The sequence below is a fragment of the Mytilus edulis genome, chromosome 5 (assembly GCF_963676685.1).
Source record: "Mytilus edulis chromosome 5, xbMytEdul2.2, whole genome shotgun sequence".
NCBI lineage: Eukaryota > Metazoa > Mollusca > Bivalvia > Mytilida > Mytilidae > Mytilus > Mytilus edulis.
The window spans coordinates 7,508,181-7,630,076 of NC_092348.1; the positions used below are offsets into that span (position 1 = coordinate 7,508,181).

The window sequence follows — 121,896 nt, forward strand, 5'->3', positions numbered from 1 at the left end:
GAAAGACAAGAATACGAGAATATCATAAACAATAATGACAGGATGTGAAAGTACTTCAAATATCGTAATAACAATAAAAACAAACAAATGTTTAACAAAAAGCACAAAAGGCATATATCAGATTTAACTACTTCATTCATTGCTTTTATATTTTTAAATTTTATTTATGTATGTTAAATCCACCCATAATTGGTTCACACAGGTAGAGATATTAAATAATTTTGTCGTTAAAATTATGTAATAATTTAGTCTATAGTTCTTTAAGCATATCATCTGCAGAATGTACTTTGCCTTAATAAAGTAAATTTCTTGTTGATGGATAATTTTCTTTAAATCAATAAACAGTAGAGGTCACCAATTGCCAGATAATAAAACAAAGAGGAATTTCAAATTATAAATTAACTTTTTTATTTTTCAACTTTTATTTAATAGAAACATAATAGTAGTTCTTCGTAATGAAACGTTCATATTAATGCTAGTAGCTTGATATTATAATCAGAAAGTTGTACAAAATCTGAAGATATTTATTCGACACAAAATAAATGCCATGAAGTTGTTAAGTGTATATAATTGTAAAAGACTATACTTTAACGGTAAATGAATGGAACATCAAATATTAAAGATGAAAATACCGAAAACTTAAAAACCTTTAACAAATATATAAAACAGTTACACTTAAAGACAGAAAAGTGAGGCACATTAAGGTCTTTGTGAAATGTCGACCAGTAAACACCAAGATCACATTACGTCCAAGAAAATTTATAAAACATATTTTAACAACAAAGTTTAGTCTTATACAATTAATGACTATATATGACTAATTTTTAACGTAATATTTCTTAACGGATACCACGATTACAGAAGCTTTGGAAAAATGGCCTTAGACATATTTGGAACAATATTTTTATTTTATTAAGGGTTACAAAGAATTATATTTAAACAAAACTCGTGTTTAGCGTATCAAATAATAAACCTACAATATTTGATGAGTTTATACATTCATTCATCAAAAACAGTAAAATCACAAAAAAATGAACTCCGATTTAAATTCAAAAAGGTAAGTCTCTAATCAAATGGCAAAATCTATAGCTCAAAGACATCAAACGAATGGATAACGATGTAGAAAATGGTGAATTCAAATTTATAGCAGAGTGACCAAAAATTATTCCGCGTTCGTTAAAACTGTCCCAACTACTTTGAAATTTTCGATGATTCGTACAACATCCTCATAAAACAGGAGGTCATATTCGAAGAAGGACGATCATTCGAATACATAAAAGAATGTTGATATTTTTTGATTTATAATAAACGTTTTAATAGTTCAATAGTAAACGGAAAAACAGCAAACAACTTTATCTAAGCCCGGTCTAACTTATTGTTCCTCTGGTATCTCTCGCCCTTCTTTTATATACAATAATTATATATTAGTTTCTGATACCACACTGTGACACGGGAGACCAGTGGTTGGTTTTTTTCTGTTGAAAGGGTACAGGCTGGTTGGCGTCAGTACCAATAGAGCAGCACATCACAATTGAGATTGACAGATATGCGTTGTATCGTTCAAGTAGTAGCCTTGTTAGACTACGAAACAACTGGTCGTGGAAAGTAATAGATAACTTGTGTGGGGAGTATCATACACTGTAAACACCCAAATAATATTTCGTAAAAGAATAGGTATACGACGACGCTACATCTAGAATTAATTATCCGTTTGCTTACAACGTTCCATATCAAAAAAGTAAAATCACAAAAATACTGAACTCAAAACGGAAAGTCCCTAATCAAATGGCAAAACCAAAAGCTCAAACTCATCAAACGAATGGACAACAACTGTAATATCAGTGACTTATTAATGATACGTAATGTGTCTCATATGTTTGTTGAAGCAGTCAAAATTCGTATATTTTTTATGCCCCATCTCACCTTGTTATTTTTTGTTTCATTTTCTTTTGCACCTAATTTTGTAATAATTCATAATTGTTTACCTTGTTTTGATGTCATATAGAAAAGGTCACATGTAAATTAATAGGTCACTGACCTGACAATATTAACAGTATCCTTAATACAGAAGGCTTTGAAATAAAACAGTTTAAAATTCAAGCATTTGTTTTCTTTTTCTCGTTATATTTTAAGCAATGAATAACAGAAAACAACTTTGGCATGGTATCTTTTTATGTTCGTATTTTCGTTTAAATATTATGAATTAAAGTCTTATAAAATTTCAAATAAAAAAAAAGTTGAACATGTTTTAAATACTTTAAGAATTGCTAATTTTATTTTATTTGCTAGCTATAAAACCAGGTTCAATCCACCATTTTCTACATTTGAAAATGCCTGTACCAAGTCAGGAATATGACAGTTCTTGTCCATTCGTTTTTGATGCGTTTTGTTATTTGATTTTGCCATGTGATTATGGACTTTCCGAATAGATTTTCCTCTGAGTTCAGTATGTTTGTGATTTTACCTTTTACTCTAAAAAGAAGTGAGCGCTTTTTTTTTTTTTTTTTTTTTTTTCATAAAAGACAATTCCTTTTTAATATTAAAATCTTCATAAATGTGCCGATATTGAATTATTGACTTTCCAGACACCAATTCGACGATATTTTTGAAGTAACCTTAAGGTAGCTGCGTTGTCTAAATCAAAATCAATAAAAAAAAAAAAATATTTGTCAAAATGAAGTTTTTATCAAGCCATTTAAAAATATACAATAAAAGTATGGGTCAGCGGACTTTTTTTTCACGTTGCCGGTTGTTCAAAAACTGTAAGATTTTGTATAAATTAGTCCAATTATGTGTGATAAAAAAACTTCGCCATAGAATATTAAGATGAGAAGATTTTATAACATACTTTTAGATAAGAAAATGAAAACATGGCGCCTATGAACTTGTTTTTTTTACAACATATTAAAAATGGGAAATTCACAACAATTTTGCCATGTGATTATGGACTTTCCGAATTGATTTTCCTCTGAGTTCAGTATTTTTGTGATTTTACTTTTTTCTATTATAGAATTATTTTATCTGAGATATCTCCCCTTCTACCTTATATCACCTTATTTGGCAAAGTTGGAAAATATATGAACGAAACACATTTATTTTGTTTTTAAAAAATACAGCCGTAAATATGATAAAAGGTAAAATTAAAAAAATACTTAACTACGAGAAAAATTCCCTAATCAAATGGCAAAATCAAAAGCTCAACACATCAAACGAATGGATAACAACTGTCGTATTCCTGACTTTGTACAGACATTTTCTTATTTAGAAAATGATGAATAAAATCTGGTTTTATAGCTAGCATAACCTCTCACTTTTAACACAGTCGCATTGAATTCCATTATATTGACAAAGATGTGTGAACAAAAAAAAACAGACATGGAAGGTGAAAATGTAATAAACAGTGGCACAGCAGTCAACATTGTGTTATAATCTTAATCAATATAAAAACAAAAAAATATGTATCAATAAAACACAAAAGACATATAGACAATGAATCACACTAGCAAAATATAAGACAAGGATACAAAAATTACCATGGCATAATAAAACAATGACGGGATGTACAAGTACTGAGCTACGCCATATGTCTTTAAAAAAACACACACACAAAGGCACACAGACAAAGCACACCACGCCAAATGGATATCATAAAAATAAATGAATTAACAGTGAAAGTAATATTTTTCTATATTACTATTGAAATATTGTCATCTGCTACTTCAAAATCCAAGATTGAGGAAGATACAGGATCCACCTTACTACGAGTCCTTTAGTTATAAAGATGTGGTATGAATACCAATGAGACAACTCTTAAACCAATAGATCAAAGTACTGTCTTCAACACGGAGCCTAGGCTCTCACCGAACAGCAAGCTATTGAGGGCCACAAACATGACTAGTGTAAAACTATTCAAATTGGAAAACCAACGGTCTAATCTATATTAAAACGAAAAAAGAGAAACACTTTGAAACCACATCAACAAACGACAACTACTGAACATCAGGTTTCTGCCTTAGGACAAGTGCCAACAAATGCAGCGGGCTTAAACGTTTCAATAGGTACCAACCTTCACCTTTACCTGAAACATTAGGTATGCATTGGTTCAAAAATTTCGATAACATTAAAATTTCAAGAAATTCAATCCATATGACTATAAAGGCAACAGTAGTTTACCATTTATTCAAAAGTCGATTGAGAGAAAACAAATTCTGGTTACAAGCTAAAACCGTAGAAAACACATCAACTATAAGAGGAAACTTACTAAACAACAGAAACACTGAAGTGCAACAAAAAACAAACGACAATGGATCACTCACAGAAACGATCTATAAGATAACAATAGCCATTTTCCTGACTTGGTACAGGACATTTTAAGAAAAAAAGTGTGGGTTGAACTTGGTTTTGTGGCTAGCCAAACCTCATGTTTAACACGGATGAAAACACAAATGATATAATTACCGTCGTCTAATATGTGTAGCAACCAAATTTATCGAAAGCCAAACATTTCGAACGTTTGAGAAATTTAAGAATAAAGATAAAAAGTCAAACCAAGTAAGGTCAACATTTCTGAAGGGGTTTCAGACTAAGATTAAGCATAATTTCATTATTTTATGAACTGGAAATTAACAATATGATTTTCGTCAGCTAGCACGTGGTTCGAAAATTATATAACTAACAACATAATCAATCACCATCAACTTGTAGTAACATAATTTTAAGCCATAAGTACATATAAAAATCCTCAAGTTTAATATAGTCATCACTTCGAAAAAATCCGGCACTTGGTTGACAGTAAACTAAGGCCATTAATTCAATTTGAAAGATGTTAAAACTTATAATTATTTACACTTTCACTGTTTATGTGTGTGTATCTTCCGTACCGGTATTTAAGGATAAAGTTACTTTGGAAAAGTTATCTACGTTATATTTGCCTGACAGTTATGACACAGATGGAACTCCATTATACAAGTATTCTAGTGGAGCCATAGAACAAACCTCGTATGATCCTGATAACAAATTAGTGTATGCTGTAGGTAGGTATACAAGCGTAATTAATATTGTTTTTGTTTATTTACTAATCGTTATTAATTTTCTAAACTGTTATTATATAATTCTCATATTTCAAAAAATACTTATTGACATCATTTAAAATTTTACTGTCGAGAGGTTTGTATTGCTTCGATTTAGGAAGTTTAATATACATTTGTCAAATGTGTGTTAAACAAAAGCTCAGTTTTAGTTTGTTACCCCGATTTTGTTTTTTGTCCATGGCTTTATGAGTTTGAACAGCGGTATACTACTGTTGCCTTTATTTATACTATTGTATAAACAAATGAAGAAAGTGTCAACTAAGATATGCGAAATTCATTTTGATGTAATTGAGCTTTTGATTTTGCCATTTGAAAAGGGACTTTCCGATTTGTAATTTCCTTGGAAATCGTTATTTTTGTATTTTTTTTAAATATTTTTAATAGTTTCTTAATTTTTGATGTTATACTTGTTATTCTCATCGGATTCTGTATAATGCTTAGTTCGTTTCTGTGTGTGTTACATTTTAATATTGTGTCGTTGATCTCCTCTTATATTTAATGCGATTCCATCAGTTTTAGTTTGTAGCCCGGATTTGTTTTTTTTTCTATCGATTTATGAGTTTCGAACAGCGGTATACTACTGTTGCCTTTATTTTTTAAAACATTTGGTATAATTTTAAATGTTTTGGTGAAAAAAAGAATAAAGCAAAGCATATATTATAAAGTTGAACATTATAACTTGGAAATCTCCAAAAAGTTTTCTTTTGTGTTACCCTTAAAATTTAATTACATCCGTGTCATGAATTAGGTGAAATTGAAACACTTATTCACGAAGAGACATGTATTGTCGAAATGCGCATCTGGTGCAAGGAAGTTGATACCGTTAATTTTATTATTCCAGTTTTAAAACGATGCTATTTAAATGTTATTTGAATTCATAGCGAACAACACGATAAATGTCAATTTTCATCTCCACTGTTGTTCAAAGTACAATTGACGTTCGTACTGTGATTTTGTCTTCAATCAAGTGCACTCATGTTTTATTAGGAATAAAACATGGCTTTGGTTTTCAAAGCAAAGAAGAATGTTATATTCGAATTTAACACTATTATATAGAGTTTCCGAAGATATGTTATACTTCTTACTATGCGTGTTTGAAGTCACAATTATATTTGAAGTGTCGGTTTTACTTTCAACAACAAAGGTGATCAACAAGAAAATTTGTAGTTGTCAATTTGTCTTTGTCGATTTGACTCAAATTATCATATTTTATCTATTACATACTTAAACGTGTATCCAATGTATAGAACGTCTGAAATAAACAATTAGCAATGCATAGTCTCGATAATAAGGTCAACATTTCGTGTGTATTATCGTCTAGACGCCATCTATTTAATCATTGTGTTGACTGCCGGAGACGGCAGACGGTCATATAATCCGATATAACGTAATCACTAGATATAAGTACATAGCGAACTCATTTAATTGGATTTTTATATGTCTGTTTGAGTTCATTTAATAGGTTAGAAATATATCTTACTCATCATTTGTACCTGAATATGACGTAGATTTTTTTTAAAGCAAATGGATTACCCTTATTTCACTTTCAATGTTGACATTCTTTTTCATTTAAAATCTTAACACGCCTAATTCATGCGTAATCAATTTCAACATTAGGGGTTACATTAAAGTTTACATGAATTAGGATTTGATGAGATCGAAGAAGTCATTTGCAACAGAATAATTCATAGCTTGTTTTGACAAAATGTAACAAAACTGGCTTCCTTCTCTAATTAATAATTTCTCCCTGTCAACTTTCATAAATGATTGAGCAAAAAAAAATCATACTTCAACTTTTTCATATATCTAGTAGCTAGTGTACCTTAAAATTAAAATATTGCACTCACTAACATTACACATGTTATGGAAAAATTGCTGATGAGGTACTTATAAATCAGGAACAAAAGGGTGGCAAAGTGAGTAATGTAATGTTTTGTTTTTAAATCGAAAATTTTACTTTGCTTTTTCGTTAATTCTTAAATTCTTTTGCTGCAGTTTGGAAATCTGGCCTGAGGCAAAGGATATTGAAGTTTGGTGTTTAAAACAAAATCATTTTAAGTTATCCGCAAACAAATACCACAATACTCTGATGGCATTTGAAATTTTAGTACTCTGAATCTTATAGTGTATTGGAAACCCTTTGAAGAAACAATGCATTTTGCAAAGTGCTATGTTCTAAGAAATCTTTAAGAGAGAAGTGTGTTTCCTATACTGTTTTTTAAAGTTTGTTTTTTAATGTTATTTTCGATATTCAAATGATCAAGCTTTAGATTAAAAAGGTATGGTTGCATAAAATCTCTAGTCTCTATCGACGAACAGGGTGTTGTTCTTAACAGAGTTCAAGCGATTCCATTTGTGTTTCTTTTTGGTACCCTTGAAATGTGTCTTCCTAATCGAGTAACACGATTATAACATCGGTAAACTACTGTCTTTTTAAATTTCGTGTGAGTGTTCTAAAAGAGAGACGATGATATCAAAGGGACATTCAAACTTATTAGTCGAAGATAAACTGACAACACCATGGCTAAAAGAGAAAAAGACAAACAGACAAACAATAGTACACAAAAAACAACATAGGAAGATTATCCACTGGTGATCTCAGGTGCTCCGAAAGGGTATAAGCAGATCCTGCTCCACATGTGACACTTATCGTGTTCCTCATTTGAGTACACACCTTGGGAGTTTGTCTTATTCTTATTATAAAAATTGACAGGATTATACTTACGCAAATCGAAACATATCAGCCTCATCTGTGAAACACTTTTCACAACGGTCAACCAATTCGTGATGGCGGCTTTAAAATGTACGAAGGGCTGATGTATACTTCACAACTTAGAACTCTTGGGATAATAGTTTCCTTGTTATTAGCAACCCTCTATCAAGGAAACTATGATAGATAATACAAGCCCTAGAATATAGTATTACCTAGGAGGTATCGATAGTAATTAAACCTCTTTAGTGATTATCTAACTTCAGGATTTCTCTGGGTTTTTAAGGTTTCTTATATTTGGTGTTGGTTTCAGACCTGTAAAAGATCTGTGATGACTTAGATAATATTGTGTTTTTTTATGTTTTGAATAGACATGTTAAATAGACACCTGTTTATTGTTGAAGATGTGTGTTGTCCTTTATCATGTATATATTCTTATGACTTGTTTCTCCGTTGTGTTGATGACTCAGTGTAATATACCAAGCGTTTATTTTTCACATTATAAGTAATTGATATATGTCAGAAGAAAGTCAGATTATATCAACGTGCAATGCCGTAGCATCTTTGTAATCAATCAAGAATGAAGATTTAATCACTATGCAATGTTCAAAGTTATGAAAGAGGTTTTAGACTTTTTAAACAATAAATGCTGACACACTATGGATAAACAATTGATTTATTTATGTTTTAAAATTTAACAATCAAAATCATTGTATTAAATTATGTCGATGATTTCCCCCAAAAAAGTATATCAATACAGATATTTGTTTAAACAAGCATATACATTGACTTATTCAAATATACGTTCTAGAATGCGCTGGACTTAAAAGACTCAGCTCGAGGTTTTTTTAATGCAAAGTCTGTGTAGGACTTGTTGTAAAAGCTAAACGCTAGCATATCATGCACATATAAATGATTATTCAGGATTTCATAACAGAAATCCCAGTATTAAAGTCAGTGGTTTTTTGGCAAAAATCTTGACATTATTTGCTATCAAATCCTCGTTTCCTATTTAATGCAATGACATATCTAACAGTATCGCTTTGAATAACGTTTCTCGTTGGTGGAATGTCACTTTTATTCTGTATTTTACTGTTTTCATATCAACTTCGTAATACATATGCCTACAGAAAGGTTCAATACCCTTAACATGACGACGAGGGTTGCATTCCATTGGCTGAAAACACTTAATTGTGTTATGATATTAATCAAAAGTCTATGTTATTCTTCATTAATAAACTAACAATAAATTTCATTGTCATAACAACACGTGCTGTTGTATATTAAACATTACTGTCTTTTATGTGAATTATGTGAATTGACCTCTTGTACACGTTTATATGCGGGGATACTAAAATATTTGACCTATATTATCATCTTGTAACAGACTCTTACCACAAATGATAAAGCGGTATAATATATTAACGCCTTAATGGTAACATATTTAAATGATTAATTTAAAAAAACACTTTTCATCCTGTTTTCATAAAATTAGTCGTAATACATATATCATTTTAAATTATGAAAGGAAATGCATGGGTGTGCAAGCAAAGTGTAAATAGAATTCTTAACAAGTTTTCTACGGTACAGCTTGACCTGACAAAGGTTGTCATTAAATATTAAAAAGGTATAAGTAGTGTGAAAAGGTGACCGATATTTGATATGTATGCAGTTCATGTAACTTGCATAAAAGTCAGGTATTTTGTCACCACTAATAGCTTAAGACCTTCACTTAATCATTTCTTAAAAATGACGATTTCGTTTGGGAGTTTGGCTGAGCATGTAGAAAAGTTATTTCAACGAAAGTCACATCCTAATTGTTTTCATGATTTTGTCTATAGAGCCCAAAAATGTAAATCCGACACTGTAAACTTATTGATCATTTGAACAAATAATTTTTCCAACTGAGCACTGAAGTTGGATCCTTGAATATTGTCTTTATTGGTACTAACATTGATTGTGGTATAATCTTTAAACATCATTTAATGTGTATGTATAGCGAGCGATTCATTTATGAACACGTATGTTCATACATCGTATCGATTTTTATATTATAGCATTGCATATATCATGTATAATATTACCATACAGCCAAGGCATTACATCCGTACAGAGAAAAGCAATTGTTTTATACAGTAAATCAAAGGTACCAGGATTATAATTTAGTACACCAGACGCGCGTTTCGTCTACATAAGATTTATCGGTGACGCTCAAATCAAAATAAATAGAAAGCAAACTATGTACAAAGTTGAAGAGCATTGAGGATCCAAAATTTCAAAAAGTAGTGCCAAATACGGCTAAGGTAATCTATGCCTGGGATAAGAAAATCCTTAATTTTCGAAAAATTCTAAACAGGAAATTTATAAAATGACCACATTATTGATATTCATGTCAACAATCTGTTAAAGAGTTGACTACTGGGCTGGTGATACCCTTGGGGACGAAACGTCCACCAGCAGTGGCATCGACCCAGTGGTGTAAATAGTAATGTATGTTTCATAACAATCCGTAAATTGCATTGGCTAACAACAAACGAGAAGCACTTCAAGATCATAATGTATTTCGTTATAGAATAATAACAGCTATGAATGCACGTGCTATTTGTGACAATGTTAAAATAGTGCATTGAAAAATAAAATAAAATGATGTATGTTTCTTTTCCGAGGGTATGACACATAGATTGCTTTAGTCGTATTCATGCTCTTTCACGGTAAACGTATTTGTTTTGGCCGTCCATCTGTTTATTTTTTAGAGCGCCACTGGTGAGTCATATGTAGATGAGTATGCTTCTGGCTTATCAAATTATATGCCTGGTGTCTTTGATGAAGTTTTATATAACGCAAAACACAGAACAACTAAGTGTTATTCTTATGGTAACCGTACTTTATTCTAAATAACAATACTAATAATACAAATCAGAATAACTGACATGATTAAAATTTAACAATAACTTATTTAAGAAGTTTAACGCAACTTTCTTTGACATTTGCATATAAATTCTTACACAAAAAGAATCCAAATCATTTTGTAAATGATAGAATTGTAGATTATTTGACTCCTAAAAAGATATGTTTTCTTTCAGGGGGACATATTCTGCATGTTATTGATGTTGAAAATGTCACATCTCCGGAGATTATTCACCATATGGAATTTGACGATGTGGATGTCACAGACGTTGAGTATTGTGGTGGATACGTTTTCGTTTCAATGGATAATGATGCGTTTAAAGACAAGGGGCGTGTTGTTGTTTTCACCAATTACTCAACATCAGAGCTGATGGTCGAAAAATATAATATAACAGGTAAAGCTAATGATGTTCATTGTTTAACATAAACAATTATTTTAACTCAAACTTGTTTTACAAAATCAGAAACTATGTTTTTTAATAGACAAAATATAAAGCATAACCAAACAAATTAGATTGTTTACCCATGAGAAATGTTGGTGTTCTGTTTCTGTTACTTTCTTCTTCTTAAATAGTTTAACTGCCATATTTTTTTTTTAGAGTTTCGGTACATAAATATAAATTATATACATTTTTCGTTACTCCGTGTCGGATTCTATTTTCTCAGTTTTATTTCATACATAGTTTGTTTTACATCATATATTGTTTTTATGCTTTCTAGTTGGACCAACTCCAGATATGCTTAGTCCTACAAAAGACTGCAAGACGATATTAGTAGCTGTGGAAGCTCAGGCCTATCACGTTAATGATGCTATTATAGACCCTGAGGGTGGAGTTGGGATCATCAAAATTGAAAATGACAAAGCAACGTATAAAATGCTAGATTTCAAAGAATTCAACTCCAAGTAAATATCTTTTGTGCGGATTAGATGATTAAGTGTTGTTGTGAGATATTGTTCTTATTAACAAAGAATTGATTATAATGAATCAAATGTTATGATATTGATTTTGATTTTCTATTATACAGTAAAAAATTGTTTTTGGCAAAAACACGATAACCTTAGATATTAGAAGTTGATAGGTTCAAGATTAAGCCGTATGTAATAATTAACAACACACTTTTTCCAATATGCAATTATTCTGTCATCTTTGCTAGACTGTATTTCTGGTAGGTTTGAGGACTAGTTTTTCACTAACAAACAATATTATTACAATAAGTAGGAAATATGTTCTACTATTCACCGACATTTTTCACATCATTATGGAGCACAAATGGTACAAATCCAAATCTTCTCAACGAATACTCCCCCCCCCCCCCCCAAAAAAAAAAATCAACCGTGTAGCAACTTTTTCTTACATAACATTTAGGTATATTGATGATTTTTTGTCTCTCAAAACCTAAATTTCAATAAATCTTTATAAATTATGTATCCCAATGAACCTAAAATTAAAAATACTGACGAAACTAGAAGGTTTGTTTCATTTCTTTCTTGACATTGAAAAAAAGAAAACTTATAGCAAGGTTTTCAGTTTTCCAATTGTCATCGTTCGAGTTCTCAGTTGCCTCATTGTGTGTCGTTCACATGTCTCAATTGATTTGCTACGCATTTTCTTGTTCACATAACATGGATATCATGTCTTTATTTGTTATCTTCATTTGTCTCTTCATAATCAATTAACGAGATTTGTACATCGGTACTACTGCAGCCTTCATTTAACAGGTGTGTCTTCCTGACACACACAAAACTCCCGACACACACAAAACTCCTGTCACACTCAAACAACTCCTGCTGTAGCCATAGTGTTACGAGAACTGAAAACTGAAACTTACATTTTATCTTGCAGTTTTATGGTCATCGTCACGAATTGGTTGATTCATACGATGTGTCTGCGTCTCAACTGTACAAGCTAAATGTTTCGCAGTTTTAGAACTTCATATACCAGAATGGTGACCTGACTGCTACTTCTATTAGACATGGCGTTGTCAGTTTATTTTCTAGCCATGAGTTTGACTGTCCATCTGGTATCTTTCATCCCCCCTTTTATATATTGTGACTGAAGTTTACGGCAAAGTTCCATGCATAGCAAGAGACGCCTTACCTGTCGGAACACACAAATAGTGTATGTTATTAAAATAAGGGTTCGAGTCACTCCGGAAAAGTTTACTCAGATGGACTTGACTATAATTTTAAGTTCTTATTGGTCATATACTACAACAGTTTCGGTTTTTATATATCCTTGGCTTTCAAATATTCGGTTTTGGACGTTCCTAAGGAAGGTAAACCCAGAAAAGCGGTTTTATCTTTGATAATGATAAGTTTTTTATCTTTGACAGATGGTCCGATTTGGAATCCAAGGGATTGCGTTTTATACATAGAGCAAATAACAACAACTTTTCCAACGATGTAGAACCTGAATATATAGCATATAACAAAGATTATTCCAAAGCTTACATTTGTCTACAGGTAACTAGAATATATACCATGTAACAAAGATTATTCCAAAGCTTACATTTGTCTACAGGTAACTAGAATATATACCATGTAACAAAGATTATTCCAAAGCTTACGTGTGTCTACAGGTAACTAGAATATATACTATGTAACAAAGATTATTTCAAAGCTTACATTTGTCTACAGGTAACTAGAATATATACCATGTAACAAAGATTATTCCAAAGCTTACATTTGTCTTCAGGTAACTAGAATATATAGCATGTAACAAAGATTATTCCAAAGCTTACATTTGTCTGCAGGTAACTAGAATATATACCATGTAACACAGATTATTCCAAAGCTTACATTTGTCTTCAGGTAACTAGAATATATACCATGTAACAAAGATTATTCCAAAGCTTACATTTGTCTTCAGGTAACTAGAATATATACCATGTAACAAAGATTATTCCAAAGCTTACATTTGTCTTCAGGTAACTAGAATATATACCAGGTAACAAGATTATTCCAAAGCTTACATTTGTCTACAGGTAACTAGAATATATACTATGTAACAAAGATTATTCCAAAGCTTACATTTGTCTACAGGTAACTAGAATATATAGCATGTAACAAAGATTATTCCAAAGCTTACATTTGTCTACAGGTAACTAGAATATATACCATGTAACAAAGATTATTCCAAAGCTTACGTGTGTCTACAGGTAACTAGAATATATACCATGTAACAAAGATTATTCCAAAGCTTACATTTGTCTTCAGGTAGCTAGAATATATACCAGGTAACAAAGATTATTCCAAAGCTTACATTTGTCTTCAGGTAACTAGAATATATACCATGTAACACAGATTATTCCAAAGCTTACATTTGTCTGCAGGTAACTAGAATATATACCATATAACAAAGATTATTCCAAAGCTTACATTTGTCTTCAGGTAACTAGAATATATACCATGTAACAAAGATTATTCCAAAGCTTACATTTGTCTGCAGGTAACTAGAATATATACCATATAACAAAGATTATTCCATAGCTTACATTTGTCTTCAGGTAATTAGAATATATACCAGGTAAAAAAGATTATTCCAAAGCTTACATTTGTCTGCAGGTAACTAGAATATATACCATGTAACAAAGATTATTCCAAAGCTTACATTTGTCTTCAGGTAACTAGAATATATACCATGAAACAAAGATTATTCCAAAGCTTACATTTGTCTGAAGGTAGTTATTTTACTCGATTAAGTTTCAATAGATATATAACTTCATATAATATATAAATTTCGTTCCTTAAAATCAGATTTAATTGGTTTTCAGTCAAAGTGCAATGGTTTGTAACAAAACAAACATGAGCTATCAAAGGAAATTAAGATAATATTAGTGTTTTTTTTTATGAAATTGGAATTTGAAAGATTTCGTTTCTTACCAACTGTACGCATCTCTTTGTAGAACTTTTCCTATTTCAATATGAGTCTGAGTTCATTCAGACACATATTTCATAAGATGTTTAGTTTAGTTCAAAAATAAATCAAAACTGGCAAGTAATTCTAATTCATAATTAAGAATCATCCGAATAACGAGGATTGAATGATTTTTATATAAGACTTTATATATATTTTTTTTAATTTCACTTGTTACATTGATGTTTTATCATTTCATATCTTGTTTTGATATGTAATTGTTCCATTTGTTTTATTTAGGAGAATAATGCAATAGCTGTCGTGGACATTGCTACAGAAACCATAACAGATGTATTACCATTAGGTTACAAGTCATGGGAAAAACTTATGATAGACCCAAGTGACAAAGATGGTATGTTATAGCTGATTTGATCAAGATGGTTTTTAACAATGTTTCACTGTTGTAAGACTCTACTCCTCTAATTTGTTTTAATAGTATGTGAAATATTATTTGTAAATAGTTATCTTTATAATTTTTATACGGTTTTCTTCTCATTTCAAGAATTACTAATAGCTATTTCTGAACAAAAGTCGTTATAGTATCATCCAGGATTTTGAGATTCTGACAATTAAAGGCGGACAATTTACCAGGTATAAAAATAATAGATAATACATCAATTGAAACATTAGGAAGCAAGTCTAAAAGTATTTTATATTCTTCAAAATGATTTATTATCCTCTTCAAAAAAATATTTCATTAAAGATGCCTGCCTTTTTTATTTTGCTTTGACTTTACCTTAATGTTTGAGATATAACTGATCAGTGTAACGACTAATAATAACTTTGCTTATAACATGTAAAATAAACATATTTGTTTCTCTGCTTTGAAGGTATAAATATGAGATCATGGCCAATTTATAGCATGTATCAGCCTGATGCAATCCACGTGATATATGTTGCGGGAAAAGGTTACCTCGTGACATCTAATGAGGGTGACTCTAAGGATTACTCCGACTGGGGAGGATTTAACGAAGAAGAACGTGTTCGAGATGTCGTCTTATCAGGTATAGAATTACGTTGTTTGAGTTGAAATGATACAAATTTATAGATTAGATTTTTGTCAGGATTTTGTTTTTTGAACACCCAGTGACTTCATACATGTTCAGGACGAGAAATAATTGCAACTGTAGTATACCGATGTTCAAAATTCATAAATCGATAGAGAAAAAACCAATCCGGGTTACAAACCAAAACTGACGGAAGTATCAAATATAAAGGAATTATGGCACAACAGTGAAATGTAACACACACAGAAACGAACTATAATGTAACAATGGCCAAACAAATTTACATTTAATATAATCGGCAGCGGATAGAAAGGTGTAAATTGCATTTGCTTTGCCACAAGCGACCTACTCACCCCTCAAATTCTTTAACATGCAAAGAGCGTGAGTCTTCAACAACACGAGGCATTGCATTTAACGTCCCCATTCTAACCGGATGTGGCTGTAAATTTAGACAACCTGCACAGTCAAATAAACGCCCCTTTTTGCAAAGGATTTACTATCGATTGGAAGAAGACTTAAGCTCCCATATGTGTGTACCCCAGTCGCCTATTGGATTTTGAGACATTGTCGTTAAAAGCAAAAGGCGATAGGCAAGCGAAAGTTTGGTGTTCATAAAAAGGTTTTTTTATGTTATTGTATTCGTTAGGTAAATTTCAACTAAATGAACTACAATGCAGTGAAATACAAGCTATGTAATATTTTGCGCACATACTCAAAAAAGATTTTTCATATTTCATAAGGTATAATAAATAAGCATTTGATGTTTACAGAAAATTCTCCAATTATGAAATGGGCTGCAGATCAAAACATATCTTCGACAATCCAAGACGATAACATGTTAGGTAAGATATGGTTAATGCTACAATCCAAAAAACAAATGAATTTAATCTCTAACTGAAGTAGAGAGGGGAGAAATATACCAGAGGAACGGTCAAACTCATAGATCGAAAGTAAACTGACAACGCCATGGCTAAAAATAAAAAAGACAAACAGGCAAATAAATGTGCAAAAGAAACAACATAGAAAGCTAAAAACACGAGCAACACGAACCCCACCAAAAACTGGGGGTAATCTCAGGTGCTCCGGAAGGGTAAGCAGATCCTGCTGCCCATTTGACGCCCGTCATTTCGCTCATGTTATTATAAACCCGGTAAATAGTAAACAGTCAATTCGAATTAAAACACAAATTTTATTTAGAAGAACATCTTTAATCATCTATCGTATGTGAAATTTATTACGTATCGTAACATGTTCTCTACTTATTACGTATCGGTTGATCGTAACATGTTCTCTACTTATTATTACGTATCGGTTGATTGTAACATGTTCTCCACTTATTACGTATCGGTTGATCGTAACATGTTCTCCACTTATTACGTATCGGTTGATGGTAACATGTTCTCCACTTATTACGTATCGGTTGATCGTAACATGTTCTCCACTTATTACGTATCGGTTGATCGTAACATGTTCTCCATTAATTACGTATCGGTTGATGGTAACATGTTCTCCACTTGTTACGTATCGGTTGATCGTAACATGTTCTCCACTTATTACGTATCGGTTGATGGTAACATGTTCTCCACTTATTACGTATCGGTTGATGGTAACATGTTCTCCACTTATTACGTATCGGTTGATGGTAACATGTTCTCCACTTATTACGTATCGGTTGATGGTAACATGTTCTCCACTTATTACGTATCGTAACATGTTCTCCACTTATTACGTATCGTAACATGTTCTCCACTTATTACGTATCGGTTGATTGTAACATGTTCTCCACTTATTACGTATCGGTTGATCGTAACATGTTCTCCACTTATTACGTATCGGTTGATCGTAACATGTTCTCCACTTATTACGTATCGGTTGATTGTAACATTTTCTCCACTTATTACGTATCGGTTGATTGTAACATGTTCTCTACTTATTACGTATCGGTTGATCGTAACATGTTCTCTACTTATTATTACGTATCGGTTGATTGTAACATGTTCTCCACTTATTATGTATCGGTTGATCGTAACATGTTCTCTACTTATTACGTATCGGTTGATGGTAACATGTTCTCCACTTATTACGTATCGGTTGATGGTAACATGTTCTCCACTTATTACGTATCGGTTGATGGTAACATGTTCTCCACTTATTACGTATCGGTTGATGGTAACATGTTCTCCACTTATTACGTATCGGTTGATTGTAACATGTTCTCCACTTATTACGTATCGGTTGATTGTAACATGTTCTCTACCGCTAATTGACTGCATCATATATCCAACTTTTCTGCTATTATATTTTATCTGATACAATTACAACATTTGTCAGGGTCCTGGAAATGGACTATTATATTATATCTGATACAATTACAAGATTTGTCAGGGTATTGGAAATGGACAATTTTGTTTGAATATAGAAATAAAGGTATGATTGCAAATGAAACAATTCTCCACAAAAGATAAAAATTACACAGAAATTGGCAACTATAAGTCAACGTATATAGTTTATATTTGAAATGTTAACATTATTTGCTTATGTTCTGCATACACTATGACTGGGGTTTAACGAATGATCGAAGTTCGGTTGAAGCAATGACGTAACTTTTTTTTACTTATTGGTCGTCTTATGGTAGAAATCATAATCAAACTACATTCCATATACTTGATTCCGAATCTTTAAAGTAAAAACAAATAATGCTGAGCAAAAACCCAAAGAGCTTGTGTCTCGGCCTTAACTTTTTTGATATATTTTGTAATGTATTACTAAACCTTAATCGTCATCTTTAGGTCGGTTGAAAATAACCAATTTGAATGGTAGAAATGAAAATGGTACATATGACGAACTATATGCGTATGGAGGAAGAGGTTTCTCCATTAGAAAATTAGAAACAATGGAGCTCGTGTTCGATAGTGGAGACCAGTTTGAAAAGCTTCAGCAACAATACATACCTCATTTATTTAACAATAATTGCCGGAAGAGAGACAAAACTGTCAACCAGACAATAGATGCTAGGTCAGATGATAAGGTATCGTAGACATAAATCTTCGTTTCAAATACAATGCATTCTGTGAAATATTTTTCATAAGTGTACACCAAAACTTTATGATTGGTTATAAAAGTCTTTAACAATGAACATTAGAACATTAGCCATGGCGTTGTCAGTTTGTTTTCGATTTATGAGTTTGGCTGTCCCTTTGGTATCTTTCGTCCCTCTTTTAGACCAATTACGAGACGTTATTTTTGTTTTGGGATACGAACTATGAAATTGCCATAGTCCTTTAGATTCTGACATGTTCAGTTCTTTAGAAATTGTATCGGTCTTTCTTAGAGCTTTTTTAAAATGCCTCCTTTGAATTCTGACAGAAACAATATTTAGAAACTAGAACATCAAAATTATCCGTAATAATGAATTGGTTAATGTTTAGAAGAAAGCGAGTTGCTCGTGAAGGAGGACCTTATTTACTCAGTCTGAACTTCCTTCGTTTGGAATGCATTCGATACTGAATATTTAAATTTAACGTATGTTTTTATAAAATTGCATTGATTTTAATTGATTACGGTATGCTTTGTATAGTTGTGATACATTTATAACTCAATTTTGAAGGGTCCTGAGAGTGAAAGTCTAGCAGTTGCTCAAATTGGTAGTGAACTTTTGATCTTCGTTGGGAATGAACGTCCAGGAACTATATTTATTTATAAGATAACCGACGATGCTTCTAAGCCAGAATTTCAAAGTATATGGAACGGTGTTGAGGAAACAGATGGGACATGGGAAGACCTTTATGACAGAGATATGTTAAGTGAAATAGACCCGGAAGATATAAGGTTTGTATGAAGAAATGTTAAGTGAAATAGACCCTGAAGGTACAGGTTTGTATGGAAAAATGTTATGTGAAATAGACTGAAGATATTAGGTTTTAATGGAGAGATGTTAAGTGAAAAAGACCCTGAAGATTTAAGGTTTGTATATAGAGATATTAAGTGAAATAGACCTTGAAGATATAAGATTTGTATCAAGAGATGTTAACTGAAATAGACCCTGAAGATATAAGGTTTGTATGGAGAGATGCTAAGGGAAATAGACCCTGAAGATATAAGGTTTGTATGGAGAGATGCTAAGGGAAATAGACCTTGAAGATATAAGGTTTGTATGAATAGATGTTACGTGAAATAGACCCTGAAGATATAAGGTTTGTATGAAGAGATGTTATGTGAAATAGACCCTGAAGATATAAGGATTGTATGAAGAGATGTTATGTGAAATAGACCCTGAAGATATAAGGTTTGTATGGAGTGATGTTACGTGAAATAGACCCTGAAGATATAAGGTTTGTATATAGCGATGTTAGGTGAAATAAACCCTGAAGATATAAGGTTTGTATGGAGAGATTTTAAGTGAAATAGACCCTGAAGATATAAGGTTTGTATGAAGAGATGTTAAGTGAAATAGACCCTGAAGATATAAGGTTTGTATGAAGAGATGTTATGTGAAATAGACCCTGAAGATATAAGGTTTGTATGAAGAGATGTTAAGTGAAATAGACCCTGAAGATATAAGGTTTGTATGAAGAGATGTTAAGTGAAATAGACCCTGAAGATATAAGGTTTTTAGACAGGGAAGCCAACAAAGGTTTTTAGACAGGGAAGCCAACAAAGGTTTTTAGAGCGATGTTAAGTGAAATAGACCCTGAAGATTTACGGTTTTTAGAGCGATGTTAAGTGAAATAGACCCTGAAGATTTAAGGTTTTTAGAGCGATGTTAAGTGAAATAGACCCTGAAGATTTAAAGTTTTTAGAGCGATGTTAAGTAAAATAGACCCTAAAGATTTAAGGTTTTTAGAGCGATGTTAAGTGAAATAGACCCTGAAGATATAAGGTTTGTATGGAAAAAATCACTAAGTGAGATTAATGTTGCTTGTATAGGAAGGGGGTGTTTCATATGAAGATGTAGACAACTACCAACTTAATCTTTGTTTACTTAATTGGTTAACCCAGAGTGTATGTTTAGTATCAACCAATTTTGTCATAACAAACAATGTGATTTCGCATATCAAAGGCTGAAACAATTTTTAGATGGCTTCTTTATAGAGAAATGATATTGCATATTGTAGATATGTAATATCAAATTTCTTGAAAAAGTATTTAGATTTTTTTTTCAATTAAAGGCAATCTGGCTCACCGTAACCCAAAAATATCGGTCTGGAATCAGATGAAGGAAGTAAAATGTTAATATACTGAACTACTACTTTAGTAATAGTAATGTTTAGACGATATCTCTTTTGCAAAACATGACATTTTGGTGAATTTCGCTAGTCTTATCTTAGACTGAATATGATTTGTAACTCCTGGTGTATCTATCTCTCTGGATTACTCATTGAAATTAAAAAAAAAACCAACTACCTTATTACATTCGATTCTAATGATTGTTTCCTTATTTGTTTATATCGATGCTTTTTTCACTTATACCGATACAACATTTATAAGTTAGGTTCTCATTGCTACATGGCTTTAAGGGACATACAATTTATTGAACTCACATGTATAGTCAGTAAATTATGTGTCGATAACTGAATGAAAGAAAGTTAGTGCTACAGACCGCTGGCCAAAAAGTTAAATCACAAAAATACTGAACTCTAAGCAAAATTAAGACTGAAAGTCCCTAATCAAATGGCAAAATCAAAAGCTCAAACACATCAAACGATAGAATAACAATGGTCATATTCCTGACTTGGTACAGACATTTTCTTATGTAGAAAATGATGGACTAAACTTGGTTTTAAAGCGAGCTAAACCTATAAAGAGAGTTATATCAGAGAAATAACACTTTTAAAAAATACCGGAAATAGCAGAAACTTCCTATTCTGTTGCTTCCATCGTATATGTATGTGCAGTTTTTTTTTATTAATTGTTTTTTTCAGATACATTCCCGCAGATAAAAGTCCAAATAAAGAACACATATTAGCAGTTGCCGGATCTGTTAGTGGAACCTTTTCCATGTTTAAAATCAATGGCATTAAAGGTTAGTAACATTGTGGATATTACAATTGATATATAGAAAATGCTACGAATTCAGTGACACAAAACTTCAAAGACTTTAACGATAGACAAGTGAGTGTGCGGTATGTCAAACCCTAAAAACAAATATGTGTACATAATGTCTAACCCTAAATTACAAATATGTGTACATTATGTCAAACCCTAAAAACAAATATGTGTACACTATGTCTAACCCTGAAAACTAATATGTGTACATTATGTCTAACCTTAAATTACAAATATGTGTACATCATGTCAAACCCTAAATTACAAGTGAGTGTACATTATGTCAAACCCTAAATTACAAGTGAGTGTACATTATGTCAAACCCTAAATTACAAGTGAGTGTACATTATGTCAAACCCAAAATTACAAGTGTGTGTACATTATGTCGAACCCTAAATTACAGGTGTGTGAACATAATGTCAAACTCTAAAACAATATGTGTATATAGTGTTATTTTCAATCATAATAGTAGAACACATAGTGTTTGATCATCGTGATTAAAAGGTTGGGATTTAAAACAATAGTCAAACACCACCACATAAAATAGTCGTGTGTTTATACAAAAATTATGAACTTTGTCAGTGTGTTTTCAAAATTCATTCAAATCGTTATTAGAGTAGGGTCGATTAAGAGCTTTTCAGTCGTCTATTGTTTAAGACATATTTTGACGTTGAATTGTTGTCGCATTGGCTTTTATCTCAATCCTTTTAATTTGTCAACATAATTTGGTAGCAACAGTGCTTAACGTATAGCGTATGTCATGTCATATTTTATATGACAAAATATTAGAACAACTTTTAATTAATTTTGTAAACTATATAAAGATGTGGTATGAGTGCCAGTGATACAACTCTCTATCAAAATAAAAATGTATGAAAAGTTAACAATGATAGGTCAAAGTACGTACGACCTTTTAACACGGAGCCTTGGTTATCTGAATATAAATATAATTGCATATTTGAAAAGCGGATGTATCACTCCCGTCTTCTGAAACTTCTGCGTACATAACTAATTGCTCTCAATTCAAAAGCATTTACGACAAATTACATAAATATTTGCAAATTATAACAAAATCAACTTGCTCACCTTTCTTATTTTATGTCTTAAAAGGGTCATAGAAGAAGAATAAACAGGGAAAAAAACGACACATCAATGGAATAGGAACTCAAACATTACTAGAAAGTCTGTAACTTGTACATTGTCTATTGGTGACGTGATGGAGAAATGAAGTGTATTTCATTATTTCAATTATATTCAAATCTGTGTAAATGGTTGATAAACTATTCTATTGTCGTCAATCATCTGATTATAAACGTTTACAATTATTCAGAAATACCAATGTTTAAGGCTTTGGTCTGAAGATTTAATTTTCCAGTCAATGAAGCTTATAAACGGCTGTTTTTGATTAGATAATCGTTAGTTTGTATTTCATTTATTATGTGTGTTTAATTAGGTCTTTCCACTTTTCGTGGAAAGACCTTATGTTTTTCTTCTGATTATTTTTTTTTTTCTTCTGCCGTCTGAGATGCTTTTTTGTCTTACAACATATCGAATGGATTTTTGGCCAATGATGTTGTACAGTAATGGGGGTATCAAAACTCACCCTGTGAGACCGAGCACTTATCCTTATAGGAGTTATCTCCCTGTGTCCCCTTTTACTTGTTATTGCTATATCTCTAAAACCGTAAAAGATTTTAGAAAACTGTTTCACCAAATTGTTCGTCTACTCTTAAGAAGGATTTGGTTAATTTTGAATTGAGTGATCGGAAGACATCTTATGGGAGTTATTTCCCTTTGAAAATTTGGATTTGTTGAATAAATTCATACGTTATAAGTCGTAGTGGCCTACAGTCTTTTGTATTAAAATCCTTGGTCCATTTGAAGGAAATTGAGATCAAGGTCAAGGGTCAAGGTAATGTAATAAATTTTGAATTTTGCTTGTTATCGTTATTCCAAAGAAACTGTGACAGTAAATGATATGATGTGTTTTCCAAATAACTGTTTACAAAGAGGAGAAACTTCAACCTATTTAAGTCGAAAAGGTTGGTTAACCCTTATAGGAGTTTTCTTCCCTTTTGTATTTGAAATCAGTATTTCTCCACAACCATACATTTGATTGACCTGGGTCTTTTGATTTGAGATCTCTGACCTGAAAGGTCAATTTGACGTTCTAGATTTTTACATTTGCTAAAAATACTTTCTGGTTCATTATAAAACAATTAAGTCTTCTGCATAAACCTATTAATCTTATTTTTTTATATCAGTTTGATTTACCACATTACATCAACACGGAGTGACATTTTCTAACATTTTTTTTTTTAATTTCATTCTTATTATCGAGGTGGAAAAACCTTCAATTGTTCTCTGAAGAATTGCTATTTGGAATCATATTGGCAAATTATGTCTGTTTTGTCGTGATCTTTAATATTTGAAATAAGTCTTTGTTATATTAAATTTGGTCAAAGGCAAAATTTTAATATAGCATATTTACTAACCACAACTTTATTTTGTAAAACATTAGGTTAATAAAGAATTGAATTTGTAAGCACACAATAGACTTATCTTATTATGTACCTGATTATATTAAATGTAACACCCACCATACTATATTTCCAGCACACCAGGAAAAGCATAAAAACAAAGAATACGACTATATCAATAAGCTCCACAACTTGCAGCATAAACTGATGAGTAATTGTTCTGTTTAAACTTTTACTTACATAATACCATTCTAAATGCAAAAAAAAAATCCAACTAATAAGATGTATATAGTTATCAAAGGTACCAGGATTTTAATTTAGTACGCCAGACGTGCGTTTCGTCTACACAAGACTCATCAGTGACGCTCATATCAAAATCTTAATAAAGCCAAACAAGTAAAAAGTTGAAGAGCATTGACAATCCAAAATTCCAAAAAGTTGTGCCAAATATGGCTGATGCTTTTTGTTATCTATTAATCATGTTTTTCTTTGTCTAATATGTTCTATTAATTTGTATTGTAGTCCTGTAATATTATGTTGTCATTTCAATGTTATATTTAACTTTGCCATTAAAGTGCGAGGTTTGGCATGCCACAAAACCAGGTTCAACTCACCACTTTTATTCCCCTTTAAAAGTGTCCTGTACCAAGTCAGGAAGATGGCCATTGTTATATTATTGTTCGCTTCTGTGTGTGTTGCATTTTAACGTTGAGTCGTTTGTGTTTTCTCTTATTTTTGATAAATTGAGATAAGACGTGGCACGGTACTTGTCTATCCCAAATTCATGTATTTGGTTTTCATGTTATATTTGTTATTCTCGTGGTGTTTTGTCTGATGCTTGATCCGTTTCTGTGTGTGTTACGTTTCGGTGTTATGTCGTTGTTCTCCTCTTATATTTAATGCGTTTCCCTCGGTTTTAGTTTGTTACCCCGATTTTGTTTTTTGTCCATGGATTTATGAGTTTTGAACAGCGGTATACTACTGTTGCCTTTATCTATGCCTGGGATAAGAAAATCCTGAGTCTTTCAAATAAATCGAAGTTCTGTAAACAAGAAATTTATAAAAATGACCACATTATTGATATTCATGTCAACACCAAAGTGTTGATTACTGGGCTGGTGATACCCTCGGCGACAAAACGTCCACCAGCAGTGGCATCGACCCAGTGATGTAAATAGTTATCACAGGTAAAGGATTATAATTTAGTACGCCAGACGCCCGTTTCGTCTACATAGGACTCATCAGTGAAGCTCATTTCAAAATCTTTATAAAGCCAAACAAATAAAAAGTTGAAGAGCATTGCCAATCCAAAATTCCAAAAAAATGTGCCAAATATGGCTAAGGTCATCTATGACTGGGATAAGAAAATCCTTAGTCTTTCACAAAAATCGAAGTTTTGTAAACAGGGAATTCATAAAAATGACCACATTATTGATATTCATGTCAACACCGAAGTGTTGACTACTGGGCTGGTGATACCCTCGGAGACGAAACGTCCACCAGTAGTGGCATCGACCCATTGGTGTAAATAGTTATCAAAGGTACAGGGTTATAATTTAGTACGCCAGACGCGCGTTCCGTCTACATAAGACTCATCAGTGACGTTCATATCAAAATCTTTATAAAGCCAAACAAGTAAAAAGTTAAAGAGCATTGAGAATCCAAAATTCCAAAAAGTTGTGACAAATAATGCTAAGGTAATCTACGCCTGGGATAAGAAAATCTTTAGTCTTTCAAAACAATCGATGTTTTGTATACAGGAATATATAAAAATGAACACATTATTGATATTCATGTCATTATCATTGTATATGGCAGCTTTTTGTTCAAGGTTATTGGTTTTTTAATTGTTTGATATCTAATATTGGTATACAAATGTTGCCTTTATTTATTCACCCTTATATAATTGATTTTGTATTTACTTTAAATAATTGAATTTATTAGTTTGGTGTATGTTTACTTGTTTTATTATGTCTTATGATTGAGTTAAGCTATTTCAATTGATATTTTATAGTGTGTCTTTATATGTTGTAATGTTAATCACAAACATACTGAGCTCCGAGGAAAATTCAAAACGGAAAGTCCCTAATCAAAGGCAAATTTAAATAATAGAACACATCACATAACAACTGTCATATTCGTGACTTGGTACATGCATTTTCAAATGTAGACAATGGTGGATTGAACCTGGTTTTATAGCGCTAAAACTCTCCCTTTTATCACAATACATAAATAAATAACACTGACTAAATCACTTACAAAACTTTTTTTTAATTTTCCCACTCACTTGCCTGAATTTCAATAACATACTAATGATAAATCCTCTCCTTAGAGAAGGTGAAAAACAAATAAACTTTAAACCATTGTTTTTTCTCTAATTCAAATAAATAGATTTTTTTGTTACTTGTGATTCTGAGTAAAAATTCACTAAGCGCGAAGTGTCATTTATATCTTTAAAATAAGGATTTATTGTTTCAAAATATTTTTAGCAATATCGAATGTTAGTTACAGATGATAAACAGATATATTCTAAAGGACATTTAGTTTGATAATATCTTATCAATTTTGAGAAATTTGGGAATTGCATTTTGATTTTTAGCAATATACATTTGTATTAGAATAACTTGAGGATGTCCTTATTAGGGTTAGAATTTTTTGTCAGATTTTCAGACTCATTTTCCCCCTATGATACAAAAGTAAATAGTGTGCCCCATATTACCCTTTTTTCAAATAAAACTTCAATAGCTCATAAAATGTTGTTTACCAAAATTTAAGCAGATTTCAGATTTCTTTTCTATCGATTTGAAACCCAAATAATAATAATACAAATATAAGGTAAAAGTCCTAGCCTTTTCTCGCCATTTTTTTAAATGAAATATATCGAAAAGTAAATTCAAAACCTATGAACATGTTTAGTGTATGCTCTATTGACTTACAGAATCAAATTTAAATCTTTCAAATTTCACCTAAGTACATCCTTAAGTAAAAAGTGCAAATACTTCTTCTAGAGAAAAATCAATACATGACATGACACGACATGACACAAACCGATTTACATAGTAAAAGAAAATCCTTTACGCAGCAACATGTTAAATACACTTAACACGAACAATAAACCGGGTTACCCCAGTGCGATGGATTATGCATAACGATAGTCATTTAGATTTTCACGTTCTACTCTCAAAGGGATTTCGTGATCTTTTAACATTTCCTCACTCTTTATTTCCCTGAATCCTAACCGTTGGTACACAGGTCTACATGACCTATCAATTATTCGAGCTTTTGGCATATTTAACCTTGACCGCCAAGCTTCTGCTGCTTTTGATGAATTAGATTTTATTGTACATAAATTCCCACAATTGACGGATTTTCCCGCCATTGTAATATTGAAAACATATTTTTCCACTTCCGGTGTGTAACTTATGCCTGTGAATTTGTACAATTGTTTTGACATTTTTAAAGGATCTTTGGCAAGATCTTCATAGAAAAATGTTGAAACTCTTTCCGGATACTTTTTTGATAATATGTCAATAGTTACGAGATCCCTGTATATTCTAGAACAAAAGTCTATAACATTTGTTACGAACGATTTTACCGTTATTACTCCAAATTTCATTTGTGATAAAACTGTTGCCCGCGGGTCCCTAATAAGATGGACAATTTTCATAGATGGGAATTCCTGCATCAATGGTTCCAACTGATCGACCGGAAGACGGATTACTTTCAGCACCACGTGGTTAGCCTGTAAGCATACTTGTTTTAGCATGTTGACACAACTATATATCGTTTCGTTTTCAGGTAGCATGTTTGATTCAAACAGTTTGCAAGCATTATATAGTTTTGCTTTTTTGCTTTTAGAAAGAAATCCATCGCTCCAGGTAATGTTCGGAAGTCCAAATAAACTACATGTTGTCCAGTTTCTTATAATATCTCTGCCGGCGTCAAGGAAACTGCTATATAACCTGATAGGAAAATGAAATATATCATTAGAAAACAAACATACAGGATGATTATCTGAATTCTTTAATTTGAAGGTTTATGTTTCTCTATTCTTTGTTTTTCCCCCATTTTTCTTCAGTATTGGTTCACATTGTTGTATATTCTGTACACATCATCCAAACGAGCATATTTAGCAGCAATTTTCAGGGAAAATGAAATATATCAGAAGAAAACAAACACACACGAGGGTATGGATTCTTTAATTTGTCGCTGTTTTTTTATCTATTCTTTGTGGTTTTTTTGCCAATTTTCTCCAGTATTGGTTCATTATTCTCTATTTTGTAATCATCATCCAGACTTTTATACAAGCATATCTAGCAGCAAATTTCCAGTAATTTATAGTACAATGTATTGATGATTAATTGTCAAGTTTTAATATTATTTGAGTATATGTTAGTTATTTAAAATCTAAATATCTAAATAGCAATATGTCTCACAACTACTGGACTTCATCAGCGTTTCCAAAATTTGTCATTATAACTTATGTATTTAATTCTTAAAATGTGGAATTCAAATGTTCACTAAGCACAAAGATATACACAACGACAATCAAATGCGAGTTCCTTACTTGAGACAGATACTTTTTATCATTTGACCAGGCTGGACCTTTTTTTGCGCATTTTCCATCTATCTTTAAACAATTTTCGGTTGAGAAACACCTTAAGTTAAAAGAGTGTACTTTAATCGCGATAATTATTTGTAAAAGTTTTATTGAGAAAAAGGGTGTATATAACGACGGTTTATTTGAGTTCAGTCTTTTTTCTCAACTAAGAATGTAGAGTGTAATGTTCTTACTTCTCGTATTTGATTGTTGTGCACAGTATTACCATACAGTTCCATCAAGGCTGTAGCAGGACTGTGTCTTCCTTATTCAAAACTAGTAAGACTAAGAAAATACTTTTTTTTTACTTCTCGTTTCTGATAGTTGTATGGTTTTACCTTTCATTTCCATCAAGGCTAAAGTATGGCTGTTTCTTGCTTAGTCGAAACTAGGGTGCGGGAATGTCTCGCTACATTGAAGACCTAATAGTGACCTTCTGCTGTTGTTTTTTCTATGGTAGGGTTGTTGTCTCTTTGACACATTCCCCATTTCCATTCTCAGTTTTATTAGAGTTGGTTATTTTTTATTTACTTTTAATAAAAAAAAATACTTTTCGTTTCTGATTGCTGCATGGTCTTACCTTTCATTTCCATCAAGGCTAAAGTGTGGCTATTTCTTCCTTAGTCGAAACTAGGCAGAGTTGGTTATCTTTTATTTACTTTTATTATTTTGTTTTTACTTTTCGTTTCTGATTGTTGCATGGTCTTACCTTTCATTTCCATCAAGGCTATAGTAGGGCTGTTTCTTCCTTAGTCTAAACTGTGGAAGTCTGAGTGGTTCAAACAAATAAAATACATCTTTACTCTGCTGTAAGATATCTCCGACAAGAGAGGAACCACTTCTCATATAGGTTAATATCACAATGGGTGTGGGATGGACATGATTGTCAGTGTCTGAAATATATAGATAGGATACCTTTTAATTGTTTTACTATAAATAAAAGTAGATTGATGTTTGGCCATCTTATATTGTATAATAGAATGAAATGTACAGACAAGAATGAAATTTATCTATAAAGGAATCTGATGTTCAGTAGTTGTCGTTTGTTGATGCTGTTGATAAGTGTTTCCCGGTTCTCGTTTTTTATATAGGTTTTTCCTTTTTGAATAGTTTTACACTAGTCATTGTGTAGGCCCTTTATAGCTTGCTGTTCGGTGTGAGCCAAGGATCCGAGTTGAACAACGTACTTTCATCTATAATAGTTGACTTTTATAAATTGTGACTTGGATGGAGAATTGTCTCATTGGCACTCTTATATCTACAAGAATTTTTTATTTAAAGTAAGATTTTTATTGTTTTATCAGCTCTATTGGTTTACAAATACAGTATGTATTTTGTTTCGGGGATATTTTTTACTCCGTCATATAAGGGGAGATACATCTATTAACTTATTCTATAAAGGATTTAACAGTATATTCATCTATCTTGCTTTGTAGAAAAACTATAGTTCGATTACCCCAATTGCCTTTTTAATTTCCAAAAGCACATTATAAGAGCTATCATCTGAAATACTTTTCCAGTCTGGTTTTTTCCTTGTTATCTTCTTTTTTTATCCCTTTCATATCGGTGTTCATGTTTTAGATTCTGCAATTGTTTCACCGTAAAGTTAAACTGCAATTTAACTTTTTTTTAAACTGATGTCATTTCTATTTAACCGAATTAATCTGTTTTTTTACTCATCCCATTGTTGAACAAATGGAACCAATTGGAGAAATAAGTCCTTCCATTTATATATTAAGATAGCAACATAAATTTTAAGCATCTTTTCTGTATATTATTTCAACCGTTTTTCCGTTATCTATTATCTTTTTTTTCGTGATATTGTTTCACCAAATTTTGCGCAGCCATAAGCAATATTAAGCTAATGTATAATTTGATAAAACCATTTATTTATACTTCCGCTTAATTCAGGATTTAGTTAATCCTCTTTACCGTGTTGAAATGTACAGCATGATCGTTAGCGTTTACTTAGATAGGATGATTCATATAAAATTTTACACAATAAGCATAAACATAAAATCACAAAACCACAAAATAATTTAAACCAAAAAGCACAAAATAAAAAAAAGAAGAAAAAGGTAAACTGCAAGACGTACCTCAAATGCAGATATGATGGTAAATTATAGTTTTTCTGTGATCTGCTTACAAAGATAAGCGATTCGAAGTTTAAACAATATCTATTAGATAGATCATCACATAACGATAGATATTTAGGATTCAGGAACAGGAAAATTTGCTAAGTCAATCTCCTTTCTCGTTTTCATTATTTTTCATATTTCAAATATATACGTATGTGTGTGTGCTTGTGTTTAAATGTGGGGTGTCAAACATAGTTTTGCTACCCTTTGTCCCTTGGTACCTATGTCACTGATTTTATACCATTTTTAATGATAAGCTATGTTATTTACCTGTTAACTCTTTTAACCGTAAACTCTCTTTACTAGATTGGTCTGTCATAAACAAAACTGCTATAAAATACAATGTCATTCAAAAGCAATAGCGCAAATGCAAATATATATTTTTGTTATCATGAACACAAAGCATCAGAATCATAAAATCTATAGTAATTCAAACAAAAAATGATTATGCGAAATACCTGTTATCAGATAAATGTTACTTGATGTTGAATGCAGTTTTTGTATCAGATTAATTATCGATATTAAAAATTGAACGATGGACAGTCAGTGCGTGAATTTTTCTTGCTACCTGATTGGAAGATATTACGAGACGTGAATAATTAAAGTTTATTGATTGGTTAGGACAATCCAAACCTAGTAAACGTCCTTCAATCCCGTAAAGTGTCGGATTATTTGTCCTCTCGATTTTAGCAATTAGATTTTGCCTGGTCATTAATCATGCATATTCATGATATGGGTACACAGGTAACTTTTATCTATAAATAGTCGAATCTTCTGGAGTTTCGTAAACAATAACGTTAATCGATATATACTACTTCATAGTGTGTGGTAAAATTTGTTGATTGATGCACGTGGCTATTCTAGTAAATGAATTAATCTACAAAGCGAGAGCACTTTCCATTTTCATCAGCTAAGAGTCGACTAGCCCTTTTTGAAAGGCTAATGCTTGTATTATTTGCTGTTGAATGTAGTTTTACTATGATCACCCCCAGAGTTTTAATGGGGTTTGTGTTGCTCAAGGTTTGTGTTTTTCAGTCTTGAGTTTACCATGTTGGGTTTTTGCAACTGTTTTTTTGTCTTAAAAATTGGTCTCTTTTGATTTTTTTATTTTTTGCCATGGCGTTGTCAGTTTATTTTTTAGTTTTGATGTCCATCTGGTATATTTTCGACTCTCCTTTACGAGCATTTGAAATAAAATACATAAACACATTAAAGTACAAGTGTAATAGATTTTATCGATTTTTTCAATTCCTTCTTTAAATCATTTGAAAATGATTCAAGATCTTACTCAGATCGCTTCATACGTTTTTTGCACGCTCATAAAGCTAAGAAAGTGCCATCGATTCATAGTACAGAATAGCTCCAGCTTCAACTGTTATGTAGAGAAAAAAACAGTAACATTGTGCCTGCTTTAAGTGGCAGTTGGGCGACCTTATCGGTATCAAAGTAAGATATAAGCACCAGTAGAAAAGCTATCATTTTTGCCTGAGTTAAGTAACAGTTAGACAATCTTGCAGTTGTCAAAGTAAGATATAAAGACCGATAGAAAAGATCCTATTCTTGCCCGAGTTAAGTAACAGTTTGAAAATCTTACCGTTATTAAAGTAAGATTTAAACACCAGTAAACAAGCTATCATTCCAAGGACTATAACACTCTTTGTCCTTCTCATTATTGCGTTCTTGTAGATTTTCATTCATTTTTTATTTACTCTCATTTCTAGTTATATTTAAGAACCCGGATGACACACTGAAACAAAATAAAAGAGGGATTATATATAATGTCATTTTAAGGATAATAATACATTCAGCTTATGAGTTTAGTAAACAGCAGATGTACGATACTTATTTAAATCCGATTTATATTTGTAAGAAAAATGCATATAAAATATCAGATTTTGTTCATTATTAGTGTTGATTTCTGAGGGAACTGAGGCGAAATTAAAAATGGTGCAATATCTGTATTAATAATTTTGACCACTGGAAGAAGTACATTTTATTAAAGACCGGTATAGTGTTTTCTAAGTTATATATATCATGTGATCAGTAACTGTGAACATTTACTTTTTATTTTCCAATTTGCTATAAAATATTTAGCTTAAATAATATCTAGAGAGTTGCTGGTTATCAAATCAGGCTGTTATCTAGTTGAAATTAAACTAAAGAAATGAAAGGTAAAAATGGTCAATTGCAATTTAAAATATTTCTATGGACTTTAAAAGCTTAATGCAGGTACATAATTTAGGTTTTTTGCATCTTCTATACGTGTTTATACTAAAATTGTAATATGGAGCTTCGAGATATATATAAACTTTTAAACTGTAGACAAATTATCACATAATAGTCGGTAATGGTATATGAAAATACACTTAGAACTTTTTTGTGCAATAGCATGAATTCCTCTGAAAAATAAAATAAACGGAAAGATATAATATTTCTTAATGAGAGCCTTTCACGATAGACAGACTTTACATGTTGATCTATATTTAAAATGCATACACAGGCAAAATTTGCTCACATGAATTTCATATGAATCTCACATGAAATTCACATGAAAAATTTCGCGTGAGATTCACCTCAAACGAGCTTATACATGAAACTCGCGTGAAAATGTTCACGTGAATTTCATGTGAATTGAGATTCACCTGAATTTCATGTAAAAATTTTCACATGAATTTCACGTGAAGTTTACAACAAAAAATCGACATTTTTCATGATTTTAATTGAACTTGAAAAAGATGTTATTTGAATTACTCTATTTTAAAAATTCATGTGAATTTCACATTAGAAAAACTTACGTGATTTTCATGTGAGATTCACAGGAAACTCACAAAAAACGATTTCACGTGAGTTTCACATATAAGCTTGTTTGAGATGAAATTCATGTGAATTTCACGTGAGATTCACATGAATTTAAAATCACGTGAAGTTGATGCGAGTGAAATTTGCCTGTGTAACTTAAAAAATTCACTGTGTGTGATTGTGTTATATAGGATAATAAGTTTGCAGCCTCCGGAAGTTTAAGTCTACCCTATCACGAGATATTTAATTAGAAGTTTTTAAGTGTTATTTTAATATTCGAAAATTCCAATTGAACGGGAATACGACTAGTAACACTGAGAACATGAATACAGTAAACGAAATCAATTTACAATTCAGTTACTTATCAGTTAACAATGCGAGTCTTGAACATGAACTTTAATCCGAGTCACATGCCTGCAATTTTACAAGTATCTTCTAGTAATCTTATAAATCTTCTTATTTTTTTAATGGGACTAGTGTCATTTTTGATTTATCGTATTGATTTATAATAAGCACCTTACAAGAATTTATAATCAACTATGTTCAAAACCACGAATAGTCGCATTCAATTATGTTCGAAACCACGAGTAGCATTCAATTATGTTCGAAACCACGAGTAGCATTCAATTATGTTCGAAACCACAAGTAGCATTCAATTATGTTCTAAATCACGAGTAGCATTCAATTATGTTCGAAACCACGAATAGCCGCGTTCATTTATGCCCGAAACCATAAATGGCCGCATTCATTTACGTCCGAAACCATGAAAAGCCACATTCAATTATGTCCAAAATCACGATTATCATCATTCAATTATGTCCAAAACCAGGAAAAGCCACATGCAATGATGATTTAGATCAGGAATAAGACGTGCAGTTGTCACGCTTTTTGTTACGGTTTTACTTTTTCAAAATTTTCACTTTTTTATAAAATCTTTAGTTTGTATCAAGTAGATAGGATAATGATCAACACGCGAGATGAAAAGACCTTCAACTGCTGTCTGTATTAATCTCTGAACATTTTCTTTTATGCCATTTACATACTTAATTTCCCAAGAAAGAATTCTTTTGGTGGCATTTGATCCTGTGGTTTCAGAGAACGATTTTTCGGTCGACGACCACAACAACAAATACAACGTGATATATAAGTGTGACGGGATGGCTTCCCTTAGAAATACTTAGTAGATACTTAGTCAGCCGTAAGCGGTTAAGCTAATGAAGTACTTCTTTAGCTCAGTCGGAAACGCGCTGCCTCATCAAAGAGAAAAAAACACGCTGCCTTGTTACTTAGAGGTTCCGGGTTCGAGTCCCGGTGGAGACAAGCAATTTTGTAATAAAATTCATGCTCTCCGGTTACATTGGCGCCCAACAATAAAAACCCACGGTTAGAAGAAATACCTAGCCAGGTTATAATATAAATATAAAAAAGATGAAGATATCATCATTATAGAGTATAATGACTCTTGAGGTGGGGGAAGTGTGACGGGATGGCTTCCCTTAGAAAAACTAAGTACATACTTAGTCAGTCGTAAGCGGTTGAGCTAAGGAACTACTTCTTTAGCTCAGTCGGTGAACGCGCTGCCTTGTAACACAGAGGTTCCGGGTTCGACTCCTGGTGGAGACAAGCAATTTTGTAATAAAATTCATGCTCTCCGGTTACATATAAATCAGGTGACTGGGCTTCGCGCGCGAAACCATTTTAACTACTTTAACAAAACTATTATAATTGTATATTTTTCCATCTGATATACGATTGATGATATTGCCCTTTTAAATACGTAGTATGAAATAACTATTACTAATATTTTGAAAACTACAATAATATGGGTGTCCACAAAATAAATTAGGAGCAAAAAAACAATTGATTACTTCTGAAACTTTTTGATCAAATAGGACTATCGTCTTGCCATAAATTATCAGTACTGTATCAGGACCCACCAGCACAGAATCAGAACACACCATTACAGAACCAGCTAGGACATGTCTAAAGTTATCAAATGCACATATTGATAAATTGTTTCGTTTTATTTTTTCACACAAAAATTTATCATGCGGATTCTGGGTAACAAAGGCGGACTCCAGAAACACTTGTTTATTTTTTCTGTCCTAGATTATTTTAAAATGAGCACGTTTGTGTTACATATACTGGAACAGCGTATAGGAGCCATTTTAATTGCTTGCCTTTGAACCATTGAAAATCAAAATATTTCTTTTCATGTTTTATTTGAGAAAACGTCAAAATCATTTGTGTGAACATGTGTTCAACGATCACCAGCACTGATCAGAACCATATCAATAGCACAAAAAAACTTTTGCAGGTCAACCTTACCCACGTGCTCAAGGAAGATGAATTATCACTTGCATCGATTTTTGTTATATATTTTTAAGCAGATGACATGAAACATGGTTGTATTGACAAAAGAATGTCTGCTTGCTCTATTAATTGTGATAGATCAAATTAAATGTTAATAGTTATCAAAGGTACCAGGATTATAATTTAGTACGCCAGACGCGCGTTTCGTCTACATAAGACTCATCAGTGACGCTCATATCAAAATATTTATAAAGCCAAACAAGTACAAAATTGAAGAGCATTGAGTATCCAAAATTCCAAAAAGTTGTGTCAAATACGGCTAAGGTAATCTTTGCCTGAGATATGAAAAAGTCACGATTATTCAAATATATGTAAAATAAAAAATATTGCACTTTAAGTGTCTCAAATGGAAATTTGCTTATTACAAAAATAACAAGAGTGCACACGCTGAAATGTTTCGCCTTCTATACTAATCATTGATATTATGTTGATAGTCCTAAGTATAAAGCTAAGCTTTATTACAACTGTCACATAAACTTAACATTAACCAAGATAACTAAACAAAGACCAATGAACCTTGAAAAAGAGGTCCAGGTCAGATGAACCATGCCAGGCAGACAGGTACAGCTAACAATGCTTCTATACAACATATATAGTTGACACATTACTTATAGTTTAAGAAAAATAGACCAAAACACAAAAACTTAACACTGTGCAATGAACCGTGAAAATGAGGTCACGGTTAAATAAAACCTGCTTGACTGACATAAAGATCATAAAATTTTCCATACACCAAATATAGTTGACCTATGGCATATAGCATTAGATAAAAAGACCAAAACTCAAAAACTTAACTTTGACCACTGAACCATGAAAATGAGGTCAAGGTCACATGACATCTGCCCGCTAGACATGTACACTTAACAATCATTCCATACAACAAATATAGAAGACCTATTGCATATGGTATGAGAAAAACAGACCAAAACACAAAAATTTAACTATAACCACTGAACCATGAAAATGAGGTCAAGGTCAGATGACACCTGCCAGTTGGACATGTACACCTTACAGTCCTTCCATACACCGAATATACTAGCCCTATTTCTTATAGTATCTGAGATATGGAATTGACCACCAAAACTTAACCTTGTTCACTGATCCATGAAATGAGGTCGAGGTCCAGTGAAAACTGTCTGACAGACACGAGGACCTTGCAAGGTACGCACATGTCAAATATAGTTATCCTATTACTTATAATAAGAGAGAATTCAACATTACAAAAAAATTGAACTTTTTTTCAAGTGGTCACTGAACCATGAAAATGAGATCAAGAACATTGGACATGTGACTGACGGAAACTTCGTAACATGAAGCATCTATATACAAAGTATGAAGCATCCAGGTCTTCCACCTTCTAAAATATAAAGCTTTTAAGAAGTGAGCTAACGCCGCCGCCGCCGGATCACTATCCCTATGTCGAGCTTTCTGCAACAAAAGTTGCAGGCTCGACAAAAATGACCTATCAATCTGAAACGACAAAATTGCTTCTCCTATATACACTCTTTGATGCTTTATAAAATCAATAATCATAGAATATATCATGTTTGGTCGTCTTACCCTGTCAGACACACACGCAATCATCTATATGTGGTATGTTGGTAATTCCCAAACAATTGTCTGAGAATTCACATGTATATGTGTTTATGTGTACTATGTTAAAAGGTCAAATAGCAATACAAAAAAAATCTAATTATTATAAATAATTGAGTGTAATTATACTTTTGAAAGTGAAATTGTTTATTTATCTTTAATAATATTATGTTAGTCAAATACTTTCGATATATGATAAATACATATTTAAAAATGTTCTACACCACCAAATTGTTTGGCTTATTAACTAAGTCGTGCATCTTGACCTTTTATTGGTAGTTGTTGTTTATTGTTGTTTGTACATCTATCCAAGAGAGAGTAGTTGGATGGTCTATTGAATTGTTAGAATTTTTTTTAGTAATGTCTTATATTCAAGTTATATAAATATACCTCAGTCTTGATCTCAAAGGGAATCTAGTGTCCAAATATTACCACCCTTCTAAGTATAAAAAACTTTATCTTTTCAATGTTTGGCCTGTTTTTAAAAAGGACACTATCAGGTGTCCCTCTTTCGTCGGTTCAGTGCTAAACATATGGCAGTTTTATAGAAAATCAACAGCCTCCCCTTGTACTCTTAGATTTGACATTGAGTACTTAGGGATTATTGCATGCCGTTTTCCCTTTAAGCAAGAATTCAAATAAAGACTTAAGATAAAACAAATAAAAATAGCACATCTAGGGTGTGTTCGACTTTAATGACTCACTACGATGTGTGTTTGGATTATGCTAAACACAACATCATCATGGACAAGCAAGTGAGAAATGTTTCTTCATTATACGGAAGTAGATTACTAGGTATAGGAGTGTAATGTACATATAGTCTTAATTAAAATTAATACAAACAAAAAATAAAGAAAAAAGGACTAGAGGCTCGCTCACCTGATTCTACTTTCATTTTAAAAGTCATGTAAAAATAGATTAAAATCCTAACAGATACCCTAATAATGATTGAGGCCAAATTTGTTTTAACATTGTCCCCGTAATTTAGTCAAAAGCAGAAGGCATTTGTGAAGTTAACAGAAATTACCAATAAATGCATTTAACTGGTAGAAAATTACTTAATAAGGACAACAAAAGATCAGCTTACTGCTACAAAGTAACAACACTTGGTCAACACCTAAAAAAACAACATTCATACAATGTTTTTTTTATATCCATTGAGCAGTTTTCTAGAAGAAGACATTTGTATAATATATTTCCCAAAGTTGTTTTTGTTAAGCTAAGTCCCCTATTGGCAGCCACCTTAGTTGTTGGATTTGCAACAAAGTAACAAAACTTGGTCAGCACGCCATTAGGAACATTCATGCCATGTTTGGTTTTATTCCATTCAGTGGTTCTCTAAGAGAATACATTTATATGTATTTCCCGTTTGTCTAATATTGAACTAAGTCCCCACTGGCGACCATTTTGGACTATGGGTCGGCTACAAAGTAACAATTCTACGTTAAACGAACTCCCCCGCTTGCGGCCATCTTGGATGATGGATCGGCTACAAAGTAACAACACTTGGTCAGGACCTCATTAGGAACAGTTATATCATGTTTTGTTTCATTCCATTCAGGGTCTCTAGCAGAAGTTCAAAATGTAAAAATGTTAACGACGATAACGGATGGGAATAGCTGACTTGCCCCCCCCCCCCCTTTTGTTGGTCCTTCAAATGTTAGAGTGGATATGACACTTTTGAAGGATTCCCGAGTGTCAGACATACCTATTGCTTCAGGTAGTGTATTCCAGTCAGAGATAGTGTTCGGATAGAAAGACTAATTATAGAAGTTTAGTGGTTGCTATTTGTCTAAAGTTATGTTTAACCCTAGTATGTCTATCATATTTTGTAAAATTGTCCTTTGGAACTTCTACTAACCATTATTGTATGTAGAATAGTTAATCTAGCCTTTTCCCGCCTAATGTATAAATTTTCCCATTGTAAAGAATTAATCATGTTGGAAACTGCTCCCGGTGTTCTGGTCTTTATAATCATTTCAGACGAATATGGCTGCTTTACGCTGAATCTGTTCAACGTGAGTGATGTGGTGAATTTTTGAACGGCGATCGGATCGCCGACAGGGGAAGAGTGTTCTACGTCTGGATGGAAAAGGGATGTGTACGTAAGGTAACCTTACGTGTGCAGTTTTAAGTTTCCACGAAGAAAACCTAAGGTTTTACTTGCCTTGCAGGTAATATTGTTTATGTGTGTTCCCAAGTTAGGCTCATGGCTTTTGTTACGCCTAAATATTTACTGTCGTTTACTGATTCTAAAACATGATTGTGCAATATATAATCAAAAGCGGAAGGATTAATTGTTTTTAGAGATATTTATTACGTTACACTTTTCAGGATTAAAATTCATTTGCCAGTCCTGTTCCAATTGTACTAAACCAGATAAATCTTTTTGAAGTAATTGTGCATCAGAATTATTATTTACATTTCTATACAATTAGCAGTTAACTTCCAAAAGTCTTGCAATGCAAGTTACATGTTCTGGTAAGTCATTAATGAATAATTTAAAAAATAATGTTGGGCCTAATACTGTTCCCTGAGGAACACCAGAGTCAACAGATAATTAAGAAGATTTAGCACTATTTAAAAGTACTTGCCGTTTGCCTGTCAGCTCAACATTCTATTATCCAATGTAAGTTTTGATTCCAGCTATTAAAATCTAGTTTTGAGCTTATCTTTGATGGGGACTTTATCAAATGCTACAGAAAAATCTAAAAGTATATAACTTCTATTTGATTGCCATTTGCCAATGATTTTGCTAGATCTTTTTTATTGATAAAGATTTGGGTCTCGCAAGACCATTTACTCCTAAACCCATGATGAATATCATATGATATATCTTATTTCATATTTGTGAGGTGCTGTCGGATGTTGCTTGTTAAAATATGTTCCCAAATTTTACAACATATCGTAGTTAATGAAACTGGTCTATAATTAAGCGTTATGCTTGTCACCTTTTTCTAGATAGTAAAATTGAGAATGGAAATGGGGAATGTGTCCCGCACCCGGAGGCGTCTATGACAGTACAATTGAGAATGGAAATGGGGAATGTGTCCCGCACCCGGAGGCGTCTATTCTTCCCCTCTTGGCAAGCAACGAGTACATCAGACTTTATAAGCTTTGTGTAATAATGGTTAAGGTTCATCAGAAGGACTTGTTTACACAACAAAATTTACTCCGAGTACAGACAAACCTGTGCTCCTAAGGCGTTACAGAAAATAGGTAAATAAAATTTGAATGCATTTTATGTTTCAGAAAATTAATCACTTACCTGGAATTTTATATTCCTTTGTTTAGCCTGCAGAAGATGATATAAATAACGAAACACCTGAGTTTCATTTGATATGGTCCACCCATTTACACAGTTAAATTCACACATTGTCGTGCAGATGTCTTTAGTCTGTCTATTGTCCAGTTAATCAATACAACTCACTATAATTATGAACATAAGGGAACATCTCAAATATTTCCCCAAACTTAGTTAATTTTGGCATTTTCTGTGAAAATCCAGAAAAGGGATACAGGGATTCTCGATTAGAAGATAACAAGTGCATATGGATTAGAGATAACGAGGGCATAGGGATTGGAGATAACAAGGGAATAAGGATTAGAGATAACAAGGGAATAGGGATTGGATATAACAAGGGAATAGGGATTGGATATAACAAGGGCATAGGGACTAAGGATAACAAGTGCATAGGGATTAAATATAACAAGGTCGTTGGGATTGGAGATAACAAGATATTTTAAGGATTATAGATAACAAGGATATAAGGATTAGAGATAACAATTATGACATGAATTTTTATCCTGAAAAATATTTTTACAGGGATTTATTCTGTATGACATGTTTTCAACTGAAGTACTCTAGAGATTCGTTGTGCCTGACACGAAGAACAAATGATCTGTACATTTTACCTTCAATTCAAATAAACTATTGTTTACCTCATGTGTAAAAGTCATCATACGAGTTGAAGCTATTGTCATCGGTTTTACTTTATGTACAGTTTTAAGACTTATCAAAGAAAGGTAACTTTTGATTTTAGGGAAATTTTGACAACAATTGAAATTAACAAAATTGTATTGATGGCAAAATAGCTTGGTTATAAAAACATATGATTTTAAGAAACATTAGGGATGACTATCCATCGTGGCTGGTATAAAAGGATTTACATAAAGCTTTATAGTTATTTTATAAAACGTCACGTCGAGTCCACGAAAACTAGGCCCAAAGAACATTTGTTCATTTATAAAATGTATCAATATTTGTGTTTGTCTTCCTAGCTAGTGACTTTTGTTACCTCTCTCCGTTGTATTGTATAAATTGTATATACTAGTAGTTGTTGCTGTTGTCAATGCACCGATGTAATGGATTGATATTATATTAACGCCTAAAAAAGTGTACATAACAACTCCAAATACAAAAAAAGGTAACTATAATTATCGCTATTTTGTGCATTTTTCTTTTGATCTTTTTTTGTGATAATTTTCATATCATGCTTCTCGCTTGAGATGGAAAAATTATCGATAGAAACTAAGGAGGCCACGTGGCGTTGCTAACGAAATTGACATGAAATTGACAATGTCGTCATAGGTAAAATAGCGATAACAAGATTATCATTGTTCATCTCAACTCAACAGATTGTCATGACATAAAAAAAAAAACCAACCTTGCTACAAATCAAATCGTCTGATTTTTTTCTTTTTCTTGCACAGATGTAACATACTAAAATTATACATACTACTAGGCTGTTTATTTTATTTTGATATTTTCATCTCATCTTGTCATGTGTGTTTGTGTCATGTTATATAACTTTTGATGAACTTCTTTATACCATTGTAACTTTGTGGTGTTTGAGAAATAAAGAATCTTGAAATCTTGATACTTTTACAGTTATTACGATTGATTGATTGATTGATTGATTGTTGCTTAACGTCCAGTGGCAAATATGTCATGCATGTTCAGGACGAGAACAAGTTAACAATACATACAATAGATAGGTCTTATAACAGAGGCCATCCAAGATGATAGTCGGGGGTAATTTGAGCTGTCAGTGTAAAATGTGGGTTTATTGGATAGGGACAGAAATTTTGCCTAGCAACAGGCCACCTACGGACCCCTCAACGAGTTGTTGCAAGGGTCAGTAGTTGCTAAGAATACTTATTAATTTTTGCATGAATATTCATTTTACAGAAGTTTATTTCCGTGACATTTATTAATCGCAAAACTGCTTTGCAGATTTTTTTATTGCAGGTTGCTGCTATGCAAGCCCCCTTTTTCCAAGAATATCACTTGATCAGTTTTAAGTAAGTATTTTTTTTCGTGCGATTCTGTTTTCGTGGATATAGACACGACACTTTTTTTTTAATATAAAATGAAAGTGATTTCGTTTACACCAGGACTGTGTTGTTTTGTAGAACAGTTTTTACAACAAGATATATTTCATTTAAAAAATATTTATCTATATTTACCAAATTTTCTCAAAACAGTTTCATTTAATAAAGGGGAGATAATATATCATTTTCATACAATAATGCCTTTTTACACATATGTTAATGGCTCTGATCTGGTTGTGGTTTAAGATCATAAAATAATAGGATTTAATGTATCCATAATTATATATGATTGTCAAAATTATCAGCATCTCTCTATTATGAAAAAAAAATATTGTAATAAATTACTTTCCTAATCATGTGCCCTTTAATAGGACTACTTTAGTACCGAAAGCTGCAACATAATCCTATTTTCATGATATTGGGGCCCTCTTATTGGACTGAATATACATTTATCTTTATGTTGTATTGGAAGCTAAAACAGTGCCCCTATTTTTTTATTGATCATGGACCCTTTAATTGGACTTAAGATATAAGATATATGCATATTTATGTTGTACAAGAGGCTGAAACAGTATCCCTATTTTTGCATGATCACGGGCACTTTAATTGGAATAAAGATATATTTATCTATATGTTGTACTGGAGATATTTATCTATATGTTGTACTGGAGATATGTATCTATATGTTGTACTGGAGATATTTATCTATATGTTGTACTGGAGATATGTATCTATATGTTGTACTGGAGATATTTATCTATATGTTGTACTGGAGATATATTTATCTATATGCTGTACTGGAGATATTTATCTATATGTTGTACTGGAGATATATTTATTTATATGTTGTACTGGAGATATTTATCTATATGTTGTACTGGAGGCTGCAACAATTCCCTTGCTTTTGTCAAGACGCTAACAAATATTTCATTAATGGTTACAAATGTACACACACATGTTCTTGGTCTTGCATCTTGATAACTATGAAAATAAGAAGATGGGAGTATGCTTGCCATGAGACAACTATCCACCAGTGACCACAGGATTATTTCATCAACTATACGACACTATATTGCCTTCAGCACTGAATAAAAACCGGAACCGTACACAATCTAAACCGTTCACTCACATGTGACCTTAAAGCGGGTTTCGTTAGATCTCCCACGGGACATATCAGAAAACGTGAGCGATGAGAGATCGGTTTTTAATTAGATTGGAACCGTACAGTAAGCCAGAACAAGCGAGGCCATGAAAAAATACGAATCAATACCAAAGAGATGGTCCATTTTCATAAGTATTTTCAATCATTTCTTCATGTTGTGTAAACTATGTGTGTGTGCCACGTATGGAGCAGGATCGCTTACGACTCCGGAGCTCCTCAGAGCACCCCTAGTTTTTAGTGGGGACGGTGTTGCTGCGGATTTAGTTTCAATGTTGTATTTTGTTGTTTACTCATCTTTACTCATCAAAATACCATCTTACTTTAGTGTAGGATATGTGGTTGTTTCCTTTAAAATGTAAACTGCAAATAATTGAGTATATTTTGAGTATATTTTATGGTATTATTTATTTGTACATTTTTACTAATTCGTTCAGGAAAAGTCACATGTTAAACTATATTTGCCAAGGTCGATTGAAATACAGGAACTTGGGAAAATAATTTATTTTAAGCCCCGCTTTTTTTGGCAAAATTCGTTATTTTTTTTCTATTAATTTCAGTGAAGTTTGCGATTTTTTGTGTGTAATATATGAACATAAATATATTATAAATGGTTTTTATTAAACTAATAAGTAACTATCAAGTCCAAGATAACTATCCACTACAGTCACTGGTGTATAATACAAATAGATTATAATCTACCCGTGATATAATCTTCAAATTTGGCCAAATATGCAAGACTTGACACGGTGGGGCATACTTTTTATAATAGTATTTTTTTAAAGAAAGGTTATGTCTACATTAAGGCAAAATATAAGAAATGGCCATCATATACCTATGATTCTTCTTGATGTGTAGATGTTAGTTTGAAAAAATACTAGTAGCACATACTCATATATGCCTTGTTTTGACAACTCAGTGGTAGAATGTTCGTTTTCAGTGTAGGGGAAAGTCAGGCGTGCTTTTGGTAGTTGCCTTGTTGTGATTTGGATAAACATACGAACGTTGTCATGCCATAAAATACGATTAACATTATAATGTGTATATTTAAAATTATTAAGGGTTCCGCGGACCCCAAAGTCCATATTTAAGTAAAATACAGATAAAAGATGATTTTGTTTACAACATTTACTAAAAAATACTATCTTATGATTATAAACAAGCTTCTAACCAACTGAGATTGGTGGAAATCTAGGATATTTTAAGAAAGTTATTAAAATCTCAAAACTTCAACCAGAGTGAATATTTGTGGACCAAGCAGCTGTCGATGATGACGCCGACGATGGAATGTAGGATCGCCATGTCCGCTTTTGCGACAGGAGTCGCAGGCTTGACAAAAATGGATCTACACACTACAAAAACGTCTAACCTAACACAAAACGGCAATATAACGTTTATCAAAAATAACGTACCAGATTTAGTCAGTGAACACATAGGGAAGTTATCAAACAGTCTTAACAAGATAACGTATATTAAAACTTACATACCAGATCTAGAAGGTGAATTGTTCCTAAATAGTTACATAAATCAAATTTCCATCTTTTTCATCCTGTAGTCAACTATATATTGACAGATTGATTGGATTTAGTTTTTATACAGTATTTAACTTTATTGCGCTTTGTAGCAACAGATGTGTTTAAGCCAGTTAATATATAAACAACTAAACACAAATACTGGTTTCATAACAGGGACGCAGCTTATAGACTGAGGACTGAATATATATAACAATATGCTGAATACATAATTATGCCTAATTTACTGCTTAATAAATACTATAACATAAATATAGGTATGTGCTATATTTCGTATGTCAAGACTTCATGAAATGTCACTATTAAAATTATTATTTAATTCATGGTTTAATCGGGACATTTTATAGTATTAGCATAGTATTTTTCAGCCCATTTGATCCATGACGAGAAATCATTAGATTATCTGTGGCTTCTCAAGTTTAAAAAGGGCCTGCAATTTCTAGATTTAAAAAAAAAAAAATTCTGTCGATTGTTTTTTCCACAAATCGCGTAAATTACGGACGTTCGACTTGAGTAGAAATTAATAGTTGCGAGTAAAAACAGGTGAATTTACGCATCATTTCGAATTGGTCGACTCGAGGTAGTGTACGTACGTTTAACTTGTATTGTTCGTTTACTCCTTTTCTTTCGCTGATATAAACAACGACAAGGCCGTCTGTGATTTTTTTCTGTATCTTATTTTTTTGTCGCAGTCATTTCAAATATTTCATTTGTTTAAGAAAACATTTTGTTTTCAAGTTGCAATAATAAAATGCCAAGATTAATACGTATGAATTGTTTCACACTTTTCCTTGTAGGGGCTTTTTATAGCTGACTACGGTATGGGTTATGCCCATTGTTGAATGTCGTACGGTGACCTATATCTGTTAATTTTTGTGTCAATCGGTCTCTTGTGGAGAGTTGTCTCATTGGCAATCATACCACATCTTTTTTATACTTGATAATTGAAAGTCGCTAATCCATGATCTAGGGGACAGGGCCTCGAAATAGCCATCAAACAGTTTTACTTATATATACTAGTACTGATACAAATGTATCTTTACAGAAAATAGCATTGTAGTTTGATATAACAAATAGGTAAAAAAAAATGTAAGGGTTCCGCGGAACCCAGTGTCTCGCCTACTTTTGCTGTTAATCGCAGGCTCAATAAAAATGAGGAAAGAAATCAATAAAAATATTCCTATTGATACTATCTTTTGATTGTAGGAAGCTTCTGTCTAAGTTTGGTAAAAATCCAGGATAGTTTATGAATCTAATAAATGTTTTAAAAACTTCAACTTCAGACTGTATGTAATGTTAACTGGAAGAAAAACTAAGTCCATCTATAAGTAAAATACAGAAACACAGGTACAAAATGTTAACCATTTGTTTAACAAACTTTAATTCTAGATACTAGCTTTTGATCATAAACAATTAAGCTTCTGTAAGTTTGGTACAAATCCAAAATAGTACAAGCAAGTTATCAAAAATTTTAAAACTTTTAACCACAGAGTAGATGTGTTGTTTCCTGGCAGAAAATCTAAGTCCATTTAAAAGTAAAATACGGAAAAAAAGGATTTATTTTTTTACAAAATTTACTTCTGGATACTATATCTTATGATCATAAACAAGCTTCTGTACAAGTTTGGTAGAAATCCAGTAAAGTTTAAGAAAGTTATTAAAATTTCAAAAACTTTAACCACAGAGTGAATATTTGTGGACGCCGACGACGACACCGACGACGCCGACGGAATGTAGGATCATATTTGTGGACAAAAATGACGTTGGAAATTTCTTATTGATTGAAAGTCGCTGGCCCATTAAATAGGGGCAGGACCTTGATATTGATGTCTAACAGATATTTTCTGACAATAATGCAACTGTATACTCCATTGATCTACCAAGTAGTTCCTATCACACTAACAAAAGCAGTAAAACTTAACAATTGTTAGTGCACCATCTGCCAACGCCGTCGGAAAATCAGCATCTATCTCACTGTGTATTCTTGTCTTAATTTTTGCTAATATGCTTGGTCAATATGCTATGTTGTGTTTCTTTGTTACATAATTGTTTGTTTTTTAGTGATTAAGATTATAACACAATGTTAAGTTAATCCATGCCATTAGTATCTCCTCCATGACAATCTTGAACACGTCACTATGCAACACAGTTTAACATAGAACCCTATGAGAAATAACAGAACTCATTTTGTCAGAAAACACTGTCAAACATTTAAAATATGTACCATCAACACTGTTTGTGTCCATACTAGCATAGTTCGAACAAAACGAACAAGAATGTGTCCATAGTACACAGATGCCCAACTCGCACTATCATTTTCTCTGTTCAGAGAACCGTGAAATTGGGGGTAAAAACTCTAATTTGGCATTAAAATTAGAAATATCATATCATTGGAACATGTGTACTAAGTTTCAAGTTCATCGGACTTCAACTTCAGCAAAAACTACCTTAACCAAAAACTTTTACCTAAAGCGGGAAAGACGGACGAACAGACACCGATCGAAAAACATATACTCCTAGGTGGGGCATAAAAATGTAGAAAGAGAAAAATCATTATTTAAGGACATGCATCGTTAAGGAGTTTACAGTTAATTTATTTAATGACAATTTGTCGCATCTGGGACTCGCATGAGTAATACTGTCTCTTTGTTCCAGGTTGTCTATTCATTTATTTATTAATTCGTTCATTTATTAATTCGCAAAGTATTGATTGTTTTAATGAATATTTTTTTATGTCATTGTTTGATCTACAATAATTATGTGACACAATAATATGATAAAATAAAATTTATTATTGTATAGCAATATAATATTTCCCACAGAACGTAACCAAAAGTTAGCGTGCAATAATATGGTATTATTGCGTAACAATTTTCATATTGGCTTAGTTATAGGTCCGAGGGTACCATATTGGCCTGAGGCGAAGCCGAAGGCCAATATGGCTGCCCGAGGACCTATAACTAAGCCAATATGAAAATTGTTACGCAATGATACCTTTATTAATTAACCAGTCCAATATGAACTCTAGCCGGGCCAATATGAAGATTGAAAATAGTGTGAAAATCTGACATTCAGGACTTCAATAGTAGTGATTTGAATATGTATCAATGAAAATTGAGGATTTTAATCAAAACAATAAAATAGTAACAATTTTATTAAATAATCAACAGTAAATAAACACAACAAGTAAAAAACATGTTTTTATCTAGTTTTCAGATTAAAGCTCTTGGCTGCAGTTTATAGTATTCTTTCTTTCCCCTGAGTATATGTTAATATTGAAAACACCACCTGTTATAGTTGCACCTGCAAACATGGCCATTGGGTTGTCATGTTTGTTAGCAGTTTGATTATTTGTATTTGATACATTTGCATTTAAATTATTATGAACTAATGTATTTGAGTTTGAAAGTTCACAAGGTTCCTCTGAATCTGATGTCGTCTGTAAATCTGAGTTCGGCAACATGACCTTAGATATTGTGTGAGAAGCTTGTTGCTGTTGTTCAATAGACGGTACTGAATAATGAGTTAAGGTACTAATGCCTTTCCAGCCTCCTAATTGAGCAACTTCATTGGCAGGTCTACCATTTTGAAGTAGTGTGGTAGCAAAAGTTTTACGTCCCGAATGATTAACCTTTCTTCCTTGAAGATCTCCTTTTTCTGCCATATTTTTTACCATTTTACCTAATTTATCTTTGCCTATGGTTTGGCGAGTGTACCATATTTCCTCATGTTTATTATCTAAAGGACTCAAATAAAATCTATGTTCATCAGTTAATGTGTCTTGAGGTCTATGCCGTTTGTATTCCTTGTAAACATGAATAGGGCAATTACTTCCTCCTTCCCCGAAAATCTTTGGCGTAATATCCCGGAAATCCCTGCTTTTTGCTCCACTACGGGTTTTGGTGCTTCTTTCTGAAAAAAGTATGCTTATGTCAATATTTAAAGAAGAATTATCCTTCCTGTCTGTACAAAACTTTCACTTTTATATAACAAAAAACATGTATTGCATAGTAAATAAGATTTGTTTTGATAAATATAAAACAATGGTTAATATCCTTAAAAGCACAAATTACCAACTTTTGTCAGGACTGTTGTACATGTACATCCATTATCCACAGAAGTATATATTCTGTGATTTCTAAAAGATTTAAAATATCAACTATTTAAATGATGGAAATCATAACATAATCTCACCATTAAATTCCAAATACTCCTTTCCATCAGATGTAGCTTTTAACTTGACATCTCCCCATGTCATGTTAACATGGTCTTGTCGACCTCGTAGACCAAAGTATGTTGCATTATTTAAAAACACAGCATTCAGTAATGCATCAGGGTTTTCTGGAAAAAGAAAAAAAAAAGAACTTAACTAAAATACATGTATCTTAATGTAAATATCCAACTTAAAATAGTATTTAAAGGACAAATACTGTATCAAAATGCAAAAGACCTCTGGAGACACTCTCATTGTTCAAGACCTTATGTGTATTTTAAACATTTTTTATTAGAACAACCATTTAATAATCAGGGATGGATAGAGGGCGACAAGGAAATAAAATAATTTGTTTGCCACAAGGTTAGAAAAATGTTTAATTAAAAGTTACTGACTGACACGCTGGAATACAACATTTTTTTTAAACTTACGTGTTCCAATAACGCCTTTCTCCCTCAAGATTTGGATTTCCTCAGTCGTCAAAGGTTCAGCTCTGTTTGGCTTACTGCCCTTGCCCAATGACTTTAATGCCTTTCGCTTCGCTTCTAATACCCGTCTTGTGTGGTTGAACTCAGGATCCTTTTTAATACTGAAACATTAAAGAAAAGATATGCATAATATCTGACATGTAATTTTTGTATGTACATGTTTTATACTTATAGCAAAGAGAAACCAAGGAATATTCATTGTACACAAGATTAAGATCATCAAAACCACATTGACCCAGATGATATATATAGTTTTTACCAAAAAAAATGACACAAGGCTAAAATTAAAATATTGGCACTGAATATTCGAGTCATAATGCTTGACAGAATAATGCAAAGGCTATCATGCTATATCAAGACAAGGGAGTTACATGTCTCACAGATATCAAATAATCTACATGAAAATAATCGTACCTTATACTACTTTTTGAGTCCTTCAAATATCTATCCAAGCTGTTGAACATAGAGGATAAAGAGTCAGGCTCATATTCGTCACCATTTTTCTTCAGGACTCCAAGAAAAAATCTTGATAACAGACTGTCCAAGTCTTTGGCAGGTATTTCCACTGAATCACGCATTTCTCCAACAGATATGAAAAAATCCAGCATCACTTTCAAGTCACTCTTTGTTTTAGTTTTTGTGTTCTTGTTAACACTTAAAGCTAGAAAAGAGTCAGTGTCTTCATCAGTGACAGAGCGAAACCTCTTGCTACTCGAGCTATTTTCTTTGTCTGATTCGTCAATCTCATGATTCTGTGCATTTTCAATGTCCTGCAGAATTTCATTTGGGAAGTTGAAATTCGCTGAATCCAGAATCAAATTTCCTTCCCCATTGACATCCGCGAGATTTCTCTTGATGTACTCTGCCTCCCTATTAGATAAATCGTCGTAGTGAAAATAGTCTTCAACTAACGCATCCATCGCATCATCTATATTTTTTATAGAGCTATTGCTCCATCGTTTTGTTGTCATTTTCTCCTGTCAGACGACACTAGCCGTAGTTCTCTAGAGTTATCGGGATTTCAACCGATTAGTCTAGAGCTAATCGAATATGCTAATATTGGGCTTGCTAAACCCGGGCCAATACGGAAAAATCCGTATTGGCCTTATAGGACAAAATTATCGATTTGGCAGTTTTACTCGTATTTAGTCAAATAAGCTCCAGTTAATTAATAAATTCTATTATTATTATATTATCGCAACACAATAACCATTTAAACAAAATAATGCTGTTTTTTTTTTAAATAAACAGCTCTTGGTGATTATAAGTCTTAGAATTAAAAAAATGAATGAATAAACAACCGGGAACCAAGACTAAGAGAACGATCATTAAGAAAGAATAGCAGCTAAGAGTAAGCTCATTGTGAGAAAGAACAACAGCTAGGAGTACGATGATCGAGAAATAACAGCTAGGAGTACGATGATCGAGAAAGAACGGCAGCTAGGAGTGCGATCATTGAGAAAGAACAGCTAGGTATACGATGATCGAGAAAGAACGGCAGCTAGGAGTACGATGATCGATAAAGAACAGAATCTAGGAGTACGATCATTGAGAAATAACAGCTAGGAGTACGATCATTGAGAAATAACAGCTAGGAGTGCGATGATCGAGAAAGAGCGGCAACTAGGAGTGCGATCATTGAGAAAGAACGGCAGCTAGGAGTGCGATCATTGAGAAAGAACAGAAACTAGGAGTGCGATCATTGAGAAAGAACGGCAGCTAGGAGTGCGATCATTGAGAAAGAACGACAGCTAGAAGTGCGATCGATGAAAAAGAACAACAGCTAGAAGTGCGATCGATGAGAAAGAACAACAGCTAGAAGTGCGATCGATGAGAAAGAACAACAGCTAGAAGTGCGATCGATGAAAAAGAACAACAGCTAGAAGTGCGATCGATGAAAAAGAACGGCAGATAGAACATCTAGGAGTACGAGCATTGAGAAAGAACAACAGCTAGGAGTTCGATCATTGAGAAAGAACAACAGCTTGGGGTGCGATCATTGAGAAAGAACAACAGCTAGGAGTGCGATCATTGAGAAAGAACAACAGATAGGAGTACGATCATTGAGAAAGAACAGCTTGGAGTGCGATCGATGAGAAAGAACAACAGCTAGGAGTGCGATCATTGAGAAAGAACAACAGATAGGAGTGCGATCATTGAGAAAGAACAACAACTAGGAGTGCGATCGATGAGAAAGAACAACAGCTAGGAGTGCGATCATTGAGAAAGAACAACAGATAGGAGTACGATCATTGAGAAAGAACAGCTTGGAGTGCGATCGATGAGAAAGAACAACAGCTAGGAGTGCGATCATTGAGAAAGAACAACAGATAGGAGTGCGATCATTGAGAAAGAACAACAACTAGGAGTGCGATCGATGAGAAAGAACAACAGCTAGGAGTGCGATCATTGAGAAAGAACAACAGATAGGAGTGCGATCATTGAGAAAGAACAACAGCTTGGAGTGCGATCATTGAGAAAGAACAACAGATAGGAGTGCGATCGATGAAAAAGAACAACAGCTAGAAGTGCGATCGATGAAAAAGAACGGCAGATAGAACATCTAGGAGTACGAGCATTGAGAAAGAACAACAGCTAGGAGTACGATCATTGAGAAAGAACAACAGCTTGGAGTGCGATCGATGAGAAAGAACAACAGCTAGGAGTGCGATCATTAAGAAAGAACAACAGATAGGAGTGCGATCATTGAGAAAGAACAACAACTAGGAGTGCGATTGATGAGAAAGAACAACAGCTAGAAGTGCGATTGATGAGAAAGAACGAGATAGAAGTGCGATTGATGAGAAAGAACGGCACATAGAACAACAGCTAGGAGTGCGATCATTGAGAAAGAACATCAGCTAGAAGTGCGATCGATGAGAAAGAACAACAGTTAGAAGTGCGATTGATGAGAAAGAACGACAGCTAGAAGTGCGATTGCTGAGAAAGAACGACACACAGAACAACAGCTAGGAGTGCGATCATTGAGAAAGAACATCCGCTAGACGTGCTTTCGATGAGAAAGAACATCCATGCTATTGTTTTTGTCAAGAAGTGATAAAAGAGATTCAATTGTAGAATTAAAAAAAAGACACATGCTACCGTTATAACTTTACATTTACCAAATTTAAAAGCAACCTCAAGAAAACACACAAAATACTTCATTTTGAAATGCATTTTATTATATCCAATAGTACTAGCTAAACATATCGAATATAGAATAAATGGTAGAATGATAGTGGTATTTACGAAAGTATAAACAATTATTCTCTAATTGACATAATTTCATCTAACTCAGCACTCGATATCTGTTCTTCATTTTATATATTTCGTCTGGGTATCATCGACATCTGATCACGGGCATCATCAGAAGGGTTCCAGTAATACGTGTAGTCCTTAGTGCGCTTTTTCCTTTGCGTGTCAGTCATATCACCATAAGATACATATGGATAGTAAGAAGAGTACGGATTCCAGATTTGAGGATCGACAAAAAAATTGCTCGTTGGTTGCAAGTAGGACTCATTCTTTGCTTGGCCTGTGTAATTACGTCGTGGAATGCGTACAGAAGGAACAAAACGTGGATCATATCGATAGGTTGGAGGGTTTTCCCATCTTTGTACACATCTTGCTAAATGACCGGAGACAGGTGGGATATATCCGGAGCTAGCAGGAAAACATCCAGTTTGAGCCGGCATATATCCAGATTGAGCAGGAGTATATCCACTATAAGGAGGATACCACATAGGAAGCTGTACAGGAGGACAGGTACATCTGTGATTGATGTCATGGACGTGACAAGGGGCACAATTACAATTACCCTCGGGTATATAGGCTCCAATTGGTTCTTTTTCACTCCTTTTAGAATGTTTCATATTTCGTCTGATTCCTCTTTCGTGAAAGGCGAATAAAAACGCCAAGAATGCAACAAAAATCTGTAAAAATTATGAAATGTTCATTTATTTCAAATATTGCCGTAAATGTGGGAAGAATGAATACAACTATACCGGTACCTAATCCAATGAATAAGATGATACATCATACCCTTCCCACAATAAATTAGATGATTACTAAACCGATACATATCCAAAATAAATAATTATATAATATACTGATAACGAAATCTACCTACTAGTTATTAAAATACTATCCAAATGAGTAAGGACAGTAAGATAATACAATTAAATCGATAGCTTTACCAATGAATAAGATCATATTCAATACAAATACGATATAGCTATGCCGAGGATACAATAAAACACGCCTACTCTAATGAATAAGATGATACAATCAAATAGATGTCTACGCAATGGACAAAACAAAACATTTTTACAGACATTTACTCTAATGAATAGGAAAATATTATTAAACAGATACCTACCTCAATGAATGAAATGATAAACCTTAAAAGATACCTACTGTACACCAATAAATAAGATGATGCAACTGCACAGATACTTACTCCAATGAATAGTATGATACAATTACAGATATTTAACCTTATGAAAATAAGATTGTACAATTTAACATATACCTACCCCAATGAATAAGATGATAAATGAACAGGAAAGAAACCCATCACTGTAACTCTTGAGATAATCAGAAACCGCTGTGTAGCATCCCTAAAACATAAATACAGGATTTCACACGCTGATATGTCTCGCCTGATTTGCTAACCATTATAGATTTTATGTTGATAGTCCTGAAGTTTAAGTGTTACTATAGTAACTTGTCTAATCCGACACACTGGGGGCCAGAAAAAATATCGGATGAAGCAGGGTGTCGGAATACTCGAGTTTGTTCTGAAAGGAAAGGTATATTTTGGCACCATAAAATGTGTCGGTTACAACAGAATGTACTTGGAACTAGGCAGGTTACACTGTATATGTAACACATCAACTTATGATCCAAGAAAATGAGTTCATGGTGAGATAAACCAAGCCAGAAATACATCATTCCATACATTAAATATAATTGACCTATTGCTTATCATATTGCTCATAGCAAACAAGAAATATACCAACTCTATACTGACCCATGAACCGTGAATATGAGGTCAGGGTCATATGAACCCTGCCAGACATATATGTACAATTCACAATTATTCCATGGATCAAATACAGTTGACACATCAAATATAGGATCGAAGAACAAACTTAACCATAAAAACTTATCATTGACCAATGAACCACGAAAATGAGATCAAGGTAAGATGATACCTGCCAGACAGACATATTTACATTACAATCATTCCATACACCTAACATAGTTGACCTATTGCTTAAAGATTAAGAAAAACAGACCAAAACACAAAAACAACGTTGAACAAGGACCGTGAAATTGAGGTCAAGGTTAAATAAAACTTTCCAGACCGACATGAAATTGAGAATGAAAATAGGGAATGTGTCTAAGAGACAATAACCCTAACAAAGAGCACAAAAGAGGCCAAGGCCACCAATCGGTCTTCAACATAGCGAGAAAATCCCGCACCCGGAGGCGGCAGGCTTCAGCTGTCCCCAAAACAAAATGTGTACTAGTTCAATGAAAAAATCATACTAAACTTCAAAACTTATAAATGAACTAAAATTACAAAAACATACAAGACTAACTAAGGCCAGAGGCTCCTGACACGACATGTACATCATGAAATATTCCAAAACACCATTATATAACTGACGTATTGTACAATGTCAATAGCATTAGAAAATATAACAAAACACAAAAACAAAAAATTAACCACTAAACTATGAAAAAGAATTCATGGTGAGATGACACCTGCTAGTTGGGCATGTCCACCTTGCAATAATTCCATACACCAAATGTATAGTAGACCTACTGATTATAGTCTCTGATATATGGACTTGACCACGAAAACTTAACCTTGTTCACTGATCAATAAAATGAGGTCGAGGTCAAATGAAAACTGTCTGACGGGCATGATGACCTTGCAAGGTACGCACAAACTAAATATAGTTATCCTATTACTCATAGTAAGAAAGTATTTAACATTACAAAAATCTTAACTTTTTTCAAGTAGTCACTAAACCACGAAAATGAGTTCAAGGACAATGGACATCTGACAGGCGGAAACTTCTTAACAAAAGGCATCTATATACAAAATATGATGAACCCCTGTCTTTTACATTCTGAAATATTAAGCTTTTGAGCGTATCACTATTCCTATGTCGAGCTTTCTGTGACTTTTGACAAATAAACAATAACGTACAAGAACAAGAAATGTGTTTTTAAACTCAAAGTTAATTTCATACCAATGTTCCTAATTTTAAATGGAAACACTCATTTTTTTACCTCCATTCTCTAAGCGTCATTAGCTGTCAAATCTATGTTCACTGATTTGACTCAAATTCTCATATTTAATTTATAACATACTAAAACGTTTATCCAAATTACAAAAAGTTTAAAATAAGTAACTTACAATGCTAGGGCTCGATAATATGTATCAGCATTTCGTGTGTTTTATAGTCTGGGGTGACCCGTGAAGACTGTCATATAACCCGATTTAAACATAAATATAGATATAAAAGAGAGCAAACTTGTGCACTTGGATTTTTCTAGATCTGTTTGATTTCATATTAAAGGTGAAAAAAATATATGGTCACATGAATATGGATTCAGTGAGGCCGAATTATTTACTTGCAAGTGAATAATTCATCAATGATGGTTCTTAGCTTATTTTGAGAAATTGAACCAAACTTGGCTAAATTCGAGTTATTATTTCACTATTCAAATTCGTAAGTAAATTGAAAAAAAAAATCATTTATTATTTTTTGTATTTATATCTCGTAGCTTATAATGCCTCTTCAAAATAAATTAATAATTTTTAAGAAATTAAAATTCAAACAACTTTTCTAAAAAAAAAAACATGACCTAACACAAGATAAATGGTTGGTGTTTTACATAAATCATTGGTAACGAGTTTAAATATATTTAAGTATACCTTGTCCAGCCAAGCATTTTGTAAGGTTGGATTTACAGTACATGCTGCCCCCGAGAAACTAGCAGCAGTGTTTTTCATTGCATCTCTACAGCAGTATCCGGGAACTTTGTCGGCACCTCTTGTCTTGTTCCACGTGGTTCCCGTAAAATCGTCTACTTCGTTAACCGGATTCACACCACAACAATCAAACTATTGACAAATTAATTAAATATATAGCATCATGTAACTAAACTTCATTTTCATATGATTTATAATTATTTGTATGTTACTGTGTCAGCATGTTGGTAATTTTTTTAAAATTTTTATTTACATCATTTAAATGTATATTTATATTGTATATTTATTCAATTGAAACTTCTAAGTGTTTAAGCTAAGCTTATACTTTTGGATATTCGCTAGGATGTCAAGCTAAGCTTATACTTTTGTATATTTGCTAGGATGTCAAAATAGTATCTTCCATCTTTTGTTTAAGTTCATTTTTAGGACAGCAACACCAAATTTACTGAAATGTCTTCACATTGACTAGTAGCAATCATTAAGTCTTGAGGTGTCATTTTCTGACATTGTATATTTTATGGTATTGAACCAGAGATATATATATAACACAATGTATAGTATGTCTCTCGTGTAACTTACCCATAGGAAAAGATTATTCCATGCTTTTGTGATGGACTTGGAACCAATATTTCCTTCGTAATGGCTCAAAAGAGATAACATTTTGTCTTTAACTGTATAAGTAACCTATAATAGAAAGATCAAACTGACAGAGTGTCGTTGTAGTCAACATATTTCATAACAGTAACGTCAAAACATATGTTTATAGGTGGTCAAACGCATGAACATACAAACCTTTTTTTTTATTAAGAAACTACAAAACCAGTATAAACAATGTATAACTACCGTTTTAATTACGGGAGATTCGATTGAAGCTCTGCTAGATTCAAGTTTTAGTCGTAAATTTTTGGTATGTAAGATCCTTGTACTGAGAACTCTCACTTTTATTTGTTACATTGCTATTCTATTCCTTTCAGCAAACAAAACAAAATAATGTTTGCATCTTAGCTTTTTCATCATTAATGGCTCGTCTTGAACATGCACACAATATTTGCTACTTGAGCCAAAATGATAAGCAACCAACAATCAATCTGTAATAGCAAATTGGTACAACAAACTTAGCCTATATATGAAAATAATAGTGTTCCTTTTACCTTTATTGTGTAATTAATGTCATCTTACCTCATCCCTCAGCCAGCTTGAACCAGAGATTAATTACAAAGATCTAACTTCGTCCCTCAGCTTAAACCAGAGATAAATTACAAAGATCTAACCTCGTCCCTCAGCTTAAACCAGAGATAAATTACAAAGATCTAACCTCGTCCCTCAGCTTAAACCAGAGATAAATTACAAAGATCTAACCTCGTCCCTCAGCTTAAACCAGAGAAATACTACACAGATCTAACCTCGTCCCTCAGCTTAAACAAGAGATAAATTTCAAAGATCTAACCTCGTCCCTCGGCTTAAACCAGAGATAAATTACAAAGATCTTACCTCGTCCCTCGGCTTAAACCAGAGATAAATTACAAATATCTTACCTCTCCCCTCAGTTTAAACCTGAGATAAATTACAAAGATCTAACCTCGTCCCTCGGCTTAAACCAGAGATAAATGACAAAGATCTTACTTCGTCCCTCGGCTTGAACCAGAGATAAATTACAAAGATCTAACCTCGTTCCTCGGCTGAAACCAAAGATAAATTACCAAGAAGTTACCTCGACCCTCATCTTAATCCATAGATCTTACCTCGTCCCTCAGCTTAAACCAGAGATAAATTACGAAGATCTGAAAACCACATATCATAATCACCAGAATACCAAACTGAAAATAAAGCAGAATGTAATATTGTTATATAGATAAGAAAGGCGCTTTAAAGAAAATGGTCGATTATTTTTTATTCAAATTTATTATCACTTGCCAGTTGCGGATGCGGGAGGCATAGAAGTCCCCTTATTTGATCGCCAAAAAATAAATGATATCACGTTTTTCACGATTGATATAATTTTCTTTAAATTTTTTTTTAGGTGTAACCAGTTTTATGGAATTTCGCCCTTTTCGAAATAGTTTTGATCTTCCTTGCGTGTATCTGAAAGATTACCATTGTAAATGTACATACATAGTTTTAATGTCAAGAAGAGTTTGTGTAATTAAAGCCGAGTGAATTACAAAAGTCAAACTAAATTCTCATCACTGTTCAAAGTAACACACATTCGGTTAAGGTAACACCCCGTATTCTTATTTAAACTATTACTAGAACACACCCGCGAAATCGCGGGCATTCAGAGCGTAGTTTAAAGTAGTTTAAAGTATCAGTATGTAAAGTGTTGTTGGAAAAATTTTGTTAAATACAGAATGACTGGAGAATTTCAGCAAAAGTATCATAAGTCATAGGTTATTGGGAACAGGAAATTTTTTTTTACCCTCCACCTTTATTTCCAAAGTTCCCAGTTTTTGGTTTTCTATCAATTTCAATATGAACATACATTTAGTATGTTATGAACATTTATTTAAGTAAGGAGCCTGTAATTCAGTGGTTGTCGTTTGTTTATGTGTTACATATTTGTTTTTCGTTCATTTTTTTGTACATAAATAAGGCCGCTAGTTTTCTCGTTTGCATTGTTTTACATTGTCATTTCGGGGCCTTTTGAAGCTGAGTATGCGGTATGGGCTTTGCTCTTTGTTGAAGGCCGTACGGTAACCTATAATTGTTAATTTCTGTGTCATTTTGGTCTCTTGTGGAGAGTTGTTTCAACATGGCAATCATACCACATCTTCTTTTTTTTTTGTAATCAATGAATTTTGTAAAAGATTTAATGACTGGAGAATTTCAGAAAAAGTATCAAAAGTTCACATGAATAATTTTAGCGCTTATCTGTATATTATGTATTATACATAAACTAGTGATAGATGACTAACCACCGACGTTTTGAAGACCTGTTGGTGACCTTCTGCTGTTGTCTGTTCTATGGTCGGGTTGTTGTCTCTTTGACACATTCCCCATTTCCATTCTCAATTTTATTGACAGATTTCAAATATTTATCTCAAATATACATAAAATGAACACTACAAATCAAGAATAAGATTTTAAGAAACCAATTGAGCAACTTATAGGCTTTAAGACACAAATTATTCACGCTCTTTGGTTAATAGGTCATCTAAAGATGTTTGTAGTTTGTAAAGCAGCATGAAGTAAAATCTTTTATTTTTCTATGAATGACTGTTCTTGTCCAAATGCCATGATTTAGTGTTGCAAAATCCTGTAAAAGAAATGGTTAATTAAAAGTAATTCTAAAAAGCTGAAAAGTTATTTGTGATTTATTTAAGCGTAACTGACTTACCAAAGCCAATACTGGTACGGACCTGTAAAATATTCCTAAGAAACCAAACAGAGTTACCAAGAACAGTATAATAGCCACAACCAGTATTCCTATAACGATCTTGGTGATGACTGATCCGACTGTAATCTCGTACGATATCGTCAACTGGTCAAACAGGACGATAACATTGTTATCAGTGGCGATATCCCCAGATCTGTACAGAACAGCAGATACCACTATCAGTCCAATGGCCAATAACTTAAAAACAACCAAAGTGATTCAGGTCTAAGAATATATCTATATACACACATAATTATTAGTGAGAAGACAGGTATAAAGAACTAAAAAATCACAAGTTTGCACTTCTTAAGTAACGATATATTTTGTGGAATGTGCACATTACGAACATATTCGAGACTTTCATTACGTATAAAACAACACAAAAGGCAGTAAAAAGGTCCTTCATTGAAAAAATACCTTATAATACGAATCAGACAGTAACATGTAGCTTTATAAGAAGCTGAAACTAATATTCCTTTTATACTGTAAAATAATCAACGGGACGGAATATTGAAGCTTTCAATGTATTAATCTGCTCTTTGGTCGGGTTGTTGTCTCTTTTACATGTTCCCTATTTCCATTCTCAATTCTATTTGTATGTCGGAGTCCGTCTCACGTAAGGTTGCCGGATGATAAGGAGTACCACTTGAGCAAATCTTTAAAATTGGATATATTTTTTTCGTTTATTCGTTGTTTGATTTTTTTCCATGTGTGTTTTTCTTTGGGTTGGGGTTAGGGGGTGGTGGTGGTGGTGGTTTGGGGGGGGGGGGGGGTAATTGAAGTGTCACATGGCAAAATCTTTTTATATATCGTTTAAGAGCTGGGCACCCATCGCAATACACTTTAAAATAAGGATGTTTGTTCTTAGAAATTAAGGTTGTTTGGGAGTATGGGAGTTCGCCGGATAACAGTAAATGTCCAACTAACTCATTTTTTGTAGTTTTTTTGGTTTCTGTATAATTGTCGGTGTTTCCACTTGACTTCATCTTTCAGAATTTAATTACCATGTCAAAGACCATACGATACACGCAGTTAAGTACGTTTTGACCGTGTTAAAATGCTGTTTAAGAGAAATACTGCTTGTGGGGTCATTGGTGGCCACCAGATAACCTAACTGTATGATAATAAAGACTTTGGTGGTTTACTTCCAGTAGCAAATATTTCATGCATATTAGTTCGTGAAAATGTTAATTGGATATGAATATGCACTCTGTTTCGTATTAGACCGACATCCTGATTCATTAATAATTGACAAGGAAACAGTCGATGTAACAGGAAGACCGTCACCCTACCAGGTCATATTATTCTGTCCCAAGCCAACCAGTCTTTGTTATTACTCCTAAATGCTTGGTGGAGAAGCAGTAAATACACAGTTTCGAGCTTCAAGTTTGACCTGGCCGGGGATTGAACCCTCCGCGCTCGAGTCAAATTATTCTAGTTTTAATACGTATTTTTCACGTCAATGGACTAGAGCATCGACCATTTATCGTGTAAAATCAAATGACTAAATTCGAGTATGTTATTGACATTTATATTATTTTGAAGTCACGTTTTTTTTTTTGTATTTCATTTGTATTTGTCACAAGTATTCATTATGTTTACTTTTATGAATATATTTTTACTTTTTCAGCAATGTATATCAATGTCAAAATCTATGGAAGTCAATGATTTTCTGTAAAAAAAAACAACCTGCTATTACTTATATTTGATCAGTATAGGCAGTGTTATATTTTAAAACTTTATAGATGGTTGAAGTGTTATTAACTTGAGAAAAGATCTAGGGAGAAGGTTTGGTACCATTAAAACGTTTAATCCCGCTGCAATTGTTTGCACCTGTCCTAAGTCAGGATTCTGATGTTCAGTGGTTGTCGTCTGTTCATGTGGTTCTCGTCTCTCGCTTTTTTCTTATATAGATAAGACCGTTGGTTTACCCGTTTGAATGGTTTTACACTAGTAATTTTTTAGGCCCTTTATAGCATGTTGTTTAGTGTGAGCCTGGGCTCCGTGAAGACCATACCTTGACCTATAAAAGTTTACTTTTATAATTGTGACTTGGATGGAGAGTTGTCTCATTGGCATTCATAACACATCTTCTTATATCTATGTAAATATAAATATAAAGGCCACTATAGTGTTAAAGAGACACCCATGTATGCGAAAAACATATATGTATGCGAAAAACATATATGTATGCGAAAAACATATATGTATGCGAAAAACATATATGTATGCGAAAAACATATATGTATGCGAAAAACATATATGTATGCGAAAAACATATATGTATGCGAAAAACATATATGTATGCGAAAAACATATATGTATGCGAAAAACATATATGTATGAATGAATGAATGAATGAATGAATGAATGAATGAATGAATGAATGAATGAATGAATGAATGAATGAATGAATGAATGAATGAATGAATGAATGAATGAATGAATGAATGAATGAATGAATGAATGAATGAATGAATGAATGAATGAATGAATGAATGAATGAATGAATGAATGAATGAATGAATGAATGAATGAATGAATGAATGAATGAATGAATGAATGAATGAATGAATGAATGAATGAATGAATGAATGAATGAATGAATGAATGAATGAATGAATGAATGAATGAATGAATGAATGAATGAATGAATGAATGAATGAATGAATGAATGAATGAATGAATGAATGAATGAATGAATGAATGAATGAATGAATGAATGAATGAATGAATGAATGAATGAATGAATGAATGAATGAATGAATGAATGAATGAATGAATGAATGAATGAATGAATGAATGAATGAATGAATGAATGAATGAATGAATGAATGAATGAATGAATGAATGAATGAATGAATGAATGAATGAATGAATGAATGAATGAATGAATGAATGAATGAATGAATGAATGAATGAATGAATGAATGAATGAATGAATGAATGAATGAATGAATGAATGAATGAATGAATGAATGAATGAATGAATGAATGAATGAATGAATGAATGAATGAATGAATGAATGAATGAATGAATGAATGAATGAATGAATGAATGAATGAATGAATGAATGAATGAATGAATGAATGAATGAATGAATGAATGAATGAATGAATGAATGAATGAATGAATGAATGAATGAATGAATGAATGAATGAATGAATGAATGAATGAATGAATGAATGAATGAATGAATGAATGAATGAATGAATGTTGGAGGTTATCAGACACAAAAAAACCTACATACATAGCTATATATACATACCAACAAAATGAAATTTAGAAAAACTATCACTAATTTGGCAAATTTCGCAAAGCCCGGTGATAACAATGGCATCTTTCCCTGTAAATAATGAAAAATACTGACAAATAATTCATTTAAGTACTATGGTATATAGGATATAATCCAATTAATTGTGTGATTGACAGTTTGGTCCTCTTTGCTAACCTATAGGGTTACGATCCAGTCCCCTCCTGTGGCTTAATCTACCAAGGGTGGAGAGGAGGGGACTTGATCGTAACCCCTCGGCTAGCGAAGATGATAAACCTTTTTTAATCTTAAAAAAGGGTAAGTTTTCCATTTTCTGAAAAGTGCCTTAATTTTTTAGGTGTACAGGATGTTTTTGTCTAGACAAAACTGTTCGTCTGGAAAAGTCTCAGGCATGAAAGAACTAGGTAAATCGATTCAGACATCACTTCCAAAGGTCTTGAATTAAACATGGAAGAACTCTAGGATGAACTTGGAAAATCGTTTCAGACAAAAGATAAAATGAATCTCTAGATCACAAAAGTTTTATTTTTGAAAACCCACAATGCATATTAAAATTACATATCTTGGTTCTGTGCAGTGTAAACACGGCAATATCTGTCAATTTCTTCTGATGAACCTAGATAATTTTATAGTTTCTGGAACTGTTAGTATTCGAGTTCACCGAACACTAATAAGGATAAACATAGTATTTCAAATTCGACTTATGGTTTAAGCTATAAGAAACTTACCTTGGACTACGTGTAGCTGACAAAGGTGTTGCGTCTTGTACAATGCTTCTAAATAATTAGTTCATTACAGGTGAGAACAGTTCAAATTTATTTCTGACCCGGAAAAGTTCACAGGACACCAGTTCAAGTTAGTCCTGTTCACAGAGTGACCATTCTAACAAAAGCATTTCATTTGAAAGTTTACTTTGATAAAAATATACTGCAGCCTAAACCAAACATTTCTTTTTACGTACGTGCATGATTTCTACTTTTTGTACTATATACATTATATTGTTTTAGTGTTATATAATAAATAGCTCTTACAGTGTTATAGTTTTATTTAGACATAAGACATAAAGCTGTATTTAAAGTCGGTAAGTACAAACATAAGCTCTAAAGAGCTTTTTAAAACCTACAGAGCTACAATAAAACAAAACATACACAAATAAAACATATAAAGCATAGTTTGTATCAGTATGTAAACATACAGCACAAAAGTTTTTTAAAGCATCTTAAAAGTTAAACACAACTGAAACATGCACGAATGAGATACAAACACAAAAGCAAAAATAAAATAGTTTGCACATTAAAAGCACATATAGATAAGTTGAGTAACTAAAATGAGCTCAAAGCAGCAGAAGCACTATAGTAAAGAGAACAAAATAGATTTGCCATGCTGAAAATAAAGCATTAAACCAAAAATGATGAACAAAAATTAACTGGTTTTCAAGGCAAAACATTGGCATAAGCTTCAAGACGAAGAATTTGTCAAGTTCTTGAATTGATTTAAAGATGATTGCTTACGTAGCTCATCTGGCAGCTCATTCCAAAGCTTAGCACCCGCATACCTTAAAGATTGTATGTTGTATGCAGTTGTTCTTACATGTGGTAGTTCGGCTGAATTCTGGTATCTGAAAGAGTAAGTGTATTAAATCATGGAGTTAACAGGATAATCTTTATTAATAATTTTGCAACTTCAATAGCCAATGATCGCATTCTTCTTATTTTTAAAGATGGTAATTTTGATTTGCAGAGTAGATCTTCATAACTTATTGCATAGTCTTCATAGATAGTATGCTCTCTCTTTTCTTTTGCTTTTACAAACAGTTATTCGTATTACTCACAATGGACTTTCGTATGAATTACAATAGGCATCGCCTCATTCCCAAAAGGATTTCCTATACATGTATCTCCTGATAGGCTTTCGTATAACTGCAAATAAGCTTTTTTTTGTTACACCCAATACGAAATGATATTACTCTCAATAGGATTTCATATTTCTCCCAATAGGCTTTCGTGTTTCTCTTAATTGGCTTTCATATGATCTTTATATGCTTTCGTGTTTCTCTCAATATGCATGATATGCTTTGATCGTAATATGCTTTTCAAATTTGTATTACTCCCAATCGGCTTTTATTACTACCAACATTTTTTTTGGTGAATAAATCCCTATACAATTTCGTATTACTCTCGATAGGTTCGAATTATTCTCCATTTCCTTTCGTATTACTCCAAATTTATAGGATTTCATATCACTCTCAATGGGCGTTTTTATTATCCCAATAAGCTTTCAAGTCGTATTTCTCCAAATTAGTATTCGTATTACTCCAAATAGGCTTTCGTATGAATCTCAATATGCTTTTGTATTACTCTCAAGAGGCTTTTCTATTTCTACCAATACTTTTTTCATTTGTATGATCTTGTATATATCCCTATACACATCCGTATTTCTTCCAATAGGCTTTTTTTCTTTTCACTCAATGTCCTCAATAGGCTTTTGCATTTATTAAAGAATATTGTATTTCAAATTTTAAGCCGGTCATTTGCTTTAAATATATATTTGCGTACATCACCCAAAACATTTCAACCCCCCTTTTAATCATAGAATACCCCAAAGAAATAAAAAAATAAGCGTGTCATCTAAGATTCTTGTTTATAAACTCTATTTTTCTACCACGGAATTTATCCTTTACCGTCTTTGATCCCACAGCATTTCATTTTCAAAACTTCCGGAAAGCGGTCAAAATGAATTTAGAACTATTAGGTTTGTAAAATTATGAATTAAATGTCAATGTACACAACTGTTTGTTGATCAAGCATATAAAATTCATATAGATACACTGAATTTTGGAAAGCTACAATGCAATATGAGTTTAACACTGCTTTTATAGCTTTTCAGATTATGTCATTGTAACAAATGTTTTGTTTACATCTCGAATATACTGATCAAGTTTAGCATATTATAGATATATCAGGGCGGATCCAGTCATTTTCAAAAGATGGGTTCCAACCATATGTCCCCATTCAAATGTATTGATCGTCCCGAGAAAAAAAACAGTGTTTCGACCCCCCCCCCCCCCCCCCCCCCCCCCAGATCCAACACTATGCATGTACGTAGATCCCTCCTATTGCAAGGTACAGTGAAATCCATGTACACTCCCTATCAGGATTAATGGAGATATGTCACTAACATATTTACAATGTTCAATATTTACAAGGACAATTCCCACCCCAACACCAGGAAGTGTTAGGACACCAATGAGAAACTGTTAATATGGTGGTGGAAGCTGAAGTACTCAGAGAGAACCACCAGGCTGCTCGCAGGAACAGCAAACCCAATAGATGTAAGAAGATTGATCTCCAGGTCAAAATCGGGAGCAACTTTGACCAACCAGGACCCCATAGTACCCATTCTAGTTTAAACTCTGGTCTGGGTAACAGAGATGTGTATATTAAAATTACCAGCTGATTCAGGAAAAATAAAGTCCTTTTTAGTCTATGAGACCCAAAATTACATAATGACATGCACAGTGAATGCATTGCATTCCTTAAACATGTTAAATGAATGTTTGTTTCTTGTAATTTCAGAATCTTTTGGACAGAACTATCCAGAGGTAAGTAAATATGTTTAAATATGAAGTTGGGTAAATTATGTTTAGCAGAAGTGTTTTCTCAAAATTATATTGAAGTGTAGGCAACCAGGACATAGTTTTCAACAACAAAAAATTAAACCCCTATTGTTTTCAGAAACATACAGTAACAGTAATATTTTATAATAAAAAAATTGTGCCACCTTAAAAATAATCAGTAGAAGCAACAACACCTTATATCACTTTTGGAAAAAAATCACTTCCCTTCAGCAAAAAAAATAGATGTTTTCTTTCCCAATTCTGAAATAAAAATAAAATGTTCCCTTTCCTTCTATTAAACATATTTTTTTCCTTTCCCTTTTTTGACTGTTTTCTTTCAGAGAAAAATGAGAATAAAAACAATTTGTTACATAAAAATAATCATCTTGGCATCTTTCAGGTTTTTTTTACTCTTTATCAACAGAATTAAATTTGTTTTTCAAAACAACTTTTCAAATTTTTGTATACTACCAGACTTTTAAAAACCTGTTACAAGATGAGATACATCTGGAAAATAATTTATACTCTATCAAAATACGAATAAGATTGCAGAATATTATCATCTTTCAAAACCACTTTTCTGTTAAATTATAAAGCTCTGAGATATAACAACACATGTTTTTATGAACCGCACTTTTTATAGACTCAGCTGTCAATTTGTCAATATCCGGTTCTATTTTAAATGAAAGTGTACTGTTGTTTTGTCGACCTTCATACTGCAATACAGCTTTTCAATGTAAAGAAATAAAACCTGTAGCATCACAGACTGTCAAGAGTGTCTACAACTATTGTACTCTGATTCAATCGGTAATAAAAAATGTTGACTGTCAAACGGCAGGGAGAAATAACAATTTACAATCATGTAACTGATGACGACAATCAAAGTCTTGGTTTCAGGTTGTTTTACAAATATCCTTCACACAACTCTAAATGAACATAAATACATTACTTTTGTACAAGTTAAACGACTTTCATGACCGCAGGTTAAGTTTTCTAAATGTTTCAACTTGAAATGAAACTCCTGACCATGTTTGTTTTTGGTTCCGCCATTTTGTTTTTCATGAGGTTTTTTTTTTCCCTCAATATTCTTTGAAAAAACATTTTTTGACAGCGTTTTTACGCCTGATACTAAAATGTCGAATGCATTTGGTGTTTATCATAACATCTATAGAGCAAATGGGCCCAGAAACATGTATAAACGTTACTTTTACTGTTCACACTGTGACCGTCTAAAAATAGAAATCTATGTATCCTTAAGGATAATTTCGCCCTCAGCTCTGTGGTGCCAAAAGGATAATTTCGGCTCGCGCTCTAGGGTGCCATAAGGATAATTCGGTACGAAAGGTTTAAATGTTAAAATTGACTGTCTCATTTTCATTTCTGTAACTTGAGTTTGCATTGTGCAAATTTTATGAACTGCAATGGATTAAGCTAAGAAAGGAAACGCAGACAAAATTCAAATTTGGGCAGTGAGTCATTAACCCTTAAAGAGTTATGCCCCTTAGAACTTGGAAAATTGCAAATGTTTTCATACAGTGTATAGGTACAATAACTTAGAAACACATACACAACATACACAATGATAAGACAACAAAACTAGCAGACAAAATTTGAATTTAATTAATGAGTCACCATGGTCATTTATCGTTCTAGAGTTATGGCCCTTTTTAACTTTTTAGAATAGCAAGCCAGTGTTCTCCACAGATATTTCATTTAGCATCTTGGTAAACAGGGGAAATTGAAATACCATCTTAATTCTAAAAATTATACCATCACATCCATAACATTATCTATAAGAAAACCACTTCAGATAGCATCGCATTATCATGATGCATATCAGGCATATAAATAGTACCGTTTTAGACATAGCATTTTCCTTGTTCTCATTCTAGATTTAGATTTGAAAAAATATGTATATTCAGTGTATTCATTTACATTTTTTTTATATCCCGGTACATCTCATTGTTTTTTCTTCCCAAAGGAATTTGACGGAGCATTAGATTGTGTTAGTATAGCTATAACATGTGCATTCAATAGACATGGGACATTATTAGCAGTGGGATGTAATGATGGACGTATTGTTGTGTGGGATTTCCTTACGAGAGGGATTGCCAAAATCATCAGTGCTCATGTACATCCAGTTTGTACGTTGTGGTATGTACCAAATATATCAAATATTTTTTATCGATTGTTGCACTTGAAATTTGAAACCCTTTGGTTGTAGTTTATGTATATATATTATTTTTTTCTCTCGAAAGAACACCAGTCATTGAAATATTACTATCATTCTTTGAATATGCATGTGATATCTGAATACAATTTTAACAAATATTAATTTTTCAGTTGGAGTAGAGATGGACATAAATTACTGAGTGCAGCCACAGATAATACAGTATCAGTATGGGATGTTGTGGAGGGGGAGTGTGATAAAACATACAGATTTCCCTCCCCTATCCTGAAAGTACAATTCCATCCTAGATATAGGTAACTATATAACAAATGATACATGCATTCTAAGAGTCACACATGAACTGTGAATTACAGGTCACACATAAAGAATATTTATCAATATTGATAGTGTTAAGAGACATCCTATAAAAAAAGTTGTTTAATATTTTCTATGAGTGCTTTTTCCATCATTGTGTGTTAGGAATAATTTGAAGATGAATATTGATATGTTAGGATTTTTTTTAGCCACATTACATTTTGAATTTACCATTTTACTGTAGCTCAAAAGTGAGTTAACTTTTTTTGTAGAACACAGTTTTTAGTATGTCCAATGAAACATCCTGCAGTTAAAATGGAGATTGATGGAAAACACTCAGTTATTCCTCTTGATGATGATGTAAGTACTAAGTTATTCCTGCTTGACTATGCTATTAGTACATGTATATAGTTATTCCTCTTGACGATGATGCATGTATTCAATTTTTTGTTATGAATGATTGATAATTGTACCGGTATGTTTAAGGTGGTTCATTGGTACATGTATATATATTTTCTTTGGTAAAATGTTTATACTTTGTCAAAATGAAGGTTTTACCCTGCTTTTTACAAAAATAGGATAAAAGGTATGGGTCACCATGCTTTTTTTCAAGCTTCAAGTTGCATAGATCATTTATGAAAATACACTTCTTTGTGAATAAAAAATGTTAAAAAACATATTTGATTAAATCTTTATGTTAGATTTAGTTAAAGTAAGTTCCTTTGGTTAAATTTCGGTAGTATATTTTAGATAACTCTGGGATATTTAACAAAAAGATAGCAGTATGTGTTGTTGAATGTATCAACCAAATGTAATAATGACGTGTATTTACGGAGTTTGATCATAAACTAAAGATTCAAAGCATTACAGGAATACATCTGCTATTTAAGAGGCGCAGTAAATGCTCATAGGAATACCTACTACTTGTCGATACACTTTATCACCGAAACGTACACATATATTTTCTGTTACAGAAAAAGGCTTTTAACGAGTAACAGCAGATAAATTGGCAATGAGATTTTTCAAAAGACCATTTAATTAAATATGAAAACTTTTTCTTGATAAGATTGTGTGGAAGTGTAGTGTAGAGAGTAGAAACATTATAACTGTCAACAGTATTAAAAGGATACCAAGAGCATGTATTTCATCTAAAACCTATAAAGATTTGTTTACACTCCAAAATTATTGATACCATTGTTAGTCCCCTACCGTCTGTCCACCCGTCATTCTGGCAAATCAGTTTTCCAGACTATTTTTTCCTTCATGCTTCAATTTATTGATTTTATATTTGGTGTATTGTTTTATCATGACAAGTTACAGGTCAAGTTTGATTTTCACGATTAAAAAATTTTTGATACTTATTAATTACTAGATTTCTGTTCAAAGGGAAAAACCTCATTTTTAAAAAGATTTGTAAAAGACATTGTATTAAGATGAATTACATTTTAAATTTTTTTCCCTTTTCTTTAGTAAATTGTTAGAACTTAGTGGTAGGTTTGTTTGTTATTTTATGTAGTTTACACCACGTCGATGACAAGTTATAGATCAAGTTAGAATTCCATTCCATGATAGATATTTACAGAGTTTTTAAATAAAATATTAAAAGATGTGTATCATAATATGCTTCAAGAAAATAAAAAGAAAAAATTGTGTCACCAATCTTGTTTTAATTTCTTGCTTCAAGCAATTTCTTGAACATTTCATTTCAGAATTTTTGCCAAGCCTGCAACTTTTGTTGCAGAAAGCTCGACATAGGGATAGTGATCCGGCGGCGTTAGCTAACTTCTTAAAAGGTTTATATTTTAGAAGGTGAAAGACCTGGATACTTCATACTTTGTATATAGATGCCTCATGTTACGAAGTTTCCGTCAGTCACATGTCCAATGTCCTTGACCTCATTTTCATGGTTCAGTGACCACTTGAAAAAAAAGTTCAGAATTTTTGTAATGTTGAATTCTCTCTTATTATAAGTAATAGGATAACTATATTTGGTATGTGCGTACCTTGCAAGGTCCTCATGCCTGTCAGACAGTTTTCACTTGACCTCGACCTCATTTCATGGATCAGTGAACAAGGTTAAGTTTTGGTGGTCAAGTCCATATCTCAGATACTATAAGCAATAGGGCTAGTATATTTGGTGTATGGAAGGACTGGAAGGTGTACATGTCCAACTGGCAGGTGTCATCTGACCTTGACCTCATTTTCATGGTTCAGTGGTTATAGTTAAGTTTTTGTGTTTTGGTCTGTTTTTCTCATACATTATGCAATAGGTCTACTATATTTGTTGTATGGAATGATTGCAATCTAATTAAAAACCGATCTCTCATCGCTCCTGTTTCTGATATGTCGCGTGGGAGATCTAACGAAACCCGCTTTGAGGTCACATGTGAGTGACCTCGTAGGTGTGTCTTTTTCGACCAATGAAATTGAGTCTTCCACAATCTTGTAAGTTTAACGTAAGGCAAAGGGATGTAACTCATTTTATTTACGACAAAATCGTCAGTCATAATAATTCATAAACTTTTTTGATTGGCTTATTAATAGGTCGTCAACTCATTTGCATATCTTTATAAATTCATGACTTTTAGTTCACTCACATGTGACCTCAAAGCCGGTTTCGTTAGATCTCCCACGCGACATATCATAAACAGGAGCGATGAGAGATCGGTTTTTAATTAGATTGGAATGATTGTAAGTTGTACATGTCTAGCGGGCAGATGTCATCTGACCTTGACCTCATTTTCATGGTTCAGTGGTCAAAGTTAAGTTTTTAAGTTTTGGTCTTTTTATCTAATATTATATGCCAAAGGTCAACTATATTTGGTGTATGGAAATATATTATGATCTATATGTCAGTCTCGCAGGTTTTATTTGACCATGACCTCAATTGCACGGTTCATTGCACAGTGTTTTGGTCTATTTTTCTTGAACTATAAGTAGTAGGTCAACTATATTTGTTGTAAGGAAGCTTTGTTAGCTGTACATGTCTGCCTGGCATGGTTCATCTGACCTTGACCTCATTTTCATGGTTCATTGATCTTTGTTTAGCTATCTTGGTTATGTTAAGTTTATGTGACAGTTGTAATAAAACTTTATACTTAGGATTATCAACATAATATCAATGATTAGTAAAGAAGGCGAGACATTTTAGTGTGTGCACTCTTGTGACTTTTAGAGTTAGTTCCCTTTTAAAATGCAACAGTGAAAAATTTATTCAAACAAAAACAGAAAGTTGGTATTTGTTAAAACAATGAAAATAATGCAATGAATCACTTATTATTTTTTATTTCAAATGGTAGGTTTATTTACATGCAGAGTTTGTCAAAACTACAATTGAGATATGCAAAGGAAAAAAAACCTTCTATCAGTCCATTAATATTAGTGTCAACAAAAATTAATAAATGCATAGTAGTCAAATTTTCATACTTTTTGCTGTAATTTTTTTCTTTCTTTGTAGTCAGATTTAAACATCGTTGCATCATATGACAGACGAGGGACAAACATTTATACAGGAAATGCTAAAGGAAGGGTGAGTCTGTCTGTAAAAATTAAATGCAAAAGAAAGGATGGGTCACTATGGGATGAGCTATTCCTTGCTCAGGCAATCTGCTGAGTGAGATAGTGTGCATACTCCTATTTGTGCAATTTCTGAAAAATTCTGAATCCATTTGAACATTTTTAATAGTTTTAAAATCAAGAGTTGAAAATCTGAGATAATCTTTGGTAAGATTTTCTCTCATCTTTTACTCAGATGATTCTGTTCAAATCTTACGCATTAGTGTCTTTTATTTTCAAGTCTTACATTTTCTAGTACTAGACCTAAGCTACCATGAAAGATTCTTGTCAGGTCAAATTAAGGTATCTTTATAGAGTTAGAAACTATGGCAAAATATAGACACTGATATATGTAAAATGTTTTATATCATTGTTCATATGTCTAATCATATGAGAATTTACAAATTTGACCAAAATATACCAACTAAACAATGTTCTATTGTTTGTCGATGAGTCTTGGAGTGAACACATTTTTGTTATAAATCTTATTCTTACTTTCTTATCATTTTGTCAGGTGCATGGTCAGGTATTGCACAAAATACTCAGGTGGATTTATTATGTTGAATATCAATTTGTGTGGGTTTTGTGGTTACAAGTGAACCATCAATTTAAATGTTCAACTTATTACAAATTTTACATAGATTTTGTATGCAGAGATCGGCAAAATCATAGATTCAAATTTCCACGAAAAATGCAAGTTTTCATCACCCACGTAAATAAATGAATCCAAAGTATGAAAGTCTCAAAGTCTAGGTCCCTTTTAGCAATTTGAAATTATTTGAATGTTAACATTGAAATACAAATTAAATATGACATAACATTTGATGGTTATTACTTTATATTATGTGATTGTGATAATATATTTAGTTCAGAATGTAATGTTGCATTTTAAATTTTTTATTCCCTGACAGAGAGGAAATATGTATATGGCATGAATGGTAAATAATACTGTTGTGTTATTCTTAGGGCTATTCCGGAAAAAAATGTATGGGGGGTTGGGGGGTTGGAAGGCACATTATATTAATAATACATGGGTGATGAGCAACTTTACACACTATAATGCACTATAATTCTCAATTACAACTGTCTGGGTGGCGGGTGCCGACAAAAACTGCCTTCCAACCCCCCATACATTTTTTTCTGGAATAGCCCTTAGTTATTTACACATGTATTGAAATTATCTAATAAATGACTAATTGATGGATATTATGCTGTTTTATTTGTTGTCGTTGCTCTACTAGTGATTTCAAGACTATTTTAAAACAGATATTAATTTTATTGTTTATATTTTTTCAGATCCTTGTATTTTCTGTATCAGATTTAAAGTTACTAGCATCATTTAGGGTAACAACAGGAACATTAAATACAACAGCAATTAAATCTATAGAATTTGCAAGAAGGGGGAGGTAAGAATAATTGCTTATATAAATAGTAACAAAAGAAGTACAATGTTTTCAATATTTTTATGTGAAAGCTTGATCATATGGCACACATTAGAATAAACTTATAGAAGCAAAATGTTGATTTTCTGCATATGAAGAACGAGCTGTGAAAAAATGGCTTCAAAAGTTTTCTAGTTTAAAAAAAGAAAAAGAGAACATCTTTAATTTTATTCCACAAAAGTTAAATATAAAAAAAGAAGATTGGTATGATTGCCAATGAGACAACTGTCCTCAAAAGACCAAAATGACACAGACATTAACAACTATAGGTCATCGTACAGCATTCAACAATGAGCAAAGCCCATACTGCATAGTCGGCTATAAAAGGCTCCGATAAGACAATGTAAAACAATTCAAAGGAGAAAACTAACGGCCTTATTTATATAAAAAAAAAGTTTAGTCAGAAGTGATAAAGTATCAGCATCTGAATTCTTGAGGTATTATTTATTTTTTAATTGATATTTTTATGCCCCACCTACCATAGGTGGTAGAATTACCTTTTCTGGTCTGTATGCATTCATCTGTAAGTCTGTTTTTCATCAAGTTAAAGTTTTGGTTTAAGATAGTTTGATGTGAAATTGAAGTCACATCAACATAAAACTTTAAACAAATGATCATTATGATGTACTTGCTAAAAAAGCTGTAATAGATCCCAATTTAAGGTTTTGGTAATTATTAAATGTTTCAAAGAACATACACATGTAATACCAATTTAAGGTTTTGGTAATTATTAAATGTTTCAAAGAACATACACATGTGATACCAATTAAGGTTTTGGTCCTTATTAATTGATTCAAAGAACATACACATGTGATACCAATTAAGGTTTTGGTCCTTATTAATTGATTCCAAGAACATAGACGTGTAATACCAATTTAAGGTTTTGGTCCTTATTAAATGTTTCAAAGAACATACACATGTGATACCAATTAAGGTTTTGGTCCTTATTAATTGATTCAAAGAACATAGACGTGTGATACCAATTAAGGTTTTGGTCCTTATTAAATGTTTCAAAGAACATACACATGTAATACCAATTTAAGGTTTTGGTCCTTATTAATTGATTCAAAGAACATAGACGTGTGATACCAATTAAGGTTTTGGTCCTTATTAATTGATTCCAAGAACATAGACGTGTGATACCAATTAAGGTTTTGGTCCTTATTAATTGATTCAAAGAACATAGATACCAATTAAGGTTTTGGTCCTTATTAATTGATTCAAAGAACATAGACGTGTGATACCAATTAAGGTTTTGGTCCTTATTAATTGATTCCAAGAACATAGACGTGTGATACCAATTAAGGTTTTGGTCCTTATTAATTGATTCAAAGAACATAGACGTGTGATACCAATTAAGGTTTTTGGTCCTTATTAAATGTTTCAAAGAACATACACATGTGATACCAATTAAGGTTTTGGTCCTTATTAATTGATTCAAAGAACATAGACGTGTGATACCAATTAAGGTTTTGGTCCTTATTAATTGATTCCAAGAACATAGACGTGTAATACCAATTTAAGGTTTTGGTCCTTATTAAATGTTTCAAAGAACATACACATGTGATACCAATTAAGGTTTTGGTCCTTATTAATTGATTCAAAGAACATAGACGTGTGATACCAATTAAGGTTTTGGTCCTTATTAAATGTTTCAAAGAACATACACATGTAATACCAATTTAAGGTTTTGGTCCTTATTAATTGATTCAAAGAACATAGACGTGTGATACCAATTAAGGTTTTGGTCTTTATTAATTGATTCCAAGAACATAGACGTGTGATACCAATTAAGGTTTTTGGTAATTATTAATTGATTCAAAGAACATAGACGTGTGATAATTCGCAGCAGAAACTAATTTTCTGATAACCCATCTTCTCTTTTTTAGTTGTTTCCTGGTAAATTCAGCGGACAGAATAATCCGAGTATATGAATGTGGTGAAGTATTGGCTTGTGGTAAAGATGGGGAACCAGAACCTGTACAGAAACTACAAGATCTCGTTAACAAGTAATTAACTACCATTAACATATTCTACTAGCACTTTCACTAGAGTATAAAATCATATTCACCATTCACGTTGATACCATCAGTTGTTTTACATTAGTTTTTTATGTCCCTGTTGTGGTAGAGCAGGCCTTAAGTGTTACACTTGTCAGTGCAGTCTGTCCCTCTGCCTGTTTTGTATGTCACCAAAACTGGTTCCGTTCTCATGATGTAGTTTGTCTCAACCAAATGTTATAAAACTTACACACAATGTTTAATACAACAAAACATAGATCAAATTTGAAATAGGGTGGCATCACTTTTACCGTTCATGAGTAATGCCATTTTATAAACACAAAAATTGCTGAATTTTTCATTTCAGTTCTCTATCTCAACCAAATGTTATGAAACTTATACACAATGCTTCTAATCACAAAACTAGGTGAAGCATGAAGTTGACTCAAGCATAAATGGGGGCATCTGTGGCCCATAGAGACATTCTCAATTTGATTTAAAGTGGTACCTAACACTACAGGGAGATAACTTTGTAAAGTCAGCTAAACGTTTTAATTATGTTGTGTTGTAAAAGGAAAATTAAGCTTCTCAATGATCAAAATTGGTGTTTGTCAAACTGCTATATAACCAGTGTAATTTTTCTGACAAAATTTTTGAAATTTATATATTTTTGTTAAAGGATCAAAGAAAATGACTAAATTTAATGAAAATTAACCGAGCCAAATTGATTTTAGTGAAAGTGTTGGTACAACCTTAACTTATAGTATCATATTATTATTATTTTTCAATTTGCATTACAGAACATTATGGAAGAAATGTTGTTTTTCTGGAGATGGTGAATACATTGTAGCTGGATCAGCGAGACAACATTCTTTGTATATGTGGGAAAAAAGTGTGGGAAACTTAGTCAAAATATTACATGGAACAAAAGGAGAATTATTATTGGATGTTGTGGTTTGTATAATCATTTTATTTCTTAAAACGAAACAAGAAAATTTTGTATTCCTTAAAAACTAAATTGATTAATACACTGTTAATAAAATAATGCTGAATTTACCACAGAGTTTAAGTCTAAAAATTGACTGTAGGGCTGAACATGACTCAATCATTTTTTGGTCAGACATTTCAGATGATTGATCAAAATGACTGTTTTAGACTAATGTATGGAATTATTAGTTTAAATCTAATGTGTTCAGTTCTTCTCCCAAATTACAAATAAATGATGTAAAAAAGGAAATAATTAATGTTCTTAACTGCAAAATTTGTGTCAGTCTTTATGGTGATACCTCTTTGACTGAATTCTCAAAGCCCACCCTCTTGATACAGAACTTATGATATTCCATATGTCATGTGTGTGGGAGGGTAGGAAGGGACTATCAAAATATCCCTACAACCAAGAACCATTTAATGCAGAAGTAAAGATAAGTTAAAAAATATACCAAAATTGTTACTTTGAGGAATATCATTTTATAAAACTATAGTGTTTACTTAATTAATAATCGTATATTTAATTTCAGTGGCATCCTGTTAGACCTATTATAGCATCCATATCCAGTGGTCTGGTATCTATATGGGCTCAGAATCAAGTGGTAAATATACATTGTAAACATTAGTGAGGAGTTAATACAATATTGATGGTGAAATATGTATAGATTATAACATGGCCTTTTCCATATTGGCCCTGGTATCATCCAGAGACTCCCATATCGGCCTCGAGGCTTTAGCCGAGGGCCGATATGGGTCGAGGGATGTAGATACCATATTAACATGTTTTGTATAAAAACTGGAGTGCATTTACACCAGATACTCTATTTCAAATATGTATTGTAGGAAAACTGGAGTGTATTTTCACCAGATTTTAAAGACTATTAATATGTTTGTAGGAAAACTGGAGTGCATTTGCACCAGATTTTAAAGAACTAGACGAGAATGTAGAATATGAAGAAAGAGAATCAGAATTTGATATCGAGGATGAAGACAAAGAAAAAGAAGAAACAAAAGGTAGCGTAGAAACAGAAAGCTTTCAGTCTACTATTAACATACATCAGAAGAAACTCTAATGACTACAAGTAGAAAGACGTAAAACATAAATCAGAAGAAACTCTAACGAGTACAAGTAGAAATAAATAAATGTAAAGTAGTTTAGATATTTGAAACTTCTTTCATTTTCCTATGACATTTTCTTACGTTATATTTCAGGGAGTTTAAGCTGATGTTAAAATCTATGTGATTCTGCTTTGCAGTACCTTACAAACGACATTTCTTTCATATGTCGACCTTACTTTATTTCATTTAGGTAATTATTTTGGCGCATTACATTTGCATGCATTTAGGGATTAAATTTATTTACATTTGCGCGCATCTTTTGATTACATTTGCACACATTTATTTAACGGGTAAACTCAGGAAAAAAATAAAGATAATATAAATGAAAATAATTCAAAAAAATATAAATGACTATAATTTGTTAATTTTCATAATAAATATGATTATGAATTATAAATTTTGAAGATATTGGTTTCAAATTATATATTGGTCATATGGATTTTAAGAAAAAATAAAAAAAACTATGATAAATCAGTTATAGCTTAAGACATATATGTAACTTCTTGTGAATATTTCAAAGTGAATAGTAATAGTGTTTCAACAAAAGAGATCGCTTTAAATTAGTAAATGATTTAAGTTAGTTTGTAAAGTTGCGTCAAGACACACACATGGAGTTTCTTTTAAAAACAAAACAAAATGGGGAATGAAAAAAATTAATAAAACGGACTTATCCTGCTTGAAATCCCACTTCCACCTTCTCGTTGTTGAGTAAGAGACTTTGTGCTTGTAAATCATTGAATAAATAAGAATTATTACCTATATTTACCTGAGTTTACCTGTCAAATAAATGCATGCAAATGCAATCAAAAGCTGTGCGCAAACATATTCATTTTTGCACGCAAATGTTATGGTTATGCGTGCAAACGTAATGCACGGAATTATTTATAATATGTTGAGGAAACTTCATCCTGAAAATCAGATATCCTATTGCCACTTTTGTCTATTTCCAATTATGTGATTAATAATTCTTAACATTTTACTTTTTTCTGAGTAAATATAAAAACAACAATTGATAATTTCATATATGAAACATGTATTTTAGGACCCTATGATGAGGACATTGAGGTGGATGTAACAGCTATAGAACCTATACAGGCATTTGTCAGCAGGTATGTATAAAGAGATATCTGTAATGTATAAAATTTGAAGCTTTACAGACAAACATCAGCAGTTTTACTGTTGCAAATTAATTTAATCGGCAACATGAAGTGGAAATAACAAATCATTTAACTTTATTTAGTCATTTTTCAGTGTAATATTTTCATCAAACATAAAAAATTCTGTGAAATGATGTTATCTTCTTTGGCACTTAAACTACGTGTCAAACATAAACCCTGGGTGTTTTCTGACTTCTTGATCACCTCAAAATTTGATAAAATTAGATAAAAATAGGATTTTCAGTGCAAAATGTGGGATTTTTGCTTATAGTTGGAGAAAATACATGTCAATACATTCTAGAATTCGATGTTGGCTTCCTCAGTGACAGGCATGGAGATAGATTTTTAGCTCACCTGTCCCGATTATTATATTAAAAGCATTTAGAGCAAATCTGACGTGGGTAATATTGTTTATCAGGTCAAGATCTATCTGCCCTGAAATTTTCAGATGAATCAGACAACCTGTTGTTGGGTTGCTGCCCCTGAATTGATAATTTTAAGGACATTTTGCTGTTTTTGTTTATTATCTTGAATATAATTATAGATAGAAATAAACTGTAAACAGCAATAATGTTCAGCAAAGTAAGATCTTCAATTAAGTCAATTTGACCAAAATTGTCAATTGACCCCTTAACGAGTTATTGCCCTTTAAAGACTTTTTTCACAATTTGTTCATCATGTTGACTTACTTTAAAAAATCTTCTCCTTTGAAACTGCTGTATCAATTTCAGCCAAACTTAGGCTAAATGAGTTTTAGAGTATCTAGTATAAATTTTATATTTTATTTCCTTGTATGTCAAGAAACATAGCTCCTATGGCTAAAATAGAACATAGGAGAAAATGATTATTTTTTTTGGCTTTTGAAGAAAATAGGACGATCCAAAAAACATTTAAATAAATTGAAAAGCCAAAATAATCATTGATGAGAGATTTAACCAAAAGAATTAAGGTTAGCGATTCAGGCTCTTGAGAGCCACTTGTTATGCTTATTGTCATCCAATCAGAACCATTGATTCAAAATTATTACATTAGAATACACAGTCTTTATGTTTATAATACTAGTTTTACAATTATTATATTGCTGTACTTGTTTTTTATTTATTTGTTTTTTGAATAAGATATTGTTTATAAATAAAACTTATTTTCTGCCAAAAATAAAACTATACAAAACAATCATTCTCTGTCCTCCTCCCCAACCTCCCAAACCACCTTTCAGTCATTCATGCAAATATTTATATTGGAATTGATATAATTTGAAAATATGAGTATTTGATGAAGCTGTTTTCAATCAAATATCCTACCTTAAGGAAGTATCTCTGTTAACAAAAGTAACAAACAAATGGAGTTAAATAAATTAATAAGTGATACATTTATGCTTTTCAATTAGTAAAAAAAATAATTAAAAAGAATATAAAGCTGTGTATAATTTTTGTAATAGTATTGCCATTAAGTTGAGACTGATGATTTTTGAATTTGCCTGATAATTTGATTACAGTGATGAAGAAGATGAAGATGATGATGCCTTGTTGTATTTACAAGTAACACCAGAGATAGATGAACCAGAGGAAGGTTGGCCATCTACTACAGATACTAATGTACGTAAAATAACTACTCATACCAAAGCCATATAGTTTTCACCTTCAACATAGCTTCTTCAACATTGCTTTATTTTGGGATAACAAATTGGGGTTCTATTAGACAAACTAAATCAATAATGCTGTGTGGGATATAGTGATTGTTTGGGTTTTGTGGTAGTACTTTGCTTTTGTAGAAAGACATGTGTATATTTCAAACTGTTTACTATACTGCTATTTTAGAAAAAATGTAGGGGGGGGGGGGGGGGGGGGGGGGGTTGGAAGGCAGTTTTTGTCAGCACCCGCCACCCAGACAATTGTAATTGAGAATTATATTGCATTATAGTGTGAAAAGTTGCTCTGATACCTATCACCCATGTATTATTAATACAATGTGCCTTCCAATACATTTTTTTCTGGAATAGCCCTGACTAGAGATGTTATGCATACAAAGCATAATAATCATATGTCGTTACAATATGTTACGTTAACAATAAGAGTTGAATAAGTTATTGTCTCTGTATTGTGGCTAATTCGTAATAGTCATCATGAGATTGAACCTGTAAAACACTAAACAGATAATAAAACATCTTAAGATATCAACCTGCCCAAAGGTGTCTAAGGGGCTGTTTGGTCTAATATTTCATCCACAGGAATCAATAGCCTGTCAAAGCTGAGGTTTGTGTGAAACCCTATTTATGTCAAGGTTTGTTTGACTCTTAATCCAAAAAGGATTACCATTTTTCCTGCCAGAAGTCTGTGTTACTTCCAACTACTCTGTCTACCAATAAAACTGATGTCACAATGATGTCGATGTTTAAACCCCACTTAAGTTACACAACTATATCCAAGTAACTTAAGTGGGGTTAAAACATGGAACAGACGAACACAAAACTTAACCATGTATAGAAAGTTTCAAGAAGCAAGTTATTTTTTATCATTATTGTTTCATGTTAGATTTGTTGGGAATACCATGTTTTGTATACTTTGGAATTATTTTAATGCAAATGTATTTTTTATTTTATTCCCAACAGGCACCTGAAGATCAAAGTCAGAATGAGAAAAAAAGAGGTCATAGTCAATCAAGTAATGCTCCATCACCTAAAAAGAAAAGAACCAAAAGTCAGGAAATATCAATCAACCTCCCCAATGCTCCATCAGAAGGTAGGAACAAAAAGTTAAGAGATGTCAATCTACCTTTCCAATGCTCCGTCAAAAGGTAGGAACAAAAAGTCAAGAGATGTCAATCAACTTCCCCAATGCTCCATCAGAAGGTAGGAATAAAAAGTCAATAGATATCAATCAACCTCACCAATGCTTCATCAGAAGGTAGGAACAAAAAGTCAATAGATATCAATCAACCTCCCCAATGCTCCATCAGAAGGTAGGAACAAAAAGTCAATAGATATCAATCAACCTTCCCAATGCTCCATCAGAAGGTAGGAACAGACAGTTAATAGATATCAATCAACCTCCCCAATGCTCCGTCAGAAGGTAGGAACAGAAAGTTAATAGATATCAATCAACCTCCCCAATGCTCCATCAGAAGGTAGGAACAGAAAGTTAATAGATATCAATCAACTTCCCCAATGCTCCATCAGAAGGTAGGAACAAAAAGTCAATAGATATCAATCAACCTCCCAAATGCTCCATCAGAAGGTAGGAACAAAAAGTTAATAGATATCAATTAACCTCCCCAATGCTCCATCAGAAGGTAGGAACAAAAAGTTAATAGATATCAATCAACCTCCCCAATGCTCCATCAGAAGGTAGGAACATAAAGTCAATAGATATCAATCAACCTCCCCAATGCTCCGTCAGAAGGTAGGAACAGAAAGTTAATAGATATCAATCAACCTCCCCAATGCTCCGTCAGAAGGTAGGAACAGAAAGTTAATAGATATCAATCAACCTCCCCAATGCTCCATCAGAAGGTAGGAACAGAAAGTTAATAGATATCAATCAACTTCCACAATGCTCCATCAGAAGGTAGGAACAAAAAGTCAATAGATATCAATCAACCTTCCAAATGCTCCATCAGAAGGTAGGAACAAAAAGTTAATAGATATCAATCAACCTTTCCAATGCTCCATCAGAAGGTAGGAACAAAAAGTCAATAGATATCAATCAACCTTTCCAATGCTCCATCAGAAGGAAGGAACAGAAAGTTAATAGATATCAATCAACCTCCCCAATGCTCCGTCAGAAGGTAGGAACAGAAAGTTAATAGATATTAATCAACCTCCCCAATGCTCCATCAGAAGGTAGGAACAGAAAGTTAATACAAATCAATCAACTTCCCCAATGCTCCGTCAGAAGGTAAGAACAAAAAGTCATAAAATATCAATCAACCTCCCCAATGCTCCATCAGAAGGTAGGAATAAAAAGTCAATAGATATCAATCAACCTCACCAATGATCCATCAGAAGGTAGGAACAAAAAAAAGTCAATAGATATCAATCAACCTCCCCAATGATCCATCAGAAGGTAGGAACAAAATGTCAATAGCTATCAATCAACCTCCCCAATGATCCATTAGAAGGTAGGAACAAAAAGTCAATAGATATCAATCAACCTCCCCAATGCTCCATCAGAATGTAGGAACAAAAAGTCAATAGATATCAATCAACCTCCCCAATGCTCCATCAGAAGGTAGGAACAAAAAGTCAATAGATATCAATCAACCCCCCCAATGCTCCATCAGAAGGTAGGAACAAAAAGTCAATAGATATCAATCAACCTCCCCAATGCTCCATCAGAAGGTAGGAACAAAACGTCAATAGATATCAATCAACCTCCCCAATGCTCCATCAGAAGGTAGGAACAAAAAGTCAATAGATATCAATCAACCTCCCCAATGCTCCATCAGAAGGTAGGAACAAAAAGTCAATAGATATCAATCAACCTCCCCAATGCTCCATCAGAAGGTAGGAACAAAAAGTCAATAGATATCAATCAACCTCCCCAATGCTCCATCAGAAGGTAGGAACAAAACGTCAATAGATATCAATCAACCTCCCCAATGCTCCATCAGAAGGTAGGAACAAAAAGTTAATAGATATCAATCAACCTTTCAAATGCTCCATCAGAAGGTAGGAACAGAAAGTCAATAGATATCAATCAACCTCCCCAATGCTCCATCAGAAGGTAGGAACAAAAAGTCAATAGATATCAATCAACCTCCCCAATGCTCCATCAGAAGGTAGGAACAAAAAGTCAATAGATATCAATCAACCTCCCCAATACTCCATTAGAAGGTAGGAACAAAAAGTCAATAGATATCAATCAACCTCCCCAATACTCCATCAGAAGGTAGGAACAAAAAGTTAATAGATATCAATCAACCTCACCAATGCTCCATCAGAAGGTAGGAACAAAAAGTCAATAGATATCAATCAACCTCCCCAATACTCCATCAGAAGGTAGGAACAAAAAGTCAATAGATATCAATCAACCTCCCCAATGCTCCATCAGAAGGTAGGAACAAAAAGTCAATAGATATCAATCAACCTCCCCAATGCTCCATCAGAAGGTAGGAACAAAAAGTCAATAGATATCAATCAACCTCACCAATGCTCCATCAGAAGGTAGGAACAAAAAGTCAATAGATATCAATCAACCTCCCAAATGCTCCATCAGAAGGTAGGAACAAAAAGTCAATAGATATCAATCAACCTCACCAATGCTCCATCAGAAGGTAGGAACAAAAAGTCAATAGATATCAATCAATCTCCCCAATGCTCCATCAGAAGGTAGGAACAAAAAGTCAATAGATATCAATCAACCTCCCCAGTGCTCCATCAGAAGGTAGGAACAAAAAGTCAATAGATATCAATCAACCTCACCAATGCTCCATCAGAAGGTAGGAACAAAAATTCAATATATATCAATCAACCTCCCCAATGCTCCATCAGAAGGTAGGAACAAAAAGTCAATAGATATCAATCAACCTCCCCAATACTCCATCAGAAGGTAGGAACAAAAAGTCAATAGATATCAATCAACCTCCCCAATACTCCATCAGAAGGTAGGAACAAAAAGTTAATAGATATCAATCAACCTCACCAATGCTCCATCAGAAGGTAGGAACAAAAAGTCAATAGATATCAATCAACCTCCCCAATATTCCATCAGAAGGTAGGAACAAAAATTTAATAGATATCAATCAACCTCCCCAATGCTCCATCAGAAGGTAGGAACAAAAAGTCAATAGATATCAATCAACCTCCCCAATGCTCCATCAGAAGGTAGGAACAAAAAGTCAATAGATATCAATCAACCTCACCAATGCTCCATCAGAAGGTAGGAACAAAAAGTCAATAGATATCAATCAACCTCCCCAATGCTCCATCAGAAGGTAGGAACAAAAAGTCAATAGATATCAATCAACCTTCCCAATACTCCATCAGAAGGTAGGAACAAAAAGTCAATAGATATCAATCAACCTCACCAATGCTCCATCAGAAGGTAGGAACAAAAAGTTAATAGATATCAATGAACTTAACCAATGCTCCATCAGAAGGTAGGAACAAAAAGTTAATAGATATCAATCAACCTAACCAATGCTCCATCAGAAGGTAGGAACAAAAAGTCAATAGATATCAATCAACCTCTCCAATGCTCCATTAGAAGGTAAGAACAAAAAGTTAATAGATATCAATCAACCGCCCCAATGCTCAATTAGAAGGTAGGAACAAAAAGTCAATAGATATCAATCAACCTCCCCAATGCTCCATCAGAAGGTAGGAACAAAAAGTCAATAGATATCAATCAACCTCCCCAATGCTCCATCAGAAGGTAGGAACAAAAAGTCAATAGATATCAATCAACCTCCCCAATACTCCATCAGAAGGTAGGAACAAAAAGGCAATAGATATCAATCAACCTCACCAATGCTCCATCAGAAGGTAGGAAGAAAAAGTTAATAGATATCAATCAACCTCCCCAATGCTCCATCAGAAGGTAGGAACAAAAAGTCAATAGATATCAATCAACCTCCCCAATGCTCCATCAGAAGGTAGGAACAAAAAGTCAATAGATATCAATCAACCTTCCCAATGCTCCTACAGAAGGTAGGAACAAAAAGTCAATAGATATCAATCAACCTCACCAATGCTCCATCAGAAGGTAGGAACAAAAATTCAATAGATATCAATCAACCTCACCAATCCTCCATCAGAAGGTAGGAACAAAAAGTTAATAGATATCAATCAACCTCCCCAATGCTCCATCAGAAGGTAGGAACAAAAAGTCAATAGATATCAATCAACCTTTCCAATGCTCCATCAGAAGGTAGGAACAAAAAGTTAATAGATATCAATCAACCTCCCCAATGCTCCATCAGAAGGTAGGAACAAAAAGTTAATAGATATCAATTAACCTCCCCAATGCTCCATCAGAAGGTAGGAACAAAAAGTTAATAGATATCAATCAACCTTTCCAATGCTCCATCAGAAGGTAGGAACAAAAAGTTAATAGATATCAATCAACCTTTCCAATGCTCCATCAGAAGGTAGGAACAAAAAGTCAATAGATATCAATCAACCTCCCAAATGCTCCATCAGAAGGTAGGAACAAAAAGTCAATAGATATCAATCAACCTCCCCAATGCTCCATCAGAAGGTAGGAACAACAAGTCAATACATATCAATCAACTTCCCCAATGCTCCGTCAGAAGGTAAGAACAAAAAGTCATAAAATATCAATCAACCTCCCCAATGCTCCATCAGAAGGTAGGAACAAAAAGTCAATAGATATCAATCAACCTCACCAATGCTCCATCAGAAGGTAGGAACAAAAATTCAATATATATCAATCAACCTCCCCAATGCTCCATCAGAAGGTAGGAACAAAAAGTCAATAGATATCAATCAACCTCCCCAATACTCCATTAGAAGGTAGGAACAAAAAGTCAATAGATATCAATCAACCTCCCCAATACTCCATCAGAAGGTAGGAACAAAAAGTTAATAGATATCAATCAACCTCACCAATGCTCCATCAGAAGGTAGGAACAAAAAGTCAATAGATATCAATCAACCTCCCCAATATTCCATCAGAAGGTAGGAACAAAAATTTAATAGATATCAATCAACCTCCCCAATGCTCCATCAGAAGGTAGGAACAAAAAGTCAATAGATATCAATCAACCTCCCCAATGCTCCATCAGAAGGTAGGAACAAAAAGTCAATAGATATCAATCAACCTCACCAATGCTCCATCAGAAGGTAGGAACAAAAAGTCAATAGATATTAATCAACCTCCCCAATGCTCCATCAGAAGGTAGGAACAAAAAGTCAATAGATATCAATCAACCTTCCCAATACTCCATCAGAAGGTAGGAACAAAAAGTCAATAGATATCAATCAACCTCACCAATGCTCCATCAGAAGGTAGGAACAAAAAGTTAATAGATATCAATGAACCTAACCAATGCTCCATCAGAAGGTAGGAACAAAAAGTTAATAGATATCAATCAACCTAACCAATGCTCCATCAGAAGGTAGGAACAAAAAGTCAATAGATATCAATCAACCTCTCCAATGCTCCATTAGAAGGTAAGAACAAAAAGTTAATAGATATCAATCAACCACCCCAATGCTCAATTAGAAGGTAGGAACAAAAAGTTAATCGATATCAATCAACCTCCCCAATGCTCCATCAGAAGGTAGGAACAAAAAGTCAATAGATATCAATCAACCTCCCCAATGCTCCATCAGAAGGTAGGAACAAAAGTCAATAGATATCAATCAACCTCCCCAATGCTCCATCAGAAGGTAGGAACAAAAAGTCAATAGATATCAATCAGCCTCACCAATGCTCCATCAGAAGGTAGGAACAAAAAGTCAATAGATATCAATCAACCTTTCCAATGCTCCATCAGAAGGTAGGAACAAACAGTTAATAGATATCAATCAACCTCCCCAATGCTCCATCAGAAGGTAGGAACAAAAAGTTAATAGATATCAATTAACCTCCCCAATGCTCCATCAGAAGGTAGGAACAAAAAGTTAATAGATATCAATCAACCTTTCCAATGCTCCATCAGAAGGTAGGAACAAAAAGTTAATAGATATCAATCAACCTTTCCAATGCTCCATCAGAAGGTAGGAACAAAAAGTCAATAGATATCAATCAACCTTTCCAATGCTTTACAGAAGGTAGGAACAACAAGTTAATAGATATCAATCAACCTCCCCAATGCTCCATCAGAAGGTAGGAACAAAAAGTCAATAGATATCAATCAACCTTTCCAATGCTCCATCAGAAGGTAGGAACAACAAGTTAATAGATATCAATCAACCTCCCCAATGCTCCATCAGAAGGTAGGAACAAAAAGTCAATAGATATCAATCAACCTCCCCAATGCTCCATCAGAAGGTAGGAACAAAAAGTTAATAGATATCAATCAACCTCCCCAATACTCCATCAGAAGGTAGGAACAAAAAGTCAATAGATATCAATCAACCTCCCCAATGCTCCATCAGAAGGTAGGAACAAAAAGTCAATAGATATCAATCAACCTCCCCAATACTCCATCAGAAGGTAGGAACAAAAAGTCAATAGATATCAATCAACCTCCTCAATGCTCCATCAGAAGGTAGGAACAAAAAGTCAATAGATATCAATCAACCTCCCCAATGCTCCATCAGAAGGTAGGAACAAAAAGTCAATAGATATCAATCAACCTCCCCAATACTCCATCAGAAGGTAGGAACAAAAAGTCAATAGATATCAATCAACCTCCTCAATGCTCCATCAGAAGGTAGGAACAAAAAGTCAATAGATATCAATCAACCTCCCCAATGCTCCATCCTCCATCAGAAGGTAGGAACAAAAAGTTAATATATATCAATCAACCTCCCCAATACTCCATCAGAAGGTAGGAACAGAAAGTCAATAGATATCAATCAACCTCCCCAATGCTCCATCAGAAGGTAGTAACAAAAAGTTAATAGATATCAATCAACCTTCCCAATGCTCCATCAGAAGGTAGGAACAAAAAGTTAAGAGATATCAATCAAAGAGAGACGAAAGATACACATAGATTGAAAATAAACTGACAATGCCATGGCTAAAAATAAAAAGACAAACAGACAAATAATAGTACAAGACTAAACATAGAAAACTAAAGACTGAGCAACATGAACCCCACCAAAAACTAGGGGTGATCTCAGGTGCTTCAACCTTCCTTATGCTCCAGATTTTAACAAAAATTTCAATATGCCATATTTTTTTTTAGATAAGCAAATCAGGCTCCATGGAGCATCTTGTTCATAATATTAGCACGTCACTATTAATTGAATTCACTCCACAAGCAAAAGATGCTGGTGAATAGTGTTGACAAAATATATCAGATCTGATTTGTCTACATTATAAGACAGTTAGACTGTTACAAAAATCATCAAGAGTATAACTGATCATGACTTTGCTGTATTTTTGAGGTTTAGGCAATTTCTTGCCTGAACTGTTTATATAATCTCCAGATCTTCAGCATCTGAAATTCACTGAGGAATAATGTTTTGCAAGGGGCAGGACATCTAAGATAAGAATAAGGATAATTAAAAACTAACTCTGCATTAACTTTACTGAATTCAAGAATGTTATAATATGTTAGGGCATTATTCAATGGATAAGCTGTCAGTTGTGATATCTTCCTTATTAATTTTTTCAGAAATCCATCCATTGCTTAATGTTAAGAAACCAACAGACAAAAACCAGCAGAAGAAAGTGAGTCGAACAAACAAAGGAAAACCATCAAAGTCAGAGAAATCAAAACACAAATACAGATCAGATGAGGTAAATTTAATTAGATATTTATTGTGTCACCTGACCGTGTCTTGCTGGGCTACTATTAATATTTGTTGGTGTAGTTGTCCTTGCTACGTTTTATTAACGGAGTGTCTATTCGTCCGGCTAGCCGGACGAATAGTTAAAAATCTCTATTCGTCCGGCCATCCGTCTGCAGATGCGCAAACCTTCGATATCAATAAAAGTGTCATGTGACGCGGAAAGTGTCCCGGATGAGGTGTCGGATAACACACGCGGTGTCGGATAACACACGCGCGTATGCAATGAACGTTTTGAGAATTGGAGATCGTGATTTATATTTAGAGATGTCATAGAGAAAACCAGAGAGAATGTGATTGCTTTAAACAAATTTCTATAGGAGTGATTCCAGAACAATAGCGTATCTATAATACTAAAATTACGAGGTCCAATTTGTCAGCCGTCATCACGGCGGGTAAAAACGACAAGTCAAAGAATTCAACTCTATATATAACTAATATAGGACAATGGTGTAGATTAAAAATTACACCACTCCAGACCCTTCTGTTTTCCACATAATTAATATTGTCAATAATTAACAAGTTCCGGGTCGAATCCGATACCGATACCAATAGTATATTCACCTGTTAGCTATTACCTTATCTGTACGTTCCGCATTTGACAGGCGCACCACCAAACGGTGTATTTAGGATTTTGCTATATACACGGGTCATAATCAAAGGGCTGACACTACTAAATTCAATCATTGTCAAATTGTTCCCTATTGTAGTTTTATTCAGCAATCAGCAAGACTTTCTAAGATAACGAATATAGGACAACGGTGTTGATTAAAAAATACTCCATTCCGTGATAGCCAGGACCTTTTGTTTTCCAAATAATTAATATTACCACTGAATAATTGATAAGTTCCAGATCGACGGGCTCAAGCAGAAAGATTTGAAAGCAGAGAAAACTGTGTATCTTATAATCGACATGACTTTATCAGATGACAATACTAATTACTAAAATAAGGCTTAGGCAAAGTTATATACTTTAATTCAGTCACGGACCCGCGATATCACGGGTGTGTACTTGTACATGTTAACTGTGAGGAATAAGCCTGAAATCAAAGTGAAATTGATGATTTACCCCCATTTACCTTATGGACGCATTCGGAAAAAAGTACTATATCATGCATTATTTTCAGTTATACTACAACGGAGATATATGAACATACTGATATGCCTGGACTGGGAATAAGACACCAGGGTTGGGGAATCCCCCCTTTTTTCTGTTGTATCTAATACACATTTTTTTCTAAAAAAATCTTATCGAAAACACAATCCTACTTTTGGGGACAGGTTACACGTGCCTGACCTTTTCTCTAATTTCCTATGAAATAAAAATCGCCGAACAATTTAAATGAAGGATCGTGCATAATCATATGAGGACCTTACTTTAACCAAACTTCACAGAAACAATAAATTCAGGATTTTTTGGATTCAAAGATGAAGCCAATAATGATTGGCTCGACTATTTGCTTTACAGGAAATTCATAGGCAGAAGAACAAAAGAGAGAATCATTTCTGCCCTCCCTAACCCAACTTTAGGATATTAGAACAAAAAAATCTGAATCAAATGTATAGTTTTTTTTATTATTAGAATGAGATCTTTTTCATAAAATGATGTTAGCTAATATATTTTGAAACAACTCGTGCTTTATTTAAAACCTTCAAAACACGATGTTATATCTTCATCATTATATTTTTGGCGGGACAAATAGCGAAAACCCGTACAAATGCTATTTGTCCGGCTTGCCGGACGAATAGCCACTGCCTTTTATTAATCTGCTACTCCATGCATATGGCTTCACAGAATTGGCAGAGATTCTTATACAGGACATTATGTTGTTTACCATGTTTACCTGTGATTTTAATTTTTGATTATACTAGGATTTTTTTTATCAAAGTTTCTTTGGTTTCAAAACTTGGTCTTGAACTGCATAATACTGAAAGTGTGCACTAAATGACAAAGCTATGATACTGCTAATATATATATATACATTTACCTCTCACATTGAATTTAAGTGTATTCATTGATATTGTCTTTGTTTTGAGGAATTTCTGAAGTTATGTTTGTCTATACATATAAGTTGCTACACTTTTAAAGTCATGAAAGTATCATCTTTGATGTCACAGTATTCAATTGACATTTCCACTAAATTTGACAAATTAACACAATTTATAATAATAAATGTTTTTCTTTCCAGATATGAATGGTCAAGGCTTTTAATGTGATGTTGGAAAAAGTTCTTTGTCATTTGACAGAATATTAGTGAGTGATACCGTTCCAAGACAAATACCTGTATGAGCTAGATATGATCAGATATAAAATACAGACTACTGGACATTTTATGGGCATATAGATAACAACTAGATCATCCCCATATTTATTATGTAAATAAATATAATGAAAACTGTGACAATTACTTCATTATTGTTGTTTTTGTGAAGCCTGCGACATTTGTTGCTGAAAGCTCAACATATAGGGATAGTGATTTGGCGGTGGCAGCGTTAGCTAACTTCTTAAAAGCTTTATATTTTTGAAGGTGGAAGACCTGGATGCTTCATACTTTGTATATGGATGCCTCATGCTACAAAGTTTCCGTCAGATACATGTCAAATGTCCTTGACCTCATTTTCATGGTTCAGTGACTACTTGAAAAAAAAGTGAAGATTTTTTTGTAATGTTAAATTCTCTCTTATTATAAGTAATAGGATAACTATAATTTGTATATGCGTACCTTGCAAGGTCTTCATGCCCGTCAGTCAGTTTTTACTTGTCCTCGACCTCATTTCATGGATCAGGTTAAGTGTTGGTGGTCAAGTCCATATCTCAGATACAATAAGCAATATGTCTAGTATATTCGGTGTATGGAAGGACTGTAAGGTGTACATGTCTAGCTGGCAAGTGTTATCTGACCTTGACCTCATTTTCATGGTTCAGTGGTCAAAGTTAAGTTTTTGAGTTTTGGTCTTTTTTTTTTCTAATACTATAGCAATAGGTCAACTATATTTGGTGTATGGAAATATTTTATGATCTATATGTCAGTTGTGTAGTTTTATTTGACCTCAACCTCATTTTCACAGTTCATTGCTCAGTGTTAAGTTTTTGTGTTTTGGTCTGTTCTTCTTAAACTATAAGCAAAGGTAAACTATATTTGTTGCCTGGCATGGTTCATCTGACCTTGACCTCATTTTCATGGTTTAATCATCAATGTTTAGTTTTCTTTGTTGATGTTAAGTTTATGTGAGAGTTGTAATAAAACTTGATATTTAGGATTATCAACATAGTATCAATGATTAGTAAAGAAGGTGAGACATTTCAGTGTGTGCACTCTTGTCTTGGTTGATGTTAAGTTTATTTGACAGTTGTAATAAAGCTTTATATTTAGAACTATCAACATAATATCGATGATTAGTAAAGAAGGCGAGACTTTTCAGCGTGTGCACTCTTGTGTTGTTATAGAAGCAGACAGATGTATAAATTCCCTGCCATATCCAGTCTGTGTTTTTGTTAGATGTAAGATGTTTTTCTGCTCTGTATCCATCTCATGAGTTAATCCATTGTCAACTGATTTTTACAATTTGTTCCATACCACGTTCATCTAAATTTTATAACATGTGACAAAAAATGAGTGTATTGGCAAATCAACCACCAGAAAAACACACACATATATATATATGAACTGTGGTCAATATTCACCATATTCATACAGTAATCCTTAACTATACTTTTGTAGTATCAAACACATTAAACTGTTTTCCATATTTCCTGATCTTTGTGCAGAGTAATTTTGAAAAGAACAAATTTTTGTCTAGCCTGCAACAAAAGTCACAGAATGGGTATTACTATCAACAATTGTTCTTGATGTCACATTTAAAGTTCAGTGACTACTTGAGAAAAAATATACAGGATAACTGTATTTGGTATATGGAATATTTGCAGTCTGATAGGGTTCACCTGTCCTCAACCTCATAATATGGATCAGTGATCAAGGTAAGGTTTTTGGTGGTAAAGTCAGTATCTCAATTGTATTTGGTGTATGAAATGGTTGTAAGGTGTACATATCTGACTGGCAGATTGTTTTTAAGTTGTGCTGTAAAAATACAATTGTCCCGGATAACACAGAGTGTAGGGCACTCAAGCAAGTTAAACCCCACAATATGTATGTACCTGTCCAAAGTCAGGAGACTAATTGATAGAACTGAAGTGTTTGTCTTAATGTTGAAGGTTTTAGAGTGAAGGTTATATCATTGGCAATCATAACACATCTATTCTATTTTATACTGGAACCAGCTGAATTCCATCTGTAATGACACATTTTCCATAAATTGTGGCTTGTGTTTGAAGTTCATTTATTAATAATTTTAAGCAAAAAAATAGGAATCTGCTGATAAGAAATTAAATCATCACATTTGTGACTACTAATAACATGGATGATTTGATTGATTGTTGGTTTTTTCCTACAACTTTCAACACTCTTTGCTATATTGTGGCATTCTTTATAGGTTGAAGAGGCCAAAGTGATTGGAAAGAACCACTGACCTGTGACAGAACTCTTATCAATTACACTTCAAATTGAATGTATCTTCCCATGAGTGGGGGTTCAAACTAACAACATCAGTGCTGATCACATCTGTATATGTAGTAGTTAGACCACTTGGCCACAGATGCACCTTGATGAAATGTATGCTATATGAATGTTTCAGTTTACTGTGAAGATATTTTTATTGATGAATAAAGAATTGCTGTGGGCCAAGTGAATGACAAAATAAGATGAATTAAGGATGAAAGTGAATTATCTCCCTTCTGTGGGAGAAACACACATTTTTAGTTTTAATGTCCTACTACATTATTGTTTGAAATATAAGAGCATTTCAGCTAAATATAACTTTATTCATAAACATTTTGTTTATCATTCAAATTGTATATTCTATACCAAAAATTAATAAAATCAATTAATCAAAAATAACTGGATGTTGGTTTAAATATGTAAATACCTCTAAAACTGATGTTTATTTATGTGTATTACTTATTTTATTCTTGATTCTTTCATTTAAATCTAAACTATATCATGAACATGATATGATTATTTAAATAAAAAACAGATCAAAACAGGACGTTAACAATATTCAGCTTGGCAAAAAGATGTACCCAATACTATATCAAAACCAAAGGGAATTGAAAATCAAAGACGTGAATATACAAATTGCACAGTGAACAAATATAAAATTTAAAATTTAATAAATATACACATAGTAAATAAATAAACAACAGTATCACAGTTCTCTCCATAACAATATAAAATTTACTTTCAAAGTAAATATATTTACCGATAATCATGGACGATTACACAAAGACATTTTGACAACAGATTGCAAAATAACAGTTACTTCCCTTTAATTTAACTAATATTTTGTCCATTTAACATAATAAGTTTACATCATCCAGATTTAGATTTTGTTTTAATTGGACAGCTACTTCACATCCATGAGTTGCCACCACCAAAATATATATTTATTAGATAAAAAAAATAAATGAGGGTTAAACCCATTTCCCTTGAAAAAAACTTAAAAAGAGTGAGTAAAGTTTCAACATGTTAGAACAAACAATTCACATAAACAATAATCCCGAGAATGGGTATTTGGCTTAACTACTGGTATATAATCAGTATCAATAGATTAAAATGGCATGTAAATATTTCCAGCATATATTTAAAGCCAAAACAATTCCCCCCAAGTTGCAGGCATATATATTTGTAATTTTTAAATATACTGCATATTTTTCATATATGTATATATAGTTAAAAAGTAATCAAGTGAAAAAAACTTGCAACATATCAAATTCTTATTTCCCTAAAAAGGGGGGTCAGAAAAATCTCACAATATATCTTGCTTTAAATTATAATTACAAGAATTAAAAATATAATCACAACGTCATATATTGAATTACAATTTATTTTCATGATTTAGAATGTTTTATTAGGCTATTAATTTTAAAATGCATTTTACTGTACTCACAAAAAATTGGCAGTGAATTTTCTATTAAAATAACCACCAAAAAGTTAACTTATTTAAGTATGTGTACACACTACTTCTACTGATAGCATAAAAAGTGGAACCATTGTATGTTTACATAAACATTAAAATTTACTTCTCAGAAATTTTATCATAATCTGAACATTTTCTTCTTTTAACATAACTATGTCTGTAATTCCCGTTTTTTCAGTGGACTAGGCAATATTCCAAGTATACAACTACTAAATTTTTTTTAAAGTCTATGCCTGTACTGGTGGTTCACATGATTTAGGAGAAGGCCAATTAATAGGAGTTCTTGATGACAGCACTGGCATATCTGGTTCATAAGTTCCTGCTACTGCACAATTCGTTGTGGCTGGGTATTGTCCACTTCTTCTGGATCCTGCTGACCTAGCTGGTGACTGTGGGTGTGGCCAGTTAAGTGTTGGAGTAGGGGGTTTGGAACGATAGGTAGGTGTCATAGGTTTAGATCCTATCGGTGGCATCTTTGGACTTGTGGATATTGGCTCTGGATTTCTAGCACCTGATCTTCCTCCTGAGCCATTCATCAAAAGAGTTTCAAATGGTCCTGGGCCAATACCACCATCAGCTTTAATATCTTCCTTTACACGTAAGGCATCTGGAACCTGCAAATCACATAGTAATAAATCATACATATCAATATATCAAGCTAATGACAGATGTTTCATGGAATTTTGTGCTGATGACTTTTATTCTTTATGTTCCATATCTATCATTGTCTATAATAGTTTCAAATACTTTAATTAAAATTCTTTTTGTAGATTTTAGATTTTTATATTGTATAGACTCCTATCCAAAGTTGAAGATTGTTGAAAACAGGCAGGTTCTAGCTACTTTTTGGTCTATTAGGTTCAAATACCTTCGTATGAGAATTAGAAGTTTTATCTAGAACTTAACTTATATACAATTTATGCATTCCGTAATCTTCAAAACATTGTATAAAAACTTCCTTGATAACAAATTTGGTTTATAACCATAAACAACCAGTTGTTTTCTTTCCCAAATAAAATTATATAATTGTCATAATGTATAATATCATGATAATAACTTTTTAGTGTAGTTACCCTTTTATTAACCAGTTTTGTTTTTAACCATCCTTTTTTTTTTTTAAATCTCAAACAAATAAACAAAACTTTCATTTAACCTTGAGTAATCTGTTGAGTAATACTTCGGACATTAGTGTCATTACCTTGCATCTCTTTAATTTCCCTCTAAGAACAATATCCCCATCTGTTTTAGATCTCAGTAAACTTTCTACTGCATGTCCAGACCGTGCTGTGGGGTTTGTGTTACCTGTTGACAAATGTTAAAAAATACATGATATATCGTTTATTGCTAATTATAATCCCACATTAAATAGCTGTTATACAGAGATTTCTGGAAAACATGCAGGACATTTTAAATTACATTAATAAAAACAATGATCAAATCCACAGGTTACAAATTATGTGTACCTAGCTAACACAAATACACTTGTGATCTTAAAATTTATCAACACAATTATCTGTGCATACTATCAACTGTTGTTCATTACACTTTGTAAGTTTATCTAAAATCCATAAGTTGCTATTTTTTCTTTTTGTACTATTTGTAACTGTCCCCAAAAAAGTACAAATCACAGCAGTTCTGTATTTAAATTCAAAAATTTTTAGTGTAGTGATACAAATTCTTTCATACCATTTTATTTTACATATTTGATAAAAACATGTCTTATCTGTTCACATATTATTCATAAAAGACAAACTTCAACATCATCTAACTATAAAATCTTTTTTTCTGACCTGGAATTTTCAGTGGCATATCCCAGGTTCCTACAAAAGTGCCCCATGGTGAGTCTCTTGATCTTTTGACACCTGGAATCAAATGTCCTCTGTTGTTGGCAACTATCTGGGTAAAGCCATCAAATGATCTTGGTCTCTGTAAAAATAGAAGACAAAATAATCAGAAATTCAACATTTTTACAATCAAAATAAACATGATACATTTTTTTTTCAATTTGGAAAATTAGATCACTGAAACATTTTTGCTAAAACTATAAGAAAAATTCCATAATTCTTACTGTTTCCTTCATTTTCATAATACAATATTACATGTGTGATGACAAAGGAAAGCTATACATTATACCAATCATAAAATATACATTAATTTTAGAAATGTCAAGGGATGTGGATTTTAAATTTTAACAACTGAAACCATTCACTGTGACTTTCCAATTGTAACTACCAAAATATGAATACTACCATTATGTTAGGTCAATGGTCGTAAATGTGTTCAAATAACATATAACTTATTAATTATATTCAGATCATAATAGAAGTCTTCAATATAAAGAGAGATTTTACTTGGTAAATAAATGCCGATTTCTTGTGATATAATTAATCAACAAAGGTAAATATGAATGAATAAGTGCAAATAGGTCATTATTGTTATAAATACAATAGTGACAATAACTTTTTTGTGAACAATGTATGTACATTTAAATTTTACATTAACATGACTAAATAAGTCATTTATGAAAACTCCACTACCTTGTTTATTCAAACTGTAAAAGTATTTAATAAAAGTTCTAACCAAATACATGACATAAATGTATAGCCCTTCAATGTACAAAAATTTCTTTTTAAATATATATATATATATCCCATCTTAAAAATTTTAATACTGTAAGTTCAGAAATTATTACATGCATTTAATTATTATGGGATTTGGTCATTTGAGACTAAAATGCGATTTTTTATCTTTGCGATATTGAAAAAGATCCTCTTTAATTAATCAAAAAAAATTCAAAATGCAAGTTTAAATTATTGATATTATAACCTTTTTGTAATTATAAAAACGTCGCATTAATTTCTGAAATTATAATATGACAAATGTACACAGTACATGTATTACCTCTCTATATTCTCTTGCCACCTGCCAGTTCTGTAACTTCACAGGATCAAAAGCATTTGTGTACTGGAAAAAAGTAATTCTACAATTATTGCGTGATGCTCATTGTGAAAGTTCTTTCTACATGTTCTAAATCTGTAATTTCGAGATATAGGAAGATGTTGTATGAGTACCAATGAGACAACTCTCCATCAAAGTAGCAATTTATAAAAGTAAAACATTATAAGGGGGTCTCATTGGGGGGTTCCGATCCCAGATCCCGCTTACTGTTTTGTCAGATTCCCGTATCCCGCCTATACTATGTACGTAAGCAATTTTCATTTTTTTGTCATTTCCCGAGTCCTGCAAGACCTCATTTCCCGTTTTCATGCCACAATAATTTGATTTCACGTGTCACGCTTACCAAAAATCGGCAATACCGCGTCACACTTAAACCCCAATGAGACCCACTTATAGGTCAAGGTACTGCCTTCAACACGGAGCCTTGGCTCACACCAAACAGCAAGCTATAAAGGGCCCCAAAAATTACTAGTGAAGACCATTCAAACCGGAAAAAACCAACATTCTAATCTATATAGAAATGAGAAACACTTAATAACCACATAAACAGAAGACAACCACTGAACATCAGATTCCTGACTTATGACAGGTGCTGTTTGGTATTGTGGTTTTTGGAAAAATTAATTATGAACATTTTACAATTTACAAAAACCATCATATGGAAGAAGTCACCCCTTCCTTTCAGTAGGTTTTTTATAGGGGAGATGGGGCCAAATTTTAATAATAGTGTTTCCGACAGATTTTGGCTTGATATCTTTGTGCTCTGTGCTTTTTATTTTTAAATGTGCCTCCCCCCCGAATCTGGGTCCGTCCGCCCTGATTCTGGTTCGCCCTAGTTTCTGTTCGCCCTAATACCTGTTTGCCCCGAGTCCGTTCGCCCTGATTTTATTTTTAGTATAGGTTGCGTTGTGTGTATATAATTGAATGTGTTGAAGTCAGTCTACAATTTCGCCGAATATTTACGATGTATCATGTTAACTTGTCTAAAGCTAGCTGCTATACTAGGTTATAAGTTTCAGTACATTTCAGGACTACAAGATAATGTGACTTCAAGGTATTGAGGACTAAGTTTGTATCTGTATGTAATTACGTTACTAGGAAATATAAGTTTCTGTGAATTTCAGCACTACATTGTATTTTTAAAAGTAAAACAACTGAAGACTAAATTATTTGTATGTAATTGAATATGTTGAAGTTTACATTCACCGAATATTTATTTATGATGTATTCTCATTATTAATCCACCAAAGTTCAGTTCAGTTCAGTTCAGTTTCTTGTATATTCCTCCATTAATTGTGGAGCACTACCCAAAGGGTATAGTTTTAAAGACAATTTATATAACAATCAGTGATATCAAAGGTATCAAATGACACCTAATCAGCAATCAAAATTCAATCAACAGTAATTAAAAGTAATTATAAAATAAAGTGTAACAATGCAGCCAAGAATTTTATTTAATTAATATAAATTTGGCAGATATTCTGTATTTAACTTTTAATAGATATACGTAAATTTTAATACATATATATTTCGTTCATTGATGTAACATATATACATATCATAAATGAATATAGGGCGAACGAACCCAGGGCGAACGGACTATCAGGGCGAACAAACCCAGTGCGAACGAACCTAGGGCGAACATGTAATCAGGGCGAACGATCCCGATACCCCTCCCCCCCCCCCATGCTCCTTTTCTGTCATATTTTTAATAATGCACTATCACATACAACTGTTTATATTGTTGCAATTAAACTAGGCTGGTTTTTAATACTTGTTAATTAAAACTACAAATCTTTCATAAATATATGGGCCCATATATTCTTTCAAAAGTTTGAAATAAAATATCTTTAAAAAATCTTTTTTACTATTCTTATCCACACAGAACTTAAAACATTGAGAGCGCTTAATGCTTTAAAGTTAATATGAGGCTGTCAACATCATTTTATGGGTGACTGCTGCTGGTGGTAAAAGTTTCATTGTAGGCACTGGCTACGGTTACATGGAAATGTAACAATAATAAAAATATTATTGTTACATTGGAGACTAATTGCCGGAATGCAAAGTTGGGTAAGGAACCGATTAATTACGAATGTAACAATAATTATTGAGGCTACGGTTACATTGCGTTATTGTTACATGAAAAACAGCAATGTACGCTAGATTTATTAAACTTAAATCTTCTATATAGTTTTGTTGCTTAATTCATGCATGTCTACTAAATAATACTTGTTATAATAATAAATAATAAATATTATTATTCAACAAATGGTGTTTAAATTTGAGGTTCTTAAAGATACTACTTCAAATTAGTAGTGCCAAAGGCGAAAAATATAGTTCAATGGTTTGTTGTTGAAAACTCGGGCTAAGAAAACTGTTCACTTTTAAGTATTTAACTGCACACCTACTCGTATTACCGTCATTATACTTTGAACAAAAAAATGAAGAGATTCCTATTACCAATTTTGTTTGAGTGAAAAATTTATTTCTTGCATGGGATGCGTTTATTTCTTGCATGGGATGCGTTTGAAACGAAACTGAAACAATATCAAGACACAAATTTCATACTGCTATACAAACGCACTTACCAAAAATTGATACATCAAAAGCAAAGTTTGCTAACTGTGAATTAACACTGTGAACTTCTGTATACATGTATAAAATTGAGAATGGAAATGGGGAATGTGTCAAAGCGACAACAACCCGAACATAGAGCAGACAACAGCCGAAGGTCACCAATGGGTCTTCAATGTAGCGAGAAACCCCCGCACCCGTCGGAGGCGTCCTTCACCTGGCCCCTAAACAAATATGTATACTAGTTCAGTGATAATGGACGTCATACTAAACTCCGAATTATACACAAGAAACTAACATTAAAAAATAATACAAGACTAACAAAGGCCATGCAAAGGCTCCTGACTTGAGAAAGGCGCAAAATTGCGACGGGTTAAACATGTTTATGAGATCTCATCCCTCCCCTATACCTCTAGCCAATGTAGAAAAAAACAAACGCACAACACTACGCGTAGTAAAACTCAGTTTAAAAGATGTCCGAGTCCGATTTCAGAATCCATGGAAGATGTACTATAAAAAAATCAAAAAATTGTATGTTATACTTGTGTATGTATTGTAAATATAAGATAATGTCTTCAACTTTTATTATTTAGTACATATTACTAGTCCCATCGAACATTGCTGTTTTTCATGTAACAATAACGCAATGTAACCGTAGCCTCAATAATTATTGTTACATTCGTAATTAATCGGTTCCTTCTCCAACCATGCATTCCGGCATTTAGTCCCCAATGTAACAATAATATTTTTATTATTGTTACATTTCCATGTAACCGTAGCCAGTGCCTTCATTGTATGTAAACAATGGGGCACTGTTTCCTTTAATTTAAAACACTTCAGCAATACAATGTAGTTTTTGTTGCTCTAAACACGCTATATTATAATTAACAATCTGTTTACTTATACTACCCTGCAAAAACATGAATTATAGGCTAAAGACATTCAATAAGCTTCATTACATTTTGCATCACCTTCAGACTATTTTATAGAGTGACAAGTATAAAAAAAATCATAAAATTTGCATTTATTTGGATGACAATACAAACCTGATTTGCACTGAAGTGTAAAGACATCACGAAGGATTATTTTTATAAAATACAACGGTTTAATGAGAGGCTTAACGCCTTTTTATCAGCTCAGATATCCCTTATCTTGTTGGATTCTTTCACTCGATGATGTTCGCCATAACAATACAATATCGTTGCCCATAGAAACGGGTTCAGAAATGGTGATGAAAAAATAAGATTTATATAAAATTATAAAGAATAAATTAGTAAAGAAGTATAATATGCCCTAGATTTGAAGAAGAATCTTAATTTCACTTTTAAAGATAACATTGACTCCGTTAATTGCGGAACCGATACGCACTGAATATATCTATTTCTACTTCCGGTTAAAGCAACCGGCGACTCTCGCAGCTAAGTTATATTTAACAGCTAAGTTCGCATATTTAACAGAGAAAATGACGTTGTTCCACTTTGGGAATTGTTTAGCGCTTGCTTATGTGCCATATATGATTGTTTACAAGTTTTCAGGATTGTAAGTAAAACCAGCACAAAAAGTTGTTGCAGTACAGCCAGTATAGCCTATAGGGGGTCTCATGGGGGGGGTTCTGATCCCAAATCACGCTTACTGTTTTGTCAGATTCCCGTATCCCACTTTCACTATCTACGTAAGCAATTTTCATTTTTTGGTAATTTCCTGTGTCCCACTAGACTTTTTTTTCCTGTTTTCATGACTTTCATCAGCACGCTTACAAAAAATTGGCAATTCAGCGTCGCGCTTAAGCCTCAATGAGACCCACAGTATACATGGTATATGTACATTCTTTATCTTTATTTTATCAGTTCAGTGTTCTCCCCAGGCCGATATGACGTGCCCCAGCGCCTTCACAATATTTTAGTAGATCCCGCAGCATCTTAATGGGCCGTTTTCCTGATACTGATTACTGATAATTAGTTTTACCTGAGCTTCGCTTATCTCAGCCTTATCGGACTATGTTTTCATGTAATAGCGTAAATGATCATCAAGAAGATAGATATTCTTAGAAGAAAATTTAAAAATTAAAAAATTTCAGTGCAGAAATTGAAGAAATAGATCGCAAATACATTGTATTTAAACATTGTGTGTGAGATCACTAGACCATTTAAATATTGAAATTTGTTCATTGGTCATGAAGAAGAATCTATTTAAACACGACCAATGAACGTGTTGAATACACATTGCTAAAGTTATTTACGATGAAAATTATGAATGAAAGTATTTGTAGTTGAAAAAATTCAAACTTTTATTAAAGATATCGAGGAGTGATTTATTTTAATAGAAAGTGAAAAAATGTTGCTTGCAAGGTAGAGTCGTCTCAAACTGTCATGTTTTTAGAAATAAAATGAGCATTGAACATCGATCGTGAATCTGTATGTCGGGGAAATATGTGACAATCAAAGCTGGTACCTAATCGCTGCAGCTTCTATATAATGTCACTAGTAAATAATTTCAATGGTCTTAACTTTAATGAATTTGTAAAGTTTTGTTTATATCTACCTGCTAAGATTGGTTTTAACAATAATACACATGGAAGCATAATGACGTATATTAAACTACGGAAACTGTCCAGCTGTTCATTAAATATTTTTCTTTTAAAAAGTTGTATACCAAATATCCTAACCATATTCGATTTTATTAATTCTGAATGAACATGTTCTCTGTAAATAACAAAGGGGTGACTTCTAAGCATTAGGCAGATGATGCAAGTAAAAGTTTTTTTCATATTGCATGTCATGATTGCCTCAGATCACAGAAGTTCACTCTAAAAAAAAGAGTTACACACCTTGAATTTTGCGCCTTGAAAAAATCCTGGGGAGAACACTGCAGTGTTTATTGATGTATTATAAAATTTGAAGTATTAATGTAAAAAGTTAACTTGCAATGAAGCACTGATAATGTTTTTGTTTTATATGACTAGGAACTAAAAAAAATCTAATGTATCTGCTAACCTGAATTCATAAGTCTGTTCACTCCCGAATCCGGGTCTGTTACGTCCTGATTGCTGGTCTGTTTGCCCAAAAACAATGTTACATGTTGGCACCCATTCAAGGTTACCTCCTTTCACTTTGGCACCCTACATATTGGCATCTAAAGTCCCTTCGCACCCTTTTTAGTGGTTTAATTTATGTTACATATGAAAGTTTAAATTTGTAATCGAGTTTTGTGTAAGTGTATTGCTATCATTTTATTGTTTTGAAATAAAGTAAGATTCTGACAACTCTTTTTGTTGTTTAATAAATCTTAATCATGTTTTTGGTAAGGGTATTGCTATCATATTATTTTCATTGTTTCAAAATAAAGTGAGCTCAAAGGGGCCAACCTGTTAAAATAATTATCTCTCATGTCTTTTCATTTAAAATCTCATTCTATGCTAAATACATGCAGTATTTACATCATGCGTATATATACTAATTCAGCTAAAAATAAATCATCAGGTTTTAAGTATAAATGCATTGTGAAAACAAATATTTCATAAATAAAATTGAAGTCAGATATTCTCATGAATATCCTTTTCATATTGGATACAATTTTTTCCAAGTCCGATGCAGACATTTCGTAGTCAAAGCGTTTCAACTGAGGTACTACACAGGCGTCAAAAGCTGTCATTATGGAGTAAAGGGGGTGGCGTCAAAAGGCGTCATTATTGAGGAAAGGGTTAAGGATCAAAATAAGCTAAAAATATTGATACTTGTAGGTCATGGAGCTCCTTTTTCGAGATATTTGCTTTATAAAATATGGCGGGAAAAGGCTGACTCGGACTTTTACCATATATTTGCATTTATATTATTTGGGTCTCAAACCAAAAGAAAGAAAATCAAGAATCTGCTCAAATGACCTTTTATGAGCTATTAAGTCTTGTGTTAAACGATAAATGGGTGTTATGGGGCAAAATATTTTACCTTTTGTCGTATGGAAAAACACCAAGGAGCCAGAACATTTGACACTTATTCCAAAACCTCACCTAAGTACATCTTTAAGTCTGTTTGTTATTTTTAAAAAAATAGAACACTTTCATGATATTTTACAAAATATGAATCCATGAAATATTGTCTCAATGCATCTGGATGATCTCCCTTTAACCAGTGACAGTCAAAATTCAATATTGTCTATCTATCAAAAAGACAAAATTTCATATTGAAAATTGTCCTTTTCTGGACAGACAAATACTGTATATGTCTTTTGATGAAGTAAATATGTTGTTTTATTGACTTTAGAAAAACTGATATTCACTGAGGCCAAGTGTTTTTCAAAAGTCAATTAAACCACATATTTTACGAAACAAAAGACAGTTATTGTGTTATTCCATGTTTGAAAGACCTTGGAATAAGTGTCAATTTAAAATATGTATTCAATTAGCAGTTATTTACAAAAAACAATTGTACGTCAAACATTTTAACTTTATTAATCACATAGAAGCACTCAACGTTTTGCGCAGTTAATATACTTTTTCAGTAGGTGAATTTTCTTTTTTATTCAAAATCTTTAAAAAAAAATTCATGTCTTTAATTTATTATTTATGCTATGGTAATCTGATCTTTATAAAAGCACAAATGGGTAAGCTTTATTAGGAATAAAACTATGCCAAATATTGTTGCACATGGAATTTTTATCACATATTATTGTTGTTATCCTCATTTTGCATGTTTTGAGCACATTAGTGATACTTCAAATGTACCTCAACTATTTTTTTTTAGAATCATAAGGATGTTCATGTATTAAAGAACACTGAAAAATAGTGAACAAGATATTTATTGAAGTATTTACACATCCTACTTTTCAAATTGGGATCTTTATTTTCATGTGCAAGTGGTAATATAAAAAAATTAAAAATACCAATTTTTGTTCACAATTCAAATGTGTATTTTATGTCCATTTCAGAGCCGAGTATGGAGCATTCTGGAAGTGTGTACAGGCTGGAGGAACTTATCTGTTTACACAATTATGTAAGATGTTAATTTTGGCGACATTTTTCCCTGCCACAGAAGTATCAACAGGCTTGGATGTTGTTGGGGTAAGTATAACTTTGACAAAATATTCCAAGATGTTGTTTGAATTAAGTAATTCATGTACATCCACAGAAGTATTGACAGGACTATTAAGTATAAGAGAAACAGTCACAGTACATGTACATGTATCTACATGCTTGGATGTTGTATGAACCTGACCGATACATTTCACAAGCACAAAGATGTAGCACTTTTTACTGTGAAAGAAATAATTTCTTCTTGGCTGAAACAAGTTACGTAGATTTCATGGTTTTCTCTAATAACGGAATTAAGTACATGTACCAAACAAAAAACCTATTTTCTATTGTGTTAATCATTGAACCAGAAATTTTAAACATCACAAAATTTAAGTACTTACTAACACAGTATATGTTCCTTCTCTTTAGGAAAGGGAACACTGGTTTCTTTTATTCTTTATACTGTGGATTCTTTCTTTTTCGTGGATTAAGAAAAATTGCATGATTGTTGATATTTAATTTCATGATTTTGCCAGTCTGCATAAACAAATGATGAAATCCTAAGGGAAATTTGTTAGTCATTGAACCTCAACATCATGGTTCACCTGTACCCATGAAATACACTAAAATTGGTATTCAAAGAATAATAATGAATCCACAGTAATAAGTTGTACCAATTTTTGTTGATTTCGTGTGTATAGGTGAACTTTTGCAATGGTAGAATGTATATTTAGCTTTCTAAGATCATCTTTCAAACATTGTCATCTTATAGTTATTTTCCTGAAAACCTACACATTATCCATGCATTATTTGTGGAAGTTATTTTGTTTGAAATATTGTTAAATTACTGATGAATAAGACTATGTCCTCTGCAAATTTTTTTTGCAGCTACATGTACAAAACAAGGCAATTTTACGTATTTACCGAGCTTAATTTTACAGTGTAACACATTCATTCACTCCACAATTGTTCACATATAATTATTTGCAGTTTCAATCTTATATGACATGTACATATGAGGTGATATCTTAATCGTCATCTTAAATATCTTTGTGAAATGTCTTTTAAATCCTAAGATTATTTTTTTTCACTAGGAATTCATGAAGTCAACAGTAGATTTTGCAGACTTAGTTGGAATATATTTTGTAATGTCTAAAATAGCAGGAAAAGGACAGCTTAAATTTATGGTGGCAGGTCTGGGATGGGCAACAGCAGAACTCTTAGTTACAAGGTAATAAGAAAACCAACTGTTACATGCATGTACCTCTTGAAAAGGGGGTGTTTACAGAAAAGTTTTAAAAATCATAAAAAAAATTATCTTGATTTACAAAGATTTCTTTTTTTTCAATTTATTTTTTGCAAAATATTTGAAAGATGCGTTATCCTTTTCAAAGGAGTCTTTATTTATTTATTGTTCTGTATATCCTTGCAGACAAGGACTTTGTATATATAGGAATCACCCTGTATGTCTATCCATACATGTTTGTGCTCAATTACTCCTAAACAGCTGGTAAGATATTGGTGAAACTTTACCCAGTTGTAGAACACTATCTTATGATGAGCCAAAAGGAATATAATCCTGGCCTAACATGTTAAAGGGGAGATAATCCTGGGCTAACATGTTAAAGGGGAGATAATAAGAATTATGTATCTGTAATATTTTTTTAAAGCACTTAAAAAAATAAGTTGCATATTACATTTTATTTGTCACATTCTAATCTTAAAGAACATTTCCCTGGAAAGGTAATTACATTATAATTATATTTCAGATTATTGCCTTTATGGGTTGGTGCCAGAGGAGTAGAGTTTGACTGGAAATATATACAGATGTGTTTTGAATCCAATATTAATTTGGTTAGTATGTAAGGAATAGTTTAAATGGATTTTGTAAGTGTTTCTCATTTCTCGTTTTTTAAATAGATTAGACTGTTGGTTATCCCATTTGAATGGTTTTACCCAAGTCATTTTGTGGGGCCCTTTAAAGATTGCTGTTCCGTATGAGCCAAGGCTCTGTGTTGAAGACCATATCTTGACCTATAATGGTTTACTATTATACATTGTGACTTGGATGGAGAGTTGTCTCATTGGCACTCATGCCACATCTTCCTATATCTATTTGATATGTGGTGCATAGTAGTGCATAAAAATCAAAATATTTTGTTGCATTTAAACACTTTAAAAAAAGTCTGAACTTGACTTTATTTTATGGTTCAATGGTCAACATTAACATGATTAAGTTTTCGTAATTTGATATATTTCTCAGATGCTACATTGTATATGCAATAGGCTAGTGATATTTAAAGTTGTAAATGTCTGTCTTGGATATGCTTGCAAATATTAAGCTGATATTTAAAAACTTAGTATAAAACATAATGATGACTTATGTTAATACTTTTTGAAGAATTACAGCATTTCAACATATATACAGATGATTTTTATGCCCCACCTACAATAGAGAGGGGCATTATGTTTTCTGGTCTGTACGTCTGTTCGTTCGTCTGTCTGTTCCTTCGTCCGTCCGTTTGTCCCGCTTCTGTTAAAGTTTTTGGTCAAGGTAGTTTTTGATGAAGTTGAAGTCCAATCAACTTGAAACTTAGTACACATGTTCCTTATGATATGCATTTATATGATCTTTCTTATTTTAATGCAAAATAAGAGTTTTGACCCCAATTTCACGGTCCACTGAACATAGAAAATGATAGTGCGAGTGGGGCATCCGTGTACTGGGGACGCATTCTTGTTTTGTACTGATACTTTAGACTTTAAGTATATAATGATCACCTACAGATTGTTTTTATACATCCCATTTTATACGTCTTTATTATTGTACTAGAACACACCCGTGATATCGCGGGTCCGTGACTGAACTTAAGTATATAACTATGCGCAAGCCTTATTTTAGTATTAGTATTGTCATCTGATAAAGTCATGCCGATTATAAGATACACAGTTTTCTCTGCTTTCAAATCTTTCTGTTTGAACCCGTCGAACTGGAACTTGTCAATTATTGGTAATATTAATTATTTGGAAAACAAAAGGTCCTGGAGTTGAGTATTTTTTAATCAACAGCATTGTCCTATATGAGTTATAAATAAAGTTGAATTCTTTAATTCGCTGTTTTACGTCATGCCCGCTAACAAATTGAAAACTGTACCTATACGCCTTATTTTTAGTCACAGATTTTTAGTATTCGTATTGTTATCTTAGAAAGTCTTACTGATTAAAATACTACAATAGGTAACAATTTGACAATTTAGTGGTGTCAACCCTGTGATTATGACCCGTGTATATAGCTTATTAATCCTGAATACACGTTTGGTGGTGCGCCTGTCAGATGCGGAACGTACAGATAAGGTAATAGGGAACAGGTGAATATACTATTGGTATCGGTATCGGACTCGATCCGGAACTTTAATTATTGGCAATATTAATTACGTGGAAAACAAAAAGGCCTGGAGTGGTGTAATTTTTAATCTACACCTTTGTACTATATTAGTTATATACAAAGTTGAATTCTTTGATTCGTCGTTTTTACGTGATGACGGCTGACAAATTGGACCTCGTTATTTTAGTATTATAGATACTGTTGTCCGTCTGTCTATCTGAACATGTTTGACATTAACTCAAAAATACTTAAACCAATTTGCATGAACATTGGTGAATTGTTTATATGTATTGATGTGAGCTCTCTTTCATTTTTCATAAATTTTAGATACTACTTTTCCGAGCTTTGGGGTTTTATTAATTAAAAAAGGGTGATTTTTCCAGTTTCCAGACAAGAACTAGAAAATGCTTTGAGCAGTATTCATGAAACTTTTGTGAATTGGTTATATTTATTGATGTAAGCTCCCTTCCGATTTTTATGAATTTTATAATTTACATTTATGAGTTTTGGGGTTTTATTCATTGAAAAAAGAGGGATTTTCCAGTTTTCAACCAATGACTCAAATATGCTTTGAGCAGTTTTCATGTAACTTTGATGAATTGTTTATATCTATTGACATGAGCTCACTTATATAAATTTTAGTTTTACGTTTCCAAGTTATAAGATTTTATTCTTAAAAAGGGGTGATTTTTCAGTTTTCAGACAATATCCTTATAAAAAGTGCTTTAACAGATTTCATTAAACTTTGGTGACTGATTTTCATCTATTAAGATAAGCTCTCTTTAATTTTAAGCTCACCTGGCCCACAGAGTAAATTTGACATGGGGGTAAAATTGTTTATTAGGTCAAGATCTATCTGCCCTGAAATTTTCAGATGAATCGGACAACCTGTTGTTGGGTTGCTGCCCCTGAAATGGTAATTTTAAGGAAATTTTGCTGTTTTTGGTTATTATCTTGAATATTATTATAGATAGAGATAAACTGTAAACAGCAATAATGTTCAGCAAAGTAAGATCTACAAATAAGTCAACATGACCAAAATGGTCAGTAGACCACTTTAGGAGTAATTGCCCTTTATAGTCAATTTTTAACCATTTTTCGTAAATCTTAGTACTCTTTTAGAAAAATCTTCTCCTCTGAAACTACTGGGCCAAATTTAACCAAACTTGGCCATAATCATCATTGGGGCATCTTGTTTGAAAAATGTGTCCGGTAACTCGGCCAACAAACCAAGATGGCCGCCATGGCTAAAAATAGAACATGGGGGTAAAATGCAGTTTTTGGCTTATAACTCAAAAACCAAAGCATTAAGAGCAAATCTGACAGGAAGTAAAATTGTTGATCAGGTCACGATCTATCTGCCCTGGAATTTTCAGATGAATTGGATAATCGGTTGTTAGGTTGCTGCCCCTGAATCGGTAATTTTGAGGAAATTTTGCTGTTTTTTTGTTATTATCTTGAATATTATTATAGATAGAGATAAACTGTAAACAGCAATAATATACAGCAAAGTAAGAACTAGAAATAAGTCAGTATGACCAAAATAGTCAATTGACCCCCTAAGGAGTTATTGCCCTTCATAGTCAATTTTTAACAATTTTCTTAAAATTTGAAGATTTTCAATAACATTTTCCACAGAAAGTACTGTTATAGATAGAGATAATTGTAAGCAGCAAGAATATTTAGTAAAGTAAGATCTACAAACACATCACCATCACCAAAACACAATTTTGTCATGAATCCATCTGTGTCCATTGTTTAATATTCACATAGACCAAGGTGAGTGACACAGGCTCTTTAGAGCCTCTAGTTTGTTATTATTTTGAATATTATTATAGATAGAGATTAACTGTATACATCAATAATGTTCAGCAAAGTAAGATCTACAAAAAAGTCAACCTGACCAAAATGGTCAGTTCACCCCTTAAAGAGTTATTGCCCTTTATAGTCAATTTTTCGTAAATTTTTGTAATCTTTTACAAAAATCTTCTCCTCTGAAACTACTGGGCCAAATTTAACCATACTTAGCTACAATCATCATTTGGGTATCTTGTTTAAAAATGTGTCTGTTGACCCGGCCAACCAACCAAGATGGCAGCCATTCTTTGAAATTGTGATGGGCATATCATGCGCGCATGGTGCAGCTTTTTATTTGCATTTTATTCTGGTTCATTCAGATTGACCAACTTGCTGCTAAAGAGGCAGAGATATATTTGTCATACTGAAATGTCTAGTTTGGGTAAGGATTAAAAGGTTTATAAATACTGTTACACTAATTGCTCTCTTCTTTCCCAAAGATTTTTGGAAAGATTAGAACTTGTTCTAAATCTTTACTTAGGCACTGGCCTCCCTAACAACACGACAGGTTAGCTACTATTACTAAATGTATTCACACTGAAATATAGTTCCTTGTAGTTCTCATGTATGTGCACATAATACACATATAAACTGAAAAAAATGGGTATATTTTTGGAGCAGTTCATTTAAGAATGTATGTCATTAAGGTGCGTTGATGTGCAGGCTTTTTTTAAAACATTTTGATTAGCCATTAGGTAATTGAGTATTGATACAATAGTATGATTGACAACTGTCATTATCAACAAACAATCAGAGACCAGGTAGACCTTTAACTACAATGCCCCACCTCCTAAACTGTCAATCAAATTGACCACATTACCTTTCAACCTCTGTCTAACATAATTATATAGATCCTTCAATATACAATTCAATATACAAATATTTGACCTCATAATTGAATGCACAAATATATATATTAGATGTTTGATATATATGTTAGCGGCAATAAGTGAAATTAGGCATTAAGCTTAAATCCTAGGCAATAAGCTAACGCCTAGGCATTAAGTTATTGCCTGAAATTTCCAGGCATTAAGCTTATTACCTGAAATTTGGTGATGATTATTCATCCTATTGCCGAACATGATTTTAGGCAATAAGTGAAGTTTTAGAATTTAGGGGTTTTTAGCATGTTTAGTGATTTTTCTTGAAATAAAGTATTTTCTTAATTATATTCCTAATATTAATATACGTTTATCTGACAAATCTTCAAATTTTAGTACTTTTCTTATTTAAAACAGAATTAACTCATACTTTTTTGTGGAAGTATAAAAAATAAAAAAAATTTAAAAAAGTGATTGTATCCCATAAAAAAGGGGAGATTCTATATAATCCTTATAATAATTATTTGAAAATATTTACACTTCACTGGTCAAGCTGGTTTGAACTGGTCAAAAGTAGACAAAATTAAGATATGATTTTTTGCTCATACCATTTTATTGGATAAGTAAATTTTCTTTGTTAAAATATTTCTTAAATGCCCTCAGGCCATCTTGTCTTTTTCACTTCTTTATCTGGATTATTCGCATTAAGTGACACCATGTCTATTGAGGAAAAATTCCTTGAATCTTTGAGGTCTAAATTCGAATCGGGGAAAACAAGGAGCTCAGCATATACCCTAGAGTAAAGTACCATGATCTTTTGGCAAAGATTAAACTTTTTGAATCATCAGAAAAGAAATTGACAAAAGATTACTACAATTTAAGAAGGTATGACATTTTTAACATTGGTGGTTTTGAGAGGTTGATAACTAAAGTCAGCGAGAATGACGAGGGAAATTTCAAAATTTATGTTTTCCTAGAGGAACTCTATGGTATTTTGGAAAAGGCACATAAAGAAACAGGTCATGGCGGCAGAGATCGCATGATAAAACGACTAAATAATGGATATGCTAACATTTCACGTGATGCAATTGAATTATTTCTGTCACTTTGTGAAAATTGCAATATGAAAAAAAACATATAGGGAAAGGAGTAGTAGTGAAACCCATTTTATCTAAAGACTTTAACAGTAGAGGACAAGTTGATTTGATGGATTTTCAATCAAACCCAGATGGAAACTATAAATTTATTATGGTATTTCAAGACCACCTTACAAAATTTTGTAACATTATAAAGCCCTTACCTCAAAATGTGCACCAGAGGTGGCTTTTAATCTAATTGATATTTTTACAATTTTTGGTGCGCCCCATATACTGCAAAGTGACAATGGTCGGGAATTCACAGCTTTGGTCATATCCGAGTTAAAATTAATTTGGCCAGAACTTGTTATCGTTCATGGGAAACCGAGACATCCTCAATCACAGGGTAGCATTGAGCGATCAAATGGAGATATCCATGACATGCTAACTGCATGGCTGAGGGACAATGAATCAACAAAGTGGTCAATTGGTATCAAGTTCGTCCAGATTCAAAAGAATTCAGCTCTAAACAAAGGCATTGGACGGTCCGGTCCCCCTATGAAGCCTTATTTGGTAAATGTGCAAAAATTGTATCAAGTTTTCATGTCTTATAAGTAATATTTGATGAGTTTTAATATAAAAACATATTTTATCTGTGATTTTATTTCCAGTAGATGACATTTTAAACTTCAGTTCTCGTAATTTTATTATGTAACAAATGTATAATTTTTATTTAAATGAATAAATGTCTTTTATTTACTCGCATTTATACTTTAGGCATTAAGCTTAATGCCTGGACACATTTTTCAGGATTTAAGCTTAAATCCTAGGATTTAAGACTAATGCCTAACATCATTTAGGCATTAGACTTAATGCCTAGGCGTTAGCTTATTGCCTAGGATTTAAGCTTAATGCCTAATTTCACTTATTGCCGCTAACATATATATAAGGGTGATAGATTTATTTATTGCCTGTTTCTTTTGATCTACATTACATAAAGTGATTCTGTAAATTATGTCTGAAAGATAAATGATTAATGGATTAACAATTGCAAGATCTTTAAAAAAATGAAATATGAATATAAATATGAATATATAAAAGGTATTCAAGTAAGGCCTATAATTTACTTAATTAATTTCCAATAATCATCTGTAATTAATGAACAATTTAGATTAGTTCACTTTTTTTATCAGGATTTGGCTTGAAACAGTTTTAAAATTTTAAAACTTTTAATTATAACAAACCATTGTTTATTAGTTTATTCCCAATCAATTAAAATGCTATTTTAGTCATTTGAATTTTTATTAGAAGTGAATATATATTTTTGCAATCAAGAAAGAATCCACATTTCAATGAAATAAGTTTTTTAATTTGTTTACGTTGAAAAAGTACATTTTCAATACCCTGTGTTGAAAAATACTTTAAAAATTGATCAAAATGCACTCTACAACTTTTAATCTTCAATGTCATATAACCTATGTTTCAACTTACAAAATGCCCAAAACAACATTTTTAGATTATTTTTGTTGACACTTTAACGTTCTAAGCTGTTGGTCTAGATTTTATGTCTTACAAGGATAGTTGGTAACATTTACTTACATTGTAGTAGAAGAATTTTTGATTTGCAATTTTTTGGTTTTTTTTGCAACATGTACAGAACAGGCAACATTATTTGGATAAGATATAAACTGCAGTTTAAATAAAATTGCGCAAATTAAGAGACCCATATTATTTAATTGAGCTCATTTTTTCCTCATACTGGAAAAGCACTTTTCCTTCTAAATACCTGCTGTTAATGCAATTTTAATCTAAAGTGCTTTATTAATAGACATAGGAAGATGTGGTGTGAGTGCCAATGAGACAACTCTCCATCCAAATAACAATTTCATTTTCCCCCACCATACCTTAATATGAAATTATTCAAACTACTCTTCTAATCTTTCCATGAGTGATTTCCATCACTTTGATTAATTTTTCCAGTACTTGTATTTCTACACATTGTTAACATCAAATACATAATTTATCTACAGGGACATCATATGTGTGCAGCTATGTTAGTATGGTTATACAGTAGAAACGACCTTCAAAAGACATATGTTCCTATAGTGATGACCTTGTTAGCACTGAGTTGCTATAGACCACTTATTGTAGAGTAAGTATTTTGAATGTGTCATTGGGATGAAGTATTAAAGATAAGCTTTTAGTGCAAAGTATAAATAGATAAAAAGAGATAAAATTACAAAATATAAAATCCAAAAATACATGAATAACCTGAACTCAATTGAATGACCAAAATATTTTCTAAACATATTTTTTTCAAGCCTTATAAAATCCCCAGTTGTTTGGTAAATATGAATCTTTCCAGACCAAATGCGCTACTGTCACAGTGTGAATTCATTTATTTCCGTTGGTACCAATTTTCGTGAATTAAGGACAATTTACATGTTTGTGGATATATAATTTTGTGGTTTTGCTGAAGTCTACATACAAGCCTATAGGAAATTTGCCTTTCTATGAACATTTAATTTTGTGGTTCACCTATACCCACAAAATCCACAAAAATTGGTATCCATTGAATAATAGTGAATCCACAGTATCTGAGATATGTTATAAATATCTCAACCAACAAAAATTGATTAGGAAAAAAATCATGTCCTAAAGTTTTCCTTTAATTTATCCTTGCAAAACATTTGGAAGTTGTCCAAAACATTGTAGGAAATTAGAATTAGTTCAAGGACAGATATTAAACTACACGTATGGATCTGTTAGAGGTAGCCAGAGTGCAAGACACCTGTTTTTGTTTACTACATGTAACGATACATGTACGTAAGATATGAATGTCATGTACCTGTTATCAAGCTGATCCTTTACCTTACAACTTAGAATTGTTTGTTTACTTTATAGACCACGGATATAAGTAATGAATGTCCTGCACCAGTTATCAAGCTGATCCTTTACCTTACTACTTAGAACTGTTTGTTTACTTTATAAAACAATCCAGGAAATCATGCTTTATGTTTATTTGAGTCTCCAACTACCATGAGAACAGTATCATAATAAACTGGCAGCTGGTTTAAGGAAGTGATATGACATATTCCTATTATTATTACTAAGTGGTGTTCAGAATCTTGATATATGTTTTTTTTTCTCACGTTTTTCACACTAAGGTAACTGGTTCCCAGTTTTTTATGCTTTTAATCAGTTTATGCATTAGGATGTTAGAAGCAACAGAAAAAACTTGCCTTGTAAATCTTAAAATTGAGAATGGAAATGGGGAATGTGTCAAAGAGACAACAACCCGACCAAATAAAAAACAACAGCAGAGGGTCACCAACAGGTCTTCAATGTAGCGAGAAATTCCCGCACCCGGAGGCGTCCTTCAGCTGGCCCCTAAACAAATATATACTAGTCCAGTGATAATGAACGCCATACTAATTTCCAAATTGTACACAAGAAACTAAAATTAAAATAATACAAGACTAACAAAGGCCAGAGGCTCCTGACTTGGGACAGGCGCAAAAATGCGGCGGGGTTAAACATGTTTGTGAGATCTCAACCCTCCCCCTATACCTCTAACCAATGTAGAAAAGTAAACGCATAACAATACACGCATTAAAATTCAGTTCAAGAGAAGTCCGAGTCTGATGTCAGAAGATGTAACCAAAGAAAATAAACAAAATGACAATAATACATGTTTGTATGTTGAATTTTTATACGACCGCAAAATTTGAAAAATTTTTCGTCGTATATTGCTATCACGTTGGCGTCGGCGGCGTCGTCGTCGTCGTCGTCCTGCGTCCGAATACTTTTAGTTTTCGCACTCTAACTTTAGTAAAAGTGAATGGAAATCTATGAAATTTTAACACAAGGTTTATGACCACAAAAGGAAGGTTGGTATTGATTTTGGGAGTTTTGGTCCCAACATTTTAGGAATTAGGGGCCAAAAAGGGCCCAAATAAGCATTTTCTTGGTTTTCGCACTATAACTTTAGTTTAAGTTAATAGAAATCTATGAAATTTTGACACAAGGTTTATGACCACAAAAGAACGGTTGGGATTGATTTTGGGAGTTTTGGTTTCAACAGTTTAGGAATTAGGGGCCAAAAAAGGGCCCAAATAAGCATTATTCTTGGTTTTTCGCACAATAACTTTAGTTTAAGTAAATAGAAATCAATGAAATTTAAACACAATGTTAATGACTACAAAAGAAAGGTTGGTATTGATTTTGGGAGTTTAGGTCCCAACAGTTTAGGAATTAGGGGCCAAAAAGGGACCCAAATAAGCATTTTTCTTGGTTTTCGCACCATAACGTTAGTATAAGTAAATAGAAATCTATGAAATTTAAACACAAGGTTTATGACCATAAAAGGAAGGTTGGTATTGATTTTGGGAGTTTTGGTCCCAACAGAATAAGGGGCCCAAAGGGTCCAAAATTAAACTTTGTTTGATTTCATCAAAATTGAATAATTGGGGTTCTTTGATATTCCGAATCTAACTGTCATGACTGTGTATGTAGATTCTTAACCTTTGGTCCCCTTTTCAAATTGGTCTACATTAAGGTCCAAAGGGTCCAAAATTAAACTTAGTTTGATTTTGACAAAAAATGAATCAGTTAGGTTCTTTGATATGCTGAATCTAAAAATGTACTTAGATTCTTGATTATTGGCCCAGTATTCAAGTTGGTCCAAATCGGGGTCCAAAATTAAACTTTGTTTGATTTCATCAAAAATTGAATAAATGGGGTTCTTTGATATACCAAATCTAACTGTGTATGTAGATTCTTCATTTTTGGTCCTGTTTTCAAATTGGTCTACACTAAAGTCCAAAGGGTCCAAAATTAAACTTAGTCTGATTTTAACAAAAATTGAAATTTTGGGGTTCTTTGATATGCTGAATCCAAAAATGTACTTAGATTTTTTATTATGGGCCCAGTTTTCAAGTTGGTCCAAATCAGGATCCAAAATTATTATATTAAGTATTGTGCAATAGCAAGTCTTTTCAATTGCACAGTATTGCGCAATGGCAAGAAATATCTAATTGCACAATATTGTGAAATAGCAAAATTTTTTTTAATTAGAGTTATCTTTCTTTGTCCAGATTGTAAGCAAGAAATATCTAATTGCAAAATATTGTGCAATAGCAAGATTTTTTTTAATTGGAGTTATCTTTCTTTGTCCAGAATCAACTTAAATCTTTGTTATATACAATATACAATGTATATTCACTTTTTACTACCAACTGATAAATTAAAATAATCTTTACCATTCAGTGATAACAAGCAGTTTTTTTACATCTTAATATTTTATGATGTATTTAAATGAGTAGTTATTGTTGCAAACTCCATTAGAAATTTTAATTGAGATTAGTTTTGGAATAAGGGAAAGGGGAATGTGATTAAAAAAATTGGGTTCAATTTTTCTCATTTGAAATTTCATAAATAAAAAAGAAAATTTCTTCAAACATTTTTTTGAGAGGATTAATATTCAACAACATAGTGAATTGCTCTAAGAGAAAACAAAAATTTTAAGTTCATTAGAACACATTCATTCTGTGTCAGAAACCTATGCTGTGTCAACTATTTAATCACAATCCAAATTTAGAGCTGAATCCAGCTTGAATGTTGTGTCCATACTTGCCCCAACTGTTCAGGGTTCAACCTCTGCGGTCGTATAAAGCTACGCCCTGCGGAGCATCTGGTTATAATTACATTCATGTATGTGGCTCAGTCACAATGATAAATACACATGCTATTAAATTTCTATGTTTTCTGTGTATGATGATATGATGCATGTTTTTATTTTTTCAGAATTTTAATCCATGCAGTTGGCCTAGGATCATGGACATTATTAGCAGCCAAAGCTTTATTTACAACAACAGTTGGGGTGATTGGACTTCAGATATTCCTAACAATGACTGTTCAGACATCTAATAACCATTACTAATAAGGTTAACACCTTGTATATGGAGTGCCTAGAACAACTGGAGTAGGTTTCACAAAAAAACTTACGATTAAGGTTAATAATAAGTCATGAACAATTCAGTATATTTATGATAAATCTTAGTTGTACGTATTTTGGTGAAATTAACTCCTGGTCTTTAACAATAAACCAAAACTATAAACAAACCCTATTACTGTCTGTCGGTATTGGAGATGCAAAAGGTAACACAGTACAAAATCATAGTATACACGGTTGCAAAATTCATTGTATTTCAATAGCAATCAGAAAAGCAAACTTAAATCTGCTGTACATAATAGCATAAACAATTGTATTAAACACATAAGAAAAATTGCAACATATGTTTTTCATATGTTTAGGTTCGATATGAAAACATGTTTTTGAACATATGAAAACATGGAAAACACACATGAAAAACACACATGAAAAACACACATGAAAAACATCATAACACATATGTAAAACATATGTTGCCATTTTTCCTGAGTAACAATGGACTCATATCCTATTGTATCTGCCGTACCCATAGTTAGTAATATGGTAGGGTGACAAATGAGTGTTTTTATTTTGATTTGTCAGTCTGGTATTTTCATTAAATTGACAGTTGCTGAACCTTAAATGGTCAGGTAAAACTATGAGAAATCTAGAATATTGTTTGAGACAAGCTGTTTTACCTGACCAATATCTATCTCGGTATTTAATCATTGTTAAAATAGCTCTTGGTGACTATACATTATTGTGTAAATGTATGAAAGAGATAGTGACTTGGTGTTGCAGTATAAATGAAGAATGCAGATTTTAGTTTTTTTTAGGAAGATAAGTAAATGTGTTGTTCAATAAAGCATACTAAGTTCTGTTGTGTGTGAGATGTTTTATCTATTGTTTTTATTGTAAATCATTTAAGGTAGCACAATACAAAGATTTTTTCACTCCCAATCAGACAACTTTAAACTGATGTAATTCATTTCATCCTTCTTTATATTTTATAAATGAGGTACCAAAAGAAAGAAGAAAGATAAATCTTTCAAATTGTGATAATTTCATTATGACATAATTATTACATAATTAATTATTATGTAATTAGTCGCTATATTGTGATGTCCACACTTGAATGAATTTAGCGTCTTTGTTCTTCATAGCATCCCAAAATATTTTATAGATTCTTGTACAGCACAGCTTGACCTCTAAAACTGTGTCTCAGATTTCCAAAAACATCAATAGAACAAATTTTATACCCAATTGAATTTAGTGGTCTCTAATGAATTGATGTTGCAAACTTCATTGAAGATTTATGAGAGAATGAAATACAATAGGAAAAATCTGAGACACAGTTTTGGAGGTCAAACTGTGTTGTGCAAGAATCTATAATTTTTTTTAGGATGCTACGAAGAACAAAGAA

At 32.6% G+C, this 121,896-nt stretch overlaps 7 protein-coding genes across 12 annotated transcripts; 3 read left to right on the forward strand and 4 right to left on the reverse strand.

Moving 5' to 3' along the window:
- The first annotated feature begins 4,759 nt into the window (after nt 1-4,759).
- LOC139522849 (mesenchyme-specific cell surface glycoprotein-like) lies at nt 4,760-24,231 on the forward strand. The gene is made up of 11 exons (XM_071316456.1): nt 4,760-5,033; nt 10,884-11,102; nt 11,428-11,611; nt 13,042-13,171; nt 14,865-14,976; nt 15,455-15,628; nt 16,402-16,473; nt 18,421-18,659; nt 19,239-19,459; nt 21,553-21,653; nt 22,787-24,231. Exons 1-11 carry the CDS (start codon nt 4,823-4,825, stop codon nt 22,792-22,794), a joined length of 1,671 nt encoding a protein of 556 aa, XP_071172557.1. The 5' UTR covers nt 4,760-4,822; the 3' UTR covers nt 22,795-24,231.
- A 2,180-nt stretch (nt 24,232-26,411) lies between these two features.
- LOC139525386 (carbohydrate sulfotransferase 1-like) lies at nt 26,412-45,855 on the reverse strand. Of its 5 annotated transcripts, none has more exons than XM_071320698.1 (5): nt 45,640-45,855; nt 32,489-32,641; nt 31,165-31,221; nt 29,466-29,649; nt 26,412-28,118 (listed from the first exon to the last, which is right to left on the reverse strand). In XM_071320698.1, the coding sequence occupies exons 2-5, from the start codon at nt 32,586-32,588 to the stop codon at nt 27,296-27,298; spliced, it is 1,164 nt and encodes a 387-aa protein (XP_071176799.1). In that variant the 5' UTR covers nt 32,589-32,641; nt 45,640-45,855; the 3' UTR covers nt 26,412-27,295. The 5 variants fall into 5 exon arrangements, with proteins under 5 accessions (XP_071176799.1, XP_071176798.1, XP_071176795.1 ...); XM_071320697.1 differs by having other exon boundaries at nt 31,165-31,224; nt 45,640-45,854; XM_071320694.1 differs by lacking the exon at nt 45,640-45,855 and adding an exon at nt 40,928-41,027 and having other exon boundaries at nt 31,165-31,224.
- A 2,933-nt stretch (nt 45,856-48,788) lies between these two features.
- On the reverse strand, nt 48,789-51,356 carry LOC139522680 (uncharacterized protein KIAA1958-like). The gene is made up of 4 exons (XM_071316148.1): nt 50,800-51,356; nt 50,329-50,486; nt 49,879-50,025; nt 48,789-49,596 (listed from the first exon to the last, which is right to left on the reverse strand). The coding sequence occupies exons 1-4, from the start codon at nt 51,354-51,356 to the stop codon at nt 48,902-48,904; spliced, it is 1,557 nt and encodes a 518-aa protein (XP_071172249.1). The 3' UTR covers nt 48,789-48,901.
- Nucleotides 51,357-53,545: 2,189 nt separating this feature from the next.
- On the reverse strand, nt 53,546-64,926 carry LOC139525387 (tetraspanin-18-like). The gene is made up of 8 exons (XM_071320699.1): nt 64,774-64,926; nt 64,040-64,117; nt 60,732-60,968; nt 59,140-59,214; nt 57,977-58,081; nt 57,341-57,529; nt 54,921-55,004; nt 53,546-54,317 (listed from the first exon to the last, which is right to left on the reverse strand). The coding sequence occupies exons 2-8, from the start codon at nt 64,109-64,111 to the stop codon at nt 53,706-53,708; spliced, it is 1,374 nt and encodes a 457-aa protein (XP_071176800.1). The 5' UTR covers nt 64,112-64,117; nt 64,774-64,926; the 3' UTR covers nt 53,546-53,705.
- Nucleotides 64,927-66,734: 1,808 nt separating this feature from the next.
- Nucleotides 66,735-93,228, forward strand: LOC139525388 (retinoblastoma-binding protein 5-like). The gene is made up of 16 exons (XM_071320700.1): nt 66,735-66,796; nt 67,621-67,646; nt 69,643-69,815; nt 70,005-70,145; nt 70,419-70,506; nt 73,604-73,675; nt 74,998-75,107; nt 77,033-77,152; nt 77,944-78,097; nt 78,661-78,732; nt 79,027-79,144; nt 80,292-80,358; nt 81,902-82,001; nt 83,015-83,144; nt 90,655-90,779; nt 93,019-93,228. Exons 1-16 carry the CDS (start codon nt 66,778-66,780, stop codon nt 93,022-93,024), a joined length of 1,521 nt encoding a protein of 506 aa, XP_071176801.1. The 5' UTR covers nt 66,735-66,777; the 3' UTR covers nt 93,025-93,228.
- Nucleotides 93,229-95,687: 2,459 nt separating this feature from the next.
- LOC139525389 (protein Flattop homolog) lies at nt 95,688-103,609 on the reverse strand. The gene is made up of 5 exons (XM_071320701.1): nt 103,441-103,609; nt 99,764-99,826; nt 98,653-98,788; nt 98,061-98,164; nt 95,688-97,476 (listed from the first exon to the last, which is right to left on the reverse strand). Exons 1-5 carry the CDS (start codon nt 103,465-103,467, stop codon nt 97,090-97,092), a joined length of 717 nt encoding a protein of 238 aa, XP_071176802.1. The 5' UTR covers nt 103,468-103,609; the 3' UTR covers nt 95,688-97,089.
- Nucleotides 99,210-121,360, forward strand: LOC139525390 (BOS complex subunit TMEM147-like). Of its 2 annotated transcripts, none has more exons than XM_071320704.1 (6): nt 99,210-99,259; nt 107,318-107,450; nt 108,497-108,633; nt 109,172-109,256; nt 116,572-116,693; nt 120,347-121,360. In XM_071320704.1, the coding sequence occupies exons 1-6, from the start codon at nt 99,225-99,227 to the stop codon at nt 120,480-120,482; spliced, it is 648 nt and encodes a 215-aa protein (XP_071176805.1). In that variant the 5' UTR covers nt 99,210-99,224; the 3' UTR covers nt 120,483-121,360. The 2 variants fall into 2 exon arrangements, with proteins under 2 accessions (XP_071176805.1, XP_071176804.1); XM_071320703.1 differs by lacking the exon at nt 99,210-99,259 and adding an exon at nt 103,773-103,933.
- The last annotated feature ends 536 nt before the right edge of the window (nt 121,361-121,896 follow it).

Bases quoted from the DNA above. Each gene is read 5' to 3' on its own strand.
- LOC139522849 (XM_071316456.1), top strand. From the start codon at position 4,823: ATGTTAAAACTTATAATTATTTACACTTTCACTGTTTATGTGTGTGTA. The intron at 15,629-16,401 runs GTATAGAATTAC...TGATGTTTACAG, and splicing joins TCGAGATGTCGTCTTATCAG to AAAATTCTCCAATTATGAAA. The intron at 18,660-19,238 runs GTATCGTAGACA...TCAATTTTGAAG, and splicing joins ATGCTAGGTCAGATGATAAG to GGTCCTGAGAGTGAAAGTCT.
- LOC139525386 (XM_071320697.1), bottom strand. From the start codon at position 32,588: ATGAAAATCTACAAGAACGCAATAATGAGAAGGACAAAGAGTGTTATA. The intron at 31,225-32,488 runs GTAAGATTTTCA...TGTATTTTATAG, and splicing joins TAAATCTTACTTTAATAACG to CAGTTTTGTTTATGACAGAC. The intron at 29,650-31,164 runs GTAAATAACATA...TATATATTTCAG, and splicing joins ACGGTTAAAAGAGTTAACAG to ACACTGACAATCATGTCCAT.
- LOC139522680 (XM_071316148.1), bottom strand. From the start codon at position 51,356: ATGACAACAAAACGATGGAGCAATAGCTCTATAAAAAATATAGATGAT. The intron at 50,487-50,799 runs GTACGATTATTT...TTAATGTTTCAG, and splicing joins GACTCAAAAAGTAGTATAAG to TATTAAAAAGGATCCTGAGT. The intron at 50,026-50,328 runs GTAAGTTTAAAA...TTCTTTTTCCAG, and splicing joins GAAAGGCGTTATTGGAACAC to AAAACCCTGATGCATTACTG.
- LOC139525387 (XM_071320699.1), bottom strand. From the start codon at position 64,111: ATGCCATTGTTATCACCGGGCTTTGCGAAATTTGCCAAATTAGTGATA. The intron at 59,215-60,731 runs GTAAGTCAGTTA...CTTTATTTTCAG, and splicing joins CCGTACCAGTATTGGCTTTG to TTTGGTATTCTGGTGATTAT. The intron at 58,082-59,139 runs GTAAGATCTATG...TTTCTATTATAG, and splicing joins GGTTTAAGCTGAGGGACGAG to GTTACTTATACAGTTAAAGA.
- LOC139525388 (XM_071320700.1), top strand. The intron at 67,647-69,642 runs GTAAGTAAATAT...TTCTTCCCAAAG, and splicing joins TTGGACAGAACTATCCAGAG to GAATTTGACGGAGCATTAGA. The intron at 83,145-90,654 runs GTAGGAACAAAA...TAATTTTTTCAG, and splicing joins CCCCAATGCTCCATCAGAAG to AAATCCATCCATTGCTTAAT.
- LOC139525389 (XM_071320701.1), bottom strand. From the start codon at position 103,467: ATGTCTTTACACTTCAGTGCAAATCAG. The intron at 99,827-103,440 runs GTTTGTATTGTC...ACTTTTTTCCAG, and splicing joins TACACTTCAGTGCAAATCAG to TACACAAATGCTTTTGATCC. The intron at 98,789-99,763 runs GTAATACATGTA...CTATTTTTACAG, and splicing joins TGGCAAGAGAATATAGAGAG to AGACCAAGATCATTTGATGG.
- LOC139525390 (XM_071320703.1), top strand. From the start codon at position 103,857: ATGACGTTGTTCCACTTTGGGAATTGTTTAGCGCTTGCTTATGTGCCA. The intron at 103,934-107,317 runs GTAAGTAAAACC...TGTCCATTTCAG, and splicing joins GTTTACAAGTTTTCAGGATT to AGCCGAGTATGGAGCATTCT. The intron at 107,451-108,496 runs GTAAGTATAACT...TTTTTTCACTAG, and splicing joins CAGGCTTGGATGTTGTTGGG to GAATTCATGAAGTCAACAGT.